Raw genomic sequence first — 141,596 nt, 5'->3', positions numbered from 1 at the left:
TCCGGGCTCCGGATAGGTTTGGGTTTTGAAATGTGAGTTTTGGTTAGAGTTTGATCTAGGTCGAAAATCTTTTCCAGGCTCGGCCAAAAAATATAAATAAATAAAAGAGAAAGGCTTTTTATCGGATCTATTAATGGGAAAGGGCGGACCATAGATTGATAAGAATCTGCGCAAGTGACGTTGCTTAACAAGGGTCATGAGTCGACTTAATTGGCAACTAGTTATATTCATACATTTTTTTTTTTTTTTTTATAACTGTGTCAACCCTTTATAATTTTTATTCAATTGATTGGTATGCAATTGGATTAGAAATATTTAAAATGATACCTCCAACCAAAATAATAGTCGCACTAGTGGGGCCGGAGAATAACACCCCTTTATAATTTTTATTCAATTGATTATAACACCCCATCACGTGTCACCACGGAGCCCTCTGCCGATGTCACATTCAGCATCTCTGGACTCCTTGATTCCAGGACTTCCAAAATTAACCGTCGGTTTTTCTCTCTGAGTGACTAATACCCTGCACGCGCCACTGCCAACGCATCGTACACTGTTCATTCGCTTGGGTCTTCTGTTTCTTTGTTGTTCTATTCCAATTTTTGTTATGTTTGTTTTTGTATTTTTGTGTTCTTTTGTTGACCCAAGTAAGGTGTTATGCCTTTGGATCGTCCGTAATCTGGGGCAAGAGCTATTCGAGAGTGGGGGGCCGATGTCATGGCCGGTGATATCGTACGACCAGTGCTGGCACGTAGGAGCTACTTGCGTAGTGGAGGTTATTGTGTCTGTGCGTGAACTGGGTGCTCGTGCCGTCGGGGCTCGAGATGCCGATGCCTGCGGTGGGTGTGTGGCGCCCTCGACCCCCACGTGTTATTTATGTGGAGTTCGTGACACCGGGATGATAACCACAAGGATCACGCACCCCTAACGACCAATGCTCAGAGTGTGTACAACATGCAATAAGTGTACAAAAATATTCGCAGCGGAGAAATAAAAATGTCTTTCTTTATTAAGTACTAGAATTTGTTCAAAAACAGTAAAATAACTGTATAAGGATTATACAGTCATCCGACAGATAAATTAAAAAAGGAAATAAAATAAGGGAAACAAATCTCATAACGCTGAACAATAACTCAGCAACTCAGACCTCCGGCGGAATTGATCCCTCGGGTTCATACTCGGGCTCTACGTCAGACTCTACAGCACCATAAGATGGAACCGTAGGGTAAAACACCATAATGAGATTATGACATCTCAGTAAGTAATTAACTAAAACAACATTTTAGAGATTTTAAAACACATCAATATAATTACGCGTCCCCATACGGACAAATAAACGGAATAACAACCCATATTTCCTTTTTTTCAAAAATATACTTTTAATACTCACACCAAAAATCACATTTTTTGCCCCGATCATAATTATTACAAAATTACGCATGCACCACGGTCTCCCCTATGGACCGTCCGCACACCTTGGCTCTCATCGTCACATCACCGATAACGTCCGTGCATGAGACTTCGTAACGAGCGATGCACAGTTTTGCGCCCAGCGCGTACATGGCCAAGCATCCTCCAACCTCGCCAGCCAAAAGGTCACGGAATTGGTACGAGAGCGTTACCTTCTCGTCTATTCCCTTGTCGCCCTGCGACAACTAAGGGGACGTCAAGTCAGTCTGTTACGCTCCAGAGTGACCAGAGGAGCTCCACCGAGATAATGCCCCATCTCGGCTTGGGGTCGTGATACACACGCACCTACATATTCAGTCTCAATTCCAACAGATAACGTGACATCACAGCACAATTTATTATAAACGACAATATGCATTACAAAAGTTTATTGAAATAAATATTAAATATCTCATTTACAAAAATAGCCCTCTATTTACAAATACACAGTTTCACATCTACACACATAATCTCATCCTCCAAACCGGCCCAAGGCCCAATACCAAAACCAACTACAATCACAACCCAACACTTCAACGGCCCAAGGCTCAATTTCCAACAAACCAATAAATCAACAGTTTTACAATTGACAATTATAACAATATTATTATAAAACTGAAAAATTACATACACACGAAATTAGGAAATTCTGAAAGATCACTCGAAATGACGTTGCTCAAGGTGGCGGAACAACGGCATCAACAGTGATTCAAAAGCAAAATAGTGACTTTTTGATGAGTTTTCTCTCAAAAGAATTCGGTTTAGAACAAATGGGTAGAAAAAACAGCTCACGGTAATAACCAACAATTCACTCAAAACCGATTGAAATTTCACAATTTTAGAACAAAACAGAGCTCGGCAAAACTTCAAGCTTTCGGATTCATAATCAAAATCACAGATTTAAAACATCAAATACCAAAATGAAAGAGCTTGGATGAGAGAAAGAGGATGAAGGTCTCAGAAGATTTTATTGTAGAAGTCGTGGTCAATATATAGGCCAAGAGTGGCGGTTGGAGGCGCCGCGTGTCGCACGGATGAAAGGATGGTGAAAACGGCAGCTTAAGCCGTGGAGGAGAGGTGGCATTTCGCATGGACGTGTGGCACGGCAGTTGGACAGGGCACCACAGAATCCACTGCCGCACGACACCAAGTAGCTCTAAGCAAGAAGGAGGTGGTGGTCGCGGGGCGATGGCTTGCCAGCAAGCCTTCGGTGCTCATGCCGAGTGACACCGAGAAAGACTAAGGAAGGAGGAGGTGGAAAGTAAGGTGGGAGTGGCCGGTGATGAGAGAAGAAATTTTCTGTGTGATGCCAAGCTATGATTGGTGGAAGAATTCGGCTTGACAGCAGTTTTGAAGGAGAAGAAACCAGTAGAAGAAAAGAAGAAGAAGAAGAAGAAGGAAGAAGAAGAAGTCGCACGGTGCAGTGAAGAATATGATGAAACCCTAAGGGATTCACACCAAAAGGCGCCGTTTAGCTAAATGAGGGGCTGGGTTGAGAGATTACGGGCTGGGCTTCGCATGGTGCACGAGTTGGGTTTGCTGGGCTGAGTTTAAACTCATGGTTTGGGCTTCAAACACAACACACAAGCTGGGTTTAAAAAAAAAACACACGGGCTGTTATACGGGTTGGATTAAAATAGAACTCACACACAGCCCACTAAATAAAATATAACAAAAACAAGCACCAAACCGAAAATACACCAATATAAAATAACATAAATAAATAAATAGTAAGGAAATAAAAACTCAAAATAAATTACAATAACAAAAATAAATAAAATAACACAATTAAAATAATTTAAAACCCATGAAATTTAGGGATCTCACAGGGCGTGATGTCCGGGTCACACTGATGCTTATGGTTTTGTAGTTTAGTTGTTAGTTAGTAGTTGTTAGTTGTTAATGTGTTTTATTTGTTTTCTTGTTATTTTAGATTTTAATAAAATAGAAATAGGCTATTGGATTTAGTGTCAATAGCAGTGTCCCATACTTTTCCTCCCTAAGAAGATAGAGGGGCCTTCAGGTTCTGTTTACAGAATGCTTTCTCTATTACGAGAGAGTTTATTGAGGAGTTAAAGACAATGTCTGCCAAAAGAAATTTGTGTGTGGGGAAGCCCAGAACTTATGTGTAGTTAGCTTATAGTCTGGATTTTTCTATGTATTGATAAGTCACAGTTGTAACTTCGGTTCATTAATGAAATGAGACTTTTCATAAAAAAAAAAAAAAAAAAATCAATTGATTGGTCATTTATATGCCATCTTATGATTAAATGTTAAGCATATCGATCGGATTCGTCATTATTTTTAGCTACGAGCAATACACACATATATATAGAAAGAAAAATTTGATTATTCAATGTATATATATAAAGTTGCAAGCTTTGTGCATACTCTTTGTAAAAAATAAAATCTTATTAAAAAAATTAGTCTTTTAATATTTTTTTTATGGTAAGAGTCTATGTTTTTACAAAATGGTTGAAAGAGACTTGTATATTTAAATTTTGCATAAACAATTACTATATATATATATATATATATATATAACTGGTAATTTGTCTTGTAATAAAACGTGCGGTTCCTTGTATTTAAAATGCAATCGGCATTTAGATTGATGGAAGCACTGTGCGAGTATAAAATAGAGATATAGTTATGATTAAACATTAGGTATCGATAATGCGACAAAACAAATCAGAATTGATAAGGTTAAACAGTAAAATAACATTTTTAAGTTTCTTGACAAATCCTCGCCAATAAAATAAGATGAAAATGGATTAATCATGAAGTTATTGAGATGATAAAATATTATTAAAATATTAATTTTTTATTTTATTATTATTTTAAAATTTAAAAAAATTAAATTATTTATTATATTTTGTGTTGAGATTTAAAAAATTATAATGATAAGTTGAGATAGTTTAGATTCCAAACAAAGGCTATACTCCTCCCCTGTCAATCTAAACAGGCTTAGTGCAAGTGTTAAACAAGCTTCAACACATCTGAGATACTTCTCCCCTGTCAATCTAAACGAGGAATCGTCAGATACTTCTCCCCTGCCAAGCTAAGCCAAACGAAAAACACGTGAGCTCTTACTATTTCAAGATGGGGCAGCACAGTTTGCACCCACAGAAACCTTTCAACTGTGATTATTTAAAAAAATGCAGGAAGAGAATCTGCAACTCTTCAAAAAATACTTCAAAACTTCTCCTTCGTTTATTTTTATTTTTTTTCTCTTTTGGTCAGAAAATACAGGACTGGATAATAGAAGGAGTGATGGGAAATTGGAACTGGGGAAATGGCTAAGGAGTTGGGAGTATCTGATGCCTGCCTTTTTAACTGGCAAGAGAAATTGGAGAAACAAAAGGCCAGCTTTTCCAAACTTTGAATCTAAAAAACAAGGCGGCATATGCCGTCGATTTCAGACTTCTTTGCACAAGAAAGTAGAAAGCGATGAAGGATGCGTGTGGGGTTGGGTTGGGCCGAGGGAATTTGGTCCCATTGCCGTTTACATCATCAAGTTGCTGCTATGTTGTCCGTCTTATTAAAGTCGATTTATTATGGGTCGCCTGAACTACCAAAGAGACAAACAAAAATCAATAAATAAAACAAACGGCACGATAAAAGTTCCCAATTCGCACATCAATGTGGGCTTTAGTCTGAGAAATACTCCTCCTCAAAGTAAAAGGCCCATTCATCTATTTTGAGTACAAATGAGTCAATGACCAACCCACTGGGTTCACTGAAACAAAATCGTGGTCCAGGGGACGTGAATGTCGTACTTCCATTTCTCTCACGTGCTTGTTTGGAGCAAAAGAAGGCTATTATTTAATTATTTTAGATAAATTCACGTTAGAGTTATTAAAATAATGATAACTTTTCTCATTTCTGAATATAATTTTTTGTCCATGGAATTCAGAATCACTGAAAAAGAGAATAAAAATAAAGAAAGGGCTCCAATCGTGAGATTGGAAATTTGTAGTTCCAGTAATTTATTTGATCAGTATACTCATTAAAAAGAAAAAAAAAAGATTTAATTTGGTCAGATACACAAGAGAAAGCTTGTATAATAATAGTTGTGAACAGAATCTGGCAGATTTATGAAAGAAGGGCAGGCAGTTTGCCGGAGCCACTCCCTCTTTCCGTTCCTACTGCTGCACAGTGCGCACGCTCGCCCTGCTTGCTTGCTTACGGCATACATTGACCTTTTCAAAGATGCTGCACACAGACTCGCTTTTCTCCTTCTCGTATTCAGTCTCTCCGTCACGGCAATGAATCTTTATCGAAATCATAAATCCGAACCGTAATAAACACGACCAAGCTTTATGTATAGAAACCCAACTAGAGTTGAACGTGTGTTAAAAGCATTCACTTACCAAATGTCAATTCATCTTTAAAATTTAAAGGAATAGAAATAGAATTATCTAGAGCATCGGCAATAACTTAAAAGTCTAGGATTTAAAGTTTTGGTTATAGTCAAATTTTAACCATTCTAAAATTAAAATTATAATATAATATTATATATTTTAATAATATTTTAAAAAATTAATATTTTGTAAATATACTTGTATTAATATTAAAATTTAATATTAAAAGAGAGAGGTAGTTGGATGGAAAAAATCATAAATTATTGATTTGGTCATTTTACAGTAACTCTCCAAATATGACTAGGGGTCCTAAATTACTGTAACTCAAAGTTTCACAAATATCTCTTTGACTAGTCCAATGCAAGAGTTTTAACTTAAAAAAAGCTAAAATTTGAACTTAGACCATTGACAATGCTTAGAGTAGTCAATAATAGTAACTACAAATATAAGTTATAGTATTTCTAAGTGTTTCTTCATATTGAAGATGTATTATTCATCTTCAAAAGTGATATTTTATTTTAAAATATCAAACTCAACTGCTCATAACTGTTTCAATATATCAAGATCTGTTTCTATATTATACTTGGTCTTGTGTATTATATTTGATCTTGTATATTAGGTTTCACATATCAATTTCACATATCAGTCTTCAAAAATAAGTTAGTTTTATAAATTAGTTCGGAAACAATAATTTAAGTAAAAATTAAATTATTAATTAACATATGGTTAGTGTAACTGCAAAATATGAAAAAATTATAAATATTATTATTAAAAAAATAATATTATATTATTATTTTGACTAATTCAATGTAGAGTTATGACTTATATGATTTTAAATTTAAAAAAAAATGTACTCTTAGCTGAATTTTAGAGATGATTTTGATTAAACCAATACTAATGCTATTAGAGTACTAGTATTGGACTCAATTTAACCAAAATTTCACCAAAGTTTAGCTAGTTGCATAAAAATTCACTATAATTGACTCAATAAATGAACATTAATTTTAGCTCAAGATTTTTTCATTGGAGCTGGCCAAATATTATTTTCACCATAAATAATTATCTTCCCGTTGCTTGTTGTTCCTCCGGTGCAAAAATACTATAGAAAAAATATATCTGTTGTGAATATATGACTATTGAAAAAATATGACCGTTGAAAAAATATATATTAATTGAAAGAATATGACTGTTGTAAAAAAATCGTTAGAAAATTATATCCGTTAGGAATAATATGAATATTAAAAAATTAATGTGTACTTTTTTAATAACGAATAAATATTCAAATTACAATTACAATTAAAATAAATGAAAATGTCAAAATCAATATTTTAATAAAATAATGATAGATTTTGAGTATATTATTTGATATTGTTGAAAAGTAGCTAGCTAAATCTATAAAGTGAATTATCTAACCAAATTTTAGTCAAACTTTATTGAGTAGACTACTAATGCTCTACCTTGTTTGTTTTTTAGATGAGATGAAAATTAAAATTTGAATAAAATATTATTATAATATATTTTTTAATATTATTTTTATTTTAAAATTTAAAAAAATTAAATTATTTATTTTATTTTATATAAAAATTTAAAAGAATTATAATAATTAAATTATATGAAATAAGATAAGTTGTGAAAAGAAATGAAATTTTAGTAACCAAAAGTAACTCGTAACAAGAAATGGGCAATTTGGTCATAAAAAATAATTTATCACTGCTCGGTCTCTTTTGTTTTTTGGGAGGGGCCTTTTCATCCGGCCTCTTTTCCAAGTCTACTCGTCAAAAGAGCGTAAAAGAGTAGGCAGCTCCTCTGTCTGTGTCTCTGTCTGTCTCCCCGACATTCCGACTGTTATTGCCTATTGGGTAGCGAGTGACTCTGTGAAACGACAAGAGATGGCTTCTGAGGATTGCCAAGACGCTCGCATAGCAAGAATCGCCGCAGCCATCCGAGTCATTCCAAACTTCCCTAAAACAGGTGCTTTTCTTTATAAAAATGTCTATTTTCTTGTTACAATGCTATTTTGCTTCTGTTGGGCGATCCCAGTTGTCTTCTGGGTAGTGAGTAATCTTTTGTTTAATTTAATCGTACATGTAGTATTGAAATTCTGAGGATACTTATGGTTTACTGGCCACCAATTTGGCAGGGATTATGTTCCAAGACATAACCACCTTGCTTCTTGATACGAGGGCGTTCAGGGACACCATCGATTTGTTCGTTGAGAGGTACAAAGACAAAGATATCTCTGTGGTTGCAGGTATTCCCTCATACTCTGGCCGGTAGCCCATTTGATGAAGATACCATCATTTCGTTCTGCCATTTTTTGATTTGGGCATCTTTTTCTTTAATTTGAACAAGCTCGAGACTTCAGGGTGTTTTTAGACCACGTAGTGTATATTTGGATAGTGCCTTGATAATAGCTTTATTGGCTGCCCGATGCAGCTTAGTTTGAACTTTCAGATGAATGGGTTTTTTTTTTTTCTCTCTCTTCTGAAAGTTGGTAATTGGTGACTTGGGGTTTCAGTCGTTTGCTTGTTAGTCTGGGATTGACTGGTTTTTCTTGCATGTATGTTAAATGGGATGTAAATTATTTTGTGATTGTACTATTAATACAATACAGGTATTGAAGCTAGAGGTTTTATCTTTGGCCCTCCAGTTGCATTGGCTATAGGTGCAAAGTTTGTCCCCTTGAGAAAGCCCAATAAGTTGCCTGGTATTGTTTCATTCTATACTTTTTTGCTTTCTTCACACGAATTGCATCATTTTTTACTGTGTTTTAATAGAGGTCCATAGTATCTTTGATCACTAATTGGAGGGACACATTATACCTTGATCAACCTAATATTCAAGCTCGACAGAACAACTTGACCCAATATGTATACAGCTCGGATGCGACGCTAGTTTGGTGTTGAGGCTTCTAATGTGTCAGTTAGTTTTGTAAATATAGTAACATTTGCTTCAATAAAATTAATCTTCTTTAGATAAAACCAGTCGGGTTGAAAACTCATTCATAGCAATTGTTTCAAACTTCTCGAATTATGTCACATTAAATGAGTCTAGTTGAAAGTATCACGTAGTTGATGGTAGTCTCTGCGTCCTTTCTTTCAATAAGAAATAGATCATCTATCAGAAAAAAAAAAAAAAAAAAAAAAAAACCTAGAAAGAAAAAGATAGGCAAAGCTTGAAGGTTGAAGAGTTTATGAAAGAAGATAATTGGATAAAAGAGGAAAGTAGTCCTCTCAACTCACAGAAATCCAACTATGAGCCCACGGTACACGGGATCGCTTCATTTTTCTTTCAAGTTGAACAAATAGTTTTCGCAGATGAATTGATATTAAAGTTAAAAGTTGAATAAAACATTGTTAGAATATATTTTTTTAGTATTATTTTTGTTTTGAAATTTGAAAAAGTTGAATTGTTTATTTTATTTTGTGTAGGAATTTGTGAAAGTTGTAATGATTAGATGAGATAAGATGAAATGAGTTGAGAGAAGTTATGAAAACAAATAAGGTCTAAAAGTTCTACGGTTCTACCCCTCCCACCCAGAGAGAGAGAGAGAGAGAGAGAGAGAAGTTTCCTTTTGCATTAGTATATTATTCAAACAAAAACAAATTTATTACGTTCTGGTAAAATACAGCATGAGGCAGAGTGCAATTGTTTTACTTGATCCGGGACCCGTGTAAGTTTGGATCTTAACAAGGTAAAGTTGGGTTGCGTTTGCATGGTCTAGGATTCCTTGTCATAAAAAAAAACGTAGGGTGCAGCTATAAATTATAATTGAAGTTTCGATATCCAGATTTTAATTAACAGTTAATTGACGGTTTGGCAGGGGAGGTTATTTCCGAAGAGTATTCATTGGAGTATGGAAAAGACAAAATGGAGATGCATGTAGGCGCTGTTCAAGCAGGAGAACCTGCACTGGTAATAGATGATCTCATTGCAACTGGGGGAACCTTGTGTGCAGCAATCAGCCTACTCGGTAACGTGTTAAATCTTGGCTTAGTTTTACATACAAGTGTAGATCGAGGAGGTGTGTTTCGAAAGACAAGCATATTGGGTATATTGATTGGCTAGCCAATCAAGAAATAGTTAACTTTGCTTCGTAATGCACATGATGGATCAGTCAGGTCCATGGAACTGTCTGGGGGCTTCACAAATGACAATTTGTCTCAAATAGGACCGCTGGAATAGATTTTAGCTACCTTTTGACTGGATTAGTGTTCTTTTTCTTGCATTTCTCAGTAAGAGTATGGTTTTTCATTGCAGACAACCTTGGTTTGATAAACGTGCATTAAACTATGGTTTAGTCACCACTATACATTTCAAGTGGTTCATCTGAGTAAAAATGTTTGATTCTATGTGCTATTCTTGGCCTCAAGGAACATCAACCTTCTCTAATTCCCAGTGACTTTAAGTCTGCTAGCTTGTTCACTTGGTTTTAGTTCTTTCGTTGCAGAGCGTGTTGGAGTGCATGTGGTAGAGTGTGCTTGTGTTATTGAATTGCCTGAGCTGAAGGTATGATGTCCCTCAGAAAGTTTATTCTTGAGATTGGGCTACTGAGATACAAAGACCAAAATCTTTCTCTGTTCACACTAGCTAATGTTAACTTAAGCAACTGTAAAAACATATTTTCCCCCTTCAGATATTGCATTGCTGATGTGCATTATTGACTTATTTCAGGGCCGGGAACGGTTGGGAGAGAAACCATTGTTTGTTCTTGTTGATGCAGCTTGATCTGGAGTGTCTGAGGTAGTACCGATTGTTTCTCGGCTTATAATTCTTATATACATGAATACTAGATGTCTTCTTGAAGCTAGATTTTCGGAGAAACTATTTTGAGTTGAAGTACTCCGGTAAAGCTCGGTTTGCTAATAAAAGGTAATTTGTTCGTGTGGTTGAAGAGAAGCATGATGCACTTGATATTGAATGATATCAGTAATAAATTATATAATTCTTGTACAATAATGCGACTAATTTCTTAATCTTGTTCTCAAACTCACCATCATGACTACTAGTACTATCCTTCAAACACTCAATAATACTTACTAAAATAACATAAAATTCAAATCAAACATCAAAAGAAAATGAAGGAGCCGCTTCATATTCAGGCAGCCATTCCTCTGACCATAGAATATGATCTGGGGATACAAGGTTTGATATGAAGTACTGTACATTATCCTCAGTTAGCAATGCTTGCAGATTCATGAAATGGCACGAAGTGGGATGTGCGTGCGTATGTCTATATATACACATATATATACATATTAAGTGACGTATACAGTGAATGGAATATGAGATTGATCATTTCCTATATATATACTTAGAAAGAGCTAGGAATTAGTAATACCATTTTGACCTGCATGCATGTGGCTGGGGTCTGAATTGATTCTTATTAGTGACATTATGGTAATCTACTCATTTAAATCAATATATATTTATATATATATATATATATATATATAAATAAATGACTAAAAACTTATAATATGTCATGGTAATTATTAAGGGCTTTTTGGATTGTAAGATAAGATTAAATGGTTTTAGATGACTTGAATAAAATATTGTTAGAATATTATTTTTTAATATTATTATTGTTTTGAGATTTGAAAAAGTTGAATTGTTTATTATATTTTGTGTAGAAATTTAAAAAAGTTATAATAATAAGATGAAATGAAATGAAATTATCTCTGTATACAAACAGGACATAAAAGTAATAATATATCCGGGGAATTCGTTGATCCCAACGTGGAATATTATTCTTTTCGAATGACGAAAGACTACACGACATGTTTGATGTGTACGTGCATGCTCTTCCTAGTAATTCCCATATACATGACCTGTTTGATGTGTCCTTCTAACAACTAAGAACAAAACGTTATCACAATGTACGTGTGACACATCTCTTAATTACATGGATAATCATACAATTTTTCATAAATCAATTAATAACCATTAATGCTGCTAGCTTGGACTTTCGAGAATGGAGCAACTATATAGTTGATCATAATGTACCATTTAAATCATTATATATATATATATATAGCTTGTTAAATTGCCAGCCCAAAACAAGAAAAGAATGATTAATGGTTCATGCATGCAGTTCATTACGTACCGACTTGGAAGTTGGAACCGGTCCCTTCTCTTATGGGAATTAAATATTTTAGACACAAATAAATTATATAAAAGTAAATTACATGTGATACGTCATATTGTAAAGTTATTTTTATTATAAAATAGATCTAATGAGATCATATAAAACTACATTAATTTGTAAGTTTACTTTTATATAACCTCTTTATTTATGTAGCAGTATTCTTTTTATTAACACAAATTAATTAAACCATTTAAATAACTACTACTTTATGTTTTCCCGTACGTATAATGACACGATAATATGCCATAATGACGTTGTTTGAGAGTGATGAAGCTAGACTAATTTAATGGTTATATTAATATATATGTTGTTAATTGAGCCTTTAGGCCCTTAGGGTCCACTAACTTGATAACTCTAACGTACGCGGCAGTTTGATAATTAAGACACGAGGAAGAGCTGTCATGATATGTCTTTTAGGTTTTGTTATTTGTTAATAATGCTGAAGAATTGAAAACCGTGATCAAGCGGATGGAGTCGCAGCCAGCTCAGAGACAAACCTGGCCTACAGAAAACACTATATCGATGATCTAATCATGCAAGACCGCGTGCGAGACAGTAGTATAAGTACTACTACATATATACATTATACGTACCAAAGTTTTCTGATGGGCCGGAGGAATAAAATCAGATTTCTTAGGTTTTAAACTTCATTCTGTGCTTTGAACTTCTAGATTTCATTCCATTGATCTCTAGCACATGATGATTTTTTTTTAGAAAAAGGAATGCAAGCTTTAGGAATATTTAGGGTTTTGTTTTGATCATACAAAAAGGCCGTCGTGCAAGGGCCGGTGCAATTTTCAAATGAAGATCATCATCTCGCGCGTCGAACTTTCCTCGAAGAATTAAGGAGCATATTTTATATATATATATATATATATATATATATATATATAAAGATAATACATATAATTACAGGCGTATATATTTGAGTTATTCTTGAGTTCATGAAGTACTACGTACTGCTTAATTATTGTGCATATATATCTCTGAAAACACTTCAGCTGATCAAGGAAAACCTGTTAGGTTTAATCCATTGACGAGACAAGGAACGAGCTATGCGGTTACCTTGTCGATCGGCTTTAATTTCAGTACTTGTAAATAATGCATGCTATAAGCCTCATTCCCACGATCTGGCCGTCCATATATCGCGTTTTGTTTATTAATTTTATATATATATATATATATATATATATATATTAAAGAGAACTTCCACGTTAATCCCGCTTTATCAAATACATGATGATCGATGATCAGCTAATTGCATGATTAGAAAAACAAAAAAATACATGATCATCAATCTTCTCTCAACATAGGCATATAATTACTCTAAATTCTAATACCACCTTAGGCATATAATTACTCTAAATTCTAATACCACCTTACTAATTAAATAGGTATTAAGCGACCCATTAAATGTAGTTAGTCAACTGATCTCAATGATGGCCTTTTTGACCCTTTTTATCATTAATTCTGATCGTTGCAGTTTTAGCAAGTCCACGGTGTTTAAAGGCCATTAAAGTCCTGCAATATATTTAATTTCCATCATTAATTGCATGAACTTGGCCCCTTCTCATGAGTTGTACTTTGGCTGTTATCGGCCCCGGCCTTCAGATTTCTTAGGTTTTAATCTCCATTCTGCATTGAAATTCAAGATTTTATTTAGGGTTTTGTTTTGATCATCTTATATATATATATATATATATAAAAGGTCGTGCAAGGGCGGCCGGTGCAATTTTCAAACGAAGACCTTCTATCGAACTTTCCCCAAAGAAGGAACATATTAATTAAAAGAATGACGTGGGAAAATTGTTTCTATCTCATGACGCGTACTGGAATCAAAGCGCGAGAATCGGCAGAATCATTAGGGGGGCAAAAGGGACAGTACTTCTATGATCTGTTCGTCATGTGTTTCTTGGCTTTGTTCAGGTCATCCAATTAATGGCAGCTAATTTCTGCGAATAATTTTAGGTTGTGTTTAATCGTATCTAAGATATCACATGATCTGGGTTTTGGTTGTGCTAGCTGCTGGTATGGCGCATGGGAATCTCAATCTAGTTTGTTTATTTGGAGCCATTTCACTGTAGCTACCTAATTTTTCACTATATTTAGGTGCCATTTGATTACATAATCAACCATTCAAACAGCTTATTTTCAAGCTGCAGATTTCTAGTTATAATAGAGGCAGTTTTTCCACCTCTCATGATGAAGCCCTAATAATATTTATGTCTGGATTAATTGAAGACTGGAATTTTAAAGCATGAGCGGCTGAGTTTGGAAACTAGTCAAATCTGAAACTGCATGTCAGGAACATTCCCGATCATCAATAATAGTGGGACATCTCAGAGTGCAAGGGGCCGAATACAGTTTATGCACGTATTGCATGTTATAATTAACAGCCATGCTACGTACAACCGGCGGTAGGGAACCGCTAGATAATCGGCTGATGTGACAATCAAGAATATTATAAAAAAAAAAGAAAAAAATAAAAAACCAAAACCAGAAAAAAGCAAACTGATGCCTCAAAGTATGAAATGGAAGACAAGTATTTAGTAAAATGCCTCAAACAAACTTTCCTTCTCACAAAGTCATTTTTCGATTTCAGTTATTTCTTGATACAGTAGCACACAGGCTTCACAGTATTTATAGACTATTACAAGTTTGTAATCACAAATCAGTTACAAAGAATAATTATAGACTTTTCTTTCTTCGCACGTTGTTATGGGTATTTTCTAAAATACGAACAGAGCGTTGTATCTCAATCGCAAATCAATTACAAAGAATAATTTTAGAAGTCGCCGGCAAGTTCAACAAAGAACTAAAAAAGAATACCCAAAGATTGTAGACCAATGATGCAGAGGCTGAGTCTAAAAATGGGTCCGGCGAAAAAAAAAAAAGACAGGAAAGACAAAGCCAAGAAGAAGAAGTAGCAGCTGTGGTGTTCGTTGTTCATTGTCCAGCAGCCAGGATAATATATTCTGACACAAAATGGATGAAAAACTTTACCAACACTTTTCATTGCTAGCCGATTCCGTGGAAATCTCGACATATTGGTCTGAAGGAGGAAGACGAAAAGAGTTTCTTTGTCTTAGAACTGAAGGAGCAAATAAAAAAAGAGTTTTAATTTGGCCACGTAGGATACGGTGACCCCACAGTTTCTCTGGCCGGTTGTATATAGAATTTTTGTATAATTATACATGATTTAAGTATGCTTATAATATATATCTATATATAAGCTGATCTTATCCTAAGCATTATACATTTAAGTATGCTAGCTTTTTCAATTTTCATTTGTAACTCACCATGCATGCATCATCTCATGAGGCTCAGTCGATCGAGCCGATAAATTTATGACAGACTTATATATAGAATATGGTTTTAACGGTCAACTATATATTGGATCAGACATTGCATTATTATATATGCTTTAGCCTTTCTTCGCCCTTAAATAATTAAAACCCTGATGTTCATCCTGCTGGCCTCATGGTTCATGCTTTCTTTAAAAAATGAAGTACTGCCATTAAAGTTATACGTACATGATATGATCGACTGAGTTAATATTCAGTTCAAGTACTGCTGAATCAATAATTATTGTAAATACATATCACCGTGGCTTCATGATCAGCCGGAGGAAAACCTGTTCGGTCCAGTACATGATTCATGATCATCAGGAGACAAGGAACGAGCTATGCGTAAACTTTGTCCAACTTTCAGTACTTGAAAATAAATAATGCACGTCAGACTCATTCCCACGAACTTGCCGTCCATTTGCTGCGTTTATTTTGTTTAATAATATGACAACAAATTAAACTCCCTCCGTTTAGTACTCTATTCAATAAAACTTCCACGTTCTAGCTATAATTAATATCAAATACTTTATCAGTCTTTTCTACAGTACGCAGGCTATTATAAATTACTCTCATCCCACATACCAAATTACTACTTATACATAGCTATTAAGGGACCCATTGAGTGTAGTCATGAGTCACCTCTCAATGATTGCTTTTTTATCCCTTTTTGTCATTCTGGTGACAGTTTTAGCAAGCCCTGCAATATTTAATTCGATCTGCCATTACATGAACTTGGCCCCTTCTGAGTTGTACTTTGCCTGGTATCGGCCCCACAGTAGACTCTCCTCAGATTACATAGAACTGGGATCCCTGCCATGAACAATGATCATGAATTAAATTTATATTCACTCTGCAAATTCATGAAGTCAATCCTTACTGACATGTTCTATAGGGTTGAGTATAAATATGTCCAGTCTCCGCTTGTCTCTCAAAAACAGTTCATGAGCTTCTCTTAGCAGCAGCACTAAACAAACAGATCAAGAAGACTCCTTTCTGCACAGGTTCGCAAGGGTATTAGAAAAAATGGAGCCTCTTGGAGCCTTTCCTGATGGAGAATGGGACTCCTTTAGCAAGATGCTCTTCGCTGATGATCAAGAGCTTGATATCACACCACAATTTCTTGGTCATGAGTGCTCATTTCTGCTCGAGCATGATGAGGCCGGTTTGAACTCTCGAGCGCCATCAACTTCTTGCCCTGATTCTGAGGCAGCTAACATGAGAATGACCGGATCGGTTAACGACGGTTTACTTTATTCCTTGGATTGTCTCAACTCTAACTTGCACTTTATTTCTCAAGAAAGTAGTAGTACTAGTAGTAACAATAGTAACAGTAGTAGCAGCATCTTTATTGCCAGTACTCCAAGCCATGAGAACTACCACTTCAGTGATGCCAACCATATTCAAATATCAAATGATATATCCATGTTCACGAATATTTGTATGATGGATGATCGGAAAAATATTGCCTCTTTTTTCCCGGGGTTTCCTGATGTTTTAATGGGTGAGACGGTCTGTAACAATGAATTAGATACGAGCCTTAAAGGATCGGATGCATTAGAAGATGGCAAGCCAGCAGCTGCTTCTATTCCTACCAAGGAGGTGATACCCAAAAGGAAGTTTGATATGCCAGAATCTCAGACAAGAGCAGAAGGCAGAAATAACAACCAGTCATCTCATGAACAGAATTCAAAGAAGAAACCTCGGGTCTCATCAAGAGATGTAAGTACTTGTAAAAGAAATGAAGTGATCGTTCTCCGTATTCCACTAGTGGGGCTACTGGATTTCTTTTTAAATACATTGTTTAATTAATCTCGTTTCTAAATGAAGGTACGAAAGAGTAAGAAGAATGTAGAGTCAAAGAAGAACCGGAAGCTCCCAAATCATGGTACTTCTGATCATGAAGAAAAGAGCAATAATGCTGGACCTGATGGACAGAGCTCTACCAGTTACTGCTCAGAGGATGATAATGCTTCCCAGGAGATTAATGGAGGAGCCACTTCAGAATCCAAAGCGGCTTATGCATCTATCAGCTTGAGTGGGAAGTCGAGAGCCAGTAGAGGGTCGGCAACAGATCCACAAAGCCTCTACGCAAGGGTAATTAAAAAGACTTCTGCAGCCTCAGAAAACGTTTTCAGTACTGTAATCATGCATTTTCTGTCTTTGGAACAAAGTTTTTATATATTAATATAACTGATTCATCTGTACTATTAAATCTTGCAGAAAAGAAGGGAAAGGATAAATGAGCGATTGAAAATCTTACAGAATCTAGTCCCCAATGGAACGAAGGTGTGTTATAACATTATTCTTTCAAAACCGTACGTGCTTTTATATATGTCTTTTAATTAAGGTATAATATGAAACCCTAAATTAATTAGATCTTCATTGATGATCTAACAGGTTGATATTAGCACAATGCTTGAAGAGGCAGTCCATTATGTTAAGTTTTTGCAGCTCCAAATCAAGGTAATTTAGAACACTTTATAATACTTATTTTTCCACCAGAAAACGTGAATTTTCTTAAACAAAAGTATCAAAACCTAGTGACTAACCACTTCCTTATTGTCTAATTTGTAGCTTTTAAGCTCCGATGAGCTGTGGATGTATGCTCCCATCGCTTACAATGGAATGGATATTGGTCTGATCAACCAGAAGATTTCTCCACCTGATCTGTGACTTTTAAGGGGTTGATCAAGCTGTTGTGATATTCATTTCTTGCAAGTTTATCCCAAAAAAACTCCATCTTCGATCACGAGGAGAACCCTAGCTAGATCATTTTAAGCTGTTATATATATCATATATGCCTAGTCTCCACGGCAAGAAAATTGCTTATTTGTGACTCATTATTTTCTGTAAAAATAACTATTTTCTATTAAAATAAATCTATTTTCGTCATAAATAGTCATTCTCATTATAGATAATCGATCATAAATATTCGTTTTTCTTATAATTCTGTTTTTCTCATGTCTGCTTCTAAACACTTCTATAAATTGAAGCAGCTGGCCCGGCCCTCAGAATGGTCCTTTAATTTCAAGATACACTGGATTTTAATTGTGGTTCTCGTGAATTTGCACCAAATTCATATAATAATTAAACTCCGCACACAAATCCTAAATAAACAACTCAACAAAATATAAAACATATTTTATAAGATATGTAATTGATTGTTTGAAGAGAAACAAACATGGGATTCCTATATATAATTATATAATTAATATTAATTTGAAGAGAAAAATATTACTATTAATTAGGAGATAAAAATATTTCTGTTAAATTATCAAAATAATAATTCTTATCTACTATATATCTAAAGGCTTATAATATTCAATTGATCTGCTTCTTTCCATACATATATTAAAACCTTGTAGTTATACATGATGAAATGAATATTACATATATGCTAATATAAATTAAAAGTACTAATGAATAAAAACTATGAACTTTTCCACATGAATAATATTCTTATATCGTGCGTGCACGGTAAAATGTTCGGAAAACTAAGCCATGTCACTATGGTTTATGCATCTTAATTTCAAGCAATTACTGGTCTGTTGGATTCTCATGAGCCTAGCATTGCGTACACTTTTTTAAAAAGAGTGAGGTACATCATTAAAAAATTAATTTTTTATGTAAATATTATATTTATTTACTTTTTTTTTTAAATTAGTGTACGTACGATGGTACTTGCGCACTTCGTAATTGTAAATATCATTTTTCTTAATTAGCAGTCTAGGCCTAGTTGTTATCTTTGTCACAATATAATAGAAATATTGTTCATATTTATGTTCGGAGTAAAATTTTTTATGAAGATTTAAATATATGAGTAATATTAGATAAAATTATGTCATGTTGTGCAATAATGTGTTGTGCAAATGTCACGTACTAAATGGTTCTATCATTAAAAAATTAATATTTTCATATGAATCTCATATTTATTCATTTTGTTTTCAAAATGAGTGCACGGTGTCTACAGACTCAATATCATTTCTCTAGATATAAAAATGATCTAGTCTCAATTTTTTTGTTAAACAGTGAATTCAATGTAAAAAAAAATAAAAAATAATTTTGTATTTTTAACAAGACCACCTTTTTACGAAGCTTATGCTTGTGCAGCATTACTTTTACAAGTCTATTTACTCATTCACTCAAAAAAAAAAAAAAAAAGTCTATATACACGTATTTACTAATTCATGTTCACTGGTTGTGTTTGTAATGTCTCAAATCATGAATATTTGACTATATGACTGAACCCGAATTCAAATCCATTAAACTAAACGTGTAAAATCTTCAAACTCTAATATGATCCTTTTAAATAACGTGTCGTATCGTGTTATTCGTTTTGACCCGTTTAATAATTAATTATAAATAGATTAATACTACATTACTCATTTAAATCAATTTCATGTAAATGAGTTAAATAATCCACATAACTCATTTGACCTAATTAAAATAATGTTACATAAAAGTTAAAATCTATATTTATTAGTAATTACAATATCTAAAAAACACATTTTGACTATCCACTAATAAAAAATATCAATATTTTTAAAATTTTAACTTATAATAAAATCAATATTACAATCTCGATATTAATAAACATGAGTATAGATTTAAAATTATGATCTCAATAATAAAAACTAAACATGTTAAGAAATACTAATATTATAATTTAATAATAATAAAATTATAATTGTGAGTAAAAATCTAAACAAGAAATAACGAGTTGCAAATTGATCCGCTATTAACTTGTCTATAAATATGTCTTTAAATTCATTTTGATCTAAACTCGCTAACTTCGTATGTGTTGACTTCGCGGTCATTCGCAATTCAACTCCTACGGACTTTTACTTTAAAAAAAAAAAAAAAAAAAAAGACTATACAGACTTTTCCCGTAACGTAGCGGGCGTAATTTTACCGACACGGATTCTGCGCGGGATACCAATAGGCCAGAGCGAGACTTGTGGCCATACTATCTCTTTCTCTAGTCATGGCGTCGGCGGAGCAGCCTCCGAAGAAGCGGAGGCTATACGAGCCTCTAGAAGAACCCCCTCATCCACCACCTTCAGAACCACCGCCACCACAAAAATTAGACCAGGATCAGAGCTCCGTAGCTCCACCGCCGACACCACCGCCACTATCTCAGGATGAAATTCTTCTCAGACGGAGGAACAGAGACGAGATTCGAAGCGTTTACGATTGTTATAAGCGAATTAGGTTTTTTCTTTCTCAGAAAGACGATGCTTCCATGCCTGACATCGAACAGGCTTATCTATCGCTCCTTTCCGCTTCCAGAGGTTAGGGTTTTACCATCTCCCATCTCCTATTTATTTTATTTAATTTGGTTTCGAATATATTTTTCTTCAGATGCTATAGTGCCAAATTCACTACTGTAGCATCTTTGGGTTGAAGATATGTCGAAGGAGTATCAAATTTCAATTAATGCTCCGTTTGGCTGCTGACAACCAAAACAAAAACACTAAATGAAAGTAAAGATTAGATAGGAAGAAGCTTAATTGAGTGCTGCCTTTTATTTTTTCTCACGCTATAACTAGCATATAATGAGGTGGTCAACATATTATTTTGTTGTGATTTCCTTCCTTTTTCTTTTTTCTTTTCTTCATCCAAATTCCAAAGTAACAAAACTAAAGGGAGACTTTGATTCAATCTTGATAAATTATGTATGATGCTAGGGAGCTTTTTCTGTAGAAAGCTCTCATGATTAGGGTTGATCCCCAGGTAACCCCTTCCCCCTTTACATCCTAAATTATTCTGCTATTAATCTATCTCTATTTTTTTATGGGAAATGTATAATTGCATAAGTCTACATTGTGCTTTATATTTTTTTTTGACAAGTTAAAAATTTTTATTAAACACAATGTAATAGGCGAAGCCCAAGTACACAGGAAGTATACAAAAGAAACACCTAGTTACATTCTAATACTAGAAAAGTGAAGACAAGAACTCGTTTACAGCCCCTCCCTTGAGTACAATAGCAGAGAACCAGCTAAGCAGAGTGCTTATAAAAACTTCCAAAATTCATCTATATTGCGTTCCTTATCATTAAAGCACCTCTCTTTTCTTTCCAACCAAATACACCACATAATACACAGAGGCATCATTTTCCATGCGGCTGCCACTTGGGAACAAGTATGCATTTGAGAGTTGGTCCAGCTTGCTAGAAAATCGACCACTGCTTTTGGCATAACCCAGCTCAACCCAACCCTTCCAAACACTCCATTCCACAACACTTTAGCCATTTCACAATGAAGGAGTAGATGGTTCATTGATTCCGCTTCTTTTCTGCACATAAAGCACCAATCTAAAACAATCATTCTGCGCTTCCTCAAGTTATCTATAGTCTGAATATTCCCTATTGCTGTTGTCCATACAAAAAAAGCCACCCTTGTCGGAACATGAGCCTTCCAAATTCTCTTCCAAGGAAAGCAAATATGGTGCTGATTTAGTATCACCTTATAGTATAACCGAACTGTAAACTTTTTAGAGGCTGTTTGTCTCCAGCATAGTTGGTCCCTGCCCTGTCTTCTTATCTCCACTGAATACAACAATCTGAAAAAATCAGTAACCTCCTCTACTTCCCAATCCTGGGCAGATATGGAGAAATTTACATCCCAAAGCACCACTAAATTGGAAAAACCCATCAACTATGAAACTGAAGCTTGCTTATTAGTCGCCAATCTGAAGACAACTGGAGAGGCTCTAGACAATTCAGTATCCCCACACCAAACATCAGACCAGAATCTGATTTTTGAACCATTACCAACCGTAAAGTTAACTTGTTTCAAGAAACAACCCCAACCTTTCCTAATAAACTTCCATAGACTCACTCCATACGAACCCCTTCACTCCTAGGTGCACCAACCTCCCCAATCACTTCGATCGATCACCCCCCTCCACAATGCTTCTTCTTCCCCATGGTATCTCCATAGCCACTTCCCCAACAATGCCTTATTAAAACTACATAAACTATGAATACCCAAACCTCCATCAACAATCGAGCAACAAACTTTTTTCCAACTCACTAGGGAAACTTTTTTCCTCCTCTCCCATGCCTCCCTACAAAAATTCTCTATACAATTTTTCAATAAGATTGGCCACGCCAACTGGTAAAGTGAATAAAGAAAAGAAGTAGGTAGGGATATTAGAGAGAGTACTCTTTATAATAGTAATCCTACCCCCTTTAGATAAATATGTCCTTTTCCATGTTGCCAACTTCCTCTCTATTTTTTCGACTACCCCATCTCAATTGTGCTTTATCTACATTAAGAAAAGGGGACTAGACCCTCTTTAAATAATATTAAGGCTCTGTTTGGACGTTGAGCTGAGTTGAGATGTGTTGAATTCTTTATGAATAGTAGTGAGTTGAAATGGTGAAGTGAGTTTTGTGGAGTCCACATAAGATGAGTTTAGAGTTGTTTGGATGTTAAGATGAGTTTCGAGGTATTTATGGGAAGTTGAAAAAGGTTACGGGTCCTGCATGTAAAAAAGTGTTGTGTTGTGTTGAGTTGAGATGAGTTTAGTAATTTGAGAGTTGGGTGTTTGGATGTTAGACTTGGCTTAAAATTAGACCGAACTGAGATGATCATCTCAATCCAAGTATTTATTCTATTCAATAAAGATTCTTATAAAAAAAAAAATCATCTCGGTCCAAGTTCCAAATGAGGCCTAAGTTTTTTTTTTAGTTGGAAGGCCATGACTAGTTACAACAAATTAACAATATTTGGGGAAACAGCAGCATTTGCCTGTTTGGATTGCAATTACGAATTTCTAACCAACGTGACTTGTTAGATAACTTGCCTTGCTAGAAGAGCATCTAGGCACCTTTTAGTTTGATCATGTTGGCTTGCCCGTGCATTTTTTTCATCAGTAAATAAGATTTTATTGATTGTAGGAATAGGCAAAAGCCCAAGTACACGGGTCATATACAAGAGCAATGCCTAGGAGTGAGCCCTTGCATTTTTTATATAACTGATCAATTTATAAAAGCTGTTCAGTAATATAGCTTTTTCTAAACAAGAGAGAAAAATAAAGAAATTATTGGAAAAGAGGGAGGCAGTTCTACTCCAAAGAATTAAAAATGTACAATAAAGTATTTAAGAACTCCATAATGTTGATGGCGAACTGACTTCAGTAGACATCCATTGATACAATAAGCCTACTGAGAGGCAGTTTCTACTCCTTCAATATTATTTTATTTGGTTCACACTATGTTGTCCTCATTAGGCACATTAGCACCACAGCCTAGCATTTCTATGCTGCCCAAATGTCCACTGCGGGCGCTGAAAAATAGTACAACCACGTATCATAAAATACTTGTATGCACCTTTGAGGATAAAAGCACACAAACTATCTTTTTAATCCGAAACATAGTTTCAGAAATACTCGGGTTTGTTATTGCAAATGTAGAATACGATCATTGTGTTGGGTACGGATGGACAAGGAACAAAGAATGTGCGTAGAAGACCTTAGTATTCTTTTTTTATAGGTAAAAAACCTTAGTATTCTGAGTTCTAAAGAACCTCTAAATAATATTATAACTACTAATATTATTTAGTTCCGCCTTGATTTGAAGTTGTGTTGTTGCTGTCCCTACTAAATATTTTGACTTTTTTTGTGGACTTTTATATTCTTGCTTGCATCACGAGGTATCAAATGAGTCGCATGGTAATTGGTCCTTTGTTGCCTATTTAAGTCTTTAGCATTGATATGCTTATTTTACACAATCCATCATCCCATCGAGCTCTTACTATGGTTTTTTTTTTTTTTAAAAAAAATGTAATAAATTTTATTAAAAAGTGCAAAAGGTACAGTCAAGGTATACAGGATGTAAACAAGAGAGACATCTATTTGGAGGAGGAAACAATATGTGAAAATGATAAAAGTTAATGTCTAACTTATCAAAAAATGAAAGTTGATGTCTAAAGGACAATTAGCGAAAAAGAAATTTTTGTTCTCCTTTAATGTCCATTTACGGTCCTCAATTTTTTTCATTTCTTTCCCTCCAAAATAGGATATGAGGCAACTGAGGACCTTCTTACACATTGTTGTAATTTGTGAACTATCACTTAACCCTCTCCAAACACCAAAAAGGTCCACTATTATTCTGGACATTACCCAAGTCAAATCAACCTAACTGAAGAAGTCAATCAACAAAGCACCAATAATCTTGAAGGGATACTAGACCCAATACTCTTCCAAGTAGGTTGTTATAATGAGGAATAAGGACATTATAGAAGGGACATAAATAGTATATTTTTTGCCAAAATGGTTATTCCTCCAGTCAAAACAAACATAAGGAATCCATGTGCTCGCATTAGAAATTTAATATGCTGTGTACTTGCACCGTAAGTTTCACATATTTATATATCTGTAGCACCCCAGACCCCCTCCCGCCTACAACGAAAAAAAAAAAAAAAAAAAAAAGAAAGAGAAGAAAAAATTGACCATGAAAAAATTGACAGCTTTTCTGTTTACTGCTAGCTTTGCAGGTTGTGCAAGTGTACAACGGATAGTGGCTGATCTCATTCCTCGGTATGCATCACATTGTCCTACTGCTCTTGAAGCTGCAGCAAAAGTTGTTATCAACATGCATAACTGGAGTTTGGCAGTGATAAATAGAGGAGACGATGCCGATGAGGTTGCATTTCAGACTGCTAAAGCCTGTATTTTTGGTCTAGTTGACATCTGTTGCACTGCTTCTTCAGAGGCCCCAACATCATCTGTCATCCGAGGCATTTGCTCTGCAGTTTTTCAGAATGTGCTTACCTTCTTCACGTCCTCATTTGAGGAAAAGGATATCTTTCAGATTGTTGATAAAGAAAATTTGAAGATGCAAGATTCTGCTGACATCTTCGCTGAGCTAAAGCAAAAGCTTTCAGATGAAGATGCATCTTCTTTAGTTAAATTATCCAAGTTCCGTGCACTAAGCTTACTTCGAATTTTCTTTTGTTGTCCTAAAAACTTGCTTGCAGCCTCTTTTGAGCTCCTCAACTCCAGTGTGGTGGAGGGAGTCAATAAAGAGAGCGAGTATTTTCTTAGGCAGGTGACAAGCAAGCTTGTCCATGATGTGGCTCCTGTTTCGGATAAAACCAGTGACAGACCTGAATCACGTACAGGTTCTGTTGAAAGAGCCATGAAAGGCAGTGAGGAGCTAATATCGGATGGCAACCATTTTTCAGGAGATGCATCGCCTGTTCCAGAGAGTTGCTTATTGGCTTTGGTAATGCTCGTGTCTTGTTTAGGGTGAAAAATCTTGTTGGCTGGTAGATTAAAGTCTTCATTTTCATTTTCATTTTCATTACTTCCAGCTGGCCAACATTTGCTACCAAAACCTGTGGTTGTAACACATACAAATATGTAAATAAAGTTTCTGGTGGATTTTCTTTTCCTCGTAGAAGGAAAAAGAGGTTGAATATAAACTAATTGCTGCAGATAACGACAAATCATTGGCTATGAGTAGCACTTGAATCTGTGGTAGATGGTAAATCTTATGGGAAAAATGAATTTTGTGCACTAAACTAGGCATACTTGATCTTCAACATCTAATTTACCCGAAAGAGGAGTTATGTTGCTTGGACGAAGTTGTCAGCAGGGAATTTCTCAGGACTTTGGAATTCTTTTGTTATTTATGTTTCTTCCTTTGTGATAAAACGTCTCATTGTTTTCATAAGTCTGACTTGCATAAGTTTAAATGTACTTCTAGTGTATATTCTTTAACTAAAAGATCACGTGTATGAAAAAACTTGCATATAATCTTACTAGTTTTTTTGAAGAAAATAGCTCTTGTTGTTGTAATTGACAAAGCTATGATGTTGCCCCATATACACAATTTTTTATCATAAAAATAACTTTTCTTTTTCCTTTTTTTTTTCTTTTATATTTCTTGGGAAAAAACATATCAACCTTCTTTGATGCAAATCGGATCTTTCTACAGTTTTTATTATGAGAAAAGCACAGAATTCATTCAAATTCTGGTTGAAAATTAGACAGTTTAAATAATATGCTGAGTTTCTGTTAAATTTGTATTATGCATGTTCAGTTATATTCATGCTCTTCACTATTAATGTCTTTCGCTGGGCTTCATTTATGCAGGTTCTTGGAAAAGACCGATCATTGCAGAGATGGATTTTCTCAAAGTTCAAGAAATTAAATAACTCGTCATTTTCTACTACTGTTTCTGATATTTTGTCAGCTTTGGAAGGAATCATTCAATCGTTTAAAGAAATAATTTCTGTAGAAGGCAGACTGGTAGATAGTGATGAGGATGATCCTGATTCATCTAAGTATATTAATCAGAGATATTCGGTGCATAGGATCTCTAATCTACATGAACACTCCGATGATCCATCTGGAAAGAAAGGTAATATAGACGTCCATTATTGGTGATCGTTTGATATCTGATAAAGTCCTGATAGATATTCCAAAATTTTGTCCATTAATTTCTCATGAAACTGATCACCACTCAAATTCAGGTTCTGCTCATGATATTGGAGGCTCGAGGCCCATGGATTTCGAATCTTGTGAGAATAGTGACGTGTCGCGTGGCCGGTCTTCCGGGGAATTATTTTCACCCGCTAGAAGAACTCCATTAGACTTCAGGAGTAATTCATTTGAAGGTAGAAGTAATTATTTTCATGTTGAGAAGAATCAAGTTTCAAATATGGATTTCAGTATATCCACCATGAGATCTTCCTGTGGAGGCATAAATAATGCTTTGACTTCTCCTCAACATCACTTGGGAATGCCATGTAATTCCACAACTCAAATTGTTTGGCATTCTGATGGGGACCCTGCAGCCATGGATATTGTCTCTGCTTCTAAACAGCTCTGGGTGGGTTTTCCAGGACCGGATACATCTGAAGCTCATATAAGGTTTCAGTTTGAGAGGTTTGGTCCTATAGAGCAATTTATTTTTTTTCCAGTCAAAGGATTTGCCTTAGTGGAGTACAGAAACATCATTGATGCCATAAAGGCTCGTGAATATATGCGGCGACATTTCCCATGGCGTATCAAGTTCATCGATGTAGGATTGGGAACTAGGGGTGCAATGAATGGCGTTGCGGTTGGTTCAAGTGCTCATGTTTATGTTGGAAATGTTTCAAGCCAATGGGCCAAGGATGAGATTCTGCATGAATCAAGGAAAGTGCTTTATAAGGGTCCCTACACTGTTACTGAGCTTTTTAGTGAAGGTGCATTACTGATGGAGTTTGAATCTCCTGAAGAAGCTGCCTCTGTAATGGCCCATCTCAGACAGCAGCGCAAGGAACGAAGTAATTATCGGGCACCTCTGAATGTGGGGCCATCTAATGTTGCAGTGCCTCTTATAGATGGCGCAAGATCTGTGCCTACCCATGTTGATGCCAGAAACAATAACCTTGGAACCATATCTAGTAACAGTATTGGGTCACCTCACCCTCGAACCGTACCAGGGAGCCCTGCTGACAGCTGTAGGATGAGGATGCCTCACTTGTCATCCTTACTTTCATCATTACGTACAAAATATAATATCAATCAGAACTCAAGCTTCTTTGACAATTATATATCTGGAAACAGCCATACTGCTATGACGAGGGAAGAAGATAAAGTGCCATCAAATATGCTTTGGATTAGTCTTCCTAATATTAGCTCCCCATTCCTCACAGATGATGAGCTAATGGCCATTTGTAGTCTGGCTGTCAGCAATGTTGGGTCTGTAGTCAGGTTGACCCGAGCAAATATGCAGATGGGGTGTGGTTGGTTTGTTGAATGCAGCAGTGTCGATGCTGCAATCACAATTTTAAAGAATCTCCGTGGTTCTCCTGGATTGTTCTTTCAGATAGAATTCAGGTTTGAAGTCACTGTACACTAGATTTCATTCAAAAATTGTGCCCTTAATTCCTGCCATTGACAAAGCATTTGGATTGACATTGCATGCTTAACAGATGGATCTCTCCAGTTTATAGTGAAAAATAAAGGAAACAATATGAATTACCAACTCATGGCCAATGAATTCTAATCTTGTATTGGGAGAAAGTGTGGGTTCCAGACCCCCAACTATAACTTACCAACCAATAAACGTTTATGTGGAAGTAGATGTTCCCGTCCTCTGTATAGTCAGGCATTCTTATAAATTGTGACCTATTCTGTTGATAATATACAAGGTACTCGTGCTATCACAGATCATCATGGGCTGAAAAGTAGCGACATTAAATCTGAAACATTCTAAGGCAAGAAATAAGGAGGTCCAACAATTCTGGCCTCTTGACAATGGATATTAAAAAAAAAAAAAAAATCCTGGCTCTGTATGGCCATTGTGCCCTAGTTGAAATAACAACCCCCCCCCCCCCCCCAAAAAAAAAAAAAAAAAGACCAAATACCAAATAAGAATGGGATGGAGGATGTGGTCTTTTTACATGTTACTTTTTTTCTTAAAAAATGTAATTCTGTAAAGTTACATCTGGAATTAGTTCTTTCTTACTATTTATTGAGTTTTAAGTTGATAATGCACCGTTCTTATATTTCTTTTAATTATGTTTTTTCTTGAAACTTGATTTTACAAGCGGTGCATGGAATGTAAATCTTCTATGAGTTATTGTTTGAACTTCTAGAATTATGCTTATGTTTCTTGTCACATACTTCTGAGTTTAATTCTTGATGATAATACTTTTGTTAAGCTCTACTAATCTTTACTATCTCCTTTGAACAGTCAACCAGGAAAGCAGCATCCTGCACCTTTCTCAATGAAAAATGAAAGCAGCTCTATGGAGCATGTATCCCCCAGAATGAAACTCGATAATCATGCAAATACATTACATTGCGGGTATTCATTTCAGTCAAACTGGGCAGTTTCTGGAGAGATGCCTGAAGTTGGGGTGAGAAAAGTTGATGGTTATGATAGCAGTGCAGGGCTAGATCCTTCACAACGAGGTAACATATTGGTGATTAACGTTTAAACAAAAATAATTTTATCTCTTCTTTTCTCATATAACTGAATGATTTTTTGTGGAATGATTTTATTTTAGGTGGTCATGGTGTTTCTGGTTCTGCCGAACAAATGTGGATGTATAAGAAACCTGAAATTGAGCTACATTCTGCCCCAGTGAACATTCCTTGCATGCCCTTCGCAGCACAGGGACCACCTATTCCCTCACCACAGCAAATTCAGTCATCATCGTATATGCGACCGGTTTACCTGCCTCCAAACAGTTCCTGGGATGCACGGGGTTTAAATCATCAGATGCCTTTGAACCCTGTCTCGCCAGGTGTAATGACTAATAGTTTTCATGGTAATGCTGTTGCAGCTCCTTTTATACCTGCTTCTGTGACACCATTAGCACAGATACAAGGAGCTCCAATGCACCATTTTGACCAAATGTTTTCCTTGCCTGTTGCACCGCCACCTTTATCGTCCCTGCCGCCACCTCAGCCTGAAATGCCACCTCCATTGCCTCCATCTCCACCTCCTTTGCCTCAGTCAAAGCCACCTTCAGTCCCTCCTCCCCCCAGTTCTCCCCCTCCACCTCCTCCTATTGTAGAACCATCCAAGACAGAAAGTTCTGTACAGCATCCTGAATATCAGTGGCAAGGTACATTATGTAAAAGTGGGGTTCATTACTGCACAGTTTATGCACATAGACTGGACTCTGATATTTGCAAATATTCAAACGCTCTTTCGGAGCCTTCTGAGTAAGGACCACATTTCCCATTATCCACTTTGTTGATGATTTTGTTTGGACCAGACTATTTCTAATAGTAGTTTTTCTTGCTACTGCTTGGTGAAGATGGCCTGCTAAATTAGATATGACCAAACGCACGGATTTCCGGCATGTTAGATCAACATTTACGAGTGCCCCACCACATAAAGTGAGTCTCTGGATATTCTCAATCTTTGAAATTCTGTTGAGAGTAAATTGGCATGCACATGTCTTTTCCCTGTCTTTCAATTTCTTTTTCTAATTTCAGTTGTAAATATTTGTGGTTTTGACATGTGATGCAGAGGGAGGTATGTCAGCTGATCCCATCGTCTGCAGGTGACCGTAAAGGCGTAAGTTATCTGAATATTTATCTTGGTTCCGTTGTTCTTTAATGAAAGTAATTAAGCATTGAAGCCCGTGCCCCTCTGTATGGTGTACTTGTTGATTATATGAAGTCTATGAAGACTTAAATCTAATCAATGCTTTGGTAAAGTAATGTAGACTTTGTTTATCACCCAAAGATCAATTGAACGGCGACAATAAAAGCTTGCAGAAATGTGATGTTTAGATTCTGATAGGGCACCTGCGGTTTGGTGTAATGGTAAAGATCTCATGTCTTAAGCGCTAGTGTGGGGGGTTCTCGATTCTTAAAGTGTGACCACTTAATGCAGAAATGCTGTAGGTATGGCCATAATTGGGTCTCCCTGCCCCGGACCTCACTTTGGGAGGAGCTAATTGTAATTATGGAACTCCTAAATTTGTAAGGTGGTCCCAACTTTATTTTCATTCAGCTAGAAGGATAGATAGGTTATATTGAGTTCATTGCTCTCATACAACTCGCATGATAAGAACCCAGTTTCCTAATCTCATGTGCATGCAGTCAAGCATAATGGGAACCCAGTTTCTGTAATAAGCTGTAAGAAACTTTTTGGGTCCTAAAAATTGTGTTCTGCAGTTTCAGGATTTCATATCATACTTGAAGCAGAGGGACTGTGCAGGAGTAATCAAGATCCCAGCAGTGAATTCCATTTGGGCAAGGCTTTTGTTCATACTTCCCTACTCGCATGATGCATGTTCCATGCTCTCCATTGCACCTAAATCATCTGATTGCCTCATTGCTTTGGTTTTGCCCAAGGAAACAAACTTAGAATGGGCCTAATATTCACAGTTCGACTTGATGAAGCTTTAGAGCGGAGCTGTTCATCTCCAAAGAATGATATTTTCAACACATTCAGAATGGTGTTATGACTCACAACAGCTAGTCATTCTGCCATATTGAATTTGATACTAATTAGAGAAAAAACCATAGTGATGATGCTTTTATTCTGCTTAGCAATTTTGTCGTTCCTGCAATCAGGTCTAGCCCACCTGCACTTGGCAAAAGAAGAGAAGCTGCATCTCACTTTTTCATCAGAATGGAAATTAATGGATCAAAATTTTATATTTCCAAGGGGGGAATGTTGTGACAAATAGGTGCTTCCTACGGCATACTGATAGTTTTAATTTGGTGCTTGTGGAATACAGTTAGTCTCACTTAAATCACCTGCTGTGTTCTTAGAAAAGAAAAAATGTCCAGTTGTTGTTGTTTTTTGTATATGATTTTGTGGTGAAGCAATGCCCTCGTTTTTGTCCTTGATTGTCATTCTTTCATGATTCTTGAATTGTCATAACTACAGATGTCACACGGACTGGCCTCAATAGAAAAATGGAAACGAGTATGGGTCAGTTGTCCATTTTTCTATGGGAGGATGGATGCCCTCTGCCTTCTATTTCTTAACATATTCATCAGTAAATAGTTGTCTTGGCATTTGACAATTACAGAGCTCTTAAATTTGATGGCCACTTTAGTCACAAAAATAAGTTGGGTATAATTTTTAAAGTTGACAACTTACCTTTTGCTTCTCTGTTTTAACAAATACAATTTTTGAGATTTTTTTTCTTAGTGATGTAATTTTATGTCCTGTTGGAGATATTGCCTAGTTGTTTGGAGGTAATGAATTTCTCAAAAACATAGATTTTTGTAAATATTTAATACAAATACGTTTTTTCGGATCAAAAAATTTCAGCTCTCGTTATAATTTTCGTCTGAATATTTTTTATTGATTTTCGTAATTTACGAAAACCCAAAATAGAACTATTTTATATATACATGATAGATAAAACTCAACTTTCTCTCTTCAAACAATATTTTAGGTCCAAACGAGCCCGGGCCGATTGTTGAAAATTTGGAAAGGTAGTTAAAGCAAATTAGTAATTTAATTAGTAAGCTATTCACCATCATTTTATAATATAAAAGGTTTAATTCAAATTCAAATTGAATTGGTTGGAGTAAACCCTATTTTCAGTGGAGGGTCCTCCTCCCTCCCTCTTCTATCTAGTTTTTCTTTTATTTTTTTGGTTTTGTTTATTTTCTCGTTCACAATAAGGCAAAATGTAGATTTGTTATTCTTTTGAGCCATGCAACAACCATGCCTCCTACCGCAAGATTTTCAAGGTACCGTTTCTTTAGACGGATGAAGAATCTCGTCGATTGGGACCGAGCATGAGCCACACACGCGGCCCAAAGTGCACGCGTAACATCCACAAGTCATCATAAGGAGAGTTCTATCGCCGCCATTGAAAATGCGGATCTATGTCTTTTCAAGCTGTAATTCGTTATTTTCCTACATATCTTTTACTTTTTCTGTTATTTCAATTGTTTTAGAGGTTAAAAAAACACAATCTTTTAGATTTTTCTCCATAAAATATGTCATCTACTCTGTCTTAGACAAATCGTGTGGTTTTTTAATTTTTTCTTAGAACAGGTTGTGAAGTTTGTTAAATCTATCTTAAGATAGAGCGTTGTCACTCAAATAGTTTATTTGTAAAAAATTACAACAATAGATTAGACCACGTCAATCACAAAAAAATTTGCATATTGAGGAAGCTTAAAGGTAATAGTTGACTTGTATTCTATATATCACCTGTCAAAATTGTAATATCTCATTATGAATTAAAGAAGTTTATTCTAAATTTTTATAATATAATATTAAATGTTTAAAAATTATTTATTATAGTTTACTTATAAATTTGTTATTTAATATCAAATTATAAAATAGCGAGAGTGTGATGAGAAATTGGCATCCAGTGTATTTTTTCTCAACAAAATAGATAAATTATTTCGGCGACCACCCACAAACCCATCCGCTTTGCCGTACTCTGCAATCTGCACTTCAGGCTCCGACTTCCCCACATTTCAAGGCGCCCACGCACCCGCACCCCCCCCCCCCCCCCCCCCCTTTCCCTCCCTCCCTCTCTCTCTCTCTCTCTCTCTCCCTCCTGAAATCAATCGTGCAAACATGGCGAGTCGATACGGTAACAACAGGCATGAGGTAAACAAGGAGAGTTCCGCTAGAAAGCAAAATAAATTCGTGCCCAAAAACCGTAACTCAACTCCAAAAGAAGCGAACCCCAATTCCATTCCCACACTCTCTACTTCTCTCAGACAGTCGCTTTCCAAACAATCGGATGCCGCCACAACCAGCTCTGGTCCGCCTGCGTTGACAATGAGTAGGGTTCGAATGGGGGAGAACGGAGATTTTGTGTCTAGCACAACTCCTGGCGGCAATTTCGTAAATTACTTGCCCCAAGACGAGGCGGTGGCGGCTGGGCTCGGCGCTGAAGAAGGTGGATTGGATCCCGTGGAGTCTCAGAGAGTTGTGGATCTTTTGAACCGAGAGTTGTCGCGTTTGCTCAAGTTGAACGCCAGGAACTTCTGGACAGAAGGTATCCACGTTTAATATTCTGCATAATCTTCGCTCCACGCTCTCAAATAGATTTTGTTGTTCTACCTAGAAATATGTTTTTCTCTCAATTATCGGTGTGATCTCGTTCCTCATCTGGTTGGGCAAATCTCAAAGTTCTTTTTCTCTCCTCTCTATTCTCAGTGGCGATGGACACTTCCTTGCTCGAATTTCTTGATAGCTTCCTACAGTTTAGGAGCAGATGGTACGATTTCCCTCACCATGGAGCCAAGGGAATAGTTGCAGGGGTTATTGTTGGAGAGCTTGAGTTAAGCCGCCGCGTCTTTATGGTATTGTATCGCATGTAAGTTCCAATTTTAGGTGGTCTGTATTGGTATGTTATATCTTTTTTCACATTCTTCGTTCTTATCCTCAACTAATTAGGAATTTACTTTGGTTGCAGATCTTCTAATCGAGAACCTGGCGCTCGGGCCGCTGATAGTCTTAGTACGAAAGATTATGGAGGTGGTTCTCTCTCTTACACTGTAATTTGTGCGTGCACTTTTTACTGGTTGACAAAGGTACAATGTGGGTGAAAGAGGATTGGTATAGATTGCCTTCCAAACAATTGAATAAAACCTTATTAGGTGATTCCTACGCGGTATGCTTTGTGACACTTCTCTATAATATTTGTGAATGATGTGATTCGGTACATACTGCCAATTATTCCTACAGACACGAATGCCTGATTGCATACTCATAAACGATCTGCACCCAAATACAGATGAAAGTACAATCCTTTTTTGCCCTTTTGTATTGGTTGCTTATAATCCCATTTTTTGCTGTATTATGTAGATACTTTTATATGGATCAGTTGGTGTCTCAGTTTTTTTTTATGTCTATAAAACATTGTCCCTACATCCATGTTTTCTGTATCACTCCAAATAATGGCACAGTGCTTTAATGCTTATTAACAAAAGTATTGTTGATTTAATGAACTAATGCTATCAAAGGTTCAATGCTATATTTAAGTTTTTGGGCAAGTAATGCTATCACTAGTAATTAACATATTTTAAAGGTAAAAGTTTAGAATGTTTGGTCTGGGATTTTTTATTTGTTTTTTTTTTTTTTATCCCTTTAAATTAGTTTTCTGGAAAACTTTTGTTCACAAATTCTTCCTTGTAGTTATTTTGCAGGACAAGAAGTTGCTGGAGTTGCCTAAGTTGTTAGATATATGTGCCATATACGGTCATGAAAACAAAGATTTGACCAGAACACTGGTAAGTATTTGCCCTCAAAAGTAGTCTATCTGCTATGCATTTCCTATGGTGCTCTATGGCATCGTAATCTTTCTTACCCACTATTGCCTTACAGGTTTATAATGTTAGCATTTTTATTTATTTTTATAAGTACCAAAGTCTTTATTTCAGCTAAAAGTAGTGATAAAAATGATGAGTTATGACACTACAATTAGTGAGTTTTGTAAATGTTTTTTTTTTCTTTTGGGTTCTCACTGAGAAAAAAAATGCAGAAGCTCAGGAACCATGCCTGAACCTTGGTCTTATTAATATGGGTTACTTATATCTTGCTGCCTAAATCTTTCCACTGGTCTGATCAAAAGGGAAACCTTAATTGAGCTGGGATTTACTGCCCTGCAGATTTTGAGTTCAGTAGGGCTCAATTTGTTGGTAGTCAATGCAACACTTCAAGGGTTGAGAAGTTGCCACTTCTCATCTGGTTTTTCAATTGACGTATTCCAAGGGGAGGGGGTTTACACTGGGCGAGTGAGAGATGAGGGATATATCAAATGATGTGTGTTCTTGTGATATTTTGTCAAGGGAAGGATATCATCTAAGGCCTAGAAGTACTTGCTCCTCTCTCCTTTTCTCACTGTGGCATAATTATATTCGCCAGGTTGCAAATGTTTTCAAAGCCCAGCCTAGGATCCACTATAACTTAACTGCTGTAATATCACATTTCCTGAGCATTGTCCACACAATGGATCAACGCTGCAGCTCATCTTTACAGGTATTCTTTCCAAATATGTTAGCTTCTAAATTGAGTTTTCCAAACTTCATTTTTTTTGCTGAAAACTTGTGGATTATTTCCTGTGGGGTTCACTTGCAGTCTTGGTAGAATCCTGTATTGCTTTCTTTTTCAGTTCAATAGAAATTGCTTGTAGTAGATATACCAATTTTCTTTGCTTTGCCAGGACATTTTTTAGGGGATATTGGCGCAAATAGTTGAGGTCGACAGTAAGACTATTGAAGTAGTTGAGCATCAGCAGAACTTAGTCTTGTTGGGCTCCCTATTGACTTTTCTTTTTGACAGTGAAATAGAATTTGCTTGTATCAGATACATCATTTTTTTGCTTGCACCAGGACTTTCTTAGGGCATATTGACACGCAAATATTTGAGCTTGACAATAAGACTGTTAAAGTGTTTGAGCATCAGCTTGCCCAAGTTCTGATGCATGGCATTCTTTTGTACAGTTATCATTTAAGAACCATGTCAGAGGTTTGTAATTTTAAGTTTGTATTAGGGATAAATTTCTTACAAGCTCCATACCTTTTAGGCTGATAAGGGCTAAGAGCGAATATGCTCTCCATTTCAATTTATATATCTTTTAGGATTCATATAAATATTTATAAAGGATGCTCGCCAATAGCTGAATCATAGAGTACTTCATTCCCTTCTCGCTTTCTTAAGTTGTAACTAGTTATAAATGTATTATGAATCAGAAAGTGAGAATCTCGGTGTTCCATGGTCTTGCTTCATTCTTTTGCAGAACTAATATTTGTTAAACTACACTAGTTATGCTAATATATATGGTCATCTTTATTTGTCATGGTCTCTTTTTCTTGTGGGCATTTGTGCTATTCTTTAAGCTATGAGTCATTGCATATTTGCATAACTTGTTATGTAAAGTTTCTGAACCAACATTACATGTAGGCCCTACTTTCCACTGGAAGTCGTGAAGACCATGGATCCAGTCGACTTCATTCTGATTATTTAGAGGTGATTCTCTTCATTTTTATTTTTGAGGGAATATATATTTTGTTGTTAATGAAATAGTTTCCTCAAGGAGATGAAAAATACTATAATAGCTTCAAACCATTTATATTTAACTTATAGTTTGGTTCATGCTAGACAAGTTGGGTCAAATAAACTACCAGTCAAATTATTAATTGAAAATGGTACTCCAGCTACTCGATCATTATGGCTGCTTGGCAGGTTATGGACTTTATAAATGATTCAATTGTATCCATGGATGCTTTTGTAACTGCATACAAACCGGCAGCTGTATACTTCTCTTGCCCTGTTGAGTTAAGGTACCTTTTTTGCTACTGGGATTCGTAGTCGTCAATGGTTTATATTTGGTGTTGGTGTGAGTTTTCCCATTGCAAAGTTCTTCTGCCAACACATCTGCTGGTTATGTCACTGCACATGCTGATTTTTCCTAGGAATTTTCTATGGTGAAACCTTTTTAATATTGAACGTTCAGCCCTATATTTGGTTGATTATATTGTAGGGTTCTGCTTCGAATGATAGTGCCATTCACTATTGACCAAACAAAAAGAAAAAGGCAATATTGTTAGTATTTGTAATGTTGAAAAAAAAAATACTTTTCTCCCTTGCTAATTTCCCTCAGTGGTCTGTTGTCTTGTCATAGTTTTTACATTTTGGACCAGAGTGTGAAGAAAATTGTACTTATTTCAAAAGGAAAACAAACAAACAAAGAGAAAACTCTTTTTCCTTCTGACGTGAAGTTTCTCTGTGCATGCAGTTCTGGGAATGAGGAATTGCTCAATACCCTTGCAAGATTGCATGATTCATTGCTACCATCTCTACAACAGGGGTTGAGGATCATCCTTCAAGCAGAAGACGGAATGATATCTGATGTTGCTATAAGCTTGAAGATGTTGTCAATGAGAATAGTTAAGTTTGGATGGAATTTATTGGAAATTTGCCATCTAAGTAATGAAGTGTTTGATGATAGCTTCCCTGTTCCACCAGCCCCAAAGATGTTTCCAGCAAATGTAGAGGATCCCATCATTAGGGCAGATATTTTAGTTCAAACTTTTAGGGAGATCAATGGAGTTTCCCAACAATTTCAGGAGAATGAGAACAGGGAAACGTTCCTTCAAAGTGTTGAGAAGGTTTACAATGTAATGAGCAGACTTGAGAGTTTGCGGAACACTGGTTAGTTCTTTTATGCTTGAAAAAGTTATTTTGGTCAAAATATGATTTGGTCCTTAAATTGTATGTCAGATTCTAGTTTTGTCCCCGATATATCATTAGGTTTAATTTAGTTCTCAAGGTTTTAAAGGCTTTGTGGTGTTACTTTTACTGTACATTACTAAAAGGACAACAATTATTGATGTGGCAAGTGCTTTTTGTACACATTTCATATTGTTGTGATACTTGGACCACATGCAGCTCATAGATTGTTTTTTTAAAGAACTACAATACACCTTACTTCATCTTTCTTACTTCTGTGAGCATAATTTTTTTGGCCGTTGTCAATTTTGAGTGTAAACCTTGAAGCCATTTACATTGAATTTGACTTTGGTTCAGGATGGATATACATAGATGATGAACAGTTCCAATATCTATCCGGTATAATGATGCATCAACCCAAAGCAACTATTAAGGGACCAAACTATACAAAATCCCCTTTGGCAAGCAACAAAGTGCAGATGGATGAGGATGCTGCGATAATGGAGTCCAAAATCAGTCAGATAAAGGATCTCTTCCCCGACTTTGGTAAAGGGTTTCTTGCTGCCTGTCTTGAAGCCTATAACCAGAATCCAGAAGAGGTGATTCAGAGAATTCTGGAGGGAACTCTTCATGAAGACCTGCTGTCCTTTGACACTTCACTAGATACAATTCCAATGCCCAAGTCTGCTTTATCTGTGAGCTCAAATGATAAAGGAAAAGGGAAACTTGTGGAACCTGCATCACCAAAAGGGAAAACTGAATCTACAAATCCACCATCTACCACTTCAGTGTCTGTGATTAGGGAGCAACCACTTGAGGGCCCCTCATTTTCATCCTCATCCTCTCTTGGGAGATATGTAAGGAAGCCCCAAGGTGACTTGCCTGATTCCAATATCCTGGATATCCGAAATGAAAAGGATTCTGTGATTTCTGGCGCTATAATTTCACAGTATGAGTATGAAGATGAGTACGATGACTCTTTTGATGATTTGGGGTTGAGTGTTGGGGAAACAGGAATGGAGGAAACTGAGATGATGGGTGATAAAATGAGCTCGAATCTGGGGAAATCTTGGGGGACAGAGTCTGGAAGCTCGGTTCAAAATCCTTCTGGTTCAAAATGGGGCTCCAGAAAGAAGCCCCAATTCTATGTCAGGGATGGGAAGAACTACAGTTATAAAGTTGCAGGTTCGGTTGCAGTTGCAAATAGTGGTGAAGCAGCATTAGTGTCTCAGGCTCAAGAAGAATTAATTTATGGCCTTGGACGTGGTGGCAACCTTCCTCTTGGTGCGGTGAAGAAGCTGATAGAGTCATCTGAGGAACAAGATGAACAGTTTGATGTTTCTCAGTCAGAAGGCAGAGGAAATGTTGGGAACCCGAGGGGCAGGGGAAGAAGGGGAGGGGGAAGGCCAAGAGAGTCAAATGAGGAACAAAATAAGCAGTCTGATGCTTCTGAGGTGGAAGCGAGGGGGAATTTGGGTAATCACAGAGGCAGGGGAAGGAGGGGAGGAGGAGGAGGAAGAAGCAATAATTACAGGAAGGACCGTGCCATGAATAAGCACTTTTCTGGAGTTACTGGCTTTTAGGTTCATATAGGTTCTATAGATTTACATTATACACACTTTTTCTCTAAATGATCAAAGAGCTTTATTTTTGTTTCAGAGCTGCAACTGTACAGTGGTTCGGTTCGTTTTAAAGTTGCCATAGTTGCAGCCAGCCAGGCAGGGTCTAACCATTTGGATCGATATTATAATATATGCTCGTTGAGGTTATCTTTTGAGATTCATTTGAAATAGAATTGTGAGTTGTATTATACTGTTTTTCTTCCTTGCAATACAAATTTCTCGGGGTTAAGTAATCATTCGTGTGATTCATGGGGACAAGTAATTGCTCTTTCATTTGGGATACAAAAAACAAAAAACAAACACACACACACACCCTTCCACGGAGTCTTTGACCATATGGATGATATATTCAACCACTTTGTATTTTGTTGTTTTAAGGCTTCGTTTGTTTTTAGAAAATATCTCATCTTATTTTATCATTACAACTTTCTCAAATCTTTACATAAAATAAAATAAACAATTTAATTTTTTCAAATCTTAAAATAAAAATAATATTAAAAAATATATTCTAATAATATTTTATTTAATTTTTTAATTTTAATTTTAATTCATCTCATCTATAAAAATAAATAAGTCCTAAATTTTCAGGAAGAGACTTTGTGGGAAATAATTAATTGTGGGTTTCAAACTCAAAGTCGATTACAAAAACGTATACATTTTCCCTGTCTTTTTCCACGCGGTTGTCTGACTTCCCCTGAACCTAGCGGAGATCTTTGTGGATTAGCACCTTTTACTTCCACGTGTCCCTCTCAATTTCCACGTGCTATATCTTCAATAAACAACATCATTTTTTTGTGTGGAGCAAAAACTAATGGATTCCTCAGCCCCAAGCCTGCCATGCCAGCCACGTAATGACCCCCTCCCCATTCGAAATTACCGAATGTACCCCTCTACGAAGCTCGCCCGAATATTCCACACCACGCAATTTGAATGGAATTATTATTCCGCATCCCCCGACCTCTCGCCTCACCTGCGTTTCTTTTAAATCCCTTTCCCAATTTCGAAACCTTTCTTCTTTCCCTTGTTAATTCACAATTTCTCTTGCCGAGAGATTTTCCTTTGTACCCTTGAATTTTAATGGCTCATTCTTCCTTCGAATCAACTCACCCTTTGTTGTTGTTGTCGTCGTCATTCTTGTCCTTGTTTTCTTCTCTCATTTCTATTCATTTCAATTCGAACGATAACATATTTTCAAAGCCTTCCCTTCCTCAGATTCTCTGTCAATCTTGTAGCTCTTTCTGACACCGAAAGTAGGAGGAGTCCTCACCGATGGGAAAGCGTGAGCCTTTTTTTCCCCCTATTTTAATTGAACTTAGGGTTTTTATTCTGATTGTCTTGTAAGTTATTTTTACCGGAAATTGACCAAAGTTATTACCATATTCTTCTTCTTTCTTTATTTAGTTGGAATTTAATTTGCTTAAACTGTAGCTTGAACTTTAAACTTTGCAGTAATTCGTTGTTGTTGATGTTCTTGCAACTCACAGGCAATTCTCAACGTAAAAATGCTGCGATGTTTGAGAGCGATGATGATAATAGTAGTGTGAGCTCGTCTTCGACCACGCGGTCGGATCGAGTGCCCGTTTTGGGGACCGAAGAAGTCCAATTAGATAAAGACAGTTTACTAGAACAAGCTCTAGACGCTCTTTATGAAAAGAGGTATATTTACGTTTCAGTTGGATTGATTTTCGCTTATGAATGGGGTTTTTCTCTAAAGTATCTAAAATTAGGTTACGCGGGACTTCTTTCTTGTTAAGCTCGCAACCTTATAAGGAAGTCCGAGATATTTAAATTACTTTCTTCTTTCAACGATTATATTTGCGACCACGAGTTTCGCTAAATATTGGGGTTTTCTTTGTTACTCTTATTATTGACACAAAGGGGTTCCACAAGAGAAAAAGCTCTGGCATCAATTATTGAGGCTTTTAATAGCAGCTTGCAGCATGAATTTCTGGAAAAGAAGTACGTACCTTTTTCTTGTTTTTCTTTCTTTATTGGATCTTGGTTCTCTCTCGTTCTTCTTTAGGTGCCATAGGGCGAGATATACTAGAAATAGATGGAGAGAAGCTTCTTTCTGTGTTGTTTTCTTTTTGGAGGAGGGGTGCGAGGTAAGGTGTCTGATTATATAAGGGGAAGAAATAAGGGTCCCTGTTTGCTTTATTTGCTAGTAATAAATACAACCACTTTAGACTTGGATTCATTTAGTTGCTTTATCGCACCAAAACCATACAACTTTCTAAAGAACTCCGGTGTCACCCATGTGCTTTCTTTTTGAGATATAAGTGCTGTTCCAAATTGTACATCCGTCTTCTTTTTTGTGTCTATTTAGTGTTTGAAATGTGTATATATCACACTCCAGATATCCATTTTTTTTTTTCAAATTCTTGTGGATCCTCACAATCTTATGTTGTTCTTTAGATTTGCCACTTTACTGCTTCAGTGTCTGAACTCTGTTAAACGCGGGTCTTCTAAAGAGATATCTTTAGCTTCTCATGCCATTGGTTAGTTGCTTATTGTTTTGTTGACTCGTTTGCACTCTCTCCCAAATTGAATCTCAATTTCAATAGTTAATCCATTTTTGTAGGCTTGTTGGCCTTGACTGTTGGCCCTGGGGATAATGCACATGAAATATTGGAAGAGTTGATCAATCCTCTTTCACAGGCTTTTAAATCTGTGTCTGATTCACTAAAAATATCCGAGGTACAGGATGTTCAAAATTCTATTGATTTTATGGACATTTACTCCTTGATTGTCAAGAGCTTATTTGATACTCACATGTTGTTTTCTACATTCTATGGATTGTAATTGTAGTTGCTGGAGTGCTTGGCCATCATCACTTTTGTTGGTGGAAATGACTCTGAGGAAACAGAAAGGTCAATGCAAATAATGTGGCAAGTGGTTCATCCAAAATTGGGTTCTAATGTACGTATTTGTGCTCAACATATTTACTTTTGAATGTGTTTGACGGTGCCAATTTGATGCTTTTGATGTAGTTTGTAAAGATGCTTACTAAGATTTAACCAGTTAGCTATTTTGATTCTACAGGCGTGATAACTTGAAACAAGAATCCATGTTCTTTTTCTCCTTTTTTTCTGCCTGGTTCTGGGTTTTCTTAAATGGCCTAATGCTCTTTCATATTTTAGGTTGTTGCATCCAAACCCTCAGCAGCTGTCATAACTGCAGTGGTGTCAGCTTGGTCCTTTCTTCTGACAACTATGGATGGGTTCAGCCTAAATCCCAAGCATTGGCAGGAGTAAGTTGTTGATTTCTGTCCAGCACTTTATGTCCCTTTGCCTTTCCTTTTAGTTCACTTTTTCTTTCTCGAAACTAATTGTGCGCACTAATACACACCCACTGTACCACCTACACCATCTCATGCTTGGTGCAAAGGGTGTAGCTGCCACCTAACCGTGTAGGAGTCTTGAGGGAGATGACACCTGCACAGTCTAGATGCTATTGGCCACATAAGCCAGATATAATAAAGGAAATGAACTTACATCTTTAGGTAATGCTGCAGGTCAATATCATATTTATCAAGTCTGCTGGATAAGGATGACCGGTCTGTACGCATTGCTGCTGGTGAAGCGCTTGCTCTAATTTTTGAGATAGGAAGTGTGGAGAAGTTTTGTGGTGAAGCTAAAAGTTCAAATGATGGCTCTATTCAAGGAAGCAAACCTCGGGAAGGATTTTCACATATACAAGGACTGAAGGGGAAAATCATAAATCAAGTCAAAAACCTTTCTACCGAGGCTGGTGGCCGAGGTTCTGCTAAGAAAGATCTTAACAGTCAGCGCAACTTGTTTCGAGATATTCTAGAGTTTTTTGAGGTACTTCTTTGGTTTTCTAGCAAACAGATGTCTTACTGTTCCCTTGAGGCTGACAACAGACTTACTTTTTATATTAGGATGGTTATTGCCCTGAGACATCAGTGAAGATTGGTGGAGAATCATTACAGACATCCTCATGGTCTCAACTGTTACAGGTTTCACACTACCACCCGATCCTTTTATATTACTAGTTCGTGAATGTTGCTAACTTCAAATGTTCTTATATCAAATTCGAATGGTAACAGTTGAATTTTTTAAAGCGCTTTCTTGGGGGAGGCTTCGTTAAGCATATGCAGGTTGGTTTCCTATATGTTCTTGTCTGCTGCCAAGTTTTAATTGCTTGTTGATTTTCATTTTTTGTCTGAGTGGCTGTGGAAATTTTGATTGAAACAGGAAAATGAATTCCTTCATGATGTCTTTGGGTTCACACCAAAGAAGAAGCATCTTCTAGATGATGAACATCGTATATCGAGTGCTGAAAAGGTTGATTCTCATCTGCATTTGTTTCTCCTAGCTACTTATGTTTGGAATAATATTCATTTGAGTTTGTTGCTTGTCACATATTATATGTGTTTTATTTTTATGATTTTTTTGTGTCCTTTTACAGAGGATGTATAGGTCGCCCAACTCAGTTCTCAACAAGGCTAGGACCCAGCTACTTAACAAGCAGAGAATGTTATCTGAGGTTGGTTTTTCCTTTAGCACCCTGCAACTAGTATTATTCCATGGACTTTTTGGTGGGGTTTATTGATATGCTTAAATTACGTAGGCATGGTCATCTATGGATAGGATTTGTACTGTTAGGCCACTGTCTCTTTTTTGTTTATATATATATATAAGAAGACAATACATAATGGAGTGCTTTTGAATCTGATCGTATGTTAGTGGAATTAAAGTTTAATTTATTCAATCGAGAGGAATATGAGACGGAAACGTTAAGATGTGGATTTGATTTGGAGTAATGTTAATATTCTTTTTGTGGTAGTAAAGGACTAAGGTTATAAATGACTCGTAAAAGATTAACGTTTCTAAGTCAGTTTGCTTATAGTCAAATATTGTTGTCTTGTTGAATTTAAGCCAATTTTGTTCTGCAGTAATTAGTTTGGTGGCAACTATTATACACAGCTGCTGTTGGCATGTCTACTCGCACTGCAAATAGATAGGCGCACTTTATTTATGATCTTAATGCTGTATTCAATCTCCATTTCTATGGTGTATACAGGGTAGAAATGCTGGCCACTTCGCAGTCAACGTGGGTGATGAAGAGGTGTGAAGGCAAGATGTTGTGACACTCATATTTAAAACCTTGATGTAATCATATATGACGTGGTGGGCATTACACTACCATCTAGTTATATGCTACGTACCCAATTTCTCTATTAGCATCCCCGCATAAGAAATTTGTGTATTTGCTCAAGGATCTACATACACACATCAGATTTGTCATACCTTTATTCAATAGTTTTTCTACATTGCTCTGTTAAGACATTAATTGATGTTACATTCACAAACTAATTGTTATTTGCGATTACTAAAAAGCTTTTACATGGTCTCTCTCTCTCTCTCTATCTCTCTCTCTCTCTCTCTCTCAGTTTTCGATGGTTTGAGCCAGTCGGAGCGAGAGTTAAAACCGCTTCTTTAGCTGGCCTGGCCACATGGAAAGCAGCAACTGAATAAGCAGAGTCGGTTGCTTGGGTTGGGTTGTGTTTTGCTAGTTGGGTCCCTTATGTTCTCAGTCCAAAGAAGTAATTAAGCTAGCTAGCTCTGCCAGACCATTTGATAGCAGGATTGTTGAGGAAGTTTGAATGGAGGAATGAATCAAGATCGGAGAGATCATTACTATTACGTGACCATGCAGTAATTTCATGCAAATGAGTAAAAGATGATTGAAAACTTGGTTTCTCAAGTTATTTGTGCGCGTCTTCATGTGAGAAGAAAAAAAGAGCAGGGATTTTTGATCTTCAGATAGCATTTTTCTGGAAATATTATAAGAGATGATTGGTTGAGTTTTTTTTCCCCCATTTTTTAACCGATTGCAATTATGGGGCGGCTGAAGATTTAGGTGGAGATAAAACAACTGATCAGAACTTGCACGTGCTCATTATTAGTAGTAGGCCTGTGCAAAAAGCCCGATGGGCCGATCAACCCGCATGACCCGATTGGATTCACCTGACAATAGTCGGGTTCATTAGGTCCAGATCATCTAACGGGTTCGATAATTCTCATGTCGGTTGAAACCGATCACCGATAGATTTGATCTTGCGTCGATCTTCAGTAGATTTTGAACGAGTTACTTGTAAAAACCCGTCGATCTTTGACGGATTTTCCACTGCTAATCAGACCCACCAAGAAATCAACAGTTTTACATTTTTCTCTGAGAATTAATCAAGCAAAGCCTCTGCTTCCTCCAGAGGTGAAGGTCGTCGATGATTTCAAAGAAAATTAAATAGATCTTGAACTAGATCTCAAAGAAAATGAAATACATCACAAAGAAAATGAAATACATCATAAGCTTTATCACCAGTGAAGCATCTAACAAGTTCCAGAGGTAGAAGCGACGATCTGCGCACAGTGAGCCCTGACCACCCTCGACTTCGAGGACTACGTGGAGCCCCTTAAGGTGTACCTGCAGAGAGAGGGTGGGTTTGAGAGGGAAAAGGCTGAGCTGCAGAGGAGAGAAAGAGGAAGAGGAGGAACGAACGATGTGGGAGTCTCCACCATATCGCTCCGAAACCCACTAGGAGAGGCTGAGTTTGCAGAGGGAGGGTGGGTTTGGGAGGGGAAAGGCTGAGCTGCAGAGGAGAGGAAGAGGAAGAGGAGGAACGGACGATGTGGGAGTCTCCACCATATCGCTCCGAAACCCACTGGGAGAGGCTGAGTTTGCAGAGGGAGGGTGGGTTTGGGAGGGGAAAGGCTGCGCTGCAGAGGAGAGGAAGAGGAAGAGAAGGAACGGACGATGTGTGAGTCTCCACCATATCGCTTCGAAACCTACTGGGAGAGGCTGAGTTTGCAGAAGAGCAAGAAAGGGGCATGGGTCTGCAAATGATAGTGAACGGGTGAGAAAGATGATAAAAAGCAAGACAAACGGATTCGACCCGATCCGACATTTACAGGTCGGGTCAAGTCGAGCTAAAATCGACTTCACTACGGGTTGGATCGAGTCGGGCCAAAATTTGGTCGGGTCGAATCGGATTTCTGTGCAGCCCTAATTAGTAGATTCTTGAATGCCAAAGCAACAAGAAAATTGAATGCTCAGCATATATGCAATACTTGCTAGCTAGCTGTAATGGCCGTTCCAGTACTCCTTTTGTGATAGGTGATGATATCTATGAATGGGTCGAAATGCGTCGTGACAAGTGCATGCATATATTGCCTCGCAACATATAACAACAGCATAACTGAGCCCTCTCTTCCACCTCAACCAGCCCAATTGACACAGCGGAAAAGAATAAACAACTTATAATCAAATACGATATTTTTAAAAAAATTTTATTTGCAATTTGAGTGAGAGACAGTATATGTAATCTCATTAATGAAGGAAGATGAAAAAGAAAAAATCATTAGATGTTATTATAATTTTAATTTTTTTTTAAATATAATTGTACGAACTTTCATGACAATCTCGTCATTTATGCAGGCTTGAGTCATACATAGGTAGGGTTGCAGACACGTAGGGAGATGAGCATGTTTCTTAGGATTGATCTTCGGGTGAAGTTTGAACAGCTCACTTTTTCATAAATGAGAAAAAAAATATAGTTAATTTCAAGCCGCTCTTGAGCCGAGGTCAATTAGCTTTGTTCATTTACAGCTGCGGTTATAGTAATTACGATCCGATCAAGCCAGCGCCGAGCTAGCAGGAGCTAACCTTGGAGCCAAAAGCTAAAGATGAACATAATTAGCTGCTAACTGACAGTTAAACTGTCAGTGTCGGAGAACTGGTGAGAAAGGGTCCATGATAACGAAATAATAAGGCATGGGGAGTAGTTGAGACAGGCTCTCCTCTCGTCTTATTTATGTATCTATAAGAAGTACTCGTAGTGGCTATAGTAAGGGCCGTTTAAATATAAAAATGAGATGAAATAATTTTAAATAAAAGATAAAAATTTAAAAAAATATTGTAAGAATATTATTTTTTAATATTATTATTATTTTGAGATTTGAAAAAATTAAATTATTTATTATATTTTATATAAAAATTTAAAAAAATTATAATAATAAGATAAAATGAGATGAGATAAGATAAAAAATTTTCAAAATCTAACCGCGATCTAAAGTCTCATTGGCACGAATTCTACTTTGTTTTATGGTATAAAAAAGCCGAAACGCATTCAATTGAGTATGTTGGAATTGGATTAAAAAAGCCCAGATCGACCTTCATTCTTTTTTAAGGGTACCAGACGTGAAGAGTGGGGAAAATGGCGATCTACCCATGTGAGCACACTGCCCTGTAGGTTTGGGAGTGTCAAGTTTGAATGAATGATGGTGGGGGAATCAGGAGCAGTCAAAACATTGGGAATCCAAACTCCTACACTCTACCGACTACTTCCTGTAAAATACAAGGGAAGATTGGCAGGCACTTTTGTTGAAAGAGATGGCATGGGAGTTAGTGTGTATATATATATAGGTGCATGGTGCTTTGCTTTTGCGGGGTATAACCCTTTGTTTGTCAGTAGTTTTTTAAGACTCCAGCCACAAGCATGCTTGCATAGTTTCCCTCCATCTTTCTGTTTTCTTCCTGTCACCATTATATTGGGTGTAATTTCCTCCTTACCAACTTTCCAATTTCTGAATTCTATTACTTTAGTACTCCACCAAACTCCACATGTATATTTAACGTTTGGTTTGAGTTCTCTTCTTTCTTTCTTTTTTTTCCTTCACTGTTTCAATTCTCTCAAGCAAGTTTTAATGCATGGTGAGAGAACGTGTGCCAATGAAAGGGTACTCGCAGTGAAAGTACAAAATTATCAGGTAATACTGTTGGAAAAAGGATCCATCGTATAAGCTATATTTCATTCTGCGTGTATAGTTATAGTGTTGGAGATTATTCTCGGTCATGATTCTTCTTTGAGAGACTCACTCATATAAGAATCAAGATTATTTTCTGGGTAAGAGAGTTGCGAGGTTCTTAGTTTTCATATGATCCTACTCATCTTTAGCTGACTTTAGTAAGTGTATTCAGTTTGTAAAATATTTAATTAAATGGGATATAGTAAAATCAGTATTCAAACTCAAGATCCTGCTTTGATATTATGGGATCAAATCACTACTTGTTCTAAAAATTTAAGTTGATAGGAAGACAACACCTCTATTCAGGCTAATACCTAATTCTTATGTTTTAATACATTTGAGATCAACTTAACCATATTGTTTGAACTTTAGGAACTAATTGAGGGCTCGTTTGAATAGTGAGATGAGATGGTTTTAGATGAATTGAATAAAATATTGTTATAATATTATTTTTTCATATTATTATTGTTTTGAGATTTGAAAAAATTAAATTTTTTATTATATTTTGTGTAGGAATTTGAAAAAATGGTAATAATGAAATGAGATAGATAACATCGTTTTTTTATCCAAACAAGCCTTCAAGTGTTCAAATTTTAATAGATCAAAACGAGTATTTGTCTATAGCTCATTCTATTATTTATGTATGACATACGCACATACATGATACAAGAAAACTACTTATTTATGACTAATTATTTTTTGAAAAATAATTATTTCCTGACAAAATGAATTCATTTTTTTCGTAAATAATCGTTATCGTCGCAAATAATTCGTCATAAATGCTTCTTTTTTCTGTAGTATATACACTGCTGTCACCAACCTAATACTCAAAAACCAAGCAATATACCAATTGAAATGATCCATTTGTACTTCGGATTTGGATTTTCTAGATTTCTCAAGATAATCTACTGTTCGTGCGTGGATTTCTCTAAAGAGTAATCCCCGCTAATGCTTTCAAATTTAAAAGTAGAGGTTCTAACACAGCAGTTTTTTTTTTTTTCACTTTGAACTCAAATACTTATAATAGATCTAGTATTCATTAATTTTCTAGAATATTTGGTGTGAATCATCATGGTGATCACGCTCGGACAGATATTAAATTGGTGAAATTATAAATGCAATAATAAGAAGAGCAACAGTACTGAATTAATCTAGTAGTACTACTGGTACTGTAGAAATGGCAGCATCACACACTGATCATCAGACTGGTGAGGTGGGTCTTTTATTTAAGTTTTTTTTTTTATATTTATTTTCTTTGTTCAATGAATAAGGTGGGTCCTATCTTACATCCTCAGCTACCTATGGTCTGATAATATGTAAAAAGCAAAGAAAGTCACAGTGCATGCAAGGCTGGGATCGATCGGAGCAAAGTCATGAGGGGCATGGCATTTTTCTATATATATATATTATAATACAAAGTGGCCCTTCAAAAGGTCGCCATGTTTTGTACGAAGGGATATAAGGGAGCAGTTATACAGGAAAATTGTCTCCTCTTTAAACAACCATGCAATATTTCGGGCCTAAGGATGCGCTTGCCCCTTCAAACTTGCACTTGGCGAGCCTACGTGCAAGATGAGGGCCGGGGTCATATGAAGAAAATTTATGATATAATTCATCTCATAAAATCAGTTTAAATCAGTTTTATTAAAGATAATTGTTCATTACTTATAAGTATGTATAAGACTTTGTCTATAGATAATGTGAAATTATTCCTCAACACCCTTCCTTACGTGCAGGTCAGTATTTTTTTTTCTAGTCATTATCACGAGATAAGTTGATACCATGAAAAAATTCATGGACTTAACTTATCTCATAAAATCGATTTAGTAAAAGATGACTGCTAATTTCTTATAAATATACTTAAGACTTTATCTATAAATAATATGAAATTATTTCTCAACGCTAAACACTTCAGATATTGCACCTTCCCCTTCAGACTCAACCCTTAAAAACGACAAATTATTGTAATCAGCTGAAATCTTTTAAAGGTGAGGCTTTTTTTAGACTATAATTAAAACACTTGTCATTAGATTAATGATCGTGGCAGCTAGCTACCTAGATGCATGCAGCCTGCAGGTTGATCAAGGAAAATGAATCCAAGGGCGTAGCATTTGATGGCCATTTATTAATATTTGTGATGGGTTAATGGATACGGCCCGATGATCAGTCCAAATCAAGGTTGAGTTCAAGTGTGTTTTTGGATTCTGAAAAACACCCATTGACCAGAAGATACGTAAGAGATGCTGCAATCCAAATTAAAGCTAGATGTACGTAGCATGAGTTATCGCGAGATCATATATAGAACAGCTAGCGAAAAGATTTGGGCAATCTGAGTAACAATTTGAGACTTTATTGTACCGCATTAATCTCAGAATATGTACATCAATGAGACACCTAACATATATATATATATATGCCGCAAGAAACTTAATTCAATCATGGATACTTACATAAATATTGCATGTTCAATTAATGTCTGTCTTTCATCAGTTCTTGCATTATACGGAGGGAACAACATGCATGTGCCATTTATATATATAATTTCACCTTCACTAACTGATCTGGGAGTAAACTATAGCTCTGAGACCCTGCGACTTAGCAGAGACCAGGCAATAATATTGCAGCGGCACAGCTGTCTAGTCCATGAGATTGTGCTTATATATATAATATTAATCTCAATGAAGAGTTAATGTTCAATTTCGATCATTTCCCATTAACAACGTCCTCTAGCTAGTTTATATATGGATCAGATCATGGACCATGCATATTATTTTTATATGTTGCATGGTTCCCCAAAAAACAAAAGATCAAAAAAGACGTACCCAGGATTTAAATTGTGGCCTTAGTAATTTAATTTCTATCTTGTTCCACAGTTAATTTAAGTCAGTATTAACGCCTACACGTAGCTGGGTTCTGGGTTCATAGAACAGTACTTAACATGCTAGGGAAGAATCTCATCAACATTGTACGTAGCACTAGCAAGACTGAAAAATTGTATAAAAATGAAGGGTTGACAAATCGAGTAATTGCTTAATGCATTTATCCAATCAGATCGTCCATGAACGAACCAAGTCCGTAACAAAAAGTGGAATCATTCTCACTTTTCTAGGCCAACTTACATTAGCTAGCTATAGATCATCAAGTCAACCTCATTCCCATTGACCGAATTAAAGAAATAACGATACATATATATATATATATATATATATATATGTAAAGGGAGGTAGGGGCCTGAGCAAAACTATTTGCAACTATCATGCATAGTTTTCGTTGAATGACTGAAACAACATATAACTCGTAGACAATATTATTCAGAAATGATCAGATCAAAAAATCATCTTCAAATATCAGTACAAAAAAGGAGGAAAAAAACGTAGTTTTAGCACATGATTATCATCACAGATAATGCTTTTTTCAATAAACTAGCGTTGGAACATTATTTTCTTTACAAGAAATTGGTCTCGCAGCGATGGTGGCTGGCTAGCTAGCTCTTATGTTACCTCCATTCATGGTTGAGTAAAGTCTCTAATTTGATCTTTAGCTGGTGCAAGTGCCATATAACTCAACTACTGTACGTGCAACTGTTGGTATCCTAGCTACGTACAGACACATTTTCATTTTTTGCTAGGTAGTTTGACGCGCGCGCGCACACACACGTATATATATATATATATATATAATTTCCTATATATATATATATATACATAGGCCAATGGAGATGGGGATCGAACCCCAGCGTTGAACCCCCAGCGTACAGACACTTGCGAAGAGAGAAATATCACCACATTCGACTGTTGCGACAATAAAATAAAGTGGAATGTCCTTTCCAACAATGTATTGTCCCACCGCTGATCAGCAGCTCAAGACAGATCAAGACAGCATAATCAAGAATGCAAACAGTAACTGAGGAGGGAAAGTGCATGCCAACCATCCGATTTGATTTGCTCTCAGACATTCATAGATAGACTTTACGTTAACGTACGTATGGGACCAGAAAACAGAGATTATTACCTAACATGTGTGTACAGTTTCATTTTGGTCTTTTACGTAAAATTAGAAGCTGGCATGAAGATCGATGGTATATTTTTGGTCTCAGAAACGCATTATACAAGCTAGCAGCTAGCGCATGTATCGACATTCGAATGATAAATGAATTGGCAGTACTAGTGGGTACGTGAAAGTAGTAATCGATCGATTCTATCTCTAAACGATTGGGGACCCCATGCACCGGCCAACGCAATAATCTTGATGATCTTCTCTATCTAAACCCAAATTTGATTCCATGCTGTACTACTTAACGTACGTACGTCGACTGATTGATTAAGCTGATCATATTTTAATTAATCATGATCATATTCATGATGATGACAAAGAACTATATATATAATCTCCCCTAGCTGTTATGTAATCGTACCAAGAAAATTAACAAGACATTTCATAACTGATTGGAAATTTGGATCAATATGGTACCATATTAATTACTCGATCGTACTGATTAATGGGGACTTCATTTTTTTTTCTTTTTTAGGCAGTACTATTTATTTTAACTTGGAATTACATGGATTCGTGCTCTATATATATATATATATATATATATATAGTTCGATCTGTTTAACTTTGACTTCTTTTTTTTTTAATTTGTTCCAATAACCCAGAAGAAATTAGGAAGAAAAATTCTTAATTGGCCCACCATTGTCTCAAAACAATGCAATTAACCTAACTCATGACTTTGGAGGTCAAGCAAATAATATACCCTAGCTAATTAATCAAAAACCTAAAGCATTCTTGTAGTCTTGCGTCCAGCTAGCTAGATCTTCATCTTCCATTAATTAATGTGAATTGGACATTGGCCGTACAGTACTATATATTTCATTATCAATGTCACTAGAAACTTTAGATAATTTAGCTTCAAATTATGTAAGCAACGGTACTTCTGGAGGGCTTGGCCACGTGTACGTTTGGGATCCCCCAATGGATATATATATATATATGAGTAATTCTACATACAACCGTGAAGTACATAAATGCAACGTATTCACTTTAAAAAAGAGTGGAGTCCACTATTAAAAAATTAATTTTTTTATGTAGGTCTCATGTTTTATTCATTTTTTTCAAAGAAATTACGCGGCGATTGTACAATTCACGGTTGCAAATATATTTTCTCTATATATATAGTACTTAAGGAGCTTAATGAGCTATATATCTTTGTTTATCAAATATATATGTGTAGGCAATTAAGCAGCCAGGACTGAAAAAACTTTTTTAATCAAATTTCATATTTTGAACATGAACCCATGCATTTCCCTGTTAAAGGGGAATAGATAGAGTGCATGCATAAGATATTGATTTATTATATTTGCCATATTGTATTTTATAGATGATCACAAGTTGGTCTAAACAAATCATGCATGATGATGAACTCAATTAGATAAGGAATCAGAGATATAATAATCTTCTCCTATATATACAATTGTTTCCTCCTAGAAGTTGACAAAATTATAATTCTTTACATTGTTAAACTATATATATATATATATATATATATGTGTGTGTGTGTGTGTGTTTTCAGATCAATCAATGTATATTGAAAGTTCAAGATCGACCAAAGTGGTATCTAACTAGCTAGCTAGGCACAGTTCGTGAATTTCTAAAGCTGGAGTGGACTCCAGGACTGGTTTATAAAATAAGAAATTAAGAAAAATAAAATTGTCAGATTCAAAGTGATCAGATGCACTATATATATGCCGAGGTATCATTTTAGTATTAGAAATGCTAAACCTCCCGAATTCGGAGTGCAAAAAGTATCCCGAATGAGGTTTTTTTTTTTGGGCTTAATGATTAAAGAAGTATTTTTTAATGATGTAAATTTTTTTATTTTTTTAAAAATATTTATGATGATTAAAAAATATATGAAAATAAAAGAAAATAAAATATGCTGTTCGGGAAGTGAATTCGGGATATTTTTTCGGTAATTGTAGAACTATTCTTTTAGTATTGGCTGTTAAGTTGGCTTTTGGATCTTTTGTTGTCCTTGATCTATTTTCATGTACCATAAAAAAATGCTCTTGTCCGAGTTGGACTGGACTAGCCAGCCACCTGAGATAGTACTACAACCACTTCATATTTGTTAGCAATTTTTGTTGGGTTTTAAATAATAGAAAACGTTTGTAATTTAGGTGCAGCAATTCTAATATATGGGTTTAATTTAGAATTTCTTTGAAACACACAAAACATCTTAGAATTTGAGTTTTTTTTTTTTTTTTTTTCGCTTCTCACTTTTAATATGTGTTTTCTTCCCATGACTTTTTTTTAAAAAATTTCCCATTTGTTTACTATATAAATTATTTTGGAGAAAGTTGAAACAAGTTGAACAACAAATGAATCCGCTAATTATCTCTATTTGTATTGTTGATTTGGATTTTCTTTCATATAAACCTTGGATCGATCCCTTGATTTTGAGCTTAATAATAAGAAGATAAGTGTTAGAGTTACAACAAAATTTTACAAAAATAAACTCACAAATTGATATGAATTTATGTGATATGTTAAATTTATTTTATAATAAAAATAACTTTACAACCTGATATATTATATCAAATCACATTACTTTATAAGTTTAATTTTGTAAAATTTTTTTATGGTCATAGCATTTATCTTAAGAAAAAAAAATTATATATATATATATATATATATATATATAAACACTAACAACCAAAATTAGAGGTGAAGGCCATCGAATCCAGCAAACATTTCGATCGTGCAAGTTTATTGCAAGTGTAAAATCCAATCCAATGGCGCATCTAGATGTTCTTGAATTAATGAAATTTGACTTGTCACGAGACCATCTGGATCCTACCTTATAGAATCCTAACTCCCTCCAATCACAGAGAACCTCAGGTTGTGCCTCAAGCCCCAAGGGTACGACACCATGTACGTAAACAATTACATAGCTGCTCTCCATTGGGCGGTGTTACACACGCTCTGAAGACTCGCGTATCAGCAACAAGTCCCCGACCTACTCTCTAGTCCAAGCTGTTGGTGCCCCAAAACAAAGGCTTTCTCGGTCAAACATGGTCATCCCGCACAGTGACGATACAAAAGAACTCTCTCTCTCTATCACTTCTCACACCCAACCCAAAAACGGACACTTCTACAATTTCGCCGCATTTTAGAGACAATGGAAGATTATCCCGTTTTATTTCTCAATCTACAACCGTGAAAACAGTCCCGCATCTTTTGCTAAATTATAGCTCCCCGTCCCCATCTCCAATGTCCACCTCTCCCTCAACTTCTGCCTTTTGGTCATGGCGGTAAACCACGTTTTCTCTCTCCAAATCATGGATTTAGCAGTTTATATATCTCTCTCACAGTGCCTTGGATTTTCTGTTTGATTCACATACAGAGAGAGAGAGAGAGAGAGAGAGAGGAAAAGGAGAAAGTTAAAATGGATGGTTCTTTCTCTAGCCTCCTTTGTCAGGAAAGTGAGACTCGCTTGGATGAAGAGCTGGTGGAAGAGGACACGTTCATTAACTTTAAGAATTATGATGGCTATGAAGATGGGTATATGGAGATGTTTTTTGAAAGAGAAACCTGTCATGGGTTCAAAAGAAGTGAGTCTTTGGTCTTTGGAAACTGGGTCAAATGTGCTCGCTTGGAAGCTATCACATGGATTCTCAGAGTTAGTCTCATTCCATTCCCTTTTTTTTCAATTAAATTGTTATTTTCATTGAGCTGAACTAACACCACTGTAATCGGCCTTGATTTTTCTATTCTTGTAAATGGATCCAGACCAGAGCAGCATTCGGATTTCGCTTCCAAACAGCTTATTTGTCTATGATATACTTCGATCGATTCCTTTCAAGGCGTTCCATCGATGTAGGTTCCATTTCCTTTCCTTTGTCTTTTTTTTTTTTAAATTTCTTTACCCCAAACTTAATAACCTCAACACAATCCTTTCGATTATCAATCATCGTTCTTGTTATATATTGAACTTTTAAAAGTTGTGCAGAGTGAAAATTTGTGGGCTATTAGATTGCTCTCAGTAGCATGTCTTTCTTTGGCTGCGAAGATGGATGAGTTAAAAGTTCCAGTGTTGTCAGAGTATCTATTAGAGGATTATAACTTCGACAGCGAAGTCATTCAGAGAATGGAGCTTTTGGTATTGAGCACGTTGGAATGGCGGATGTGCTCAATCACTCCTTTCGCTTTTCTTTATTTCTTCATCAACAAGTTTTACGAGGAATCTCCGCCAAGCAATATAGTGTCTAGAACTGTGCAGATCATCTTAGCCATAATGAGAGGTACATCCAGGAACATCTATACATATTTGAATTGATGGCATTGTACTGATCTGGTTTTATGTACATATCCGTATTGATGTATATATGATGATGCTCTTTATTGTAGAGGTCAATTTAATGGGCCATCGACCGTCTGCTGTTGCTGCTGCCGCCGCCTTGTTGGCTTTGGACGACAGATTCACAAGAAGAGCATTGGAATTGAAGATGAATTCCATTTCTCATCGTAGATTTCTTGAAGTTGTGAGTCCCTTGAGCATATATATACATATATATTAGTGTAGAACTCGTCTTCTCTATTATATATTCATCAAACAAAGAAAGAAGCTGATTCCGGTTAATGGGTCTTGGACCTTGTTTCTATTACAGGACGATGTATTTTCATGCTATAATATGATGCGAAGAGAACAAATGGAGATTCTTAAAATCCCAAAGGCTGTGAATTCTTCAGATCTTTTGCCGACCCAATCGAGGCCGATTGATGTTATAGAAAAATCTTCGGTTACTTCTGCAGTTACCGACAAAAGAAGAAAGCTTACGTTCAGTACTTGTGATCAAAGTTATGGAATACCTGATGATAAACTTGGATAAAGAGATTTCTGACTATTGAGAGTTTTCCAAAGATTTAGCTATTATGGCTTTTACAATGATGATTATTGGTCTTATGAGCTTTCTTTAATCAATACTTTGATGGACATGATTTTGGTTTGCCTGAATCTCCCTTAGGAAAGGAGAGACAGAGCAGGAAAAGAGAAATAAAAAAGAAAAAAAAAAAAAACAAAGAAAAAGGCAAAGCTTTGGGCTACATACAAAAAGCTGACTGTTATTAGACCAATGCCACGATATGAAAAAAAAAGGCTGGGAAGAGGAGAGGAGAGGAGGGGGGCTGCTTCAAGACTGCGTGTAAAACAGTGGTATTACTTCATTCTTGTGCAATTTTTTTTTTTTTTTTTTTTTTTTTTGCTTATAAAAAAGTTTATCTCTAGTTTGTTCTAGTTTGTGGGTCTGAGATGTCTGAGGCGACCTGGCTATCGATGGGATGCTTTGGTGGTGTTTCGAAAAGGCTGAAAGCAAGGTAGAGTGAGGGGGAAAAGATGGGCAAGGTGCCCTGTTTATGTGATTTGATGCGGGAAAAGATGGGCAAGGTGACCTGTTTATGTGATTTGATGCATCTATGCTTGTGTAAAAGGTGAATGTGATTGGATTTGTTTGAATGTTTGGGGCATGCCTTTTCAAGCGGGCCCTCGCTCTTTTTTTTCCCGGTGAAGCTCTTGGCTTTGCTGGATTGAGGGGCCATGAAACCCAACACCTTGTTTATGGAATCAAAAGGAATTTTCTATGTTGATTATTGTTTTTGATGAAATCGGTTTTTGTATTCACTCTCATGTTGGCTACAATTTTCCAAACCTGCTGAGTTTTTGTGTTGGGCTCCTTTAACGATGCTACCTATTGTTATAGCTCTCACCTTACAAACAAAGAATAATGACCCCATCACTACCCACAAAAAAAATATGTAACATCCATAATTTTTTAGGCAGTACTTTTATTTTCGTTAAATCACGTATGACGATGAATTTAATCCTTTTAGTTTACAATATTTTAAAAAAATATATAATTTCTAATAAATTATAATTTATTAACAGTAGTAATTGAATAATTCTATCATAAAAAAATTCTAAAATAAAGTTATGAACTGAATTAAGAGAAATAAAAAACTCTATGTATATATTTTTGCACACTCTACTAATGTAATTATCTGTATATTTTTTTAATATAAAATAATTATTTTAATTAATTACATTAATGTGCCCAAAAAATACGTAAAGTGACTATTCGTATTAGAATTCATAATAGAAAGAGAAAACAACGTGAAACAAACAGAGATGAAAAAAAAAAAAAAATGAGAGAAAAAAAGGTCCTTTTTTCGTGGCATGATATTTGTTAAAGAGGCAGATAGACGAGATCGATAACCGTGCGGTCAAAACTACTTACATTTTGCTGACATCCAGCTGCCTTCTTCGCTGGCTCGAAGATGGGATCTGCAATTACTTTTTACCACTGCTATGAATCACATCGGACGGATATGGATCTTTTGGCTTGTATACGGTGATGGTTTGTACAGTAAGTTGAAACAAAAGTTTAAATTAAAAAAATATTTTTTTAAAATATTTTTTTTATTATTATTATTTTAAGATTTAAAAATTTTAATTTTAATTTTAATTTATATAAAAATTTGAAAAAATTATAATAATTAGATAGATGAGTTGAAATAAACTCTCTCGTTTGTTTTTACAATTCTTCTCAACTCATCTCATCTTATCTAATATGTAAGGAAATTTTTTCCATTGCACAAAGCCCACTGAGCCTCCGCCCGAGGGCTCTCAAAACCAGCACAAGGTGCAGAACATCTATCAAGGAAGAGTGTTGAATAGTCGACAAGATAGATGAATCTGATAGTTTGTGTCAAATAATTTTAACTCATCTCATCTCATATCATCTCATCTCACTTCACCTATGAAAATAAACGAAGCCGAGAGCTATTTGCCTGCTCCCAACACTTCTCCCTCTCTGATAAATAAAAGTTTATCTACCATCCCTTCAAAATAAAAAATAATAATAATTACAAAGCGAAATAATATTTATAGTGTTAAGTCTCGCATAATTGTTTTAAAAAAGTAATTAAATTTAAAATTTATATAAAAATAATAATTTTTAATAATAAATTCTAAAAATATAAGTAAAACTTGCAGACCGTAAGCTAACATTACTGGATTAAATTCAAATGCATTGAAAAAGTCTCTTCAAAATTATCGTCACCCGCTAATGCTATACAAGGCTAGCCATAGGAATCCATTCTCCCCAGCTGACCCCATTCTTTCAGTTCTGAGAGACAGGATGACGGCTTCGCTCTCGGACGGACGATCTGGTGAACAAAAATTCTACTTGCAACCGGTTTGGGGAATCGGCGCGGAATCGTGTCCTACGTGGCACGATAGAAAACGGCGTCATGTCTGTTTTGAAATCAAACAGCGAAACTCGTACCCATTTTCCTCATATTTCATTTTCACAACAAAAAATGAAATTTCTCCCGCTCGATTAGTATCTTCTCCCCATTGATTCCCATCATCTTCCCCCACGAAGCCCTGTCGTCTTCACCGAACCACGAACCACGGAGCCCTGTCGTCTTCACCTAACCACGGAGCCTTGTCGTCTTCACTGAACCACGGACCCATGAAGCCACATCGTCGAATCACTTGGTCTTCTGCACCGAACCACGAACCCACGAAGCCCTGTCCTCTTCAAACACCAAATCTGGAATGTGATTGGTTCACATGGTTCGTTCAGCGTCGAAACGAGTAAGGGGCTTCCGGATTTCACTTTCTCCCGCTCGATCTAGACCCATCGTCTTCCCCAGGAAGGCTTCTTGGTTTTCTCCACCAGAACCCACTTGGTCTTTTCCACCAGAGCTACGAAGCCGGTTTGTCTTCTCCACCATATCTGTAATCCTAGTTTTCATTTTGCTGTGTGGAATTGTTCGAGTTTCTTGCATTTTGTATATGCATGTATTTTACATTGTAATACTCTGTATCTTAATAACTGATGTCGTTCAGATTTTCTTTTAACATATTTTTTAAGTAATCAAAAGTTTGTTGAAGAACACAAAAGGCTTAGGCCAATATTTTTTTTTTCCGTTTAAATTTCAGCTAGAATTTCAGCTAGAATTGCTTTGGTCACCTGCTATATAACTTTGGATTTTCTTTATGGCTTTTTGCAGAATAAGACAGTGTCTATCTTTGAGACTACTATTCACGTTCTTGGAGATTTACTCTCTGCTCATCTTATTGCAAGTGATTATGCTACGGTATTGGTTATGCATGTACCTTTATGAGTTATTTTCATTACAATTTTATGATTTTTTTTTAGTTAAAGCATTGGTTTTCCAGGAAAAGTATTGATGTGCTTTAGATCGACCTAAAAGGATTTATGTAACTCATGGGTAGTCTAATTAGCATGATATATAAGCTATATCGATATTTTTGCTTCTTTGATGGGAGGGGAGCTCAAGGGAATAGTAAAATTAATTTGCTGAGGTTGCTTGGTCGAGAAAAGATTATGCAGTGCAGTTGTTAGCAACCATTTTTTATTGGAAAAAGGGTGACTTAAGAACAAGAGAGTTATCTACACTCTTGTTTTAGGTTGTAATTATGTAGCTACACCTTTCCAATAGGCCAAACCCCAGTGGTGCTTGTTATCCACCTGATGCGAGAGGTTATTGATGCAACTTATGTGCATTTTACTTTCCATGCTAACATTTGTGACTTTTCTTGATAAATTATACTTGATGTGTAAAATGTGTAGATCAATTATATGGTCTGTTTTTTATGGATTTTTTTTTTAACTGCTGATCTTATCATTTAAAAGTTATATTGAAGGCAATGGTAATCAATGAATCTTCAGATACCTTAACCATTTTTCATAAAAGTGAAGACAGCACATAAAAACAAGTTTATTTTCTTTAGTGTTAATTAGGAAAAGAATTGGAACACTCTTGTTATCAATAATGTAAAATGCTCATAATTCTTGTTAGGCCCTATTTATTCTTTTTGTTTTGTTCTTCTGCAGGTTTTTATCTTGTTCATTGTAATAGTTTCATTGCTTTTTGAGAGCCTTGCTCTAGCACTGCTTAAAGGTATGCATTACTCCAAATGTTGCACTTTATACTTTTTCCTCTACTTCCCTGAATTGTTTGGTTACACTGCATAACATATACACTTTTGTGGCCTTCATCCAGATGAAATCCAGAAGAGAGATTATACTATTGAATAGAAATGATGGGGTTTTGAAGAAGTTGGTGCTTCTGGAGCAACAAGTTGAAATAAGGCATTCACGCACGGTACTCCAACTATATTGGGCTTTTTCTAGTTGTTGTGTCATGTTACTTAATAGTATTATTTAATTAATTTCGGAACTTGGTTTGTAAGTACATAACTTAAGTATGTGTTTTTTACTTTATGTGAATCCAAAACAATGTGGCTGGTATATAAAGTCTTGGTGAAGGCAACCGTTGAAATGAATATAAATCTAGCTTTTTACCACCTCTTGTTTCCAATAGTTTTTGTGCATTAAACATGTCAACATGCCAACAGATTTGCGCATGCCAATATGCCAACAGATTTCCAGCAGTTCTAGTTTTTAACATGCCAACAGATTTACGCATTATAAATGCAATCAATAAAATGCAATCAAAAGCCACTCATTTGAAATGCAATCTGCCTAGCAATAAAATGTAATCTGCGCTGGCTTTTAACACGCATTAAATTACTGCCATCCACAACAAACCATTACAAAATCTATGAAATACATCCATAAATTACATTCAAATCACAAAAACCCATTACAAAATTACAAATTCCAAATCCATGAATGACATTGAATTAACAACAAACCCATTACAAAATCCATGAATTACATTCAATACACAAAAGATGCATTACAAAATCCATGAATTACATTGAATACACAACAAACCCATTACAAAATCCATGAATTACATTCAATAAACAAAAGATGCATTACAAAATCCATGAATTACATCCGCCAAATACATTCAATACACAAAATCCATGAATTCCATTCATTGCGCCGGTTGTGATCCATCAAAGTCAAGTTGCACCGGTTGTAATCTATCCAACTCAAATTGCATCTGTAACCAATAAATATTCAAATATTTATGTTAGTAGTTGGCATATTCAAATATTGAGAGTAAAATAAGATAGGTTTAAGTATAAAAAACCAGATCATATTCAATGAGGACTTAAATAATCTTCTGGCTGCTGATTGATTCTCTAATGATTATAAGAAAACAAAAAAATATTTTCATATCAGATAAAATCCTAAATGTTTCCTGAGAGTTAAAAAGAAAGAAAAAAAAAAAGAGAGAGAGACAAAGGGAAAATTTGGCAATGAGATTTTAATATTGCAGAGTAAATGCTTGAACAATATAAATATAAAGTATTTACCAGCAACACTTATCTTCCTAATAGCCATATTCATAATGTCTGCAATATAAATGTTTCCTCTGTCATCAACTGTAAGCCCCTTTGGCTGGTTCATCCTTGCCTCTCTGGGTTTCCCATCTACATGTCCAGAATAACCTTCAGGTGATCCTGCAACTAGCTTTGGTCTGGTGTCTGCAGTTTTCCCACGAATTTAAGAATAATTATAATTGCGCGATAAGCAAGACATATATCTTAGATATAGCAGAATTGGAAGTGCAGAGAAATAAACATCCCAGATTCCTATTCGCTCTATTAAAATTTTCATTTTAGATGGTTTTGATTGGCAACAAGTGTTCTGAAATAGCATCCAGACTAATCATGGGGATGCACAAGCCTTCAGCATTCATTTTAGATGTTAGAATGGTCAAATATGAAAGAATCGCAGTATGATTTTATTCATCAAGCCAGTATAGATTATGAATCATGGGGGTAGAATGTAAATATAGTAGCAAATGAAACACATTACAGTGCCTAAGTTTGGGCATTTTAGGTAAGAAATCTTATAATTTCAATAATAATGAGACTCAGATATAAACTGAACATAGTATTGTACTAAAAATTCATCACAGTATGTTCAGATATCAAAATATCATGTTCTAGTAGTTACATATATGTAAGCCTCTCATTATTTTGGTAAAAGTTTTCTTTAATAGAAAATTCTTGGTATTAATCTTTCCAGAAACCAGCAAATAGAAATAATAAATTGAATAAAACTTGAGAGAGTATGGTGCATTTGGGATTCCAATATAAAGAAAGGACTTGTAGCTTCTACAACTTTGCTAGATGGTTAGAAAGTGGAGAATTCAACGGCTAAAGAAAACTAATTGATATTTTTTTGTTTTCTGCATCATAGATGTTAATTTCGAGACTCCTATATAGGACACCGAGACTATAACTGAATTAATTAACATTCCAAATCATTTAAAAAGAATCAGAGGTTTTGTTGTTAGTTTTGTATAAACAAGTCAAGCCCATTAAAATTTTCAGAATAGCATGACCATCAGACGCAGTAACTTAACGGAAAAAAATACAAAAAATAAAAATCTCGAGCAAAACATAAATGAATTCATTAAAACAAGATGAACCAATCAATATTTGGAAGCCATGACCAAAAGCACCCACTTACAAAGAGAAAGAGAGGCCGATATTCTATAGATATTACTATTAGCAAAGTCCAGAAGCAAAAGTTCTTCATTGGGCAACACCTCAACCGAATAAGGCTCAATCCCAAGCTTGTTTCCATCAAACACCGTCTCCACAGTATACCCACTCTCAAACTTCATCATCGGAAGGCTAGAAAACGCTGCACACACAAATCCGATAAGCCTACCATTTCATATTACATATACACAAACCCCTCCATCAAGACTACGACTCAGAACATAAAACAAAGAAAATGTAGCTGCATCCAGAGATCTATACCTGTTTTGGTTGTTGCTTTGAGTTTGAGTGACCACAACCGTTTCGTAAACACAGACACAACATTTGAGAATAGCCCACTAACAATCTCTGCTTTAAAAAGAAGATAGATAGCAAACTCAGATCAAGTAATTGAGAAAAAAACACTTCAGCAGTTAAGCTCATATTCACATAGAAACACAAACAAAAAAGGCTAACTCACTTGCAGGAATAGTAGAAGCTGACGAGACACCTCCAAATAGAACCAAAAGAGCAAGACCTATAACCAACACATTCTTCCCCATTGTATCTGTGCTCAAAGCGATCCCTTAGAATAGTTCAGAACGGCAACGTTTAAGCTTCAGCATCACTAAAAACCCTAGTCCATTAGCATAAATGGACCTGATAGGTAATGAGAGTCTAGAGAGATGTTGTAAAGTGTGTGTGTGTGGCTTTGAGTTCTAGTGAGAGTAAAGCGTTTTGTGTGAGAGTGGAAACTGGAAAATGGTAAACAAAATATCTACTTACAACCGGTTCAGTGAGACCCTCGTCGACGGCGACTCAGGTTCGGAATGTGTGACAAACGGCGACCGTAACAACCGATTCTTCAATCCACGGCGGCGACCACAAACGAAATCGTTCCGAGGATGGGCCTTGGGTTCAGCTCGAGCAAAGGCTTCGGCTCTTTTTTGTTTCATTTTTCCTCCCTTCTGCATATTTCCCTCGTTCTCTCTCTCACTTTTTCTTTTTTTTTTTTTTTTTTTTTTATTGACTTCGGCCGATTTCGCGCCGGCGGTTATATATAGAATAATTGTCTGGTGAAATATGTGTTCTAGATTTTGGGATTCTGCATTGCAATCATATCATGGCAGTATAGGAAGGAACCCTTTTGGTATTTTGGGACATGGATGCAGCTAGATCTTGAGGCTTTGACAGCCGCTCATTAATCTACAGTACTCCTATCCACAACAGAACAGGAGTATGGTTCCTGACTAAAAAGAGAAATTCATCTCCCGCATTCAATGGAGAACCGTAGATTGGATTAGATGGTTTTATACTTATCGTTGTTCTTGGAGAGGTGTCTATTACCGAGATAATCATTTCACGAGTACTTTGTTTTTACAACTTATCTTAATTATTTTATTTTATTTTATTATTATCATTATTTTAAATTTTTATATAAAATAAAATAAATAATTTAACTTTTTAAATTTTAAATAAAATAATATTAAAAAAATATATTTTAATAATATTTTATTTAATTTTTAACTTTAATATCAATTTATATTATCTGCAAAACGAGGCCTAAGTTTTCATCATTCATTGAGCATCCAGCACCTTAAACTTTCATTCTAAAGAAAATTCTTTATCTAGACACCGAGATAATCATTTCACGAGTACTTTGTTTTTACAACTTATCTTAATTATTTTATTTTATTTTATTATTATAATTATTTTAAATTTTTATATAAAATAAAATAAATAATTTAACTTTTTAAATTTTAAATAAAATAATATTAAAAAAATACATTTTAATAATATTTTATTTAATTTTTAACTTTAATATCAATTTATATTATCTGCAAAACGAGGCCTAAGTTTTCATCATTCATTGAGCATCCAGCACCTTAAACTTTCATTCTAAAGAAAATTCTTTATCTAGACACCGAGATAATCATTTCACGAGTACTTTGTTTTTACAACTTATCTTAATTATTTTATTTTATTTTATTATTATAATTATTTTAAATTTTTATATAAAATAAAATAAATAATTTAACTTTTTAAATTTTAAATAAAATAATATTAAAAAAATATATTTTAATAATATTTTATTTAATTTTTAACTTTAATATCAATTTATATTATCTGCAAAACGAGGCCTAAGTTTTCATCATTCATTGAGCATCCAGCACCTTAAACTTTCATTCTAAAGAAAATTCTTTATCTAGACACCGAGATAATCATTTCACGAGTACTTTGTTTTTACAACTTATCTTAATTATTTTATTTTATTTTATTATTATAATTCTTTTAAATTTTTATATAAAATAAAATAAATAATTTAACTTTTTAAATTTTAAATAAAATAATATTAAAAAAATACATTTTAATAATATTTTATTTAATTTTTAACTTTAATATCAATTTATATTATCTGCAAAACGAGGCCTAAGTTTTTCATCATTCATTGAGCATCCAGCACCTTAAACTTTCATTCTAAAGAAAATTCTTTATCTCAAACGTGCACCTGCTCAATTATCAATGCACAAGTTTTTTTCAACTGGAAAAGTTGCAGTCCAACGCACAGCACTCAAATTCAATTACCAACTATGCAAAACCGGAACTGTTTTGAATTTTTTTTTTTTTTTTTTAAATGCTAGTTTGCTTCAGAAATTTGATAGCTAGTATATTTTATTTTATTTTTAAATAGTTAAAAGAATTACCACTATGTAAATTTTAAAAATAATATTTAAAATTTTTTTTAAAAAAAAGAGTAGAAAACTAGTGGTCACGTCCAGTCGTAAGAGTTGGGCCGAACAATAGCGTGGGCCTTTTTTACCGATCAATAGGCGAGAGTAAGCCATACGCATTCGCCGTGTGGTCCATGGTGGTTGGTTTCGAAACTAAACGTTTCTCCTATTTGTTTGACATCACGTATACCTTGACTCGAAAATGCCAAGCGACACAAAGACTGCAACCTTCAAGATCAAACTTTTAATAAGTACCCATCTCAACTTAAACATAAACGGCTTTTGGCAATTGGCACCGGATGCCTAGGCAAAATTGGTTTTAGATGAAATTGGATCATGTCAATCATACACTAAGAAAAAAGAAGAAAAAACTCTGTTGATGGGAACATTTGGGCGTGTTATATAACAACTGGCAAGATCAATCATAAAAATACCGTATAAGTACGTTATAATACAACCGCATGATCAGGCAAATCTTTCAATTCATATCACAAAGCCTGAAGTTACAAGTCTAGAGAAAATCTAACATGAATAGACACTCCCCCACAAATGTCAGACACGCCCGTCTTGAGCCATAGGTTTTGTATTAACTTTTCTAGCCTATCAAATTTTACAAACGGAAATCCATGTTAGTTCAAAGTTATTCCACAGCTGTACAGTCAGAACGCACCTATTCAGTTTGCCCTGATTTCAATTTGATCCCACGTGAATCATCTTTAGAACTGCTGCTACTGGCATCCCAAGGAATCCCAGGAAAACACTTACAAACCACTGTTCTGAGCTGAGAGGAGTTGTGTTTGCAAATGTGCCCAGGAACTCAATGATGATGATTTGAAAGAGGACAGTGCAAGTAAGCACACCCACAAACACATAGTTCTCCATTATACCTTTGAAGACGTTTATTTTTTCCATCTCTCTAGAGCTGATCTCATTGAAAGCCTGCAGAAGACATCAGCATTCCAGGGTAAGTTACATAATACAAATAAATTCAAGATTGCAGCTCTTACGATGAGGGATAAAAAGGGGTAATTAATTCAGATTGTACTTGTAATCATGCCAGCAAACTATTAACAAGATTCGATATTGCAACTAGACATTAATATTCTATACCAAAAAAAAGGATAGGTTTCTCACGATTGAATCATGTGATTTCATAGTTAAGGCAAAAATCTATGTTCATCCAGTCAGAAGAAGTATCTGCCTAGAAAAAAAGGAGATGAGCATCCATCGCATAGGCGTGTATGGAAGGAATCTGTCAGCATGCTCCTACTATTATTTGCTATATTACTAGTAAGGATTAAAAATTAATAACAAGTCTATTACATAAAATTCCCCTCCCAAATATTAGCAGCAGTACTAATATATGTTTTTTGATGAATAGCAGTACTAATATATGTATGCATGCACATACAGCACTATAGAACAAAACCATAAAATTCTGGGCGTTTTCCTGGATATAGATTATACCATCAATTATGACCCTGTATGGTCAACACACCAAAGAAACGCATTCCAAATTAAGAGTGACATGTCCCCCACGGGAGTGGTGAAGGGAGAGCCCCAATTTGTCCCAGTGAATTTAAAATTACCTGACAAAAGACAAACGAGTTGAAAATGATCGTGTTCAATACTAAATCGGAATGTGGGCCATCAAGCCTAAAAGCTGCTTTTCCTCTTGTCTGGAGAAACCAAATTATTACAAACTGATACAGAGACTGCCCCAAGATATTCCTCCACATAACATTACTGATGAAGTTTCCCTTCCTACCAACCGGTGATCTTTTCATTAAGTCATCATTCGGAGGCTCTGTGGCTAATGCAAGTGCTCCTAGAGTGTCCATGATCATGTTGACCCATAGAAGCTGCACAGCAGTCAGAGGAGTGTTCCCTGAGAGCAAAAACCACGAAGACAAAAGAGTGAATGAAGGAATGTTATAAGAATGCTATAGGAAAAGGTTTAGCCTAAAAAAGTAAACTGATATGGAAAGAAAGAGAAACAATGAGCATCTGCTGACCTGTCAAACAGGCCGAAGAAAAGTTGACAATTAGGGCAACCACATTTACTGTGAGCTGAAACTGAACAAATTTTTGAATATTTATGTAAACAGAACGTCCCCATTTTGCCACAGTAACAATTGTGGAGAAGTTATCATCTAAGATTATGACATCAGCACTCTCTTTTGCCACCTGGTACAAGATTCATGACATAAATCACTAAATTACTGTCCACGAGATACAAGAACAGGGCCTGGATGCACAAACAACAATATCAAGGATTAAACGCACCTAATCAGTAAGTAATTAGTCCATACAAAAATGCCCAATAGGTTATGTACGCAGAAGATGATACGTCAAGGCCTCCAAATGGCCAAAGGATAAGCCCTATGGTCTTGAGTTTTTAAGCCTTAAATTCCTTCATGCTCAAAACCATTATCAACGTTTGATCACCCGACTCTTTTAGGTCAATAACACATCCTAATCTCTCCTTCATGGTTTGTTTTTGGAAAAATGGCAGTTTCATGATGCAAAAGCTTTTCAAGGTAATTAAAAGAATAGATGAAAAAAGGCAAAAAGTAGACAGAAAGAAAACCAGGAAAGATTTCTAATGTTTATATGAAATTACACAAATGTTGTGAGTTGCTGTCATTTGATACCTTGCGCTCAAGGCCCTATATGAAAACATATATAGTGGTCCACAAGGACTATGCTTGTTTCTCACAGTTTCCACCAAATCATAATTTACTTGGGGATGTTTGGAAGTTAATCTTTCATCTCATCCCATCTCATTTATTTCCAAACATCACTCAAACACAAACACTCTCAAACTAATCATTACAATTTTTCAAACAAACCATTACAATTTTCCCAAACTTTCAAACAAAAAAAATCAACTTTTTCAAATCCCAAAATAAAAATTATATTTTAACAATATATTAACTTTATAATATTTTTTCAACTTTTTCTCTCTCATTTCCCAAAACCCCATAAAACATTAACTCAAACTATCTCTCTATTATTCACAAAATTTTCATCTCATCTCATCTCATTTCCCAAGCATCCTTTTAGTGGTTCCCCCAAAGCTTCAAAATTCCCCCCCCTTAACTAGAGAAAATTCATGTCTAAATATGATTACCAATGACACACAGACAATTCCATCTAACTTTCCCTTAAGAATCGATGCACTTGTATTAGCAGGCAAGAATGAAATGAAAACATAGTTAATTTAAAGGGGTTGAGAATTTAAATAAATATATCTTGTTTAAAACCAAAGAAGTAGAATATAAATTTTTGAAGTTGGGGCTCGCATCACAGCTATATTTGCTAAGATTAACATTTTTTTTTATGGCAAGAACAAAGGAACAGCATCCAGGTAACACCTCAGTTCCAGCAATGCCCATTGCTAGTCCAATGTCTGCTTCGTGAAGCGCTGGAGCATCATTCGTACCATCACCAGTCACTGCAACAACTTCTTCAAAAGTGGTTCGTAACTGTTTCACAAGGGTATGCTTATCCAGGGGTAAAGATCGAGCCATGACCTGCACATGAAGAAATAATAGATTTTCTTTAGCAGATAACTTCTTCTCACAGAAAAGTTCTATCTAGCAAATAATTTACACTTCGATGACTGCCAATGATTTCAAATGACTCATTGAGACTCAAGTCGCCCAGAATTATCCTAATTTACCATACCCATTGCTTTAGTCCAATCCTTGCAGTTACATACTGTTTCTAAATTGAGACTGGGCAGTACTTCCAGGGAAGAGAACTTGAGGATAGTTAGAGCCCAAGATAAAGCAAAACAAATTATGAGAACTGCAAACTGGAAATGAGGAATTTGCACAGAATTAGTCCGCTAGGAATCTTTAAAAAAATAGTCAAGGAATGCAACATTCCTTAGGCACCTCTGGGATGGGTCATTGTGAGTTCGATATAGATGTCATATTTTCTTTAGAAATCAATTCAACAATGGAGTCCATGGAAATTCCGAGTCAAACTATTCATTGTTCAGACACCATGCAATGTGCATCAATGTAAACCATTAACTTAGATGGAGTAGATAAGGAAATTGAGAAGATGACAAGGGTTATAGATCATCCTATGAGGAAAATAATGATGCTTAATGATGAGGATTGATATATAATCTAGGATTTCATTGTATTGCTTATGTCAGTATAAAAGTCAATACAAACAATTCTTGCTGAATTGCTTGGTCATTCAGTGCCTTTTGAGAATATTTTGATTCAACATGTAATTTAATTTTAGCTATCAAATATCCTTGTCATGTAAATCTCATAATGCACAAAAGAACAATTAAAATGCTATGTTTAAATTTTATGTAATGATGTCGTGTTGCATAATGCTATACAAAATTGAGTTGATAAGCTAAATATGTGATTATCTTACCTTTTTTATTGTATTTTATGAGAATTTTGATATTAAATTTCTTCGATCAAAAAATTTCTTTTCTTAAATGTGCGCTTTACTTTTATCAAGTGTGCACTTGTGCTTTGTGCTAGGAGGCATTTATGCTCAAGTACGGCTTGGGTTTTCCACCAACACTGAATTTGTCTCCCAACTTCCACTCCAAATAATGTCATTAAGCACGTAAATCACCTGAAGTTTTGGAATAATTTCGAGCAATTCCTCCTCACTTTTCTCACGGAATTCTGGGCCTTCAATTGCTATTCCTTCACCAGTCAAAATTCCACATTCTCGAGCTATTGCCTTTGCAGTGTTTATGTTGTCTCCAGTAACCATCCGAACAGTTATGCCAGCTGCCTTACAAATTGCAACAGACTCCCTGACACCTGGGCGAACTGGATCTTTAATTCCAACAATTCCTATGCATGTGTACCCGTTTGTGGGTATAGGACTTTCAGCAGAAAATTCGTTCCCAATTTCCATATACGCAAGGCATAAAGTTCGAAGAGCTTCACTGGCAAATTGGTCAATTGTATCCTTCAAATGATTAATTGATTTCTCATTCAGTGGAACAATTTCACCGTTGGAGTCTATGACTTTGTCACATGCAGCTAATACTATTTCAGAAGCACCTTTACTGTGCACACGGAAACCACCATTGGGAAGCTCTAGAGCTACTCCCATTCGCTTCTTAACAGAATTGAAGGGCTCGACTTTCACAATGTTCAGTGCTTGTCTTTCTGATTGAAAATTCCCACCAAGCAACATCCCAAACTCCAAGAGAGCAGTGTCAGTTGGTGTTCCCAGTATCTCAACTTTCTCATCTTTGTTTTTAACAATTTCTCCTCCAGTGTTGGTAAATATTGATTGGAGAAGAATACTCAAGGCAGAACTAGGAATTTCAGAGCCTATACTAGAAGTCTCCTTAGAGCTTCCTACGTCATTGATTTTCCCACAGATACAAGCTTTCACAACAGTCATATGGTTAGTAGTTAGAGTCCCAGTCTTGTCACTACAGATACTTGTGGCAGACCCCATTGTCTCACAAGCAGCCAAATGACGGACAAGTGCCTTATCTTTCATCATCTTCTTCATGGCAAAAGCAAGGCTTAGTGTCACAGCCAAAGGCAGTCCTTCAGGAACAGCAACAACGACTATTGTAACAGCAATAGCAAAAGATTCCAAGATTTCCATCATATCATCTCCAGACCAGATCCAGTGGGACCCTTCATTTAGTTTGCGGCTGAGCAGGCCTTGCATCATAACAGAAAAAGTAACAACAGAAAAAAATAGGCCTATTTTACCAATAATGGTTGCCACACCATTAAGTTTGACCTGCAATGGGGTCTCATCATCTCCTCCCTCACTAAGGGTCTCCATCAGTTTACCCCACTGGGTTCTCATTCCAACAGTTGTTACCAGCATCTTGCATGATCCATCCTGAACTTTGGTTCCTGATAGGAGAAAAGGATTACCAGAATTGACGTTAACTGGTTCACACTCTCCTGTTAGACTGGATTCATTTATCAATACTGAGAACCCAGAAACAAAAAGTCCATCTGCCGGAACCTGATCTCCAATGGCAAGATGAACAATGTCACCAGGAAGAAGATCATATATCGATATCTTTTGTCTAAGTCCATCTCTGGTGACCTGAACTGTAATTTTTTTCTTCTCCCTGTCCAGGTCCTTGAACTGAAGAGATTGTTTGTAGTCACTAATGGCAGTGACCAGTACAACCAGCAAAATGCTGGCGACAATTCCAAGGCCATCATGAGCACCCTTTGGCCATCCTTCCAGAGTTATGCCAACAAGAAGAGAGACAAAAGCACAAACGGCAAGTATCATAAGGGTCATATCTTGAAGGGCTTCCCACACAAAGACCCAAAACCCTCGCACTGGGCTTTCGTTAAATTTATTAATTCCATAAATCTCTTTTCTCTGATTCAGCAAGTGCTCAGAAGTTGGAATGCCAATGTCATATGATGACGCAAGCTTCTTTGCAATACCCTCAACCCCATCACGTATTTTCAGTTTCTTCCCATCACGGCCTTCAACGATGGATGCTAACTCATCAGCACATATTTCAAAGCCTGCTGTTTTGACTTCCTCCGGCACAGTGTATTCACTGGAAAGAGTTAGACCTACAGGTATTGAAGTTCCAGTCAACACAATGAAGTAAAACCATAATATTACAAAAGTTTAATTTGAGAAGATTAAGATATTTACCATTGATAAATTGAAGTGCAGCTTGCGAAACCAAAACTGCAACTCTAAACTTTTCCTATAATGTTCAACATGAAAGAAAGAGGGAAAAAAGAAAGATAGAGAGAGACATCAGAAAACCAAGAATATGCAAGGAAATTCTCAGTTGTGCAGGACACAACAAATGTCCAATTTTCAGGAAATTCATTGTTTCTGAATTTGAACACGATTTAAAATTTATAACCATAGTTTAAAAGCCATTGTATAACCCCCCACCACACATTGTCTAACCAAATCCACTTCTCTCTTAAGTGCATTCCTCAAAACTTCCCATTTGTGAACCACCAACATTCAATCCAGAAGAATATTTTTATAAAATTGATAGATCTACATGAAGATTTTCAAGAAAGTGCAGGCAAGTTCCTATCCAGGTAAGATTATTAAAGAATATAAGTCCAGATGCACCTCAGTCGTCAAAGCTCATAGAATATTCTTACAGACCCTTACTACAGCAAAGTTTGGAGTCTAAGCAACTGATATTAAAATTAGTGGCATATGCTCATGTCCCAGTTGGAAAAGTTCCACAGCACGTACTTGCTAAAGATGCTAAGTACAGCCAATGAGGTCTGGAACTTCACACCTGCTTACATTCGAATTCCACAGCAGGCACAATTGAGCATCAACTTTGTTTGCATCAATGGAAGTATGCTAATTGTAGTTTAATATTGCACAGATCATGAATGATATAACACCTTGATTTCTCACAGTTGTATTGTTTCCTCAGGCCCAACCTACAGAGCACTTGCTAATGAGAATTAGAACACCTTGACTTAGTGAACCACAGATTAATATAAACAAAGACCAAACATAAAGAAGTCAGATATAAAGTTTTATTATTATATACCAAAAATTCTCTTTTTCCTTTTAAGATGCAAATTTACTAATCAAATTTTTGTATTCGGGATTTATTAATCTATCCTTTTCGATTGATAATATAGCCAGAGTGAGAGGGAAGGAGTAAAGCAATGAGAGATTCATGGAGTAGGAATTGCGTGAAAGATAAAAAAAAAAAAAAAAAAAGAGATGGAGAGAAAAGGACATGTGATAGAGAATTTATACTTCAACATCTTTCCCTTCCTGACATTCTTTAACCACATCAATATGTCCTTGTTCATTAATTTTTCTTATAAAAAAAATATGCCCTTGTTTACAAAATTTTTATCATCAAGGCCTTTAATAGACTTCTATTTCTTAGGGGACTTAAACAAACTCCTCAATCTCCCTATTCTACCTTCCAAAACATGCCAACAACTCTAAATTTTGGGGTTGGGTTGGATAGGACCGAACCAAATCTGTTGGCTCTGTGGAACCTGAATGGATCGAAGCTTCAAGTTCAAGTGTCATACCACTGTAACGCACCAAGGGAGGCTCAAGCCAAAAGGATTAGTCAATGATACAATTGAAATCTCATTGAAACTATTATAAAGAGCAAGAACTTCTCATTCTCAAGCAATGTGGGATCCCATACACCACCTACCCTTATTAATTAGTATGGGGTATTGAATCCCTCCCCCCCTTAAATTCTCAACGTCCTAATCAGGCCAATCCGTCATAAGGGACACGGCTCAAGTCCCACATTTCTAGTTGGGATGGTCTCTGATACAATTTGTAATGCCCCAAGAAAGGCTCAAACCACATCTGGGTCTACACTCTAAAAGGACTAGTAAACTATACAATTGAAGCCTCGTTGAAACCATTATAAAGAGCAAGAACTTATTTTTTACAAGCAATGTGGGATCTCATACACCACCTACCCTTATCAGTTAGTATAGGGTATCACAACCACGATCAAAACAAAAAGGAAGGGGCAACAAACCATCTGCCATGAGGCCAAAGTTCTTGTAATACTACAAATATTGTATAGAATAGTAGTGAATGAGAGCCCAATTCTTTTTAAGGGAAAAAATCTTGCGGGTTATAATGTTTCATTGGACTCAAATTGTCACATTGAATAGTCCAATTGGAATATAAATCCACATGTGGTTTGGCTTTCCATAAATCATTACAAATGAAATCACAACTAGGAATGGTCTTATGAGGATGCCAATGATTCAAGGGAAGAAATTGTTCTGCCCCAAATTGAGTATAGAATGATGAATTGCCTACGAATAAAAAGTTATTGTCGTGTATGATGATTCTATAGAGCTCCAATTGTAATATTAACTAACATTCTTGGAGCATAAGCCCAAACGTGGCTTGGGGTTCCTCCGATCTTTAAAATTGCTTTCTAGAGCTGGTTCTAATTATCTAGTCAAGTAACTAAGGAAGTAACAAAAGAAAAGCCAACCCAACTACTTATAATATAAAATAACTTCTATGGAGAGGGTAACAAGAGAAATGTTCCCACACATTCTTTACTTCTAGTTCTCAATTGTAGGGGTGAACTTAGTTGGAGTCGGATTCCCCTAAACCCAACTCTGACTTCGACTTTGTTAGAGTTCAAATCCAAACTCCGACTCCGACTCCGACTCCGACTTATATAGACTTCAATCCGATTCCGACTTCAACTTGTGTAGACTTCGATCCAACTTCGACTTGTGTAGATTTTGATCCGACTCCGACTTGTCGGAGCAGAGTCTGATTTGGGTTTTTTTTTTTTTTTTTTTTTTTTAACTTCATATTTAGCCTATTTTTAAAAAATAATTTTTTGTGGGCTTTCAAATTTTAATTTTTCCAAAAATTAAAAACTAAAACTAAATCATTCACTGATAATTTACTTATATACTAATATCTAACTTCTTTTTATACTAGACTTATAGTACTATATTTCTAATTTTTTTTTAAGAGAAATGTCATCATTCATTCATTTATCAAGAAAAACTTACATCCATGACCGTATCAACCATTTAGAGCTTAACCAATACACTACTAGACTTATCTGGACTTTACTGCTGCTGATACTCTCTATAGACAAACGTCAAAGAGACAGTACTCTGCCTAAATAGAGATTCAACCTCACCCTTCACAGAAATGGAGGACTCAATCTCTATGGACAAATCGTCTAAGAGATGAACTCTTTTTTTATTTTTACTATACAGTAAGGAAAATAAAAACGAAAAATGGTGGATTACAGTTTGAACTAACTCTGGTAAACTTTGACGACGCATGAAGGCAACAAGCTAGTGTCTTTTTAGCCACAAAAGTCAGATTTGAAAGATCTGGTGGTGGCGATTCTGGTAATCCGGCGCGTGTGGTGAGAAGAGCTATTGGAAGGATTGCGCGTGATGACCACGAGCGGTGATTTCTGCAAAACCACCACTATCGTTCGAATGATTTGCGGCCTGAGAGTCTTCATGTGCTGCACGTGTCCCTTGATAGTTGCAAGAAAACTGTAGATTTGACTTTTTCGGCCTTGAAGGAAATAAAATAAACTATGAAATAAGGGAAGGAGATGGATAAGGAGGAGGAGAAATGAGGGAAGGAGAGGGGGGAGGAGGAGCTCCTCCAGCGAAATTCAAATCTAGAGGCTTTTTTTTTTTTTTTGAGTTAGAGAGACGGTTTCTTTATGTGATCTATAAAATATTACATTCAAGTGTACTATAGTTCTAATTACATGTTATCATATTATAGTATTAAAAAATTATTTCTAGTGTCTAATTACATGTTATTATACTATAGTATTATGTGTTATTAACTTATTATATTAGACTTATTTCTATAATATAGTATTACATATTATTATATTATACAAGTATCTAACTTATTTATAACTTATTTTCATACTAGATTTATTTCTAGTGTCTAACTACATGTTATTATACATTAGTAAATTAGTATTATGTGTTATTAACTTATTATATTAGACTTATTTCAATACTAATGTCTAACTTATTTATATATTTGATTATGTTTTGTTGTAATAATATGATATTTACATATACTAAATTATTATTAGTCTTTTTTTTTCTAGTATAAGTATATTATTTTATAATAATTAGTTCATACTATTTTTTTTTTTTATAAGTAGTTTATACTATTGAATTTTACTATATAAGTTCTAGTTATATAAATATACTAGTATATATGATAAATACAAATTTATATAACATATGTATAATATCGGGGACGGAGTCGAAGTCGAAGCATAAAGTCAGAGTAGAATCTGATCGGAGTCATAGTTGATCCAGCAACACCTCCGACTGAAAAATTAAAAAAGACTCCGACTCCTTTTTGTTGAAGTTAGAGCAAAGTCGGACTCGGAGTCCCGTTTTCAAATTTTTGCTCAACTTTACTCAATTAGCTAGAGAGTTCCATAAAATCTGAAACTGTACTAAGGATCTACCTGGCTTTCGACCATGAGTGAAATGTTATATTTTGGACAAAGACAAACCAATGAATGTAAAGCTTTAAGCAGGCAGAAGACCAAACCAACGGGATCACGATATTAGAATTGCAAAACGAAGCTCAAACCAAAAGAAGGTGGAGACTTTTTATTTTATTTACTTTCCATTTGTTTATTATTACAAAAATTCAAATCAAATCGTAGATTTATGAAATAGAAATTCTAAACGTTTGTTATGCAGAACTACTTCAAACTTTAAAAACCAAGTACAATCAACTTGGCCACAAAAATTGAATCCATTTGTTCCACATCTTCGTCTGACTCTGTTGCCAAATAACTGTGATTTAAGTGCAGAATACATGGCGATTCCTTATGTTAGCAACAATTTTGAAAAGAAAAAAATGCAATGAAATGAAAAATAGCTGGGATTGGGACCTTATTGGAGCGACGGATAGCCTCAGCCTCGAAGCGCTTGGAGAGATTAGCAGTGAATCGGAATCTCCGTTTAGGGTTTTTGACTAGCCAGCAGAGGCTCCTCCATCTCTGAAGCGCCTCCTCGGACGAGTTCTTGGCCTTCACATCCCCAAAGTTATCGTTCAGGTAGCTCTCCATCGAGGACCCTCCCACTTCAGCAAAAGCAAGAATACTCCTATAAAATATTCAGAGACTCTAGCCTTTGCTTTATTGAAGCACGGGGAAAGAATTCAAAAGGAGGCTTGAGGAAGGAAGAATAACTTCGAATGTTGGATAAAAAAAAAGTATTCCGAGATAACTTCGAATTTAATTCAAATCAAAGCGTCTTGCGTACTGGGTGGGTGGTAGTTAGTGCGAAAAGCAGAGCATCAAAAAGAAGACTTGAATTGACCAAAGCGGATCAAATCGAGACTACGAAATCTAATACTCTTTCAAAATAATCTCTGTTGGCACTGTATACGTAACAACAGAGGAGAGGAGCGGTCAGAGTCTGTGATGGGATGGCGGACAAAAACCGGAGAGAAGTTGATTGAAAAGAGTCCATGCGAGAAGCCTACTATAGCAGTTGATCGGAAAGAGACCATTGGAGGAGGGGAGCAGGTGAATATTGTCCAACCAAAAAAAAAAAAAAAAAGTGCAAAACGCGTCCGCAACGTGTCTCTACCGCGTTGTAAACATTAATTATGCGCGTTGTAAGCATGTGGAGGTGTCAGCCGTCGCACGTGGGTGGCCAGAGTATGTACGTGGGATCCACGACGCTGTATTTTTTCAATCTCAATTTAGTGGGTCCGGCTTCTCTGAGTAGGCTTTATGATTATGATATCTCTACCGCGTGACATTATGGACTCGATAGTGAGTATTATAGGTATGTTATTTTAATCGTACAAAAAAATATTTTAATTTAATTTTTTTTCTTTATTTGTTTTTCTATGTGATCAAAAGTAAAATTATTCCTTTTTTTAAAATATCATTTATTTATCCTTTTGGTTTTTTCGTTATCCTTTTGAGAATGTCAAGTTATCTTTTATGCATCATCCCGATATATCTTAAATAAAATACATTTAATAAAAAAAAAGATAATTACAATCTTGAGAATAGAAATATCGCACAATTATTTTAAAAAAATAAATAAATAAATACGAGACTTATATAAAAATAAAAATTAATTTTTTAATAATAAACTATATTATTTTTCAAAATAATTATATAATATTTACGTATTTTATAACTATATGTAATATTATTCTTTTATAAATGATACATTCAGATTATGTTTGAATAGTAATATATTCTTAAATATTTTGTAAATAATAAATAATAATAAAAAAATTTAAAAAAATAATAATAAAATAATAAATAATAATGAGATATAATCTGGTGGTTTGATTAATCCGTTTAGGTCTCCACCAAAATTGGCCCTACACCATCTACTTCTCTATTACAGGATTTCTTCCTCAATTCTCAACAAAATCTGTGTGGCTATAAATGCTAAACAGGAAATATTTTAGAAAAGAAAATAGTTTTTATATGCCAAAGGCCTGTAAGTCTCGTAATCTTTTTTAGTATTTTTATTCACATAAATCTATATATTAAAATATTTATTTTTTTATTATATAATAATAAAATAATATATAAGATAATTTTGATTTTGATTATTCACATCAAATATCTACATTAAATTATATATTTATTCATTATATAGTAATAAATAATTAATAATTTCAAAAATATTTAATTTTTTTAATTAATAATTTATTTTATTTTATCATATTTTATTATTCTACCTATTATATATCAATTAATAATCATATTTTTATTAAATTAATATATCACTAACTCAAATTAATATACCAATTTTTAACTAATACAAGGAATACTTCATCGTTCCCTCGCTTTCAAAATGGATTCCTAAACCTAGGGGCCACATAAGGCTTTTACTTTCCGTATATATATTTTAACTTGGCAACCACTTTAAAGTAAGAGTTATACTATTCATACGGCGATATGTGAACACATATCGAATTTATCAAATTTAATTTTTCTTTTTTTTTTTACAATAATTAACATAATACAATTTTAAATTATTTAATATATCTATAAAAAATATATATATATAATTTTTGTACGGATAAAAGTGGCTTTCAAGTTGTAACATTGGAGAAAACCAATTCGGCCGAATATAAAAGACATTCAAAACTGACGTTGGGCCCAAAAAGTAGACGACCTCGTCTGCCATAAATCCGCTTCCCTTTCAGTATTCACGGCCCATTTGAAATCTCGGCAGAGCCAGGCTCAGGTCAGGCAGTTCGCTTTAGTGAGCAGACACTTGTGTATATGGCCCGGGGTTGCAAAACAGCTTATCAGAACCCCAGCGCTAAAGACAATTTATGTCTAAATTTAATTACGTCAAAAATTATTCTCCTTCACTACTATTTAATATCTCACATTCTATAAAAATAAATATAAAAATATGAAGTGAATAATAACTGATGAATATCATCTTTTTCCCAACTACCAATACTAAAACAACATTCTAAATTTTTTAATTTGGACAGTTTGCATCGTCGATTGAGATTTGATTATAAAAATATGGTGTTCATATTTTTAAAATTTAATACTTTAAAATGTCAATGCGAAAAAGAATAGAACAAAATTGACCAATCCGATTGAAATATATATATATATATATTATATATATTTTTAGACAATATAAATGTCCCTAATATTCATTAGAATGCACGTATTATTTAGAGTAGTGTTATATGTACATATATTTTTATTTACAATTTTACTTACAAGATTAATTTTTATAGTTTTCTTTTGAAATTTAAATTCATGATTTTCAGCATATCAATAACTGACATATAGTAAAGTAAATTTTTTATGAACTTTTCTTGAGTAGATATGGTATTTTCCTATTATTTATAGTCCAAAGTAGCCATAGATGTTCAGATGATAGATTTATGGCACGTTTGGTTAATGAGACGATACGAGAAATTCCAAAAACTTATCACAATTTCGTTATCAAATATCATACTTTTTTCAATTTTAGATTTCCAACTTTTTTATATAATCATTATAATTTTTACAAAATTCAAAACAAAACATGAAAATCAATACAATTTTTTTCAAACATAAAAGTAAAAATAATATTAAAAATATATATTGAAATAATTTTTTAATTTTACTATATTTTTATTCAACTGGACCAACATTTTTGTAGAAAAAAAAATGTAATTTCGCTCTCAGATGATTCATTTGTAACAAAATGAATTTTTTTTTTTTTAATCAAAGATTGGTATGGTACTAAAAGTATTCCTATTGTAGTAACTAATTGAGTGCTTAGTTTCCATTCAAATAGTTAAAACAATATCTGTCGTTAAACAGTACTTTGTTTAGTCCTATAATTCCGTTCAAACTTTAAGCCGCTGCTTTACATGTTTCATCTTGACATGTTTGAATGATTTCGGACCAACCATTTCGGATAAAACTATCAGCTTGACATGTTTCCTGTTTGAATGATTTCGAACCAACCATTTTTACTCCAACATAGAAGTAAGTCAACTAACCCTCACTATTTTTTTTACCTTAATTTTCCGTTTATAATCAGGACAAGTTATGGAGACAAAGTTTCTCAGTCAATGAATCTTATTACTTGATAGCGACAGTATTTTATAATTATTTAATAAAAATTAAATTAACCACAAATTCCTTGACTGAAAATTTATATGCAAGACCCACTTCTCACCAATAGTTCGGACCGGACCTAGAATATTATTTATATGCAATTTTGATCTATGATAATGGTACACATGCAATGTTTTCTTTCATGATAATTACGTAAAATTTCAAATTTAAATAAAAGGAAAAAACTATATTCCCTCACTTAGTCTATATATATCATATAAACTTAAACTGATATAAAAGAGTGTTATAGATTATGATTTATGGTATTGGAGACATTAAGGTGTTGTTTAGATAGTAAGTCGAGATGAAAGTTGAATAAAATATTATTAAAATATTATTTTTTTAATATTGTTATTGTCATGAGAATTAGAAAAATTGAAAATTTATTATATTTTGTATAATAATTTAAGAAAATTATAATGATGAGATGAAATAATTTTATTGTGTAAATGGACCTTAAAAAAAAGCAAAAAAATTGAAAAGAAAGAAATAAGAGAATTGCTACCGGTAAGAAAAAAAGAATTATAAATATAAAATTATAAATTGATATGATTTTATATTAAATATACTTTCAAATAAAAATGATTTTATAATTTAACTAACCCAACGTATTTTTGTTACTAAATTTTTAATGGCTAAACCATTTATCAGGTAAGAAACAAATAAACGAAGGTGTACGATGGGAACCCACCACATCGGAGACAATATGCGTACTACACATTAATACACGCGTGCAGTCGCGGTCTAATCGCATCCATTGCCTTGCAAATCACGGACTGGCTCTCTGTCTCCTTATCCTTCCCTACTTTTTCCGTATTTCAGTTCATTTTTTTTTTCGGCCAATTAAGCAGCTCCAGGTAGTGAACGATAACTCGGCAGAATCTGTGTTGAGATTTCCATGAAACTTTAAGGGGGCGGCGGATTCCACAAATGGTTTTTTCCCACCCACTAATGCCCGATGACTGTGGTGCATTCATTTTTACAACAAAAAAGTGAGAATTATTATTTAAAAATTAATTTTTTAAGTGAATTTTATATATATATATTTTTTTAAATACACATTCTATACATATTAATATAATTTTTTATTAGGTATAACTTGGTCATTGCACGCTCTCTGCAGTGATTGGTTCACAATAATCAAACCCATTATCTTCTAAATAATTTTAAAACATGCCAATTTGAAAAACGAATCGTATTATTGTATTCTTCAAACGATAACCTACATTTTAAATTCTATCCCGCTAGCTCATCATATTTATTGATGTAATATTATTATAAATAACTGACTTTATAGGCTAACTATTTAAATAATTATCACTTGAAAAATATTTCATAAGTCTGTCTGCTGGCTGCCTAATTGTTATATATTGTGTACCACTGTAAGAAAAATTATTATGTAAGAGTAATATTATATGTAGTTGTAGAGTGTACAACGCCATGCAATCGTTTTGAAAATAGAATGAGGTTTACTATTAAATTTTTTTTTTTTTATGTAAATCTCGTATATATTCGTTTTTTTTTAAAATGATTGTACAATGCTTCCGCACTCAAAACTAAAACTATTATTTCTCATATGTATATATATATATTATAATATCACTCCACAACAGTAGCTAGCCATAAATAATATATATAGTCATGACAACAAAAAGGAAATTCCAGGGTCGAATGAACTGCTGGATTTATGGCCGGGTGGGGAATTCAGTAACTGCTGGATGAATTATCAGCAGCTGTTATATGCATCATCCACTAGTTTATCACTGACCAAATAAATCTCACGTTGAATTCGTGGAACTTACACTGGTTCATCATGTTCTCAAGCCAGAGGAGAAGGTGGTCACTATCGCGGTACATTATCCAAGTTCAGCTAATCTGAGTGAAAATCGAATATGTGCAGAAAAAGTCTCCCAAGTCCTAACATTGAGACCCTACATTAATGAAGTGGGTGGCAGGGATGCATAGCTTCTACGCGCATGCAAATAAAAAGATGGCCTACACTTTCTTTCTTTATCCAAATGTTTCGATGCATGTATTCTGGCAAATGACTGTAAAGGAGTAAAGGGATGGGTGTGTGTGTATATATATACACAGATCATCATAAAACTTCATGGACACGTGACTAATTATAGTGGATAATGGTTACGTCAGAATTTAAATATTCGAAATTATAATCTCCGATATAATGATAGAAGAGATTCAAGAGAATCGTTTTGATCACGCCCATTCTACCCTTTGAATGGCCTGGAATTAAAGGAGTAGCTTACTGTGATAATTTACTAAAAAGACGTACGTTGTACAAATTTTATAATTTAATTTATTTATAAATTAAATATTGGAGTACTGTATTAAAGATCCTAGCTTTCTTGATTAACAAGTCAAGTATATCGATCATGCGTTTGACTATATATGGTGCGCAAATTAAAAGAATTTGAACCAGGATTCGAGAAATAACATGACCATTATATGATGGAGTCTGTCAATTTGAAAATATGCTCATAACAAGGAACGTACGCATGCATGCACGCACGCACGCACTTCAAATATTCATTCAAACTCCAACAGTGAAACGATGAATATATGGTATCCATAAAAATGCATGATTGAGTCAAGGAGTGAAGTACTCGTACTGATCCTCTACAGGACGAAAAAATATATATATACAACTTGTAACTTCCTCTGTGTGTGTATATGTGCGCGCCCACTGACCATTTAAATCAGAAAGTGTATCCTATGTTCCTATTAATGGATCATGTACATATCCCGGCCAATTGCACCTCGATCGTAATCTAAGATAAAACACTAATTCGTTTGTACTTAACTTTCCATAAAAAGGAATTTATAGGTCTAATTCATCTCATAAAATCGATTTTATAAGAGAAAATTATTCATTCCTTATAAGCATACTCAAGATCTTGTTCACAGGTAATGTGATATTATTCATCAACACTCAGTATTAATTTTTATTGTTCTTGTCACGGAGTAAGTAGTGTGAACCTTTATTTGTCCTGTGACAAGCTCTAATACCATGAAAAAGTTCATAGACCTAACCCATACATCTCATAAAATTGGTTTTACAATAGATAATTATTTATTCTTTATAAATATACCTAAAATCTTATTCACAGACAACAGTACTATATATATATATATATATATATATATATTGGATTCTGGATGAACTACAAGTCAGATTAGTTTTACGTCTCTCTATATATAATATATGTTTGTGTGTGTGAGTGTGTGTGACACATAAAGTTCAAGGATATGGTTTTCAAGTCTAAAGATAAGATAAGCCCAATGACTCATCAAATCAATTACAACTCCATAGGTCTCCACAAGGCTCTACGTACGAATCGTATATAAACCTTTATAGTCTTATAGACATTCATCTCTCTCTCTCTCCGTGTCATAGTCATTGTTTCCAAAATGAATATGCCAGTTGCCACTGCCGAGCTCGCAGCAGAGGTGGTGGCCCAAGCTATGACTTATCTGTAAACTGTCTAAGTCGCACCCTCGCATGCCTTTTCATCTCTCATTGATGGAACCTTACTCGCTATCCAGGCGTTATAGGACAAACAAAGTTGGGTTCATTTCGAGCTAGCTGTTTTTTATGCTTACTTTTGTGCAATTATCTTGTCACCAGTCACTTCCGGTCCCGGCACAGAGGTCCAGTCGTTAGTTTTTCACCACATAATTTCCAGGAAACAAATCCAAGGAGCCAAGTGCGAAATAGCTAATTCTTCTAGCTATAAAGTAAGATCGATAATTAGGACTGTATAGCTAGTGTAAAGGCCAGGATCGAGCCGTGCAAGCTGTTCTACTCCATGTATTTTATTTTTTGGGTTAATTTGATCCCCTATCGACCGACCCAAATTGGATACTTCGATTGTTTATATCAATTTTAAGGTTGTGTAAATTGCTCAAGGAATTAGTGGGGGGAAAAATGGTGTTATCTATTTAGCTAGTGTGAGATCGATATTTGTGTTGTACTGATCTGTGATTAATGTTAGTTTTCGCTAGATTTTGGTGTGGACGCTGCTTGTAGATCTTTGTCATCATGCACTCCTCTCTCTTCATATCCCTTAATGGGCTAATTTTATTGTCTAGTGAGCTCTGAATTCTTGAATGAAATTACATTAAACTATATGATCGTTCCTGATCTTAAAATCAGTGTTGCCATGATTTCTATTTATATAACTAACACATGAGTAGTATACCTTCCGATACGTCGACTAAGTAATATATGTACGCCACGTACAGAAATATTTTGTACGTATAAAGTCCAGACCGCTGTTTGGTACGCAGCTTCCTCTATGAAAGAAGGAAAAAAGAACGAGGATTAAAGAAAGAAAGACATTGTAGATTATAATACTATGCACCGTGTGCGCTTCGTATTAATGATTAAGAGCAACGCTCGAAAATGAAGTTATTCAAGAAAGCTTGCATTCATTTGTCGTATTGGCTTTAACTAAAGAGGTAAAAAATTTGGAGAGAGAGAGAGACAGAGAGGTGTTTTTTGCGGTGGGCATGGGCAATCCTTGTCAAAGATGGGAGGAACTTTCAAAAGAGAAGAGGAGCGAGAGATGTCGGGGTTGCCAATTATCCTGTGGCCAATGATTTGGATGTGGCAACAAGAGAAAGATGGGCCCTGAAGTATATATATTTTTTGGGGTGGGGGGAAGGGGTTGAAGGCTACACCCATTGAATCCGATTCTTCCCTCGTGACCCTACTTTCTACTCAATTAGCAGTGGATGGAAATTCCATGTGAAACGTTCACGCCGAGCTACAGTCTCGAGCATTATTACCAACAACCACATGCATCATCCACAGCTTGATCATGAATATGATCCTCTCGAACTTTGAACTGATGATGAGAGATGCATGGCGCCGATCCCTGATCTTGTACTTGTAATATTAACGCATGTTCTTATTCCTTTTATTATTCGTCTTCCACTCCTCATCTCGATTAATATCATGTCATTCTTGGATCATCATCTTCTTCGTCAGCACTCATATGTGCTATTAGAGCACTAGCATTACATCTTTAAAATTTGAAAAAATTTAGATAAAATGATCTTTCTTCAAAAAGTAAAAGCTTGAACTATAACCTACAATAACATATAGTTAGTATAATTACAAAATATGAAAATGTATATATTATTATTATATATATTATTATTAAAAAAAATATTATATTATCATTTTGACTAATTAAATGTGAGATTATAGTTAGAAAAATTTTAAATTTATGAAAAATATGTATTTACATCAAATTTTAAAGATATACTAATACTCTAATGCCAAATAGCACCATCCGGCCACTTGCTCTTTCTTTTCTTTTCTTTTTTTTTTCTTTTTTTTCCTTTTCAGCTGATACCTACAATATCCTTCGTACTAACAAAAAAGCCTGGAGTCTTGGCCCGGATATCCTAAATTGCAAACACCTAATTTCTGATTATAAATTGACTACAGTTCGCGAATTTCTTTGTACTAAACATTATATATATATATATAAGTAATCTATCATAATATAAGGAAGTATTCAGAATAGATGATCTCAAGTCTCTAATGCGCAACATGGCAATTAAGTTTTAAATTGAATGGGTTGCTAGTGGGTCTTTAATTGAAAAATGTCAGTATGAAAGCAATTCAAGTTATTCCTTCTGCAACCAACCAATAGGAAAAGGGAAAACAAAATTGAATTATTCCTGTATTCTAAAAGAAGGTCCGAGTAAAACAAATTCAATCACTATCGGGAACGTGACCCTGTAAAAATACAAACTTTAGCAGGAAAATAAAATGTATAAACAGGAGGAGAGAACGTAGTACCTTTTTTTTTTTTTTTTTTTTGATGCAGAGAGAACGTAGTACTGTACTATATATATATATATATATATATATATATATATATATATTCTCAGGTATATACATGGAGGCATAATGGCCGGAAACCTTGCATATTTCTTTCGTTTTTTTGCTACGAATAAGCGGCTGAGGGAGGTAGGAATAGATAAATGTTCTAAGGGAGGTAGGAATAGATAAATGTTCTATGTTTCTTGTAAAATGCGATGAGCATTTATTGTCATATCACGGATTAGTATTGTATATGCTGCTTAAATTGATATTTATAGAACATGCAATCAAGCCAAGCCAAATTCAAACTCAAGAATTTTACTTCAATAATATTACTCCAAGCTATATTATCAATTATATATGTAAAGTATTTTAACTCTTGATGACAATTAACGGTAAATATATAATCATTCATCAATTGATGCTTTAACGTCTTAAAAGAATTATAAGCTCTCAACACCCCGATCTCTTTATTTATTTACTTCTTATTTTTATAAGTATTTCAGGTTTAGCTAATGAGATGAAATGAGAATTCTATGAATAGTAGTAAAATAATTTGACTTAAAATATTTTATTGGGTTTCGAAAAATGAAAAAGAAAAGTTGAATACAAATATTATGAAATTAAAAATTATTTGAATATAATTTTTATTTTAAAATTTGAATACACTTGTTATTTTTTGTGTTTTATTTAAAAATTTAAAAAAATTATATTGAGTTTTGCGTGACAATAATAATGAGATAATAATTAAATAAAAAAAATTAAAATTTAAAATTTAAAAGTAAAAAGTAAAAAATATTTTATATTTAAATTATATTTAAAAAAGAATTACTAAAAAATTTAGACTAGACGAACAAGCCCTCAATCTCTTTTATTATTATTATTATTATTATTATTATAATCTACCGAGGAAAACGAGGTTTAATCAGACTCACTACAAATCGATCAGCTTGGGCCTTGGAGCTATAAAAATTAAGAAAAGAAAACAGCAAATCGAAGGCTTAAAGTGAGCGGTGTTACCCTGACAGCAGACTGTGGTTTGAAGGCAGTGACAATCAATAGTAATCGTAATCCAGTACCACCTACCCAATAGACCCTGTCATTGATTACGACGTCTCCATAAAATGAAGAGCGCAAGTTCGACTGTGATCCCTGCAAACCAAAAACCCCAGTAAATTTAAGATTATTTTCTACTCCTCTTGGCAGTATAAATAGAACCACAGATCTTCGACGACTTTAAAGAAGAAGCTGACTGGGTAGATGAGAATACGAGATTAGATAATTATATAAACCAAACCAAACCAAACCCACAACCACAGCACCCACCCACCCAGTTTGCTAAATTTCAATCTCCCTTTTCTTTATAAAGCAATCAAGATAACCTCATCGCGGACTCTCCTATGTATCTCATGGGCAACACCTTGTTAGAAGCTCTCAACGTCCGTGTGGAAGGGTCCGGCCAGAAGTTCTTGGTCCTCGCCCATGGCTTCGGTACCGACCAGTCCGTCTGGAAAGGCATTCTCCCTTCCTTCACCCCTTACTACCGCGTCATTCTCTACGACCTCGTCTGTGCCGGCAGTGTCAATCCTGATTACTTCGATTTTCGCCGCTACACCACACTCGACTCCTACGTCGATGACTTAATCAACATCCTCGACGCTCTCAAAGTCGATCGGTGTGCCTACGTTGGTCACTCCGTCTCCGCCATGATTGGAATTTTGGCTTCCATTCGTCGCCCCGAACTCTTCACCAAGCTCATCCTTATCGGCGCTTCTCCAAGGTAAAACAATTCATTAGCTTACTTGTCGCCGTCTGTTGCGTTGATTGCTTAACCTAAATGGATCTTTGGTTTTTGTGCATTAATTTTTAAGATTCTTGAACGACAAAGATTACCACGGAGGATTCGAGCGAGGTGAAATCGAGAAAGTTTTGTATGCAATGGAGGCTAATTACGACGCATGGGTGCACGGTTTCGCACCTTTGGCGGTAGGTGCTGATGTCCCGGACGCGGTTCGAGAATTCAGCCGGACCCTATTCAACATGAGACCGGACATAACCTTATTCGTGTCGCGCTCCATATTCAACAGCGATCTGAGGGGTGTCTTGGGCCTAGTCAAGGTGTCTTGCTGCATATTTCAGACCACAAGGGACGTCTCGGTTCCGACCTCGGTGGCCACGTATCTGAGGGACCATTTGGGAGGACGAAACACAGTGGAGACGCTGGATACCGAGGGTCATTTGCCCCATTTGAGCGCGCCGGGGCTTCTTGCTACGAAACTCCGCCGAGCACTTTCGCGCTGAGTCTGCTGGGCCGGCTATGCAGGCAGCGAAGCCGAAGACGAGGGAGCATTAGGTACTAACGAAGTGGGGTCCCGAAAAGAAAAAATGTAATAAGGGCGGAGATCTTGACACCTGTCCAACGATATGTGGACACTATGGACTTGGGACTTGGACTTGTATGATCTTCGACAGGATAAGAATCTCCACGTGATAATCACGTGATGACGTATCTTTTTTGTTTTGTAATTTAGGGTTGCTGTTCTTATTTTCCTATCTTTTATTATTATGAAAAAAATTTATTTATGGTCTATTTTTTTATCATTTTTTATTTATTATTTTGTGATACGAATATTAGATGATAGATTTATAAATAAAATTTAATAAATAATTTTTAATAATTTAATAATATATCATAGAATGATAAAAATAATAAAAATTAAAATGATGAATAATATTATTTTATTATTATTATTATTGCCGCTTTTGTACGAGTTATCCCTGGAACAAAGACACGAATTGCCTAATCTGTATATTTTCTCATTTTCTGACTGCGACTTGGGGGTGGTGTCTGTTATAGCTAAGATCCTCCTACATATGGGTGTCCGAGTGAGTGCGACGCACCACTTCATGGGCCTTGCACGTGGGCTACAGATTCTCTCTCCTGTGCACTGTTTTAACGGATTTTTCTAACCGCACAATTTGTTTTCTTGGTTTCTTTTTATTAAAGTTAGACCATTTCAATGCGTTAGCTCGACATAAGACTATTTTAGGTGTCGAAAATGAATAAATCTATTACAAGTTTATTTTTTAACATACTAAATAATCACAGTTTTCACATTATCTTTATATAAAAACTTAGATTTTTATTTAAGGTTGATTTTGGACTTCACTTCAAAGCTTGTGCGGTTGATTGAGATGTCTGCGGTTTTGAACCGGTCCGAGCATAGCAGTTTTGCAATAAACCCGAAGTGCAAAGATTAGACCAACGTCTAATAATTAGGTTAACCTTTTTATCATGAAAAGTAGTTACCATCACCCCCGGGCATGGCAATAAAGAGAAAAATAAATACTCCACCCAACCAATCGACTAATATTCTAATAAAGCACTAGCGAAAAAGGGACGGGCGAAAGTACTCTATTGCAATCGAGTGGTGACACTGCTGCCAAGTCAATGTTTTGTGGCCAAAGAGTTCTTATATTTACAGGTCTGTATATAGGACACACCACACATAATTTATAATGTAATATTTTATTTTTAAAATTTAAAATTTATTTTCTAAATTATATTATCTACATGACTTTTAAATAGTATTTTCCATTACAAAATTGGAGGTATTAACTCAGCCATCTGGTTTTTACTTGAATAATCTGAAAATGAGAGTATTCAATGCAATAGATTATATGTACATATCAGATTTTCTCTACATAATATTTCTCTTTATTTGAGTTTATATTCGAACAAAAGTTATTTGAAGTTACACTGTATTGAAGGAATGAATATTTTAATTCTCATCAATATATGCATATTGTCTCTTGGTTTTCATTCTAAGATGAGTGATTTATGGGCACATACATGTAGTTTGGTTTTCATACTGATTGGTTTGGACATATTCTGTATTCAATCCAAGGTTTTTTCTTTGACTATACTTGAGTGTTTCTTCTGCTGTTAATTCTATCCAGTATCCCAAGTGTTTGATTACATTTAAGCCATGGTTAGTGATAGGTATTGTGAAACCGATAGGTATCTTGGACTGTCCAGGACTCGTAGATAATTTGAAACTGATAGGTAAAAACAACTTAAACAATATCTATGTTTAATGAACTATGTCCATTACAGTCATTTGAAGGGTGTTTGTGTTGCCTAATCGGAATATCTTCAACGCAATCACATTCATCGTATTCTTTGGTTGATTGCTGTTCGGGAATTGTTACAAAAATGCTTATGCAGGTGGAATAGCACGTCTGAAATTTGCAAACACCTCAAAAAAATCCAAGACAACATTTTTTTTCTTGTCCAGAGTACAATAAGGAGGTTATTACTAACAACCCATTCTTGGTGTTGCTTTTGATTTCCTATATCGTTGAAGTACATGTCTCAATTTCCTACAGTAATTTTTGAAGTTGTTTTTGGAGTAGGAAAATCCACATTGCAACTACTTTTTATGGATAGATTTTGAAGAAAACAATGAAAATCCAGTTGATAGGAAAAAATATCTCCAACAAAGAGAGGGAGAACTCCGACAAAAGGAAAACTCCAGCATGAAAAAGAAGAGATTTATAAAATAGAGGAAGACATCTAAAAGAGAGTGTTGGTTATTCTTAACAATCAGAAAAAGCTTGAAAGTCTAATTAAAGAAATTAGTTACGCATGTATACTATTCTGCGTGTATTGGAGACTTTCAATTTTAATCTCATTTTGGTTGCTAGGATCAAGATCAAATGATGATTAATGTTTGTTAATGTTGTGTTAGAGACTTAGCTCATTTGCCAAGTTTGTAAGCGTTGTAGTTAGATTGGTCACTTTTAAAGTAATGTGTATAATATTACTTTGTGTTACACCGTACTAAACTTATGATATTACAACAAATAATTAGAATTTTCTAGAAATGATCTGCTTTTGTAATTTTATTTATATAGTAGCAGTGTACTGTCCAGTAGCCACACTTCATCAAAAACTGCCAATAGTAAAAATTGCACTTCATTCATCAAAAACTCGACTAGGAGAATACATCATATAAAACTAAAAAATCCAAAACTATACAATGGATGAACTGAACGAATATTATTTTTTTTTTGAATACTTTATAAGATCCGTATTATTTTTTTGAATTTGTTTCTCATTTTCAAATATTCTTTTCGTCAAATCCCTCGTATAGTAAATGGAATTAGAAATTAAAAAGTAATCAGAACGAAATAAAAGAAACAACGTTTAATTGGTTCTCTCCACAATTATTCAGGAAAGCTCCAGAACACTTTGAATAGAAAATCCAAGGCAATAACATAACGAAAAATCTAGGTGCAAACTACTATTACACTATTTTTTCAAAGTTGAAGACTACTTCACAGAGAACAAATAGCATAGCTTAATCAGAATGCTTATAAATCTGCCAAATAAAATAAATCTAAGAAAAAGCTGATTAAAAAAACTTGGTCTGTTCAGAGGGTTTAAGTTGTCGGCGGCCGAAGATGGTGGAGGAGAAGCTGACGTTGACTGTGGCGGACGGAGCTCGAAGAGTGGCCGACGGCGTTAGAGTTGCACATGGCATTGGTTGTGTTGCTGGAGGGATGTGAAAATTCTATCGCTCGAGGGAGGGATAATTGCAGGAGGGGAAATATGATAGGGGCATTTTTGACATTTAACCACAATCTGAGTGCTAAATGACCGAAAACCCCATTCGTCGACACGCAGTCCACCAAACGGGGCTGTACGTAGCAGTGCTGAAAAGCATCTACAATGAACTGCACGACCAGGTCTGCAAAACTTTATCACAGGCCCAGCACTGCACTACTAGGCCCAGAGAAAAACCAAGAAAAACGAAAAACAGTCTCTCCCTGGTTTAATTCTAGAATCTCGGCCTTGGCCCTTGAGTTTCAGTATAAGATATTTTGATCTTTCTATAGTTTAGCTTGGGAATGATGCTAAAAACATTTTCCATCGTGTAGTCTGTATGGGGAATTATAGTTTAGCTTGGGAATGATGCTAAAAGTATATTGATATTTGAGCAGTATTACTCGTCATCTTTTTAATTGTTATCTTTACGTCATCTTCTAACGTAGTAGTATCAAATGGTTAAGAAATTATTTACCATTGTCTAGTACTTATTATTCAATCATTGATGATTATCATGGAGATGATTAATAAAAAAAACGATAAATAACGTTATTTTTATATTTTATGACGCCTTTTTTTTGGGATAGAGAAACTTCTCAATTACTTATTATTGGATGATAAAATTTAGAGATGTGGACAGCACGACATTGCGTGGCCTTTACATATTTAGTATGTCCCTATAAATTTTTGAAAGAATGTTGTTATTTTTATCTTGAATTTCATCATCATCATTAAACACAAAAGTTGATATATACGTTTTATATAAATTCTGAGATTGTTTGATAGAATGAATGATGCGCGGTAATCAATCATATCACAGGATACTGTTCAAAAAGAGACAAGAAATCTATGAATTGTAGTGAAATAATTTGTAAATAATAATATTAAAATGGTTTAAGTTATAATGTTTTATGGAGTTTTAAAAAATGAGAGAAAAAATATTGAATAAAAATATTATAAATTTAAAATATTGTTATAATATAATTTTTTAATATTATATTTATTTTAAAATTTGAAAAAATTGAATTATTTATTATATATATTAGTATTCTTAGACTACCTAATAGTTACTTCATTATTTTAAATAATTTTTTATCTCAACAACTAACGTGAGCTATAATAAAATAAAAAATAGAAAAATATAATTGCTTTCTATTCTAATATTATCTAGCTATAATAAAAATATCTAGCTCATTCGATCATATTTGATGGTCATTGTAATTCGACCAAAAGTAATAAAAATGTATTTCTTCCAATCCAAAACACAGTCTCTTCCCTCGATTTTTCCTCTCTATTCTACTGAACTCCACTTTTTTCCATCGGTTTCCTGCTCCGGAGTGAACTTTCTATTCGTTTTCCCCTTTTGCCCTTTCTATTCTGCTAAGGTTTCATTTTCGTGCATTTTTTTCTTCCATCCTTGAAGTCCTCGTGTCTTTTCATTATTGTCCTCGTGTCTTTCACCTCACCAACATAGTTTCTTCCGCAAGTTTTAGATAGACCTTCGTCGCAACACCATTCCTTTGTTGCAGGCACACCAATCGAAGTCGTATGCTTTCAGGGGGTTGTCATCCTTCACCCACATCGTCTCGTGAGTTTTCAATTAAAAGTAAGGATGTGACCATTTGTTTTATTGTGGAGTGATTTCAAAGTGGTTTGTGAGGATTTTTTTTTTTTTTTTTGAGGATTGAGAGTTCAGAATTTGTTATTAGGTATTTTCGATTTTAGGGGTTGTAATATTTGTTATGGATTTTCGATTTTGAACTTGCATCTTGAATCTTTCGAATGTTGCATGTTAAGATCATTCACACTGCCCCAATCTTTCAAATGATCTCTAACATTAGAGGCCATGCAAAATACGATCTGGTTTTTGTCTTATATTTGATTTCACCTCTCTAATCTACACAAAATTTAAATTGCTCAATATTGAATTGAATCATCATTTAAAGTAGATTTACATGATTGAAATCAATTATTTAAATGTTCAGAACAAAAGGAGTTGAAAACATTTGTGATGTGACAAAGGGAAAACATAGAGACTACTTGAGTTTTTGAGATGGGGGAAAGATAATGGTTGAAATGGTGGTACTAGTCTTAGTCACTTTGAATGTCTCTCTTTCAACTACTGTTGTAAATTGTAACACTATTGTGAATTGTGGAATTGTAACATTGCCGCTGCATCCAAGTATTTTAAATACTTTTTGCTGATGTTGTGAAATTGTTTGGCAGTGTTTTAATAGTGTTTTAATTCTGAAATGTTGTTATGAATTGTGGAATTGGGCAATGTAAGAAGTCGTTTGAATTCGAATATGAGTTGAGATGAGTTGAGATGAATTGTGAATAGTAGTGAGATTTGTACGTTAAAGTTAATGAATAATAACGAGATAAGTTGAGATGAATTGTGAATCCTAATTACTCGTTGCCGCATCCGAGTGTTTTAATTACCTCTTTTATTGTTGTAGAAATGTTTAGTAGTATTTTAATTGTGGAATGCTGATGTGTATTGTGGAATTAGATGTCTGCAATGTTTTATTGATTGGTGCAATTAGATGTTGTAATTTTATTGTCTATATTATAAAAGAGTTGTTTTGTTTAGATTTTTATGTTTGTTTCTGTCATTATTATTGAATTAATAATTCTTTATTATTATTTTAACTAATAAATAATATAAAATAAAAATAAATTTTAAGTGAAATAACAAATATAAAATTATATATATTATGTAAAGAAAAACACTATAGACACAAACATTATGTGGCATGTCATGTCCCCAACTTTTTTTTTCTTCTCTCTTGCATCTCTCATCCCCTCCTCTCTCTTTACCTCTCTCAGTCTCCACCCTTCTTTTGCCTGTTATGATGGTTGGGGACCATCTCAAGAGGTTGCGTGCACGGTAATATCACGATGCCGCTTGGACCGTCGACAGCTTCTGCAAGTCTTGAGGTGGTCCCCGACCACCATGCTAGGCATGGATAGGATGGAGACAAAGAATAAAAGGGAGAGGAGGGCAGGAGAGACACACGAGAGTGGGGGGGGAAAAAAAAAAAAAAGGAAGGAGAGACGTGGTACACTATATTATATCAATGTGTAAAATCTTTTTATATAATTAAATTTAAATATCTCTTTATAGGATCTCTTTATATATGTAACATCCTCTTGTGCAAATGATGAATTTGCATCTGCATAATAATGCCAAGTGCTCTCAGTAGGAACGAAGACGGGGCTGAATTGATGATGTCGTGTACGAACATAAAAGCTCGTGGTCAATGAGGCTTAGATCTTTCTCTTTTTTGGATTGGGTTATGGTCGGGGGGACCTACGTGCGTTTTGTCTAGACCAGGTCAATTCTAACCATAAGCACCCAGCAGTTGATGACGCAACTTCTATACAAATTTCGTTCTCAAGATTATTGTCGCCTGCCTTTTTTTCTTTCCTCAATCGACGAAAGGTCCAAAAAATCTGAAGGAGCTAAATTCCCACCACGTATTCAAATCTAAATTAAAGAACGCTGTAAGAGATATTGTAAAGTGGAATGAAATTTATAATTTTAAATATAATTCTGTTTTTTTAATGTAAATTTAAGACTTATATTAAAAAAAATTTATTTAATGACAAACTATTTTTTTTAAGAAAAATGATAGTTGTAGTCGTGAGTGTGTAAGTGTCGTACAATTACTTTGAAAAAAATAAATAAATACGAGATTACATAAAAAAATATTTTTTTAATAATATATTATACTCTTTTTTAAAACGATTGTATAAAATTTACGTACTTTACGATTGTATGTAATATTATTTTTTTTTAAAGAGTATGAAATTTGTATATTCTATCAATGGCTAACTTTTAACTTAAACGGATAACATTTATTTAGTTATATATATATTTTTTAAAATATTGTGTTAAGACTAATTCCTCGTTTCCTCGTCCTGTTTTGTCCAACAAGAAGGATTAATCATTGTCAAGTTTGAAAAAAAAAACAATGTGGACGGAATTCAGCTTCAAACAGTGCGGAATGCAAAAGTGCGATGAACAATTCCAGAGTGACCGAGTGAGAGTCTGGCGTGAAGCTCGGGAATCTATATTGCGTTTTCTTTTCTTCTATTAAATTTGGTCACAAAAGTTGACTTTTTTGTTCCTTCCCCAATTTACGCTTCTGATAATTCTCGAGGGTAGGTTTAATGGTGGTATTAGAATTTTATGTTTTTTTAAAAAATTTAAAATATTATGTTTTAATATTATTATTATTTTAGAATTTAAAAAAATTTAATCGAGATTTTAAAAAATTAAATTGTTTATTATATTTTATATAAAGATTTAAAAAATATGTAATAATGAGATGAGATGAGAATTTTATGTTTTGTCTTGTACTCCAAACCAACCTCAACAGATGAGATTAGTCCAGTTTGGATGATCAAAGCATTTTATCTATATCTCGTTTGGGCTATTTGGTCTCAGAGTTTTGTCTATCCAAATATTATTTTTGATCTCTTAGTTTTGAAAGCGTCTACTTAAATAGACAGTAAATAAATAATGTAAAACTGACATTGAACAATTCAAAACAATAAATAAACAGTATTGACGTGAATAGTATAAAATTTCAAGGATTCAAGTACTCTATAAGGACCCACATATTTTTATTATTATTATTTTTTTATTACTATTCACATAATATCTAAAAATATCTCACTATCCAAATAAAACATAAATAAGTAAATTTCGGAGTCGACGTGGAAATCTATCTCATTCTACCTTCACACAATGATGCATGAATTACACACAATACTACTTCCGCCTTCTTTCTATTTCAAATAATAATGCAATTGACTGCACCATTTTTGTTGTGCAAATAATAAATCCGAAAAAATTCCGAAGAGGTGTTTCAGTTGACAGCGCATGCATTGATTCGTTTAAAAAATTTAAAATTTTCTCAATATGCAATATCAATTATTTAGAAAATAAACCATTCACGCTAGATTATGGACTCCAAACTGAACTGATCTGGCTACAGATTTTAGATTCGATTGAAGATTCAATCGACCGAGAATGACAGGGATCACAAAAATATTTTGCGTATTTTTTCTTTTTCTTTTTGTCTGTACGAAAGCTCTGACACCAACTTCGACGCAAGTGCAAGTGTGGTGGGGAGTGCTTGTTCGTCGCAAAATCGAGACACATTCTTTCGCTTCTCCAAATCAGTATGAGCTGACTAGCGAACGTCCCACACGTGTAAATTGACGTGATGGGGGATGATATATTTAGTTTTCTTCCAGAGAGCAAGTAGAGGGTAATGTCGTTTTAATTTCTTAGCTAGTCGACACCGAATTACTTCACAACAACAACGTAAATACTATTTAATTAATTGTTTTACCGTCTAATCTTATTTATTTCGCTGTAATCATACTTATGACTATGTTACTTGGAACGCAGGGAAAATTTGTAAATAACACGTACGTACTTAAATAACACGTATGGTCTAATTTTAATCATTAAGTCAAAAAAAAAAAAAAATAGAAAACCACATAAACGATTAAAAGAAAAGAATAAATTCAGACAATATACCAACATTTTTCAACAAAGTAACTTTTGGGCAGGTTTGGGATGAGATGAAAATTTTGTGTTTTATTTAAGAGTTTAAAATATTATGTTTTAATAATATTATTATATTAAAATTTAAAAAAATTAAATTAAAATTTAAAAAAATTAAATTATTTATTATATTTTGTATAGAAATTTAAAAAAGATATAATAATAAGATGAAAAAGAATAAAATTTTATATCACATCTCATCTCCAAATCTGCCCTTATTCGATGGGATAAAAAAGTCAGATACACGTGGCTTGTTTGGGCAGAACGACTAACTGCAATGGATATTGAGCTTTTTTGGTTAGTTGGAAAATCGAGAGATAACTTTACGACTCCATTGTTCTCGTTTGACATTTTAAAATTAGATTCTACATTTAAAAAGAAAAGCAGTGTAACACTCATCCAACGGACCGATCGAGACTCCAGATCACGAGTGCTTTTCATTTTCATTCGTCCTCCTCCACATGCTTAATAATTAATTATTGTGACAGTAGTATGTAAATAACCTATAGTACTCCCCGAATATTTCATTCATTTTTCGTCTAAGATCAAACCTTTTTTTTTTCCTATATTATATCACATCAAACAGTACGACATATGTAAAGACTTTCATGTATAAAGAACGAAGAGAGTTCCGAAATAGCAAACTCACTCATGATCATTTTTTTTATCACAAATTTTACAACCTCCGATATAGAGATATTTACAACTTTTTTTTTTTTTTTTTTCTTTCACTCCTCTCTCTCTCTCTCTCTCTCTCTCTCTCTCTCGCTGTAGGGAACTGTAAAGGATGGGTTGCTGGTTTCATGCGCGTGCAAGGGTGGGGTATATTAAACTGACACCTCTGACGTTCTGGCAGCGATGTTGCCGGATCTCGGTTGCCGTAGAAGCTCTATCACTGTCTCGGCCTGTCCACATAAAGCCACACAAAACGACAACAAACCACTCCCACGTTAGATACAAAACATTATAAAAAATAAAAAAAACTAGGAAGTAATTTAATTACTGTTACTTTTTCTTTGTTTAAATAGTTGATGGCTGAGCGGCTGTATCTGGCCGCACTTAAAAAAAAAAAAAAAAAATGTCTCTCCCTGATATACAGCACCATCGTTATGGTTTGCTAACAAAGAATCAATTTAATTAATTACTTTTTATACTGTACATACAACCGAACTTTAGACTAATATATAATAGACATAGGTGTATAAAATGAAAGTGTCAGAATATTTATATAGTTATCTAAATAATTGTTTTGAATGATACTGAATTTTAAAAATAGTTTATATGAGCTATAATCAGAAGAAAAATCTGCATATCCGAAATCATCGGAACATTTTTGTTAAAAAGAGAGAAAAATAAATCAGTACTCGCAAATGTGACTGACGTGGCGAAACAGCGTCATGACAATTGCAAAAATGGCCATTAAAATTGGCCAGCCACGTCACCCGCCATACCAAACGACCCGGAGTTTTCGTCAATCTCACCTTTTTCTTGGCGCGAATGGTGCCAAACTGAGACAAGGCCACCAAGGGAGGAATCGCTCCTTCGCGGGCCACCATAGTTCGGTACACCACGTTATCCTCGCAGACCTGCAACAATATGGTCACCGCGATCTCTTTCTGCCTCTGAGAGCCGACCTCGATTATCTCCACCAGCACCGGAATACCCCCTTCGTCCACCAACGCCGCCTTCGCGTCCGTTAGCGATACCAGTAGGCTCAGCACGTACGCCGCCTTATCCACCATGCTTGACTCCAAATCCGCCATCAATTCCACCAGCGGCTTTATGATACCCGCTTTGACGGCCCTGATCTTGTTCTCCTTCACCGAACACAGCGAGTATAGAGCAGTCGACGCGTCCTTTTTCCCACGCGAAGCACCGGTCTCCAGAAGGTTCACCAGAAGGGGGATCGCTCCCGACCGGCCGATTGGGATCTTGTTCTCGTCAGCTTGCGAGAGCCGAAGGAGAGCACACGCTGCGTTCTCTTTGGTCGTTGAAGTGCCTGTCCTCAGAGCTCGAACTAGAGGCCTAATCGCTCCGGACGAAGCTATGAATTCCTTGTTCTCGTCGCACAGCGAGAGATTCAGAATAGCCGTGACGCCGTATTCTTGAAGCTGAGGATCAGCAGAAGAGACCAACGAAATCAACGGCTTCACAGCACCGGCTTTGGCGATCCTGAGCCTATTTTCTGGTTTATTCTTGGCGAGGAGTCTGATTTCCATGGCCGCTTGTTTTTGCTCCTCAGTCGAACAGGACTCTAGGCCAGAGACTAGTTGACGGATCAGCTCGTCCGAGTTCTCGGAGGCGCAGGCTATGAGAAGTTGCCGCCTCTCCGAAGAAGCCGTCGAAAACTCACCGGATCTGTCGCTATTACAGTCGCTGAAAGCCATGGAGGCGTCGTTGATACTGAGATCACTGAAGTCCCTCCCCATGTATGAGTAATTAGACCCATTCTCCCTCTCCATGGTCTCAAATTCCTATTCTTACAGCATAAAATCTCAACGGAGGACCGATAGGTCACGGCTATGTTTTTTGAAAGTGAAATTCGAAAGGGAGCATCCGGAAGCAACCGAATTCGGGTTAGCTTGTGAATCGGGGCGCGAGAGGGAGACGGGGATGAAGGAGGCTGTAAATTGTAATGATAATATAAGGGGTAATGGAGAGGGTGAGAGAGAGCACCTGGAGTAGGAGGCGTAGCGTTGGGTCTTGCGCTGACACGTGCAACGTTCTTTGTAATCTCTCGACCCCAAATCCCAGTATTATAAGCACGTGCGAGGACGGGTCTGGACACTGGGGTCGCTTTAAACGCGTGCATGGAAGGATGGCCAAACGATATTCAGAGACTTTTTCTTTTCATTCTCCTTTTTTTCTTTTTTTTTTTTAATTTTTCTGGTTGTCTTTATTTATTTATAGATGATGTCTGGATGATGCTTTTGTTCTTTGTTTTCTCATCAAAGGCCAGGATTTGGTACCGCGGTTGTGATACACTTCGGTATTCCCGCATGCTATTTACTCTGCCATATGTCCCAAGTATATTTTGCACTTTTTTTTGGGTTGGCTTCATACAGTCCGTTGCACATGTTGGCATCAATCATGAGCATCTTCTACCTATATAGCTCAGGCCACGTCCAGTGCACCTGATCATATAAAATCAAACCATTATTATTATTTTTTTAAAAAAATGGAGTAATATTCATCAGCGCTATTGGGTAGCACTCAAGAGGTGTTAACTTTTAGAGTAATTTTATATGTAATTGTAAACTATATAAATATTGTATAATTATTTTGCAAAAGTATAGGTCTACATTAAAAAATTAATTAATTTTTTCATTTGAATTTCATGTTTTATTTATTTTTTTTAAAGCAATTATATGGTCGTTACACAATTTACGATTGTAAATATATTTTCTCTAATTTTTAGGAATATTAAAAAAAATCAAAAAAACAGTTGGATCAAAACAGACCGAATTGGGTTGTAAGCAATCTGGTGCGGTACCGGTTTTTAAAAATAAATATTAGTTTTAAACTGGTGTGGTACCTATTTTGATATTTTGAAAATATAAATAATATTTGCAGTCATAATGAGTGCAAACACTGTGCACTCTTTTTGAAAAAAGTGAATAAATATTATACCTACTTAAAAAAATTTATTTTTTAATAGTGAATTTCACTCTTTTTCAAAAGAAATACGCATGCTTGCACAACATATAATTATATCTAGCATTACTCATAATTTATTATGTCAATATATATTGTAATATATATGTATATATTCTTTTTGTAAATACATTTTTACACATTTAGATTTGAAAAAATTGATTTATTTTTTGTATTTTGTTTAAAAATTTGAAAAAATTATAATGATTAGTTTGAAAATCTTGTATTTGAGTATGTTTAAGAAATAAATAAGATGAGATGAGATAATATTAGAATTATTTCCAAACATCCGGTGTAATACTTGTTTTAATTTACACTAAATTAATTTCAAAGTCATTTATTTTTGTCAACCAATTATTAGAAAATTGCTAATTTTTTTATAAAATATTTTCATATGCCTTTTATCATTTAATCCTATTTTAAATATTTTGCATGCTCAACCAACATTGGTTAAGAAAGACTTTCTTTCCGGCAATTGTATATAGTTAATGCAGAAACAGTGCAAAAATTCATTTTAGAACTAACCAAACCGAAAGTTGAATTGATTAACAAGCATTAATGCAGCAGCGTATGATGAGACTTCGAAACCGCTATCTGTTAACATTTGCAAGTACAATGACAGCCATATGGTCATGAATCTGTGAGCATTAATATATATAAAACTCGGTATCCACTTTTGGAGATAATTAATATTTTAGAACATTAATAATGCTTTTATATATGCATAGAACAAATTATCAATACCTAAAATTGCTGGACATTGGGACCAAAACAATAAGCTTACGTACGTACGCCTCTTTTCATTATTAAAAGAAAAAAGTTTTTTATTTTTTGAATTTAATTTTATTTTCATGGCTACTTTTGCTGCATGATTACATATGAGGTTGTAATTGTATAGTCCATGGTAGGATTTTGATCTGCTGGTTGAATCTCGTTTGATTACGGAGTTCAAATAATATGAGATTAGATGTTTTGTTAAAATTAAATAAAATATCATTATAATATAATTTGTTAATATTATTTTATTTCGAGATTTGAAAATTTTAAATTAATTATTATATTTTATATAAAAATTTAAAAAAATTACAATAATTATATGATGCGAGATAAAATAATTTGATTTTATATAACCAAACCAATCATGCATCTGCATTTGCATGCCCCTATAAAGCGAAGACATTTTCACGTGAAGAAAATGATTTGGCTTGGCTTCTAATTACTCACCTCTCACTGATTAAATGGAAGTGCCGATGATACTATGAGCAAGCATTGCATAATTTTTTTCATGTGTGTGAATATGAGATTTATATAAAAAAAAAATTAATTTTTTAATAATAAATTTTATTATTTTTTAAAATAATTACACAATACTTATACATGATTGTATGTATACCATTACTCATAATAATAATAATAAAATGCTTCAAAGTCAATTTTTGACTTTGTCTACATGAGGAGGTTGGACGTTATAATTTAGACCTTCAAGAACTCGTTAAATCCTCTCCCCCATTTTGTGTTTGAAATTGTCTTTCGTCAAGCTTCGAATTGGCAAGACTACTGCCATGGATTGGAGTTCAGAATCTTCTAATTCGACGAAGTCAAAACTTGAGTGGTTGAAAATTTTTCTTTTCCAATTCCCAACAGATAAAGTTTTGCTCCGACTCATTTTAAAATTTGTCACGCGTTCTCTGAGAATATCATGATAAGCACATATTCTTTTAAAAGTTCAAGTTAAAAAAGTTTCATAGGTCCATTTATTGAAAAAAAACATGTATTTAACATATAATTAAGAGATACGTGTTGATTTTTTAAATGAGTTAGAGGAAACTTTTTCCAACTCAATTTGGAGGAAAACACTATACTTTTAGATATTAATAGTATGAGTTATACTACGTACAATTATTTTTATGTATTGTTTGTATATTTTACTGATGTGATTGACTAAAATATTTATTTTATATTAAAAAATGATGCAACCAATCACATCAGATATATGCATAAGAAGTACATAAAAGTGACTGTATATAAAATTTTTATTTACTACTACAAAATAATATATATATATATATATCAAATGAAGCTTTAAGAGCCTTGTAAAATAGCTTTTGGGAACACAAGCACCGATAGGACCGAATGCTGAGGCTCATAAAAAATAGCATTCAAGCAGCACCTAATTTAATTTAACTTGAAAAAACTACACATATTGATTTAATAAAGCATGGTAGGTGGGTCATAGGGATACATTTAAGGGGTTAGGTTGATGCTGGGAATTTTGGCTGAGTCCCAAGTCTTTAACCGGAAAAGCTCGTATTCCGTTCAAAATGTATCGTTCTAATGTATCGTTGCAAATTTTTTTTTTGTTTTATATATTTTTTTACTTAGTAATTAAAGAAATAATTTTAAATGTATTGATATATTTTTTTATTTTTTAAAAATAATATTAAAAAATATAAAAAACAAAAAAATTAAAAAACAAAACGCGGTAGAGACGAGCGGCGGTAGAGTAGCACCGCTCTTCTTTAACATCCCTCGTAACTTTAATTTTCGTACGTTTAGTGATCAGTCCACATCATATCCTCATCGTCAACAATTTTGGACGAAAAAAATAAAAAAATAAAAATCGACAACGTATCTTCTTTTATTGCCGTGTTTAAATTTTTTTTTAATAATTGAAATAAATATATCAAGCAAACTTGTCATGGTCGCTCTCGTAGCTCAGTTGGTTAGAGCACCCGTTTAGTAAGCGGGAGGTCTTGAGTTCGACTCTCAACGAGAGCAAGTATGTTTTTGGAATCGTCACCATATACGGCACCGTTCTCATTAGCGTAGGTGATGTCGTTTTCTTCGTGTTCATAAGCGTAACAGTTCTTGCCGGGTTAGAACCCAAACTTTCAAGGGTTTATGTAAACCCCAGCGGCAGGCGAGCCTACTCTCTTCTCAATCCCCCTGCAAACCCTTCATTTCTTTCATCCTCGAGAGCTCTCTTATAGTCTCTCTGCACATATGGCGAAGAACGGACCGGGACTCTTCTCCGACATTGGAAAGAAAGCCAGAGGTTAATATCTCTCTCTCGCTCTCTCTGCTTTTGTTTTTTAAAATTATTGTGTTTACGTCTGTGATATTTTCTTTGATTTGCAGACTTGCTCACCAAGGACTATGATTGCGACCAGACGTTCACAATCACCACCATCACCGACACGGGTGTGGTACGATCGCTTCCTCTGTTCTTTTTTTTTTTTTTTTGTTAAATTTATTTAACGTGTTTCTTATAAGTTTCACTACTGTTTCTGATTTCTATCTGTTTTTTGGTTTCTGTTAGCCCAATTAGGTGATTAATTTTCTCGTGATTTTTGTTTTTCATTTTAATTTTTAATTTTTTCCTTGGTTCACCATATGGTAAAATTTCTTGAGATATTTATTAAATTGGATATATTACCGTATTATCTATATAGGATTGCCAAATTTTGTTCTGCTTGATTTATCAGTCGTGTCCCCTGGGATTTGTCGCATTGGTTAATCTTTTGATTGTTTGGTTCATACATCAGCCCTGTAATTATTGAGATTACAATGTCATTGAATGATGCAAAGGATTCAAAACGAAAATGAAAACAGAAAATAGCGAAGTGAATTTGGAAATGAATATAATTTGTAGTTCTAAGAACTTTTTTGTTGCTAAGTTCTCTCTCTCTCTCTCTCTCTCTCTCTCTCACAAACATATGCTTGTTGGCTGCTAGATTACAAATTTTGTGGATTATGTGCAGGTGCACATTTTAGAAAATCCACTTTATGCGTGGACATGCACGCTGGGTTTACTAGTTCCAATATATTGTTGAAGCTCATGGTGTTGCTTATGTTAGAGAAATGGCCTGAAGGTTGTTCTTCCCCTGGTTGAACTGGGTATATATACAATATTCTCAGAAGATTAATTCATTTTCAGTAGAAATATGGTCTGTTCAGTAGAGTCTGAGTGTCTTGACTTGATAGATTGACAGTACATTTGTTCACGGATACGTTGATGGGCCGCTTGCTTTACTTTCATTTGATCAATGTTTGGTCTATTGCAAATTCCATGTTCTTTATCATAAAAAAAAAAAAAAAAAAAGATGAAGAAGAAGAAGAAAAGAAAAGAAGAAGATCCATGTTCTTTATCAACAACTAATGGGTCCAAGAAGTGAACCTGCTTGATGAAAAGAACAGATGAGGTCCACTCCATTTAACATTTTTTTATTAATTGATGTTATTCTTAAATCATTTTTTGTCAGTTCTGTTTGTGGATTCACTGACTGTGATTTATGAATCACGTTTATTGAATGTGCTGAAGCATCTCATATTTGGATAAAATATTCTAGTGAATGCCGATGTATCTGAATCTCTTTTTGGCTGAGGTTTACCTTGTCAATGAGTAGTTAGCATTGTCTTGCCTGGAGCCTGAGGTAAGCCAGACTGGTCTTTCTTGGCAAGGCAGCCTCAGTGTTCAGCTGTATTTTCTATTAGCTTATATTACATTAACTACTTACCAAAAGGAATATATTACACTAACTAGAGTTATATCATGAACATTTTATATTCTTATAGCACCTTTTGCATGATATCGAGAGTGATTATCTTATTTCTCTATCTTCAGGCCCTTAGTTCCACGGTGGCAAAGAAGGGAGGTCTCTCTTCTGGTCATGTGGCAGCACAGTACAAACACAAGAATGCTGTACTCGATGTCAAAGTTGATACAGAATCAAATGTAGTTTCTTTCCTTTTCTCTTTTCTATTTTTGAATTGCAATTTTGTTGTTTCTACTAATAGCCCCTTTGTTTTGCAGGTCTTGACAACCTTCACTCTCACAGACATCCCACTATCCACAAAAACCATTGCTTCATTCAAACTACCTGATTACAAGTCTGGCAAGGTATTAATTTCAGTGGAACATGGGCCGGGACACTGGGTGTTACCCACAATCATTTTACTGTTTATAGATGTACATTGTTTTCGTTGCAGTTGGAGGCTCAGTATTGCCATGAACATGCAACTTTCACTACAGCTGTTGGTCTGAACCAGTCCCCTGCATTTGATTTTTCGGCCACCATCGGTACTCCCAGCATTTCCTTTGGAGCAGAAGCTAGTTACGCGACAGCTTCTAGAAACTTTGCAAAGTATAATGCTGGTGTAAGCCTGACAAAACCAGATTCCAGTGCTTCAGTGATTTTGTAAGTTGACTCTGTTAAAGAGCAGGATTAAATGCTTGAGTAATTTTGTAAGTCCCTTTCTTTTGAGTTAACAGAGAAGCTTTACCGGAATCAGTTCATCCTTGGATATATTTTTAGGGTTCCTTTAGCCCAAACGTGTGTCTTCTCTACTGTTTCTTAATTGAATATATTCTGATTGTTAAAATGTGTTTCAAATATGGTGAACCCTGTTGTGTACTTCTTGTGTACATGAGTAGTGCCCCTTTGTACCTTCAATAAAAATTTGCATTACTTATTAAAAAAATGTGTTCTAAATATAGTGACACCCAACAGCCCTATCTATGCTAGTATTTTCTGTGTAAAATGAAATAGAGCACAAAATAGAAACAAGGCAGGTTCTAAGGTTACTGCTCCTTTCTTTTGGTAGGGCTGACAAAGGAGACTCACTAAGAGTGTCGTACTTACACCATCTAAGCCGGCTGAATGGTGGGGCTGTAGCGGGAGAGATTAGTAGAAGGTTCTCCACAAATGAGAACACTTTGACAGTTGGATGTTCATATGTGGTAGATCCTCACACAGTTGTGAAGGCAAAACTCAACAACCATGGGAATCTTGGGGCTCTTTTACGGCACAAGCTTGTTCCCAACTCCTTCCTGACAGTATCTGGAGCCGTTGACACCAAGAACTTGGAGAAGCATCCCAAGTTTGGGTTGGCACTCTCTCTCAAGCCTTGAACTGATATTAATTTGAGATACGGGTAATGGCAATACGATTTGATTAAATTTCACACAGCTTAGTGATATGTTTCAGAATGAGAATGTTCAATTGCTACTTTCATAGAATATTTTTGTTTTTTTATTCATATAATTCTTGATGGATTAATTTGATGCTTGAGACTCACCCGCTTTCCAAGCACTGTATTATTCTCTCACACACTCTCTCCTTCCTTTCTCATGGAAGAGTTTCTTGTTCACTTAATGAGGAAGAACATGTGATTCTTCGAATCTTTCGCTACTGTCAAATTGCTGATGCATTTGAACGGTGGTTTGGATTCTATCAATTGTCTTTGTAATTATTTTGTTTAATTTCTTTTAGGTTTTCATGTATCAGATTCATCAATTGGAATGTCTATGGCACATTCTGGGTCTGCCACCTTTACACTCTGCAGTATATGTCAAGGCCTGCTTGGAAAGAGACTGCAATTGTTTGAACTTTGGACTTCGGTGAGAGTAGTTATCAGTTATCGATACCAATCTCCTAGAGAAATTGTTGTGACTTCAGATTCAGTTCTGTGATTTGCAGTCTACCGACAGGGGATGCCCATAGGGCACAACCCTGGAGTGGCTAATAGATTCGTGTTAAATCTAGAATGACAAAAAAATGTGTTGCTTATGCTTTTAAGCCTGACATGCGAAAAAAGGAAATAGGCCAATTTTCTTTTGGGCAGGTACTCTCCGCCACGTACAAGACTTTTTTTTCAAGATTCTGACATGAAAAAAGAAAAAAACATTGCTCTATCTCGTTAAAAGGATCGATACCAAGTTCCCCAGTTGTGCGTACACCACGGTCTTGTTGCCAGCCGATTTGATCTTAGGAAGTATCTGGTTGTTCTTATCTTAGGGAAATTATGTTTGTCACCCTTAATTTAGTAATGTTTTTTGTCATAAACTATAACAAGTAGTGATCGACACCTTGAATTATCAACTTCTAACAATTTGCTATTAGTTAAGGTTTTTTTTTTTAATCATTAAGATCGACGATTAATAGGACACATGACAACCTCAAATCTTAACTAATGGTTCAATTTGAAATTGTTAAACTTCAGTAGTTTATGGTGTGAATTGTTAGTATTTCTTTTCCTCCTGAATTAAGTAACATTCTATTTATGGGTATTTCTAGATTTCCGTCCACTCTCTTGTTCGTTATGTAAATAAGCCTCCAATGGGCGGAGAGAGAAGAACCAGAAAAGTCTTGCGATTGTAATAATCCAGATAATGACACTTGGAATTTTCAAGCTCTATGGCGGAAAAGAGGCCTTTGGTAGGTACGGATGGCGTCTTTTACTGGGCATTCTAGAAAAATTAGAATCCAATTTTCTATCTAATAGGCTGTGATGTTGCCTGTTGGGTCCAATTTCAGGACCGCGTGAGTTACGAATGCTAGCTAACAACTCCTCTCCTTTGCCGAGAAACTTGAATAACACAAGTATATCATGTCGTGCAAACGTTTTTATGATAATCCTAGTCCGCTTGATGTCGTTTATCGTACATACTAGATGTATAACATGTGTTACTACTCAAGGATGAACCTTCGTGTAGAAATCGAATTGCTAGTTATACGGCTAATTAATAGTTTCAAATCTCATTTGAATACTTGGAATATCTTGCAATTACTCCGGTGATGGCAGAGTTACAAACGGCGGCCTCAGGTGACGGCAAACGGCAGGGGAGATGAACTAAGTTGTGTGAAAATGACTCGTTAAGGACTGTGTGAAAGAGAGGGGAGAAGAAGGGAGGGCTTGCGTTTTGGACTCCTTTCCTTCATGAAACGACGTCAATGTCGTTTACTTACCTAATCAAGACAAAACGTCACCCTGTGTTACGAAATGACATTATTTCTCTTGAAGTGGAACTACGTTGTTTCGATCATGTATATATATATATATTTTTTTACAAGTCAAGAGTTCATAACTCGCATGGGCTCTAACTCTAAACGCGAACTCTAACTACTAACTCCGACTCCGAGCCTCATTAGAACTCAGACGGAGCTTGGAGTTCAAAAATTTTGCCTTCCCCTAATAGTCAGATCCTTATTCAGCTAACGAAATACATGAAAAATATATAAAATAAATGCTAATTGATATGTTTTCGAAATAAGGCAAGACTACCTATTCAAAACAATTATTCTCTGGTCATAGTTGCCAAACATGCTCTTTCCTTATTATATCGAAAATTATGAAATTTTAAAAAAATATTAACAAAATAAGTCTTATATGTAAAATTGTAAATATATTAAGACTACTTATGTGGATTGTGCATTGTAGGCGGTAGATGCATTGAAAAAACCTATCTCCATCGACAATATATTAAGTTCTATTTACATAGACAAAAAAGAGAGATAGAATAGCAATGGTAGAAATTCAGGAACAGAAACCAGAAATTAATAGCCAGAAATGACTTCAAACTGGAGCATACAACTTAGGAACAAAGGAAAACCACTTGAAGCCAGAGCTCCACTTATCAGGCACATAAGGGCATTTGGGCAACCAATGCCAAGTCTTCTTTGACACCTTGTAATACAGAATCTCCGGCCATGTATGGCAGCAAACGCAGATCATTCCCCGATGCCAAAAGCAGTAAACATGCTCGTAATTGTGGTAGCAAACAGACACGAATTTCCTACAAATCATCTCGGGCAAGCTTTCCACCTCTACCCAATCCCTTGCTCCATTTAATTCCCACAACTTCATGCTCCTTGAAATCCCATCTCTCCCAATTCCACCAATCATATACAATGTCCCTTCTTCATCGTTCAACAACCGGCCAAACGTGAGATCGCCCGGCAATTCGGTATCCGACCTCTTCCATTTCCCAGTCTCCAAATCAAAGGTCACGAGAGAAAATGGCTCTGGGGTCAAAAAGTACAAACACCCATTAAAGCAAACGCCCTCCCGCTGATAATTGTTGCTCAGAATCTGATCGAAACCGCGGAATTGCTTCCAGGAGAGAACGCTCGAATCATAAACAAAAGCGGAAGTGGAAGTGGAAGTGGATCCGGTAGAGAGCATGAAAAGCTTGTACCCAAAAGGGGTAGAAACCAGCGTGAACAGCTCATAAGCAAAAGGGTAGGACGGGAACTCGATGAGTCTTGAGGTTCTGGCCAAGAGGTTGCACACAAGAAAAGACGATGACCTGGGGAGAGAGAAGCAAAATAGTCCATTGGAGATGGAGAGGAGAGAAAAAGCGGGTGATTTGCAGGGTAGAAAGTCAGAGAGGGAGAGAGCCGAGTCGCGCCAGGTGCCAAGGGCAGAGTCATACAAAGGGAAGCGATGGTTACACTGAGGGTGATGGAGCAAGACAAAAGATGAGAAAGGCGAAGGCGACGAAGAAGAAGAAGAAGGGGAGTGCTTGGATATGAATGGGAGAGAGAATACCAGGGACTTGAAATGCTTACAGGTGGATCTCAGATTCCATAAGGTTTTGAGAGGAAGAAAAGAGAGGATTTGCTCGAGGAGCTCCTTTGGCAGCCGGCTCCAGATATCGGGATCCATGGCCGGCGAAGTGGTGGTGATGGGGTGGTCATTGGTACCGGGGCCGGCCACAAGGGTTAGGTTCTTCATCCGAAAGCTAATCCAATTGGGAAGGGCAGGCAATTATATTATCATTATCATATATAGGGGCAGATGAAATGGCCTGCACTGCATGAATACTTATAGTGCAAAAATATTGCCTTTTTTTGTTTGTTTGTAAGCAAGTGGGAAATGTTTGACTTGTAAAGCGTAGTAGCCGTCGTTCTCATAGCGTTTCATTAATTCAGTTTGACGTAGACTACTTTGAGAAGCAATTTGTACGGTACTTGCTTTTACGAAATTTCTATATTTGATACTTTTATTCTTGTGATAAATTCGATCTTTTTCGATTTGGTTGATTTATAAAGTAATAATGCTAGGTATAGGCCTTTTGTATAAAAAGTGGGTCATACTATTATATATATATTTTTATAAATATTTATGTAAAATTCGTCTATTTAATATTTATAAAAATCATTTCTCTATAACTTTATTATATAAATTGACTGAGGCTTGAGTAATATTATAAACGATACTCTCATCCTATTATATAAAATCTAATCCTTTTGTTACTCTTAGATTATTTTTTTAAATACAAAATTTAAAAACGTATAGGCAGTATCATCTTATCATTATGAAAATGAAAGTGGTATTAAAGTATAACTTGTAGACTTTTCCAAATTGATTATTAATAATATAATTCATATAAATTTCAATATATCCATCTTAATTATTTTATAATTAAAATTATTTTTAACATGATACATATTATTTGAATCATTATATAAATGCATACAGAAAACCTCCCTACTTTTTTTTTTAACATCCTTGACAATGAATATTGAGATTCAGAATATACTTCATTCTTTACCAACAAGTATGAGGTGGTTTTTCTTTATACCAAAAAATATATGACACTTAGTGCCATATTATATTAAATTTCAAAATATGAATCCTTTAAATTCAAAAAATAATTCATGATCAAAATGTTGGATAAACACACATTATATAGCCTATAATATTTATGGTCTGTATCAATTAAGGGCTAGTTTGGGTAGTAGAATATTCGGTACTATTTATTATTCTATTGTTATTTTTTCACTACTATTTATAAAATATTTGAAATCATCTCATTATCCAAACGCAACCTAAATATTGTAGGATCAACCTGTTAGCTGCTATATTGATCTAACGTGTCACGTCAAATTATGTTAATTTATGAATTTATTTTTTTCAAACTTGACTAAAGCAGTTTTAAAAACAATCTCCATGTGCTTGAAAGTTTATAAAGAAATGAATAAGAAAGGAAAGAGAAAAGAAAATTATACCATTATATCTCTTTCCCTCTTATTTATATACAATTTTCTGTTAAATTAGAGGAAGGCAATGAAACGTTTTGTTCCATTTCCGTATAAACAATATTTTTCTTTCGGTTGATCAACCAAGAACATTCCTCTCCGTTCAAAGTAGATTTGTTAAGCAACTTTGACCCTGCAAAAGGTCGGTCGATAAACCGTAAAAGTGGCCAGTGGGTGTGACCTTAAAGAAAATTAAAGCAATAGGTTAATCCAATATTTGAGCTACCGTCCACTGAAATCATCCCCCGAATAAGAAAAAAGTTCCAGAAATGCAATTCATTTTTGGGCTGGAGGACTACTTTTAGCATCAAATAATGCTTCTATGACTCCTTAATTTACTTCCTCATTTTAACTACTCATGTATTTAATTTTTTTTTTAATTTTTTTTCTTAATAGTTAAGAAAGTGAGTATTAGAATATTTGTATCCTTTTTTTAAAAAAAATATTTAAACATATTTAAAAAATTTTTAAAAAAAAAAGTAAAAGAAAAAATACAATTTACACTAGGTGACACAGAAAGTGAGCACTTGTAGGCGGCAGAATAACACCACTCTTAGCAAATTTACCTACAAATATTAATAATTCAAAAATACTATAGACCTAGATATGGGTCCAGCTCTTAATTATTATTAAATGACCTTTAAAGTCACTCAATCCTAGGCAAGACTTTGCAGCATGGTGCCCGTTCTGTGGAATGAAGTATCACTACCTCAATAAGAAAAATTAGTTAATTTCAAAGACACTTCTTACTATTGATATAGCAATATTTAATTCATATAGGAGTTGAATTTTAAAGTTTTATTGTAAGCTTAATCTTATCACTGTCATATCAAATGATGCGAAGGGGTTCACCCATCACATTCACTTTTAAGTAGGATTTCCCAGAAAAAAAAGGGGCATTGCATGACAATCGACCTTGTTGACAGTATCTAGGAGATATTTAGCTCCAAGTTGCCTGGAAATATTAATATACTGAACGAAAAATACGAAAAAGAGACAAATTTGTTTGTACCTTACGCCATTATTGCTCAAGTCTCTGATGCATGAGATGCAGAATGTTCAACTTGCAGACGCTCTGAATGTTTTCCTGCTATATAATACAATTTACAGCCTCTAGGATACAAAATTTCTATAAAAAATAATAATCAATGTTTAAATCAACACAAGATCAGCATAGAAAATCCATGTTACAACCGTGGCAAGTCATATTCACAAACCAAATTTCCATGACCACAAAAGTAAATGATAATTCAATTTAACAAGGAAATATAAGGTTGAGCAATATATACATAATACATGCAACAAACAATAGCTTAGGCACTTAAGAGGTCATGCTATATTGCTATGTATTAGACAGAGAATCAAAGAACCAGAACGCAACAGCTGCAAATATCAATCGCTCCAGTTATCCTGATCTTGAGCTTGTTCTTCATCCTGCAAGTCCATCTAATCCACATGAGATACTGACTACAGAATAAACTCAATACAAGCGAATGTATGAATTCAAAGGGTATATATACCAATTCATCCGCAATCAAACTGGATGGGGACCACACAAGAATTTGTCTATCGTTTCCACCTGTGTATAATTCCTGCATCGTTAAATAAATTAGCCAAATAATTCATGCAGATAATATAGGGCAAATAAAAATCAACGAAATGTAGTTTGATGGTTCAGTTTCTACTTTCTACAAATCTAGACCATCTAGGTGCATAAGATTCTTCTTTTTTTTTTTTTTTTTTTTCTTTTTTTCTTTTTTTTCTCTCTCTCTTGGAATTTTCTCTCCATACAAGCTGGAAATTTGTCCTCTAGGGGGAAAATTGTACACAATTGCATTATTTCCTGAAGCACAAATTTTAACCACTCTTCATCCTCTTGCCCTTTCACACTACCATAAATCGGATACCATAAAAGCACGAAAGAGGTTTCAAAACTCAATTTGGGTGAAATCACCGACTCACTAAATGGCAGGTACACTGCCTAGTCTAGCTTGCAAGGTACTGACTGATATGTAAGAAGAGAATCAGCATTGCACCTGCTCCTGAGAACTAAACCAGCAACAGTTCACATATTCGTAGTGTCCTCGAAATGTCAGGGATGTCTTACCTGACCATACATCAAATGCCTGAAAAGCCCATAAGTTGACATAAGGTTTGCATAAAACTACCCTACATATATCTTCCATTCAAATATAGGTTAAACAGATTAAAAACCATAGAAAACGAGATTGCCTTCACAGCTGTCATGCATGGAACAAAAACAAGGGCTGAATCCTGAGTTGTCGCCAACTGTATTGGCTTGCTGGTTTGCAGTCGAACAGTTTCAAAGTTCACAAGTGTATTGCAGCCAGATTCAACGTCCCACAGCCTTAATCTTGAATCAGAACCTACAATCCCAAAGCAGAGAGAGGGAGAGAGAGAGAGAGAGAGAGAGAGAGAGAGAGAGAGAGAGAGAGAGAGAGATTGATTATACTTTGGTTTCGGCATGGTTGGTTCGATTTTGTATGGAAACTAACTACAGATTAAGGGAAACTATTCAGAGTGAAGAAGTATAACAGCTGCTGTGAATTCTGATTAGCACAAGATCCAGTTACACTACTTGATTTTAAAGAAGATGCCCACAACTATTGCATAAAGATTCCCTAAAAGCACATTCTTTATATACCAACTCAACAAAATAGAGTGTTCTTTAAAATTAATAATTGAACAAATTTATTTTATTCTTTTGAAGACAGAATCAACATGTTGTATTTATTACACATGCGCGCGCGTGTGTGTGTGTGTGTGTTGCTCAATATAAGCTGAGGCGGGAATGAATTTAGGAGTCCATAATTATGATATCGCAGACCCTTTAAGAACAACCTACCAACAGGCAAATCAAGTGGAGACTATCCTAAAAAACTGATTATCCATAAAATAGATAAACAGATCGATAGCAAATTGGACCTCTCAGAGGCAACATCACATACAGAGCATCTGTGCAACAAGCATGTTCTCAGAGCATCAGTTGCATGCTTTTTGCATGTATGTGAGTGATAGATTCATAGATGCAATTGTTTATACATGCATGCATGCAGCTCAGACCATGCCTTTAATCAACTGCCAAAAACCATCCTAGACAACTTGTGAAAACTCTAGATTATGCATATTTAAAGCATGACTACTTGATAACAAGTTTATTTAAAAAAACCAACCTGCACTTAGAAGATACATGCCATCTTCAGTTAACTTTAACCCGGTAACGGCACCGTAATGAGCAGTGGCACGATCCTGACTAGATAACAGCCCAGGATGTAATCTTTGTCTCACAGATCCCTTAGTTGGCATTCTAGCAGTGGGTGACTGTTTTGCACCATTCCCACCAGCAAGCTTCCTTTGCTGTGCCCGTGATAGGGACTTTGATGTTGAAGCCTGAGTATAAATAAAAATAAAAACTGCTTGACACTTGTAAGACGAGAATAAACAAACAGGCCAGAATAAACAAACAGTACACTTGATCCAGTCATGAAGAATAAATATAAAGATGTAAACCAAATAAAACAAAGAAACAGCAGCCATAAAATGAATATAATACTGAGCTGCTAAGCTGTACTAGCACATTAAAGTTAACCGTATATAGGCCTATATAGATATCTGTTCACTGTCTATGACACTGGAGTTCATATAAGAAAGATGCACGATTAGCTCATCAGGTCATAGATTACTCTCTTGTATTGATCCCAAAAGGGGCAATACAAAGAGGAAAAATGACATAAAAAGGATATTAAATAAACTTTAGGAGACAATTAAAAGAACATATATGATCATATTTAAATGACATTTTAAAGTGGACAAGCGTTTTCAAACTTTTTTAAAAAAATAAAAAAAAAATCATAAAGCAACGATTGCTTTTTGGAAGGCAAAAGACAATGAGAAAACCTTATTAGCGGCAGAGCGTTCAGGAATAGGTGGGCGTCTCCCAAGCTGAGAATGGGACTGATCTAAAACCAGAAAACATCCAGCACGCCTGATGTCCCAAAAACGTATTGCACCATCACATCCTCCCGTAACCAAAACCCACTCACTAGAAGTTGACCATTCCACCGATATCACACCGTCTACCATAAAAAATCTATATCACACTTAAATGCAAGGAAGCTTTCTTCTATGTTATAAATGGAAGCGGAGGACAGAATAAAACAATTGAGACAGATTACACATCAATGTATTTCCTTTACAATGAATATTATAAAATAGATTGGCTGAAGGTATAAAACATACATAGACTAAGAGACTTAGAATGCAAACAAGGGTGGACACAAGGTATAGGAGTCCAAGCATGAGCAAAAATACCATCAAAATGGCAATGAGCAGCAGAGCAAGAAGACTTGCACTAGAAACATTTTTTTTATAAGTAAGAAAATTTATTGATCCTCGTAATTAGGCATAGCCCAAGTACACAGGTGGTATACGAGAGAGAGAGAGAGAGAGAGAGAGAGAGAGAAATACCTAATTACAGCCTACAAACAAAGAAAGAAGCATACAAGTCATTAAAATTAACCGCCTCTAATACAAGGAGGATGTTATGAAGGATGTAGTTAGGTATGAAGGTTGCACTAGAAACATTTTTTTTATGACGGGGAACCACCTCAGGGCAGAGCCCTTAGGACTCACCCTGCACTGGAAACATAACACTAGTGTTATAAACATTCAGATTCACGTCCTGACTTCAGGAGTGGATGTGATCCATAAGCTTAGTTTATTGGACCTGTAAATACTCCTCCACATGTGAGATTCTCTAGACATCTAGCATCCTATAGGCCATTTAAGTCCTATTCTATTTCTACCAACCAACTAAAGGTCGTTCTGAGAGGATGTCAAACCAACATCATCTGAAGCAACAAGAATTTGCCAAACAAGGACCTCACAACCATAAATATTCACGAAAAGAGGTTAAAGATGATTGAACCAACAGCATACCCCGGTGACCAGACAGTGTGTGAGCAAATGCCCCCGAAGCAATATCACAAAGGCGAACTTGAACATCTTCTGTCCCGGCAGCAATTAGCATGTGGGACGTTGCCACTGAGGACATGGCAGTCCTATAAACCTTCCCAGGCATTTTGAAGTTCATCACCACCTATAAAAGAAATTACATATAAACATAATATATATCTCAAAACAGAATTCTTGAACAGAGCATGTGCGCAAGACCACATAGCAAGTCAAGAAAATTAAAAAAGAACACCCACCTGTGTGCTATTTGTATCCCAAACATTTATGTGATGATCATATGAGCCTGTGACAAATAGTCCTGTGTCAACAGGATACCATATGGCAGATGATATGGCATATTTATGCCCACGTTCATGTTGTTTGTCAATAACAAATATGCATTTGTGCTTTGCTATGAGACCACCACCCTCAAAATCTGTGGCACGTTGAACATCATGAACAGCTGCTGAAGCATCCGATGCACCAGAGAGCAAATATCGTCCCTCAGTCAAATCAACCTGAATTCATCATAAAAAAAGGTGGGCCACTGAGGCTCCTTAAGAACCAGGCTTCCCCCCCCCCCCAATAGAATTATATATATGTTTTTTCTTTTCTTTTTTAATTTTTTGAAAGTGGTGCTGTATACAGTTGGCAAACCAAAACAGAGATGTGTAACTATCTGGAATAAACAGCATCAATAGCAGGTATATGGACATTTTGATTCTTAAATTTGGGTGAAGAATCCAAGTAGCTTGAACCACACCACAAATTGATGTTGGAGTATCCATAATGCAGGCCTGATATGTTTTTAGTTTTTCTTTTTTTTATATGGGTAATCTAGAAATTTTATTCATAGAAGTAGGCTAAGCCCAAGTACACAGCGTGTATACATGAGAAAAAATCTAATTAGAGTTTACAATTAAAAAAAAGACGATCATGGACATTTAGCCCATTACAAGCAATAGCCCCCGCCCATAAGAACAAAGTTTTAGAAAAGAAAGCTTTAAGCTCATCCATTGTTCTCTCACAATCTTCGAAGCCTCTATCATTTCTCTCCCGCCAAATGCACCAACACATGCATATAGGAACCATTTTCCAGATCGCTTCCACTTGTGAGTTGCCTCGAAGGTCTCTCCAACTTGCAAGGAAATCATGACCCATAACAATCCAGTTATCGCGAAAAAATCATCCCATATGGTTATGGCCACCTCGCAGTGTAAAAAAATCTACTGATTCACTATTCTCCTTACACATACAACACCAGTCCAACACCATTACCCGACGTTTCCTTAAGTTATCTATAGTGAGGATCTTGTCCAGAGATGATGTCCATACGAAAAAAAGCTGAATTTGAAGGAGCTTTTGTCTGCCATATGCTCTTCCAAGGGAACATAGTCATTCCAGGGTTTGTTAGAAATTGGTAAAATGATCTGACAGTGAATTTACCTTTCTTGGAGGGGCTCCAACTCATCTTATATGTGGTACCTTCTGTCATGCTTACAGAATACAATGCCTCATAGAACTTTGTGATAGTCTCCATCACCTAGTCATGGGCTGCCCTAATGAATTCTACATCCCATTGAGGGGAGCCACTAGAAAAGACCAAGAGATCAGCTATTGCTGCATCATTTTCTTGTGTGATCGCAAAAATGGCAGGGAAGGTGTCTTGTAGGCTACATTCACTCCACCAATTGTCATACCAAAATCTAACACGAGAGCATACCAAAATCTAACACGAGAGCCGTCACCCACTACAATATGTTCATGTCTTCAGAAGAACTCCTAGTGTCTCCTAATGTATTTCCACAACCCTACCCCATATGTGCCACGTATCTCATTCAAACACCATCCTCCCCAAGTCTCCCCAAACTGTGAATCTATAACAGACTTCCATAGAGCTCCCCTTTCGTTTTGGTACCTTCACAACCATTTACCCAACAAGACTTGGTTGAGTTTCGTCAAGTTACGAATCCCCAAGCCACCCCTAGAAATTGGGGGTACATACAAGTGACCAATTAACCAAATGAAATTTGAACTCTTCCCCCAATCCGTTCCATAAGAAGTCTCGTTGTAGCTTTTCTATACGGTTGGAAACCTTTATGGGGAACAGGAGCAAGGCAATAAAATAGGTGGGTAAATTAGAAAGAGTGCTTTTAATCAGAGTAAGTATGCCACCTTTAGACAAATACAACTTCTTCCAAGAAGCCAATCTGCACTGCACCTTTTCAACCACACTGTTCCAAATCCTTTTTGATTTAAAGGGAGCACCCAATGGTAAGCCAAGATATTTCAGGGGTAAAGATGAGACCTCACATCCCAATATAGAGGCTAAAGTCTCCGCGTTAGGAACATCCCCCACTGGCACCAAAACACACTTTGAGAGATTAATTCTCAAACCCGAGACTAATGTTTTGAATACCGTACCGGACAGCGTACCGGTCAAGGTACTGGAACGAAATATTTCGGTACCGGTACCGTTTCGGGATAGCGTTTCGGGATAACGTTTCGGGATAGTCGATCTATAAATAAATTATATATATAAATATATATAAAAATTATATTCTAAAATAATAGTATATATATAAATAAATTATATACAAATACATATATATATAAATTATAAATAGTCTAGTCTGAATTGAGGGTTAAAAAATAAGTTTGTAATTTGAAAAAACGAAAAAAAAAAAAAAAAAAAAACACAGGCCGAAATATCGGCCGGTACCGGCCGAAATATAGGCCGGTACATGCCGAAATTGAGTACCGTATTTTGGCCAGTACGGAACATGTATAGTACCTGTACCAGCCGGACGGCCGAAACGAAAAATTTCGGCCTTACCGGCCGGTACGGTACGAAATTTAAAACTTTTCCCGAGACAGCTTCAAAACTAAGAAGTAGAGCCCTCAAAGATTGGATATGCCCGATAGTTGGTCCACGGAAGATGAGAGTGTCGTCAGCAAAAAGCAAGAGAGAAATATCCATGGAACCACAATCTCCATTCCATACCTGAAAACCATAGAGAAAGCCGCCTTCCACAAGACCCACAATCATCTTACTAAGAGCTTCCAAGACGAATAAAAATAGTAAAGAGCGGGCAGGTCTCCTTGTCTCAAACCACAGGAGGAGTCAAAGAAACCCACTGGAGAACCATTCACCAAGATAGAAAATCGAACTGTAGAGATGCAAAATTCTACCCATTTATGCCATTTCTCCCCAAAACCACAATTTGCAAGTAAATAAAGTAAGAACTTCCAGTTGACGTGATCATAGGCTTTAGCCTTTCTCCATATCTAATTTGCAAAGTAACCTAGGTTCTAGAGATTTAAGTTGTCCATCTAAAACTTCATTTGCAATTAAAACTGAATCTAGTATTTGTCTACCTTTAACAAAAGCGTTTTGCGGCTTTGAAATTACCTTTTTCATCATCGTACTCAATTGATTCGTGAACACTTTGGAGAGGATCTTGTAAACCCCATTAACAAGGCTAATGGGGCGGTGGTCTCTAACATCCACAGACCCCATCTATCTTCCAATGATTTATTTTGTTAGCTTTTGTTTTATTTTGTTCGATCTATTTAAAATGGTAGTTGTTAGGCACATGACTTACTTAAATGAAAGTAATAATATCTTCCAGTGATTAGGGCAACATTAGAGCATTTTTTTAGTCTCAAATTTATCTTAAAAAAACAGCCATCGTTTAAGCACAAAATAAAATAAGGGTGACGTGTTTGTGTATAAACAAACATATAATTATTTCTTCCCTCTTTTAATCTATGTGCTGTTTTTCTTTTTTATGCTGCAACTTTGCTTGTCGAATTGGCTTTCAATAAGTTAAGTGTCAATATTTAAAGAGTTTGAAACAATTAAGATTGACGGAAAGAGGGGAGAGAGAGAGAGAGAGAGAGAGACATTTCTTGGAACAATTTTGAGTCCGGGCAATTGACAATGAGATGAAATAGTTTGGATAAACATCGTCATCGGAACTACATGATATAAACTCGTCCTCATCAAATAAAATGACATGCCACCCAGTTGAATGCACATGACACTAGCTGATACTTAGTATAACTCTCTAATTTTTACTTAAACCCAGAGATAGTGCTATGACTCGAAGAGATCACCATTAACTAAACAAGCCTTATCTTTTTGTTGGGGTGGTGGGAAATTGTTACCAGGTAAGTTGCCACAACCTTTCACCTCATTTTGTTTAATTTTGCAAATAGAAAAACGAGCGAGGTAATCACTAATGTATTGGGGATGAACAACCAAGCAAAGGATCCAATTGTTGGCCTAGATAGCTGTAAAAAAATTTTTGTCATAAACGAACACCAATGACCACGAGTTATCCTCAGTGCCTTATACTGAAAATGGAGAGTTTGTAAGAGGATTAATCCGTAGTTAAAAGAAGAAAAACGATTAATTTTTATCCTCTGCAAACGGCATAATCGAACACAAAATCTTGAATTCAAAAAGAACAATAAGGGAGTACCTGAAGGGAGTTGATAGAGCCTCTGTGAGGGGAGATGATATCTTTGTGATTGGAGAGTTGGAGAGTGCGGACTCGGTTGGACTTAATGCGATTTGCGAACAATCTTGGGCGTAGTTTGCCCGCTTCTCTGTCTCCGATCTCCTTCCACATCTTCCGAGCATCTTTTGCTTCTTTCACCTCACACTCACACACAAGCACACCCCCTCTCTCTCTCCCTCAAAGCGTTTCTTCTCCGAATCTAACTCTTATATTCGCCAAAACTCAAAGTCGCCGGCGCCTGCTACTACCTGAATCCTCAAGATTTCGTTAAAGAATAAAAAGAAATAAAAAATGCAGTAGGAGAATACCCGATTGAGAATCAGATCATGCAGCGTTCTTTGCTGATTATATCGGATATTATCCGTCCCATATTCTAATAGGCTCAATATAAGAGCTTTTAAGAACAAATGGGCCTTTGCCACTGCAGGCCGAACCAAACCAACCTCTAAGGAATAGTTGTTGGACAGATTGGGCCTTTCAGTTTATTTATTAAGCATTTAATATTAAATTTTTTAGACAATTATAAATATTAAAGAATCTACATATGTTTATGTTTCTCACATTCAAGTTTTTTCTCCCATAGAATTCATATAGAAACTCTTAGAAGGACCGGTACAACTAGTATAAATAAAAGTGTGGATAATATTTTATTGTTTATGTACTGTTCATCTTTTTTTTTTTTTTTTTTAAATGTAGAATTAAAAAAAACGCAAACATAGGAAATAGATAGATAGGGAAGGGATACTTTTGGGCATTAGTTTGCTCAGCATCAATCAATTCTATTAAACATATCACATTAACAGCGAAGCACGCAGTATATTGTGATTATTGTCCGTATTGGTTGACAAGTGGGGTGAGTTCTTGAGGCTGTTAGAGATGGGCAAGCCACGATAGTACGAGATTTACCTTTGATGGAGTGAAGCAGTGTCGATCTTTAATAATTGTAAGTCTAGTCAAGTATTAGTTTTCCATGATTATTGGGAAGAATTGGTTGGTCTTGACAAGTTCATTTTAAAAGTAACGTTACTCGTCATTCTAATTTCTATTATCCTATGATGTGGTATTAGGTGATTGAAAATTATTTATTACATTTTACTTATGAACTTATCATCTAATATCACATCGTGAGATGATAGGAGAATGATGAGAGTTGTAATAATGAATAGATTTTTTCTCATTTTAAATGTGCAAGGCCGGCCTGATAAAATAAAAACAATTGCTCATGTGAATAATTGCCAACTTCTCCAGAAATACCTTACGCTGGAGGATTAAAGGCTTGTTTATTTTAACAAATTTTCTCAACTTATTTTATCTAATATAACTTTATTAAATTTTTATATAAAAGAAAATAAATAATTTAACTTTTTTAAATTTTAAAATAAAAATAATATTAAAAATATATATTCTAATAATATTTTATTTAACTTTTAATTTTAATTTTAATTTATCTATAAAAATAAACACAAACGAGGTATAAATCAATTAATTGAAATAGTAAAGGACAAAAGCTGCCGGAGGGGAGAAGGAGTGGTGGGTGGTGGTTTTCGAAGTTCCTGTGGGGACCTCAAAGCTATAAGGGGAGAGGAGTATGAAAAAACAGCCTGTTATGTCACATTGTTATTGTAGTAAACAGGGGTGTAAAAAAAGATTGGACTGATCGGTTCAGTCCCCAGTCTGTCTAGTACCGATTTTATTTTTTATTTTTAAATTGATCAAAATCGGTTTGATTTTGATTTTTTTTTTTTCAAATCGAGCCGGATCGATTCATATATATATATTAATTTTTTATTTGTATATAATTTTATATATAATATATAATTATATATAAAATAGTTTTGTATTATAGGATAAATTATTAATTAATATAATATTAAATTTTAAAATCTTATATCACTATAATTTATTATATTAATAATTATATTAATACCATATCACTATATTATAATATATCATTATAGTCTATAATACAATTATAATATATATTATAATACACTACAATATTATATCATTATATAATTATATATTATAATATACTATATTATATATTATAGTGTATTAAAATCGAAAAATTAGATCAAAACTAGTAAAATCAGACGAATTGGTTTAGGGGAATAACTAGTCTATAATCAGTTATTCAAAATGTAAAACCAATTCATATCGATTCAATCTCAAATTTTATTCAAAATCAGACAAAATCAAACTGATTACACCCTAATAATAATAAAAAAGTAAAATGCTTATTTGCGTTTTACTGTTATTGTATTTTTTTTAATATTTTTAAAAAAATACCATCAATGAATTCGTATATTTTTTGAATGTTTAAAAAATATTAAAAAAATGGAACTAGTCCAGCGATAAAAGCTGTACGGACAACTAGCTGGACCATGGACAAATATCTGTACCAACCCATCACAGCTCCTGCTGCTAAGCCTTGTTATTTTTACTGACGAGAGAGAGATGCACTTTCACGTGAACGATAAAAGAACATCAAGGGCGGGCATCTTTTGAGACACAAATCTATCTCATCTTATATCATTTTATTTTATTTCATTCATCTCATTATTATAATTTTTTAAAATTTTTATATAAAAATATAATAAATAATTCAATTTCTTAAAATTTTAAAATAAAAAGATATTAAAAAATTATATTTAATAATATTTTATTTAATTTTTAACAAAATATTTTATCTCATCTGAATTCTCCATCTAAATCCATCCTTAATTTGCATTTGGAGAGAGAGATATTTTCAGATATTCTGTGAATAATAGTAAAAAAATAATGATAAAATATTAAATAATAGTGAATAGTAGTTAAAAGTAATAATAAAATCATAAATAATATTGATGTATTCTGAAAATACCTAAATATTTTCAATACCCGAATTAAGCCTAAACGTAACTAATTTGTGTATAGTTTTATTGTATTAAATTTCTCGTACTACTTTAAAAAAGTAAATTAGATAAATTGAGACTCACTTAAAAAAAAAAAAAAATCTTTGTACAGTGTCCCCATTTTTATATTAAAGACTCGTGCATCATAAAATTATATATAATGTTACTTTAAATTAAATTTCAATTGCGATTGTTATAAAAAACAATGTTATTAATTGCTATTTATGCAAAGATTAATTTTCATTAATATTATATATCTTATAAAAAAGAAAAAAATATAAAATGTCTAGATTTTGAGATGATCTAATAATTAGACGATGATTACTTGGAGCTTAATCCATCAAATGAGCTGTATGATTTTATTTTGTTTGCTTTTGTATGGTGGGTGAATGAAGTCACAACCGACGCGATAATGTAGCAGTAGGAATAATAAATCCGCTAATCTCGTTGGTTCCTCTGCATTATTACGTTTGGAATTTTGTTTAATTCCCTTTCAACGTGGATGCTTTGTTGAGCACCGTGCGACTTCGTAGAAAGTTGGTGAAAAAGTGTTGGAAATCACCCTCCAAAAAGCAGCTTCTCTGTAATGATGCAATGTTTAATCTGTTTTGTATTTTTCCTCGGCTTGCGTAAAATTAGCTTATAAAGTTTTGCACTTTTTCTTCTTCATCTCATTCCAGCAAGTTTTGAAGATAGATAAGGACCATCTTCCAGGTGAGATTTCCAAAGTTTCTAAATTATGATCTACTTTTTTTTTTTTCTTTTTTTTCAAAAAAAGGCGATACCTTAAATTTTATTGATTGCTCTCATTTATAAAGGAAGAAAATCATGATTACAACAGGATATTTAAGATATACAAGTATACAAGATACCAAAACTCAGATATCGTAAAACTTAACCATTTAAGACACAAAACAAATATCAAAACAGAACAACTTGAAGCAGTACAAGAAAGAAACCTGCAAGAGAGAAAAACCAGGAAACAAAATATTAAAATAGTACAGGTCGAAGCAGTAACATGCAAGAGAGAAATAAAACACATACAATTGGAGATAAATAAGACAGGAAAACTAAAAAACTACCTACCAAGGAGAACTTTTATGATATCCGCAAATAAAGTAAACTAATTCTGTCCATACGGAGAAGGCCTTTGAGGCAACTAGGAAGCTCACCAGACCAGTCTGAAATTAAACCCTTAGCTCCCCTTTTAGCAAAGAAGTCAGCGACGACATTACCTTCGCAAAAAATATGATGCACTCTATAATCCAAGCAGTTATGATCTACTCGAACTAGTTAAGTGAGATTAAAGTGTTGCGTAATTGTATTTTGCTAGTTTGTTATGAACATATACATGTATATTATATAAGTGCTATAGTCATAAAGAAATTACACAAAAGTAATTTCATAAATTAACGTGGCTTCAAGTGATTCGTTAAATTTGTTTTATAATAAAAGTAATTTTACAATCTGACAAACTACATTAAACCACACCAATTTTTAAGATTATTTTTCTATAATCACTTTGTAACTAAATTATTTCTTTTATATATATATATACAAGATAATTAGAAATACTATTTGTAATACCCATGTAACAGCATTGATGTGGCGGACAAACATTAGCTATAACAAATTAAATTTTCCAATGTATCCTAACGTCGGCACATCTAAATTTTCTAAGTTAATTGCAAAGAAATAGAAGATATGCTAATAATTTAAGATTTCCCAGAATCTCAGATGTTATCTTGCACCATAGTTTCCTGGTCAATGAAAAATTAAAAACTTTGTTGGAAGTAGCTAGCTGGAATAATGTACTAAGTAATTTGTCAGCTAATAATCAAAATTCAAGCCAAAGGGTGCCCCAATCACTCTCTCTCTCTCTCTCTCTCTCTCTCTCTAACGAAGTGCACAGCCTAGCCAACAAATTCAAACGGAAACGGCGCAAAAAACCAGAGAGAATCCATGAGCATCAGACTTTGCAAACTACCTTTGCTCCCTACACACACAGACCCATATGCCCAAAAGGGCACAGGCAAACTTTTTGTGTGCGAATAATGTCAGCCCACATCAGAAGAAAAGAGAGATAACAACAAAACCCCATTTCAAAATGAATCAGATCTCTGGATTCAGGTTTTAGATATTTGCTTTCCCACTTCTTTATATATTCGTTTCGAACCGGATAAAAAAGATTGAGGCCTGAACCAAAACCAGAAACTAAATACTAGAGCAGAGAAGTAGCTTTCATGGCTTCGGGGACTACTACACATTAAGTTTTTGGATTCTGGTTGTTTGGGTAAAGTCCAAAACTCTGCTGCTCTTCGTTTCTCTCGCCCTCTTCACCTCCCCGGTCCTATTCTTTTCAACCTCATTGTTTTCTTCTTGTTCGTCTTTTCCAAAACTCCGTCTCCGAATTCATCGTTTTTTTTTTCCCTTTATTTCGAAAGACTAATGGGGTTTGTTATAAAACTCTGACTCGTGCGCTCTTTTTGTCATTCGTATTACTCTATGCTGCTTTGCTCCACTGGTTGGTGACGAAACTGTACCACTTATTTCCAAATGGTAAATGATAAAATAACTTTTATGGTTTTTCAGGGTTCTGATAGCTGATTGTGTAATTAGTTTGATTATTTTTAATCAATTAGTGTGAGGATTTGATTTTGCTTTTTCTTTTTTTGGAACATAATCGTGAGTTGGGGCTTGACAGAAGTCATTTTTTGCTTACTTTTAGGTGTACCTCATAGAAATCATTTAGAAGTGATTTTGTTACCTCTCCTTGTACAAAGAAAGATCTACATTTCACCAATTCTTTCTGGAGAAGATGTTGTGTGCTTGCTCAGGAGAGCAATTCAAGTTGGACGAGCGGCCGCAGTCGCCGGAGTCGCTAGCGACAAGGGATTTCTCTGCGAGTGGGCTTTCGTCCAGGGCCGGTGACTGGGATTCGAAATTTGAGGATGCCCAGGTGGATGAAGTTGAATCCACTCTAAAAGAAGCTCTCTCCTTAAATTATGAGGTGGGCTTGTTTGTCCCGTCGTTACTGATGAAACTAGCTTATTGATTCATTGCGCTTTTAGCTGTACCTCGTTTGCGTGTATTGAATTGTGTTTGAATGAGTTTTAATCAGGAAGCTAGGGCTCTTTTGGGGAGGCTCGAGTACCAGAGAGGGAATCATGATGCTGCTCTTCAGGTATTTCAGGGTATTGAGGTAAAAACTTTAACCCCAAGGATGGTTAGGGCTATTGTTGAGAGCACTAGGCCACGGAGACCACGCGGTAAAGGTGATAATGCAACTCCCAGTGTGATGTCGATGCATTCGGTGAGCTTACTCCTTGAAGCAATCTTGCTTAAAGCCAGATCACTGGAGGAACTTGGGCGATATATAGGTGTGAACCTTTTCCTGTATTATAATAGCGTAATGTATTCGTTTATATGATCACTAGGAAATCTTCTGTTTACGTGTAATTCAAATTTGCGAAATATTAAGGTTCATTTGAATGTTTAGAATGCATACTTCTTTTAAGTATGTTGTTTCAATGACATGGCTAGGCTGATAGTGTGATTGTTGAATCAGAATCCAGATGGTTGTGATTTTGACATGACGAGAATATTTAATTTATAATGTTTATGATTAAAATGTTCTGATGGTTCTGATACTCTCTCATTCATCAGAGGCTGCAAAGGAGTGCAAAATAATTCTGGATGTAGTTGAATCGGCACTACCTACCGGAATGTCTGAGGGCATTGGTGAAGACTGCAAGTTGCAAGAGATGTTTCACAAAGCATTGGAGTTGCTCCCCGTCTTGTGGACCAGGGCAGGGTTTCTTGATGAAGCTATCATTGCATATCGTCGCGCTCTAGTCAAGCCATGGAACTTGGACCCCCAGAGGTTGGCCGGTGTACAAAAGGACTTAGCTGCTACTTTACTCTATGGTGGAATTGAAGCAAGCATTCCGCCTCAGTTGAAAGTACGGGGTCCAACCACCCCGAAAAATAATACTGAAGAGGCCATCCTTTTGTTGTTAATTCTCATGAGAAAAGTGGCACTTCGGGAAATAAAATGGGATACAGAAATTATGGACCATCTAACCTATGCATTCTCAATTACTGGCCAGTTTGAATTGTTAGCAGACCATGTGGAGCAGGTCCTTCCAGGTATCTATAACCGAACTGAGAGGTGGTACTTTCTTGCTCTTTGTTATAGTGCTGCAGGACAAAATGAAACAGCTCTGAACCTTTTAAGGAAGGTTTCAAGTTGTTCTGAAGCAAAGCCCAAGCCCCACATTCCTTCTTTTTTGCTGGGAGTAAAATTGTGTTCCCAAGATCCAAGCCATGCTCACCACGGGATTGAATTTGCTCATAAAATTATTGATCTGGCTGATCAGCAGAAGGAGCATTTCATGGGTCAAGCCCATAAATTCCTTGGTGTTTGCTATGGCAATGCTGCTAGAGTTTCTGTCTTGGACTCTGATCGAATTCTATTTCAGAAAGAGTCTTTGAACTCTCTAAACCATGCTAGTTTTATTTGGAAGGAGGATCCAGAAGTAATGTATAGCCTTGGGCTAGAAAATGCACTGCAGAGGAATCTGGATGTAGCTTTTGACAACGCAACGATGTATTCTGATTTGGTGGCAGGCAGCTCAGGAAGAGGTTGGAAGCTTTTAGCTCTTGTGCTTTCTGCAGAGCAACGATTCCCTGATGCTGAAACCATAGTTGATTTTGCTTTGGATGAGACTGGGATGATGGATCAGTTAGAACTTCTTAGATTGAAAGCTGTGCTTCAGATTGCTCAAAAACAGCCCAAGCAAGCAATAGAAACCTACAGAATCTTGCTAGCTCTGATTCAAGCACAAAGGGAGTTTAGAACTAAGAACTGTGATCAAGCAGAGTACCTGGTTTCCAACGTATGTGTTCTACAACCTTATACTGCACTTTGCACTCATGTTTGACGGATGATCTTGAAAACAATCCATTACAGCTAGGAATGTCTTTGGCGTAGCTTTAAGAATACTGGCTTTTAGTCATATGATTACAACTAGGATGTTTATAAGCTTTGTTATGTGAACCGACATGAATTTCCTGTTTCTTTTTAAATTTTGAAATCTTAAACTCTCAATCAATTTCACTTACTACTCCCTCCCTCCACGGTTTGTGGTTTTAACAAGAAAATGCATTCATGTACACCCCAGATGCACATTTAACGAGCCATTAGATAGCATACTTCCTTGAAGCTGCTCCAAACTCTGTCCTCCATGAACCTTATATGAATATAAGAACAAGTATATTCATGTTCTATCTATATAGAATTCTACCTTTGATTAAAAAAGAGGCGTGTTCTTTCTCAAAATTTCCTGCCTTTTGCAGGCATTAGTGGAAAGAAAATTGGAGATGACAGCCTGGCAGGACTTGGCTTCCATTTATACTGAGCTTGGTTCATGGCCTGATGCAGAAATTTGTGTGGGCAAAGCCAAGTCAATTGAATTTCATTCTCCTGGGAGCTGGCATACAACAGGTTGGAATCAAGTCTCATTTTGCAGTCCCTTATGCATGAACTGAAAATGTTAAATATACGTGCTTTTCAAAAAGATGCACACCAATGTACACAGACGCATGCTTCATTTAATGATGTTATGAATGTTTTGAGTATATAGTTGAAACTTGAAAGAATGCGGGGTCCTAATTCTATAGTGAATCATTGGAGGTAAATGTTTATAATTTACAACTTTCTTGTACAATCTTTGCAGGCATATTGTTTGAAGCACAATCACTGTACAAGGAAGCATTGGTTTCCTTCTCTGTTTCCTTGTCAATAGAACCGGATCATGTTCCAAGTATTGTTTCTACTGCAGAAGTACTGATGAAACTCGGTAGCCACTCACTGCCAATTGCAAGAAGTTTTTTAATGAATGCCGTACGATTGGAACCCACAAACCATCAGGCATGGTTGAACCTTGGATTGCTTTCGAAAATGGAAGGCTCCTTGCAACAAGCAGCAGACTATTTTCAAGCTGCATATGAGCTTAAGTCGTCAGCTCCTATCCAAAGCTTCATTTGACATTGGTTTCTCAATATTTTAAGCAGACCGACTCTTAGAATAGGAATTAGTTCAACCGCTTTCATCGCTTGAACAATGGAGTACAACATCCTGAATGGTCATTTCCACTGTTGTTTATTGATTTCATTGATTAAAGTGTATAGAAACCCAGTGGGTCTGCTTGTTGAAATCAAAATGTACTTATCAGGGTTCATTTGTGGAATCTGAATTCTTGCTTCTCTCTCATTCGTCTGGCACTCAATCAGAACCACCAAAGTCGAAATGCTAAATTCGTGCCGTTGCTCTAAATTACTTTCAAATGGACCAAAGCCATTGGGGTTCAAGCAACAGTTAAATATGCACGGGAAACTTCTAATCAAAGCAACTAATAAGCTGGTTAATAATAATAATAATGACGACGATGATTATAAACAGAGTAGGGAAGCCAGAAAGTTGCAGTGCTGCACAATGTGTCGAAGCTCCAGAAGTCTTTGTGATTATTATAATGTACATTGATGCTTAACCGAATAAATTCATATCTACAAGTAGGGTTTAGCTGTGAGAGGGTCGGTTGCTGCCACAAGAAAAACAGAGCGATAATAGGCTCTACAGAGATCTGATGGAGCCTCATACTGGAATTGCTATAAAAGGTGAAGGTAACTGGTAAGAGACATTTCTGGATAAACAGAACATACCTCTCATTGATTAGGGACAGATAAGAAAGCCAACTCCCTCTAATCATTCGAGCGATAGAGTTCAAGATACGACCACGTTAAGCTAATATTGCACAATATCATCAACTATCATCATTATGTCAGTAACGTGCAAACGAGAATCTCCAGTGTTAGATAGACAAAACCACTTCGGAATAAAACTTAGCTTAAATATGTATAATAATGAATTTAGTCATGAAGCACACCTGTACCATTCTATCTCGGCAATTTTGAACTACATAAAGCTGGAGTTTTGTACAAAATAAAGGGGCTAAGAGCTTTCCACACAGGGATGACAAGAAAGGGTAAAATACAGAAAGCCTTGGTGGAATATTACAGAAGAAACACAAACTTAAGATTCAATGATATGTTCAGTCTGAAGTCGGACTAGTGGGTCTCCAAGAAAAGGAACTGGAAATAGAGAGTTGAATCTTATTATAAACGCTGCACAACAACAAAAAAAAAAAAAGTCAAGTGAAGGTCTCTAATGTCCCAAACGTAAAACAAAATTTCCTCTTTGGAAGAGTGCGTGCAAGTAATGAAAATTGTTGCTTTGCATGCATGCCTACAGTGCTTGATTAAATTTCATTAAACTACTTGCATCAGCATACTAAACAAAATTGAATTCTGATGTGCTAAAATGTTGGCCATAGTATCTGATGGTCTGTCACTAAAAGTCTAATATAAATACCCAGGATTAGTTTTAATAACATATAGAAAAATGGAACTTTATTCTACAGGTATGATGCATGAGAGAGAAAACAGAACTTCATTGATCTTGAGAAAGGTCCATGTTATCCAGCCTAATTTAAAATGAAAGGCTGACAAGTTTACTAGGTAGAATATTCACCAACTTGCATAGACACTTTGATTTGGGAAAAAAATAGCTTCATCTCAACCGACCTGCCACTGCATCCACAACACCAAACCCACAGAAGGTCAAACTTAGTGTATTGTTTGTAATTTTATATAAACACGCACAGGTCTAAGAATACACATTAAGAACTAGTACAGAGCAATATCATTAAAAGGAGCTGCGAAAAATCCTCAATAAAAATGCAGCTAGCATTCGAGTAGCAACACAACAAACGTGCAGTAAAAATCAGCATCTCAATAACTAAAACCTTTAGAGCAGGTTCGCCTTTGTTAGAGTTTGCAGATTGCTTTGCCATTCCCTGTAGCTGTGCACGTGCAGCTTTTCCTGCAGCAGACTTTTCAAATTGCTCTTGCCTGCACATATGACCACCATGCAGAAGTTGATGGATATAGTAAAGACTACTGTAAGTGAAAAGCAGCCTATTCTAGTGCTCACCTCACGTGCCAAGTTACACCTGCTATAATATGCCTCATGCTGTGCACACACTCACTTAAAAGTGAATGCATGTCCTTTGCATGTGGTAAAAAAAATTCATAATTCTAGCACTCATTATCAAAACATTTGTAATGGCAATATACCGTGGTGCATAATGGTATAATCTTGGGCCATGGCATGTACATTCTCCTATTGAGGTCTGTTGTGAAGTGTGCACCAATTGCACATACCAACCATTCAAGAATGAAATAAGATGTCAATTCTTCATTATTAGGAGTCCATTATAAACCACAAAGGCTCATCACCACCATTCAGAATCTAGGTCATATAATAAAGGTGAGATTATCCTAATAAAAAATGTGATGCTAAATATCATATTTGTATAAGAGATATGGTCCAGGCTATTTATTGCAAATACCTTACAGATTTGTTAATTAAATAATGGAAATTCTCTCTCGAGAAGTCCTGACAATCAAATTGCGAGTAATGAGAACAATTAATGATAATTATCAAGAACTTACTGCGTTCCTTGGAGACAGGAGTTGGGGGGAGTGGAGATGAGAGGATCAGAAATTCATTCTCTTAGGTTGGTGTAAGTCTGAATTTACGAACAATTTGTCCTTCAAACTTGACAAGTGGACAGGAAAACCAGCACCAAATACTATAGATATCATACAGGAAGGTTAAGTGTGATTATCTTAAATAACTACAAATTTATATACTAGATTTGGATATCAAATTTGGCCATGGCTATTTTAAGGCAAAAGTATACGCCAAGGGCGAGAAAAGGACGATAGGCGGCCAAAGAGATGTTCATGAGAAGTTCACGTGAAAGAAGGCGAGGAAGGGCTGAAACTCAGTAAAATGCATCGTTAAGAGACCAGATTATAACGCAAAGAGTCGCCGTGGTTGACAGGGAGTCCTATCTGATAAAGTTTATCCTGTGAAAGCTTCATGCCGATGAAACAGGTTCTGCGGACATACCTCCTCAGCAGGACAACATCATCTCCAGTGTCGTGTTCAAGAGGAGGGCCTTTCTAAGTGGGATATTTTAAATCCTATAAATACACCCCACGTACGTATTGCGAAATGGGTTAGAATATTCAGAGTTCATAGTTTCTCAAATTGACTTAATCACCAGAGGCATCATCGATTGAGATCACTCGAGGTCGAATATTTGTTTCGCAGGTGGCTATTGGAGGCATTGCAGGCATGGCTGAGAATTTTCTCAACACCAATCTTTTGAGGGAGATACAAGTAAATAGATTTTATATTGTCTAATTTGCCTCGCCCCAAAAAATATTAAAAGCGTATGCTACAAGTGACCTCGGGGTTCAAGATTCACGGGTGCATGTGTAACTTATCAATAAAAAGCATTCTCGTTAGTAAGATTCACCAAGAATTTGTTTTCAAAACGACTCTTCAGCATGATGAACATGAACTTAGTTCCACCGACTCCAAGAAAAAACTTGAAAAGAATCCCAAATTCTAGAACTCGGAATCTCAATTAATTAGGAAATCAAATTATCATCTGAGTAACGACAATAAAAGGAGAGAAGAAATTGCCTTTTTTGGGCGGCTTCGGCGGCTTTAGCGCGAGCTTCTTCAGAGGCCACCCTTTCTTCTTCCCTTCTCCGTTGCTTGTTGCCTCCGTCGAAGCAAGCGAAGCACCCCATCTCTCTCTCTCTCTCTCTCTCTCTCTCTCTCTCCCACCCCGCTACCTAGTCGTTGGGCAATCTTAGGTCCGTTGACTTCGCCAATTCTTCTCTATTTTTTTTTTTGGACCTTTTATAGATTACCTTTGGGAAGGATGACATCGGATGTAACTACCGATCCAATTGCGGTTTGTCACATCATAGAGTAGGGCTTATCTTGTCTTTCTACAGCTAGGGCTCAGCCAGGCAATTCTACGGCGTTTATTGTTTTAGCAGTCAGAACGACGTCGTGTTTCACCGCTTTACAGAAATTTCGACACGGCGTCGTTTTTCAACGACCTCCTCCCAACTGTAACTTTGTTCCAATTTCCAAACCCCTTCGCCTGAGGGAGAGAGCAAAACCCTAATTTTACAGAGAGAGAAAGGGCAAAGCAAACAGGCACTGAAATGAGCAACCGGCCTTTCGATTCTCTTCCCCCGACAGAAAGCCTAGAATTAGAGAACGGGCTTACGCTCGTGCCGCGCGTAAAGCTTAACTTCACTATCTATCCCACCAACCCAACCGTGACCAAACCAGTCGATGAGTGGAAGCTAAAGCTTGCTCTCATAGACTTCCTCCAGACGTCTCTCTCCTCCCCCATCACCGTCCCCGAAGATGATCTCGAGATCCGGCGGCTCGGGGACCTCAAGAAACGCAAGCGCGAGGACCCCGTTGCCCAGGGCTCCATTTGCATTCGCGACTTAAGGTTTCTCAATAGGACCACTAACCGGAGCAACGTGGATGAAGAAGGAAAAGAAGAAGAGGATGTGAAGGTCTTGGAGAAGAAGTACATGGATTGGAGAAAGTACATCGTGGAGAAAATGGACGGGATGGAGTTGAATCTTGAAGGTGTTAAGTACAGACTCAACGTCGCCGTTCCGGCGTCTGATGATTTCGAGGCAATGAAGAAAGCTTGGGAGGAGTTTTACGCTTTTGGAAATCGAGGTTTGTGGTCTTGAGTGCGTTTGGATGAGTTTGAGAGTGATTTCATTTTGTTATACAAGTAAATATGGAATTAAATTGTATTTCATTGGCAGGGCATTCTAGGAGCGGGAGGCAAGAGCCTGATACTATTGTATTGAGGGGGCTACCGTCTCGGTGGTTTGCGGAGCCACTGGTTTCATCTAAGCCTTCGATGTTGGTTACACACTCCATTTTTTCTAGACTTGGGAATATAAGGTATTTCCGAATGCAACTCTACTTCTGATTTTTTGTACCAGTTCATAAACCTTTTATTTTGTTCATTTCATGTTTTTATATTGATTTCTTATTCGTTATTGCCTCCTTGAATATTTTTGGAGGTTTTGCACGGGATCTTTGGTCTTAATTACTATTTTGATATTGCTATGAGACTGAAAGGTTTAGAATTTGGAAACCGTAGCTGAAGCAGAGAAGCTTATCCAGTTTCTTCCATTCATTTTTTCCCATATTTGGTGGAAAAGATTGCTCATTCAAAAAGAACAATGGATATGATTTAAAATGGTTAAGCTCTTGACAGCATGGGCTTTAAGACTAATAAGGTGAAGGCAACTTCCTAAGGTGAAGGCGACTTTCAAAACAGCATGGTCGATGTTTTCACAATAGAGAACGCTCCATGGTTGGGATTAGGGCTTTCTTTTTTCACTCTTTGTTGCTTTGGGATTCTGTTTTTGTAATGGATGGGCTTAGTCCCAATGACTTTCGTGCTGTTTTTCAGTTTTAGCTTGTAATTAGGTGTTTTCTCATGTATACTTTCTGTGTACTTGGGCTATGCCTAATCATGTTGTTTCAATAAATTTCTTACTTATAAAAAAAAAAAAAAAGAGTAGAGATTTGTATCTTTTTTGCTTCTGTGAAATTGGTTGGATTCCTTTGATCCTTCCTAAAGGAGAAAATATATTTTTTGGATGAATTTGAAAAGGTAAGAAAGATAGAAGAGTGCTTCTGCATGTTCTTTAAGAAGTTGCAAATATGACTTTGTAGTTTCTGAGTAGCTCTATTCTAATTTTTATGTGGCTTCTATGTCATATGACATCCATTGGCCATTACCAACCAATCATATTTATTGGTGCCAACAATGTGGTGGCATCAGCTGATTATGGATTGTCCTTGTTTCTTGTTTTACTCAAACTCTGTAGGAATCTTAATGTTGCTGAGGACAATGATCTAGGTAAGGAAGCAGAGGAAATTGTAAACATAGTCTCAGGTCTTAGTTGTAAGATTGTAGTCCAGTTCGAGAAATTCAAGGACTTCTATAATGCCCTGAAGGTGTTATCTGGCCGCTCATTGCAAAAGGTAGGAGGTTGATTTCTTTGCACAATATCCTTTTAATTTTGCATTAGTTATCTAGCATGTCATTTGCTCTATGAATTATGACTGAGAGTTTTTACTTATAAAAAAAAACTATGACTGAGAGTATATACCTGGAAGCATCCTGCATGTGAATGTTATGCCTGCTGGATTAGTTCAGATCTAGAAGAAAATGATAACGTTGATTAAGTATTACCTCCTTAACGGAGCTAAGCTGTGAAATCATTACGTATAAGCTTGTCAGAACTCAAGAATTTAAAAAGGGAATTGATGCAGCTAGAGATTCAGGAACTCAGGTGTGACATATGCAGATGAAGCAGTATCCGTTGTGGCAAGAGATACCGAATTGTTTGCTTTGATATAGTAATTAATTGATGAGCTTATTTACCTCACTGATACCTAAACAAAGCTTGCTGTTGAGCAGCAAGGATCTCGATTGAAGGCTGATTATGAGGTTAATTGGGACAAGGATAGAATGTTCCAGAATTCAAGAAGTCACACACAGGAAACTAGTAGGATGTCAAAAATGGCAGCAGGAAATTACAGAAGTGAAGCTCCTAGACGTCAACAACAAATTTCTCGCTCGAGTCCTGATGATGCACGGCGAAAAAGGTTTAAGGTCAGGAACCAAGTACTTCAATTGCAATCAACTCCTTTTGCTGTAAACCTTTTCTTCCGGCATCAAAATGAATTTGGGTCACCAGCTAAACCTGAATTTGACTACTAACATACTTGTGTCTAATTTCATTTTCCTTCCTTTTTTTTAAGACATTTTTTTTACCTTCAGTGGATATGCATTCTCTAATGAGGGCAGAAATGCTTTTATTGTATTGCAGGATTAGGGAATGTGATGCACGTATTGATACTTCTTCACACAGCTTGGATTTTAAGAAGCAAATTCAATTTGCAAATTGATCACTGTGTGTTGTACAACAACTTATAATCCGATGGTCAGTTACTATCGCCTGCCCTGAAGGTAGCTGCCATTCTGTTAATGGTGCTCCCGAAACTTGTTTGCCATTTTGTTTGTTAAACGAGAAAATCTGTATTGGCGTTAAACAAGAAGAGTACTTTTATTGGGGGTTATTTATTTTTGCTATGCAATGGGAGTTTTATTATTTGTTCTAACATTGCTGATTGTGACCCAAAATCGTCTAGAATAAAGGGACAGGTGGGCTACACTAATCAATTATCCAATAGTTTTCGACATCCGTTTCATTCAAGCTTGGACAATTGGAGCCAAGATTTTCTTCGATATGGATCATTCTATTGGCCATTGACGCTGGAAATAAAATTATGCTCATCTTTTGCGGTAAGAAGTTGATTGGGCATTTCCCCTCGACACAATTGCCTAAATAAATAATAATAATAATAATGCTAATTCGTTGACCTTTGGATGTTTGACCCAGACAGGCCGAATCATCTGCGTAAAGTAGAACTGTTCTAAGTTTTATGGGCAAAGAGCCTGTTCTCGTAAAGTTAATAGAAACGACTAGTGATCAAGGTTGACCACATTTATGAAAGTCCATTTGAGGAAATAAATCTGAATCTTTCACTGCAATGACATCTAATATTACTTTCCTTAAGATCTGACCCAAATTTCGCGGCAAAGCATTAGAACAGGACATGCTTTTACCTCATTTCTATCATTGCAGATTCTCGTAATTATCTATCCTAAACTATTTTTAATAATTCACATGCGATTCCTCTTCTAAGCTCCGAAAACGTTGGAAAAAGAGTCTTTAGCCTTGCAAGCAGGAATATGTATATGCTCTGCGAATATCACGTTAGCAGCGTAGCAATTTTTGAGGCTTTAATTGCAATGTTACGCCAAAGAATTTCTTGGAATTTCACGGCGGACTTCGATAGGTTGCGTAGCTACGTTTTAGAAAGAATGCTAACCCCATTTGGCATCGGCAGGTAATGGAATTTGAACAATTCAGCATACGGTGCAAAGACTTTCCCAGGTGTTTACATTTTTTTCATTCAAATAAAATAGCTGACTGGTCGCGAACGCCCACCTAATTGTACCGCATGATGGCTTTTAACCCAGCGGCTCATGCTCCAAGCAAACCTTTTTGTTTCAAGATTTACGGCTTTTGTCCTTGAAACTGTGCGCAATCTTTATTCTTTCAGCGTTATTCCCACTCTTTAAGCACTCGAGATCGACGAGAAGGATTTCATGTATCGCGAGACTGTTAATTTATCAAAACACATTGCATGCAGAGATAATCAATCTACAGTATCAATGGGATCACATGAAAGCTCATTTATCATTGGACTCTGACAAACTCACTGTGCCATACAGATTATACATGACATGACTTGCTTTCATGATCTATAGCCTAACTCTAAACACGTTACTCGAGATAATATACATTTGTGAACATGTCAAGCAGCGATTGATCAATTTCCAATCCAACCCAACATGCGAAGAAGAAGATAAAAAAAAAAACCTACAAAACTAGTAAAAAATTTACACCTATGAACACAACAGACAGATTGTTAACTTCCTCAGAAAAAGACGAAGAAAGGAGAGAATCAGACGATCATGATCTTCACCAGCTTTTCCGATGGCCGTGTTGCTGCTGTGATTTGCCTTCCACAAGCCCGGAACTGCTTCTCGTATACTCTTTCGTCTTCTCACTGACCACCATCTTATTCTCGCTCAATTCTCTTGCATAAGTTTTCTTTTTTGTTGACCTTTTTGTATTGGGGCTCATCTTCAAGGCAGGGACTAGGTACCACCCAAGAGAGGTACAAAGTATAGCAAAAGATCGCCCAAACACAGCCAACAACAACAAAATCAAGATTACAATTGCAGGCAGATAATAAGATGGCCTTCTCCATCTATCCAACTTCAAGTTCCAAAAGAACCTCTTCTTCTTAGGCCTTTCATTTGATTCCAATATTGGCTGCTTCAGTTCTTTCGAATCAACGGAGCTTTTAGCCGGTGTATCATGCTTATCTTTGACAATATCCCTGATCTGTGTTTTGTCTTCCATGTTGTTCTTGGACTTCACCACAATTGGAACCCAATCATTGGAGTTGGAGTACATGAAGCGTACGAGAGAGATGTCTTGGGAGCCCACTTGTGAGTAAATCTTATTCCTCTTCTCCTCAAGATCAGCTAGAAGTTCAGAAAACTTATCCAGCCCACGAGTGGAATATGGGTTCTTGCTGTCCTTGTTATGGTTCTTCCTTCTGGGTTTTCTCGGTGATGAACAAGGACTATTACTCCATGGTTCAGCTCCACCTTCTTCTCGATGAAAAGTGCCACTGCCACAAACGAAAAGATTCAACATCTGCAGAAAAAGGGCGTTGGGTCGTATTGATGAACTTGAAATTGATTTGGTTGATTGAGGGAGAGAGAGATTTCCACAACTATTTATTCCAGGGGTTTGCTTGGGGTTGGAGGACTAGATCAAAGCAACCTTTAGTCAAATTAAAGGTTTGAAAAAAAAGAAATCATATAGAAGCTTCCCCCACATGGATCTTGGCATTGTTTGACTTCTTGGGGTGGAAGAAAGAACCACCTTGATCATGATCTGTTTAATATTCTTGCCACATTATATATATATATATATATATATATATATATATTAAATATTGGAAAATCTTCCAAAGGATATGAATTTATAGAAAATAAACTACATGACTTGGATAAGGGTATTCGTTGAATGGGCCATCATGATCATCAATAGTATTAGCATGTACTAATTAGGACGAATTTACAAGAGCCAACGGTTCTTCTAGATGGAACACGCAACTAACTATTATAAGTTGAAGAGCCGGAATGCATGGTTAGTTGGCTAGCTACGTTCATTAATTAATATATTTCTTTTGAAATTATTTAATTTTCTATAATTATAAATGATGTGATTACGATA

General features: G+C 35.4%; 15 protein-coding genes, 2 long non-coding RNA genes and 1 other non-coding gene across 26 annotated transcripts; 11 read left to right on the top strand and 7 right to left on the bottom strand.

Annotated features, from left to right (window-relative positions):
• The first annotated feature begins 7,570 nt into the window (after nt 1-7,570).
• LOC121261632 (adenine phosphoribosyltransferase 1, chloroplastic-like) lies at nt 7,571-10,709 on the top strand. The gene is made up of 6 exons (XM_041164094.1): nt 7,571-7,781; nt 7,951-8,061; nt 8,425-8,517; nt 9,634-9,783; nt 10,261-10,319; nt 10,485-10,709. Exons 1-6 carry the CDS (start codon nt 7,700-7,702, stop codon nt 10,536-10,538), a joined length of 549 nt encoding a protein of 182 aa, XP_041020028.1. The 5' UTR covers nt 7,571-7,699; the 3' UTR covers nt 10,539-10,709.
• Nucleotides 10,710-16,328: 5,619 nt separating this feature from the next.
• Nucleotides 16,329-17,978, top strand: LOC121260285 (transcription factor PHYTOCHROME INTERACTING FACTOR-LIKE 13-like). Its single transcript, XM_041162110.1, has 5 exons — nt 16,329-17,024; nt 17,133-17,399; nt 17,526-17,591; nt 17,703-17,768; nt 17,880-17,978. The coding sequence occupies exons 1-5, from the start codon at nt 16,329-16,331 to the stop codon at nt 17,976-17,978; spliced, it is 1,194 nt and encodes a 397-aa protein (XP_041018044.1).
• A 2,211-nt stretch (nt 17,979-20,189) lies between these two features.
• LOC121260284 lies at nt 20,190-39,745 on the top strand. The gene is made up of 19 exons (XM_041162109.1): nt 20,190-20,596; nt 24,809-25,539; nt 26,412-26,679; nt 26,792-28,145; nt 29,005-29,225; nt 29,321-29,984; nt 30,080-30,161; nt 30,295-30,342; nt 30,948-31,148; nt 33,091-33,260; nt 33,300-33,757; nt 33,919-34,078; nt 34,178-34,239; nt 34,900-34,994; nt 35,629-35,742; nt 36,667-36,732; nt 36,949-37,046; nt 37,502-37,917; nt 38,293-39,745. Exons 1-19 carry the CDS (start codon nt 20,290-20,292, stop codon nt 39,516-39,518), a joined length of 6,741 nt encoding a protein of 2,246 aa, XP_041018043.1. The 5' UTR covers nt 20,190-20,289; the 3' UTR covers nt 39,519-39,745.
• A 719-nt stretch (nt 39,746-40,464) lies between these two features.
• Nucleotides 40,465-44,873, top strand: LOC121260611 (interferon-related developmental regulator 1). 2 transcript variants are annotated; one of them, XM_041162548.1, is made up of 13 exons: nt 40,465-40,836; nt 41,042-41,213; nt 41,436-41,516; nt 41,973-42,055; nt 42,139-42,254; nt 42,366-42,476; nt 42,698-42,807; nt 43,072-43,381; nt 43,459-43,536; nt 43,627-43,677; nt 43,775-43,864; nt 43,989-44,066; nt 44,604-44,873. In XM_041162548.1, the coding sequence occupies exons 1-13, from the start codon at nt 40,827-40,829 to the stop codon at nt 44,652-44,654; spliced, it is 1,341 nt and encodes a 446-aa protein (XP_041018482.1). In that variant the 5' UTR covers nt 40,465-40,826; the 3' UTR covers nt 44,655-44,873. The 2 variants fall into 2 exon arrangements, with proteins under 2 accessions (XP_041018482.1, XP_041018483.1); XM_041162549.1 differs by lacking the exons at nt 40,465-40,836; nt 41,973-42,055 and having other exon boundaries at nt 41,070-41,213.
• Nucleotides 44,874-55,494: 10,621 nt separating this feature from the next.
• On the top strand, nt 55,495-57,335 carry LOC121259202 (cyclin-D5-1-like). Its single transcript, XM_041160708.1, has 5 exons — nt 55,495-56,066; nt 56,177-56,263; nt 56,397-56,688; nt 56,795-56,928; nt 57,055-57,335. Exons 1-5 carry the CDS (start codon nt 55,833-55,835, stop codon nt 57,274-57,276), a joined length of 969 nt encoding a protein of 322 aa, XP_041016642.1. The 5' UTR covers nt 55,495-55,832; the 3' UTR covers nt 57,277-57,335.
• A 3,934-nt stretch (nt 57,336-61,269) lies between these two features.
• LOC121259110 lies at nt 61,270-61,781 on the top strand. The gene is made up of 2 exons (XR_005939512.1): nt 61,270-61,375; nt 61,478-61,781. It is a non-coding gene; the product is annotated as an uncharacterized LOC121259110 (long non-coding RNA).
• Nucleotides 61,782-62,526: 745 nt separating this feature from the next.
• On the bottom strand, nt 62,527-64,020 carry LOC121261367. Its single transcript, XR_005939878.1, has 2 exons — nt 63,871-64,020; nt 62,527-62,876 (listed from the first exon to the last, which is right to left on the bottom strand). It is a non-coding gene; the product is annotated as an uncharacterized LOC121261367 (long non-coding RNA).
• Nucleotides 64,021-67,014: 2,994 nt separating this feature from the next.
• LOC121260920 (calcium-transporting ATPase 1-like) lies at nt 67,015-78,702 on the bottom strand. The gene is made up of 7 exons (XM_041162996.1): nt 78,021-78,702; nt 73,268-73,322; nt 71,231-73,182; nt 69,994-70,152; nt 68,632-68,803; nt 68,206-68,504; nt 67,015-67,555 (listed from the first exon to the last, which is right to left on the bottom strand). The coding sequence occupies exons 1-7, from the start codon at nt 78,195-78,197 to the stop codon at nt 67,307-67,309; spliced, it is 3,063 nt and encodes a 1,020-aa protein (XP_041018930.1). The 5' UTR covers nt 78,198-78,702; the 3' UTR covers nt 67,015-67,306.
• Nucleotides 78,703-88,838: 10,136 nt separating this feature from the next.
• LOC121259507 (probable strigolactone esterase DAD2) lies at nt 88,839-90,208 on the top strand. The gene is made up of 2 exons (XM_041161115.1): nt 88,839-89,383; nt 89,475-90,208. The coding sequence occupies exons 1-2, from the start codon at nt 89,004-89,006 to the stop codon at nt 89,902-89,904; spliced, it is 810 nt and encodes a 269-aa protein (XP_041017049.1). The 5' UTR covers nt 88,839-89,003; the 3' UTR covers nt 89,905-90,208.
• Nucleotides 90,209-99,435: 9,227 nt separating this feature from the next.
• Nucleotides 99,436-101,632, bottom strand: LOC121259506 (U-box domain-containing protein 4-like). The gene is made up of 2 exons (XM_041161114.1): nt 100,280-101,632; nt 99,436-99,703 (listed from the first exon to the last, which is right to left on the bottom strand). Exons 1-2 carry the CDS (start codon nt 101,258-101,260, stop codon nt 99,626-99,628), a joined length of 1,059 nt encoding a protein of 352 aa, XP_041017048.1. The 5' UTR covers nt 101,261-101,632; the 3' UTR covers nt 99,436-99,625.
• A 3,524-nt stretch (nt 101,633-105,156) lies between these two features.
• TRNAT-AGU lies at nt 105,157-105,230 on the top strand. Its single transcript has one exon. It is a non-coding gene; the product is annotated as a tRNA-Thr (tRNA).
• Nucleotides 105,231-105,305: 75 nt separating this feature from the next.
• Nucleotides 105,306-109,160, top strand: LOC121259504 (mitochondrial outer membrane protein porin 2-like). Of its 2 annotated transcripts, none has more exons than XM_041161113.1 (7): nt 105,306-105,507; nt 105,591-105,658; nt 107,077-107,187; nt 107,266-107,352; nt 107,442-107,650; nt 108,057-108,383; nt 108,731-109,160. In XM_041161113.1, the coding sequence occupies exons 1-6, from the start codon at nt 105,456-105,458 to the stop codon at nt 108,361-108,363; spliced, it is 834 nt and encodes a 277-aa protein (XP_041017047.1). In that variant the 5' UTR covers nt 105,306-105,455; the 3' UTR covers nt 108,364-108,383; nt 108,731-109,160. The 2 variants fall into 2 exon arrangements, with proteins under 2 accessions (XP_041017047.1, XP_041017046.1); XM_041161112.1 differs by having other exon boundaries at nt 108,057-108,386; nt 108,725-109,160.
• Nucleotides 109,161-110,680: 1,520 nt separating this feature from the next.
• Nucleotides 110,681-112,033, bottom strand: LOC121261624 (F-box/kelch-repeat protein At5g43190). Its single transcript, XM_041164072.1, has one exon. The coding sequence runs from the start codon at nt 111,966-111,968 to the stop codon at nt 110,808-110,810; it is 1,161 nt and encodes a 386-aa protein (XP_041020006.1). The 5' UTR covers nt 111,969-112,033; the 3' UTR covers nt 110,681-110,807.
• Nucleotides 112,034-114,426: 2,393 nt separating this feature from the next.
• LOC121260549 (WD repeat-containing protein ATCSA-1-like) lies at nt 114,427-123,113 on the bottom strand. 4 transcript variants are annotated; one of them, XM_041162475.1, is made up of 9 exons: nt 122,737-123,113; nt 118,507-118,767; nt 118,235-118,394; nt 117,194-117,372; nt 116,470-116,686; nt 115,508-115,662; nt 115,312-115,401; nt 114,796-114,867; nt 114,427-114,709 (listed from the first exon to the last, which is right to left on the bottom strand). In XM_041162475.1, exons 1-9 carry the CDS (start codon nt 122,884-122,886, stop codon nt 114,668-114,670), a joined length of 1,326 nt encoding a protein of 441 aa, XP_041018409.1. In that variant the 5' UTR covers nt 122,887-123,113; the 3' UTR covers nt 114,427-114,667. The 4 variants fall into 4 exon arrangements, with proteins under 4 accessions (XP_041018409.1, XP_041018406.1, XP_041018407.1 ...); XM_041162472.1 differs by having other exon boundaries at nt 114,427-114,721; nt 115,490-115,662; nt 122,737-123,103; XM_041162473.1 differs by having other exon boundaries at nt 115,490-115,662; nt 122,737-123,101.
• A 4,442-nt stretch (nt 123,114-127,555) lies between these two features.
• LOC121259548 (protein NPGR1) lies at nt 127,556-131,943 on the top strand. 2 transcript variants are annotated; one of them, XM_041161176.1, is made up of 6 exons: nt 127,556-127,962; nt 128,398-128,679; nt 128,791-129,049; nt 129,336-130,567; nt 131,028-131,175; nt 131,408-131,943. In XM_041161176.1, the coding sequence occupies exons 2-6, from the start codon at nt 128,488-128,490 to the stop codon at nt 131,716-131,718; spliced, it is 2,142 nt and encodes a 713-aa protein (XP_041017110.1). In that variant the 5' UTR covers nt 127,556-127,962; nt 128,398-128,487; the 3' UTR covers nt 131,719-131,943. The 2 variants fall into 2 exon arrangements, with proteins under 2 accessions (XP_041017110.1, XP_041017109.1); XM_041161175.1 differs by having other exon boundaries at nt 127,556-128,228.
• A 616-nt stretch (nt 131,944-132,559) lies between these two features.
• On the bottom strand, nt 132,560-135,535 carry LOC121259551. 3 transcript variants are annotated; one of them, XR_005939601.1, is made up of 4 exons: nt 135,289-135,535; nt 133,535-133,640; nt 133,245-133,319; nt 132,560-132,854 (listed from the first exon to the last, which is right to left on the bottom strand). XR_005939601.1 is itself a non-coding variant. In XM_041161178.1 (4 exons), exons 1-3 carry the CDS (start codon nt 135,396-135,398, stop codon nt 133,305-133,307), a joined length of 231 nt encoding a protein of 76 aa, XP_041017112.1. In that variant the 5' UTR covers nt 135,399-135,535; the 3' UTR covers nt 132,560-132,854; nt 133,261-133,304. The 3 variants fall into 3 exon arrangements, 2 of the variants coding, with proteins under 2 accessions (XP_041017112.1, XP_041017113.1); XM_041161178.1 differs by having other exon boundaries at nt 133,261-133,319; XM_041161179.1 differs by having other exon boundaries at nt 133,265-133,319.
• A 153-nt stretch (nt 135,536-135,688) lies between these two features.
• Nucleotides 135,689-138,802, top strand: LOC121259549 (A-kinase anchor protein 17A). The gene is made up of 5 exons (XM_041161177.1): nt 135,689-136,362; nt 136,455-136,596; nt 137,535-137,691; nt 138,131-138,325; nt 138,543-138,802. Exons 1-5 carry the CDS (start codon nt 135,825-135,827, stop codon nt 138,546-138,548), a joined length of 1,038 nt encoding a protein of 345 aa, XP_041017111.1. The 5' UTR covers nt 135,689-135,824; the 3' UTR covers nt 138,549-138,802.
• Nucleotides 138,803-139,288: 486 nt separating this feature from the next.
• LOC121259056 lies at nt 139,289-141,247 on the bottom strand. Its single transcript, XM_041160537.1, has one exon. The coding sequence runs from the start codon at nt 141,009-141,011 to the stop codon at nt 140,265-140,267; it is 747 nt and encodes a 248-aa protein (XP_041016471.1). The 5' UTR covers nt 141,012-141,247; the 3' UTR covers nt 139,289-140,264.
• Between the last annotated feature and the right edge of the window lie 349 nt (nt 141,248-141,596).

Source organism: Juglans microcarpa x Juglans regia, chromosome 4D (genome assembly GCF_004785595.1).
Source record: "Juglans microcarpa x Juglans regia isolate MS1-56 chromosome 4D, Jm3101_v1.0, whole genome shotgun sequence".
Classification (NCBI taxonomy): domain Eukaryota; kingdom Viridiplantae; phylum Streptophyta; class Magnoliopsida; order Fagales; family Juglandaceae; genus Juglans; species Juglans microcarpa x Juglans regia.
Note: the sequence above shows the minus strand (reverse complement) of the source record. Positions and strands in the feature narration are given on the sequence as shown.

Bases quoted from the DNA above. Each gene is read 5' to 3' on its own strand.
- LOC121259548 (XM_041161176.1), top strand. From the start codon at position 128,488: ATGTTGTGTGCTTGCTCAGGAGAGCAATTCAAGTTGGACGAGCGGCCG. The intron at 128,680-128,790 runs GTGGGCTTGTTT...AGTTTTAATCAG, and splicing joins CTCTCTCCTTAAATTATGAG to GAAGCTAGGGCTCTTTTGGG. The intron at 129,050-129,335 runs GTGTGAACCTTT...CTCATTCATCAG, and splicing joins GGAACTTGGGCGATATATAG to AGGCTGCAAAGGAGTGCAAA.
- LOC121261624 (XM_041164072.1), bottom strand. From the start codon at position 111,968: ATGAAGAACCTAACCCTTGTGGCCGGCCCCGGTACCAATGACCACCCC.
- LOC121260549 (XM_041162472.1), bottom strand. From the start codon at position 122,886: ATGTGGAAGGAGATCGGAGACAGAGAAGCGGGCAAACTACGCCCAAGA. The intron at 115,663-116,469 runs GTTGGTTTTTTT...TTGGGATTGTAG, and splicing joins CATGTATCTTCTAAGTGCAG to GTTCTGATTCAAGATTAAGG. The intron at 114,868-115,311 runs GTGCAATGCTGA...TTAACGATGCAG, and splicing joins GGTTTAGTTCTCAGGAGCAG to GAATTATACACAGGTGGAAA.
- LOC121259504 (XM_041161113.1), top strand. From the start codon at position 105,456: ATGGCGAAGAACGGACCGGGACTCTTCTCCGACATTGGAAAGAAAGCC. The intron at 105,508-105,590 runs GTTAATATCTCT...TTTGATTTGCAG, and splicing joins CATTGGAAAGAAAGCCAGAG to ACTTGCTCACCAAGGACTAT. The intron at 105,659-107,076 runs GTACGATCGCTT...CTCTATCTTCAG, and splicing joins CCATCACCGACACGGGTGTG to GCCCTTAGTTCCACGGTGGC.
- LOC121259551 (XM_041161178.1), bottom strand. From the start codon at position 135,398: ATGGGGTGCTTCGCTTGCTTCGACGGAGGCAACAAGCAACGGAGAAGG. The intron at 133,641-135,288 runs GCAATTTCTTCT...TCATATGTGCAG, and splicing joins GCCGAAGCCGCCCAAAAAAG to GCAAGAGCAATTTGAAAAGT.
- LOC121260920 (XM_041162996.1), bottom strand. From the start codon at position 78,197: ATGGAGAGCTACCTGAACGATAACTTTGGGGATGTGAAGGCCAAGAAC. The intron at 73,323-78,020 runs GTCCCAATCCCA...TGAACATTATAG, and splicing joins CTATCCGTCGCTCCAATAAG to GAAAAGTTTAGAGTTGCAGT. The intron at 73,183-73,267 runs GTAAATATCTTA...CAATACCTGTAG, and splicing joins TGCACTTCAATTTATCAATG to GTCTAACTCTTTCCAGTGAA.
- LOC121260284 (XM_041162109.1), top strand. From the start codon at position 20,290: ATGGCGTCGGCGGAGCAGCCTCCGAAGAAGCGGAGGCTATACGAGCCT. The intron at 29,985-30,079 runs GTAAGGACCACA...TGCTTGGTGAAG, and splicing joins GCTCTTTCGGAGCCTTCTGA to ATGGCCTGCTAAATTAGATA. The intron at 31,149-33,090 runs TAATATTCACAG...ATTATAAAATAG, and splicing joins AAACAAACTTAGAATGGGCC to CGAGAGTGTGATGAGAAATT.
- LOC121261632 (XM_041164094.1), top strand. From the start codon at position 7,700: ATGGCTTCTGAGGATTGCCAAGACGCTCGCATAGCAAGAATCGCCGCA. The intron at 8,062-8,424 runs GTATTCCCTCAT...AATACAATACAG, and splicing joins AGATATCTCTGTGGTTGCAG to GTATTGAAGCTAGAGGTTTT. The intron at 9,784-10,260 runs GTAACGTGTTAA...CTTTCGTTGCAG, and splicing joins TGCAGCAATCAGCCTACTCG to AGCGTGTTGGAGTGCATGTG.
- LOC121260285 (XM_041162110.1), top strand. From the start codon at position 16,329: ATGGAGCCTCTTGGAGCCTTTCCTGATGGAGAATGGGACTCCTTTAGC. The intron at 17,025-17,132 runs GTAAGTACTTGT...TTCTAAATGAAG, and splicing joins CTCGGGTCTCATCAAGAGAT to GTACGAAAGAGTAAGAAGAA. The intron at 17,400-17,525 runs GTAATTAAAAAG...TAAATCTTGCAG, and splicing joins CACAAAGCCTCTACGCAAGG to AAAAGAAGGGAAAGGATAAA.
- LOC121259056 (XM_041160537.1), bottom strand. From the start codon at position 141,011: ATGTTGAATCTTTTCGTTTGTGGCAGTGGCACTTTTCATCGAGAAGAA.
- LOC121259507 (XM_041161115.1), top strand. From the start codon at position 89,004: ATGTATCTCATGGGCAACACCTTGTTAGAAGCTCTCAACGTCCGTGTG. The intron at 89,384-89,474 runs GTAAAACAATTC...TTAATTTTTAAG, and splicing joins CTTATCGGCGCTTCTCCAAG to ATTCTTGAACGACAAAGATT.
- LOC121259506 (XM_041161114.1), bottom strand. From the start codon at position 101,260: ATGGAGAGGGAGAATGGGTCTAATTACTCATACATGGGGAGGGACTTC. The intron at 99,704-100,279 runs GTGAGATTGACG...TTATGTGGACAG, and splicing joins CCATTCGCGCCAAGAAAAAG to GCCGAGACAGTGATAGAGCT.
- LOC121260611 (XM_041162548.1), top strand. The intron at 42,808-43,071 runs GTAAGTTGTTGA...GTAATGCTGCAG, and splicing joins AATCCCAAGCATTGGCAGGA to GTCAATATCATATTTATCAA. The intron at 43,382-43,458 runs GTACTTCTTTGG...TTTTTATATTAG, and splicing joins ATATTCTAGAGTTTTTTGAG to GATGGTTATTGCCCTGAGAC.
- LOC121259202 (XM_041160708.1), top strand. From the start codon at position 55,833: ATGGATGGTTCTTTCTCTAGCCTCCTTTGTCAGGAAAGTGAGACTCGC. The intron at 56,067-56,176 runs GTTAGTCTCATT...AAATGGATCCAG, and splicing joins CTATCACATGGATTCTCAGA to ACCAGAGCAGCATTCGGATT. The intron at 56,689-56,794 runs GTACATCCAGGA...TCTTTATTGTAG, and splicing joins CATCTTAGCCATAATGAGAG to AGGTCAATTTAATGGGCCAT.
- LOC121259549 (XM_041161177.1), top strand. From the start codon at position 135,825: ATGAGCAACCGGCCTTTCGATTCTCTTCCCCCGACAGAAAGCCTAGAA. The intron at 136,597-137,534 runs GTATTTCCGAAT...CAAACTCTGTAG, and splicing joins TCTAGACTTGGGAATATAAG to GAATCTTAATGTTGCTGAGG. The intron at 137,692-138,130 runs GTAGGAGGTTGA...GCTGTTGAGCAG, and splicing joins CTGGCCGCTCATTGCAAAAG to CAAGGATCTCGATTGAAGGC.